Here is a 136,725-nt window from a genome sequence, read left to right as displayed (position 1 = left end):
ATCGGCCAACAGAAGAGATGCTGTGTTCCATCAGGACAATGAAATGTCACGCACATCTTTAGTGACTCACCAGAAAGTCTGGAGTTTGTTTGGGATATTTTAATGCATCCACCGTATAGTCCGAACCTTGCACCAAGCGACTGACACCTTTTTCGCGCATTACAAAATTTCCTGAGTGATGAAAAATTGAGATCAAGAAAGGATTGTGAAAATGGATTGCTCCAGTTTTTCGCCAATAACGATTAAGGCTTTTACAAAAAAGGGCATTATAAGCCTACGTTTGAAAAGACAACAAATTATCCAACAAAACGGTACATATTTGACGTAAATCGGACCATCGAAAGTCTTTTAAATATTGTTTTGAATTTCACCCAAAAATAATGGATTACTTTTTAGGGAGCCTTAAAGCTCCACACACCGCCGAAGTAAATATTGGAAAGCAAATTTCGGAACGTCAAAACGCGTTGTCTTGTATTGGATTGTATGAGACACTTCACACCCGGTGTCGGTGTCAAATTCCTCCGTCGAAGTCAAAATTGAGAAAAAAGACAGCCTTGCGTTCGCATATTTGTCAAGGTTCGTATAGTTGGAGGTGTGGTGGTTGGGGCGAAATATTTCAGGCTGTTTTGTTTTTTTGACAGATTATTTGTGTTTATATTTACAAGTTCAAGATTCATTGAGTTTTGATGCGAGAATTAAAACAGTTTTATGATGAATTTGTGTTTGAATTACAAGTAATAATTAAGTTAAAATTATTTAGCATGCTTGTGATACAAAAAAACCTGAATTGAGTAGTCTTCGATTAGTTTTAAAATTCACAAGGTGTATCAATGTTTTCCCCCGAACGACAGGGCGAAATACTTTTCTGTTGACGTTCCGAAATTCGGCAAATTGGTGTGAAACCGTCGAAGAAACGGTCGGTCGGTCCGAACTTTCCGGTGTTAGTCTGCAGAGATCTTTTTATAAAAAAGTGGTCACCGAAATGTCGAACGTGTTTACATTCGTGTTTTTGGCCCGAAAAAATAGAAATCGAAGAGGTAAGTTGATTTCTGAATAACTTCTGAATAACGTCGACACTCCTGCTCGACTTATTGCAAATTCAAACCGCGTTGATCAACCGGTCAGCGGATTTGGAAGATCGTCGAGTTCAGAAATTTGCAGAACGAAATCAGAAACTGGGAAACTGGGAAGTTGTGCACCGGTCCAGCTTTTTGAATGGTGACAAACGTAAAACTGTATATTTATCCAAAGTGTTAAACTGCAAAAGCGTGGCAACGGGAGAAAACATGATCACAGCATAAGTATTATTGTTGTGAATATCTGAGAGCTGAGCGTAAATGGGCAGCAAATTAGTGCTCTATGGGTTTCATATACGAAATGTCTCGTCCTCTGTCTCGGAGCAAAGTCAAGTCACTGGTCGGGCTGACAGCAGATTGCAGGTTGGACTTCCCGTATCTATTGGTCCCCCAGAGCATTGACCTTATTACGTTATCTAACTCATTCTTTGTTTTTTTCTTCAGTTTTGTTGTCGATAACCGTCCGTCTTGCGGCCGTTGTTCACGTTTCCCGCTGATGGCGTACGAGTCGAGTTTCGAGTCATCATTCGTTTATGGGTGTTGATAAAAAAAAAATGGGATTTTGTTGCTGCCTAGGACGCGGTTCGTTCCGCGGCTTTTCGCTTTAAATTTTACGTATCTGTCCGCAGGGGCGGTATCGGTCGGTTGCTATCACGATTGATGAACGAAGGTCACACTTGCTCTAGACTAAGAAAAAACTCTTCCTCTTCACTATTCGCAATTCGCACGGAGTTGCCACTGCCCTGGTACATGCGAAACCGTATCAGATTAGGAGCGCCGGATGTACGAAAGATGTTGTTGTCTGACGTTCGAATAAACTCGTGACGTTTGATGTTGATGTGCGCTATTGGATCGGGTTGAAAAGTAGCTGAAACACGGCCACAATACAATAAGGGTCGTTCTCAGAGACTTCTTTCATTGGCAGCAGAAAAGAATTCAATTGACCGAAGAATTTCGAACACGCAAGTAATACCGCAATATTTCTAAACGATAAGCGAAGTTATTGCGATGTCACAAATAAACGTTATCTACTCTTTTGCTCTCTCTGTCTGTTAATATTGGTAACACGCATTGTGTAGTTGGCTCTTGTTTCAAGTGAAAACGCCGAGTTTTTGGTTATCGCAGAAACCATTGACCAAGATGGCCATAGCAAAACGTTAAATAATTTGGCCGCCTGAAGTTGAACTAAACCATTGAAAACAAGAACTGAATGAAGAACGTAGATGTAGAGCAAAAACAAATTATACTTATAATGAATAAGTAGGCATTGTGAAGGAAATGTAGTTTTTTCCAATCTACTGCTCTTCGATACTTTAAGACGCTTTATTTTTGCGGCCCGACTATGAAGATTAATTCCATCGAGGAACGATGTTTAAGATGATTTAGAATGTTTCGATTTCGACAAGACTCTGCGTGGTGGCTCATATTCGGATCGCATAACACAACATTCCCTTTTTGGGGCAATAAACAAATTTGAACACTTACCTTGAATCCTTCAAACTAACCATTATCATCTGCCATTGCGCTAGTTGAGGCATGAGGCCAAAAAGCGTTTCAAAACACCCTCGGGTTTTTTCTTCACCGGGGTTTCGTTTTAGTTATATTCACAATCGCTTCCTTTGTCACCTGTCAGACGCACTTAACAATCTTTGGTATTTTTATAAACATTCTACTGCTTGTGTGCTCTTCCTTTCAGTCAGTGGGTAAATATCCTGTAAATATAAGAGATAAAAACAATTAATCGTAAATATTCGCACGACAATGGAGGTTGAACCGTCTCTGGCTACCAATAACTGAGTGTATTAATTTGTTGACACGAGCTCTAAGATGTTTTTCTGTCCAGCATAGCCAACTGACACCAATGTTAGTTGTTACTATAGCAACAAGTGTATGCATACTTTAGTCAAATCTTCTGTCATTTTGAACTTTATACGGTTTGAGCGCGTTCGATGACGACGTTGTAGAAAACAAATCGGCAAATTTGGCAGATACATAAATTGATGCAGTTTTCTACACGCTTTTTGTTGGCGTCTAGCAAACACACTCCCTTGACAGTAGTCTTTGAAACAACAAACGATCAACTGAATGATACTCAACGGTGGATTCTGTAAATTACGTTAGGAAACTCAAAAATCATTTCCATCGCAAAGATCCAGAATCGTTCGCCAAACACGGAACTTCCGAAAGTAGTCGTCCTCAAGTTAAAAAGATACCGAATCATCCACAGGATCCGATTCGATCACTACCGCGGTCGGGTGTGTTTGGGGGTGTCGGTAAATATTTCATGCACCTGCCTGTGATTCAGCCATCCGCGGCCTCCTGGCTACATAACAAAACAAGAGGGAAAAAAAAAAAATAGAAAATATGCACTCTGACTGCAGTTTCTGAGTAACTGTTTTTATGTGCTCTTTTCTTTAGCCGATCCGAAAAGCATAGCCCCCCCGCGGTGGCCAGCGAATGCGTGGGACACAGCCGAAAAACGGACGTCCAACATCCAAATGCACGTCTTATGCGGGAGAGAGAGAGAACGCGAGCGCACAGAACCCAACCCCTTTACCTCGCCGAGAGACGTCTCGCAAGACCGTAAAATTCTTGCCTTCCTCGCCGCAGTACCGCTCGCGCTCTCTGCGGCTCACGATTGCACGAAATTCTCTCCTGAACTACGTTGTGCGACTTTTCTCTCTCTCTCTCTCCGTTCTTACGGAGCCGAACGGTCAGAATCGAGGGCAACATCCTCGAGCAACCTTAAAACGGCGTAGAGAAAAGGCCATTGCTCTTTTGACACATATTTAATTATAAACCTACGGACCCGCTCCAACACGCAACAGAGCGCTCGCGGTTGGCAGTGGTAGTGGCCGCCGACGCTGACGAATAAATTCCGCGAAGCTCAACACGCTCTCTCTGTGTGTGTTGCTCGCTCTTGGCGAAGGTAGCTTGGGAACATAGGAACCGTCGGAATATGTTGTGCCTGGGTTTGGAATATGTTGCTTTGGAATATAAACGACCGTCAGAGAGAGACTAGCAACAGAAAAACACATGAACCGAAATGATGATTTCGCAAATATTGCTCCACAGACTGAAAGGGGTTTTGACGTCCATTCGTTTCGGGACGTGTCAAAGAGGTGTTAAAGGGTAAGGCCGTACACTTCAAAAGTAGGTAGAATACGAGAACAAGTAGTGTAATGTATTGGCCTGCCCGGAAACTGGGAAACACGAGCTTCTCGGCCTTACACGTACTGCTTCAGTTTGGAGAACCGAAGTTTGGCTCCAAGGAGTCCACTTGCTACTAACGATGACAGTTTCGCTGGTCAACGCGATGGGTCCGCGACCTTTCCGACAAAACTTTCGAGATAACGTAGGATGCGGAATTCCATCGTCCCCCCCATTGTGGGCGATCGTGGGCTGGCGTGTCAAAGTCAATGCCTAGTAACGGGATCGGTTGTATTTCCCAGCATGTTCGACCCTCCCGCACTAGATTTGGTTGAAATGGAAAGAGATAGCGCGGCGTCGATCCCGCCCGCCGAGGGCCAGAGCATCCCATGCGCTAGCAGCAGCGGACGCCGATCGGAGAGGGCACGGCTAAGCAAAGGAAGCCTCTGTATTGCTGTGGATACACTGCAGGCTTCAGGGCTGAGAGAAGAGAGCCAACGGCGAAGAAAGCACAACTAGCCAAAGGATGGTGAAAGTGGAAGTGCTACGTACAGGTACAGACAGAGAGGAAGGACAATAGAGATTGTACGAAGGACAGAGAGAGAACGAGAGAGAGGGCAACACAACGCAGAGAGCGAAACCGGAGAGCGAGAGAGAGAAACGAACGGGAAAGAGAGTAAAAGGAAGGTTCAAGAAATCCGGAAGTGATGCTGATGTTGCTGGCTGGTCATTAACCTTTGCGCTCGATTATGCACATATATTTTTATCTTTCTCCCCATTCATCCATTTCTCCCGAGCACACACACATAGAACCCTGGGTTGCAGCTGGGGCATCCGAAGCGATTCCTGCGCTCCTCGCGCTATCAATTTGCATGTTCTTTTAAAGACACCCGAATCTATCAGCAGCCTGTATCCTGTTTTATTGGCCATTTAGTCTCTGTTGGTTCTAGACGATGTTCTAGACGATGTTCTAGTCGCTTGGTCAAGAGTCACCAGCATTTCTCCTTTCATGGACATGGACAAAGTTTCATGTGAAAGATGTCCTGGAGCTCGCGAAGATGTGCTGTGGAAATCCTTCAGACAGTCGGAGTCTACTGACCTGTAGTAGTTTGTCTTTCTAGCCGGCATGGTCTAGAGGCAGACTATTGTTCCAGTGTGGTGCACTGTTCACAACCGATGAACGCCAAAGGTTACCCACTATCACCCAGGACAATGATGGGCCACAATAATTGATCACTCAAGAACGAATGCACACACAACAAGCAACAACTTTCTTCGTTGCAAAGCCCGGAGCCTGGATTGATCAAACCGGAAACGCGGAATTTTAGGTACACGAACCACGATCCAAGGCTGTGCTCACGAACTTCTCCGCACCGACACCATCTTATTCCGGAGGTTGATCAGATTGCAGAACTTGTGGCACTTCCATCGGTTGACAGCTACACGTTTACCGGGCGATCTATTTGGTAATGCGGACACTCGAAGGGCTAACAGACAGTTGCTTTCTGCACTTCCATCCACCACCACTCCCCTTCGGGCTCTGTTCCACTTTAACACACTAGCTGGGCATCGGAAGGACACGCATGTTTTGCGACTTTCAATAACTCTGCGGAATCACTCTGGCAGTTATCAAGGGACTGCCCGCGCCCTGATGCTGTGTGCACTTGCCGCCTGCCAGGACACCTTCGCCTGCGTCTTCTACGCTTCTTCAATACCGAACCCTACCGAAACACACGATATAGCACTAGTAGAGCCTCTTTTTTCTTTTATTACTTTTTCACCACTCAACGGTTAAGGAATTTCAAATTTCCAGCATTTATTGTTGACTCCTGCGCTCCACACGAAACAAAAAAAGGAACACACCCCGACACGCGGAAAAATCGGGCCGTTACTCGAACTCGAATCGACCAAACGCAAACGCCGGGTGCCGCTGCCGGAACTGCCGAGAACACACGCCGTCCCGATAACTTGCAGAAGGAAAACTAAAGAGATTTTTGACCGACTCAGCCAGCGACACACGCGATATGAAGTTGTAGCGGCAAATGATGCGCGGCGGCGTTTGTTCTGCGCTCTCTCTCTCTCTCTCCGTCTCGGTCGTTCTCCCTCGCATGTGTTCTCTTTCCTCCGTCCGACTCTGTCTCTCTCTCTCTCTCTCTCGACTAGCTTTGTTTTTGCTCGACCCTTTTTCGGCGGCGTAATGTACATTAGTATATTTCGCTTGCCGTCGCTGTCCTTTAGTATTGCAACATCCTATCCGCAAAACTGCAAAAACTATCCGACCGCAGTAAAAGGACATCGAAGTACCACTAACAACAGTACTTACGTTGCGACTAGCGAAAAAAAAACAAAACCCTGGACAACGTACGAAAGCGAGAGCGGCGATGAAACAGGCAAAACACTGTTAGGGGTGAACGACCGTACCGAAAGCGTGCGTGTGTGTTTCAAACGTGTAATTTCCAATGTGTGTGTGAAATGTCAAATTACGAAAAAACTTTCATCACCAATATTAGCAAACGTTTAAAAATAATCCGCACACACACACACAAAAGTTCTGCGATTTTCTTGCCGATTCAATCGTACAGTCTAATTTTCTTGCAAAACTGCATCGAACGGCTTGTCAGAGTGAGAAGGCTGCAAAGGGGAAACCGTCGATTAAAACGAACAAGTTTGGCCGTTTTGAACGATTGACATCCAAAGCTATGGTTTGTGTCATGACTCAAAGAAAGTTTATTTTTCGAGTTCGTATCATTTCGAATTTTCGAGCGCAGTTCGGGAACGATCGGGAAACTCGGGAAGAGTTCGGGAAATTTTACTTTTTCTCAACAGATGGCACTTTTCATAGTGAAATTCAAATTCAGGTTCGATAAAGTTCGTTAATCGCACCGAACAATTACTTTACTTAATCAAAAATCAACGTGACGCATTTTTTGGTTACGATTGTTCCTGTAGGTTGAATGACCTTGCAATAACTTTTCCATCTCGCTTAATCTGCGTCGTTTTAGATGCTTTTTTATTTATATTTAATTTTTTTTATTTCAAAGGAAGTTTCTTATTTCTACAGCCATGTCGTCGCTAACGTTTTCTTCTATGGTAAAAAAAACAATCTTTTATGATTTTTTGCTTCCTTTAACCCAATGAACTAATTTTAGGGTCATTCCTATCGCACGAATGAAAGTGTCTTCTAAATTGACGATTTTCTTTCTGCTGCCCTGTCTTGTCTAAACATTTATTACATTTATGCCGCGCTTCCAAATCTTTAAGGACTATAGTGTCCGTTTTGGTGTCCGTGTCGTCGGCGCGCCGACGATTCGACAGATCATGGCTCCTTGGGATTCTACTTTGGTGTGTTTATGCGTTCTGTCTATTTATGCAAAAAGTGTGTTTTATTAAATTCGGCCCAATCGTATTTGAAGATTCAAATTTCCTAATATTGTTTTAAGTAAGCGAACAACGATCATGTCGATCAAGCGGAATTCTCGGGTGCTACTACTGTTCTGCTGCAACATTAGTGTCTAAAGACAGTAGCATAGTGATGTAAGAACCAGTTGAGTTTAACATCTGTTGAAAAATACACAAATCGTTACCAAAAGCCATAATTATTTGTTTAAAGTCAATCGGTATCTCACCTTTTTCAAAGTAGGTAATGTTGCTTTTATAAAACCACCCTTAGTGACGACAGGTTTCTGAGCTCGCATCATACAGAAAAGTAGTTTTCTCTTCATGGATAAACTTCCCTCGTACCAATTGCTTTGGTAAAAAGCGTCAGCAACTCGTAAGCTCTTAATTATTGGAATTTTAGTTAGTTAGTTAGTTAATTTCTAGACAGATCTAGGCTAAAGTACCTCATCGTGCATTTTGGAACCATGGTAGGTGTAAATTACTGCTTGTAGTAACATTACAAACGCCATAGAAAGCAGCATAACAACACGAGGCGTTTTCATGAAAAGTACAAATTGATAACCAATTACGCACAACAGCACCGAGTCCAGCATTAACAGGTAGAATACTGTGTGCTGAAAAATGCTGTTCATGTTTGAGCATATGCTCAGCAAATCCATATGGTAATGGATGACATCCTGTAGGTCATTATCCGTGTGTTTTGAAAAATCAATCGATCTTGCACGATCCTGTATGATGTTGAAATGGATGGCTACGTTAGTAGCCAGTTCTGAAAAGCACGTGTCGACACTACCATTTATGAAAATGCTCATGTGAATTGAGTCACAGTTGAACAGTAAAGTTGCCACAAAAACAACCGGATGTTGATAGTTATGTGGAAAACTGCAATGAAACGGTGGTTAGCATGAGCAATTATTAGAATTAGTGGTTGAGAGTGGAGAATGTTATACGTACGCCATAGGTGCAAAAAAACGTAATTTTTCCTCAACTATGGATTGCCGAACTCCAGCAACAACAGCACTCAAAATATAAAACCAACCCACAATCAATGCGCCCATTATGTACACCTTGGTGAGATTGGCATGGAAATTTTTGCTCCTCTGGAATAACATTTGCTTTTCGCCGTTCGAGCGTTTCTGGAGCATCTTGAATGAGTCGATCAGAGAGAATATGGCTGCTGGCTTTAAAACAAAGATGCACAGCTTGCAAATAGCCACTAATCCCACTACCAATGTTGGAATTACGTCGCAGATCGAAAGAAAATCTTCCACATTTTGCAAAACGTATATCGACTGCAAAATCATGAACACAAACAAAACTGCTGAACAATTTATTGTGCGAAGTTTCTTCAGCTTGGACATCTCTCGGTAAATACCACAGTAGCGAAGGTAAGGAAGGGTTAAAAAACCATCAATATGCTCCATTTCAGAAGGATTCACTGTCTGCAGACCCACAAGATACAATAACACTGTGGAAATTTCTGAACAGAACATCACATTTAAACTACATGCGCCTTGCTTAAGTTTTCATAAGAATGACACTCTTATTATAGTGTTAGATTGACGTGAGGAGTTCGAAATATTTATGACGAAACAGTGTGCAATTTCCGGGGAGTGTAATTTCTGGAACATGCCCATTACTAACTAAATGTGACTGACGGACAATTTCCAATCAATTCTCAAGATTTAAAAAATCAGAATGCCATGAAAACTGTTATCTGACAATCAAATTGTAGTGGCTTGCAGAAATATTTTTGATTGGCTATAATTCTTATTTCAAATAGTAAATCGACAGTTTTACTTTGTTTCGATCACAAAAAAGGTGTTTTATTTGGGGTTCAGTCATTCCATTGTCAAAAACCACGACCAAACCCCCGAAAGAATGGACACAATAAATCTTTGTTAGCCAGTACAATCGTGTATTCAATTACGCTGACAAACAGAGATTTATAATTCAATGTTTTGAATGAGAATAATAATAATAATAATATTACCCACAATTATAATTTACGTCGAAAATGCGGACATTAATTCGCGATTTCAGTTATATTTCCTTAAAACAGATAAGTTAATTTCTATAGGTTTCTACAAGTTTCTTTCAGGGCATATGAATTTTAAGGCAGTCGGTATAATAAAAGAATATTTTCAGATTCTGAGTTCCGAGATATTTTCAGATTCACTGTTCTTAATGTAGATAAACATTTGATAGAAAGGTTGAGGAATATCTTAATAACCATTTGCTATCAGAAAGAAGTTAATGCCGCAAAATTAGACCCAGTTTTAGTGTTCTACAGTTGGTTTAAAATACCTGCTACGATACATAACGCATTGGCTCATGCTGATGATATAACACTAATACTACAGACCTCAGTACCTGGGAGAACCCCTGGGAGAAGAAGATTTGGAAGCGCGGTATAAATGTAATAAATGTTTAGACAAGACAGGGCAGCAGAAAGAAAATCTTCAATTTAGAAGACACTTTCATTCGGGCAATAGACCTTAAAATTAGTTCATTGGGTTATAGGAAGCAAAAACCCATAAACTTAGTTTTTTTATATAGTTTAAGAATTTTTTTTATCGCAGAGGAAAACATTTGCGACGATATGGTTGTAGAAATATAAAACTTCCTTTAAAATAACTATAATCTTCTTCTATATATAAGGTTGGGGAAAAAGTAATCCATTATTTTTGGGTGAAATTCAAAACATTATTTAAGATACTTCCGATGGTCCGATTTACGTCAAATATGTACCGTTTTGTTGGAAAATTTGTTGTCTTTTCAAAGGTAGGCTGGTAATGCCTCTTTTGTAAAAGGCTTAGTCGTTATTGGACGAAAAACTGGAGCAATCCATTTTCACAACCCTTTTTTGATCTCAGTTTTTCATCACTCAGGAAATTTTGTAATGCGCGAAAAAGGTGTCAATCGCTTAGTGCAAGGTCCGGACTATACGGTGGATGCATTAAAACTTTCCAACCAAGCTCCGGACTTTCTGGCGAGTCACTAAAGACGTGCGTAACATTTCGTTGTCCTGGTGGAACACAAACCTCTTCCGTTGGCCGATTCTGGTCGTTTCTGGTCAATTGCTAGCTTCGAACGGTGCAGTAATTGACAGTAGAGATCTGAATTTAGTGTTTGGCTACACGGAAGCAACTCATAATAAACGATTCCTTTCAAGTCCCACCATATACCCAGTAGAACCTTCCTGGCCGTATCCTGGTTTGACCACCGGTTAAGCTGCTTCACCACGCTTAGACCACGATTATTTTCACACAGTATTGTCGTATGTATCCCATTTCTCATCCCCAGTACCCATCCGTTTAAGAAATGGTTCGATTTCATTCCGTTTGGCCAAAACTTGCGATGGAAATTCGAGCCATCATGTTTTTTGGTGTAAATAGGTGGGGCGCCCAAACATCGAGCTTCTTTGTGAATCCAGCTTTGCGCAAATGGCTTAAAACTTTGATAGTTAATCTTTAGCTCCTGGCCGATGCTCTGACTACTAACATGCCGATCAACTTTGATTATTTCTGTGATTTTATCGACATTTTCGATGACGTGTCTGCCCAGGCTTTAACATAAAAAATAACTGAAAGGGTCAACGAAACCAAAATTTAACGTAGCTAGCTGTTAGAGTATCGGCACCATGAACACCATGCAAAATTTCAGCGGCCTAGCTTGAATTTTCGCCTTTATCGGACAAAAATTGTAAAATATACCGAATTTTTTCTTTGTGACTTCCATTGTTAACACCCTGTAACTCACAAACGAATGGAACAAACAATAAACAGTGAAAGCATTTTTTAAGTGTAAAGTATCAGCTTTAAAACGAGCCTAAATTTGAAACTGTACGATCGATACTTCACGAGATATCGATCACTAAAGCATCTACCGAGAAAATAATGGATTACTTTTTCCCCAGCCTGATATATCGTTTATGTCAATGGAAGTCACCAAAGAAAAAATTGGGTATATTTTACAATTTTTGTCCGATAAAGGCGAAAATTCAAGCTAGGCCGCTGAAATTTTGCATGGTGTTCATGGTGCCGATACTCTAACAGCTAGCTACGTAAATTTTGGTTTCGTTGACCCGTTTCAGTTATTTTATGTTAAAGCCTAGGCAGACACGTCATCGAAAATGTCGATAAAATCACAGAAATAATCAAAGTTGATCGGCATGTTAGTAGTCAGAGCATCGGCCAGGAGCTAAAGATTAACTATCAACAGTTTTAAGCCATTTGCGCAAAGCTGGATTCACAAAGAAGCTCGATGTTTGGGCGCCACCCTATTTACACCAAAAAACATGATGGCTCGAATTTCCATCGCGAAGTTTTGGCCAAACGGAATGAAATCGAACCATTTCTTAAACGGATGGGTACTGGGGATGAGAAATGGGATACATACGACAATACTGTGTGAAAATAATCGTGGTCTAAGCGTGGTGAAGCAGCTTAACCGGTGGTCAAACCAGGAATAACGGCTAGGAAGGTTCTACTGGGTATATGGTGGGACTTGAAAGGAATCGTTTATTATGAGTTGCTTCCGTGAGCCAAACACTAAATTCAGATCTCTACTGTCAATAACTGCACCGTTCGAAGCTAGCAATTGACCAGAAACGACCAGAATCGGCCAACGGAAGAGGTTTTGTGTTCCACCAGGACAACGAAATGTACGCACGTCTTTAGTGACTCGCCAGAAAGTCCGGGAGCTTGTTGGGAAGTTTTAATGCATCCACCGTATAGTCCGGACCTTGCACTAAGCGATTGACACCTTTTTCGCGCATTACAAAATTTCCTGAGTGATGAAAAACTGAGATCAAAAAAGGATTGTGAAAATGGATTGCTCAGTTTTTCGCCAATAACGACTAAGCCTTTTACAAAAGAGGCATTAAGCCTACCTTTGAAAAGACAACAAATTTTCCAACAAAACGGTACATATTTGACGTAAATCGGACCATCGGAAGTATCTTAAATAATGTTTTGAATTTCACCCAAAAATAATGGATTACTTTTTCCCCAACCTTATATATAGAAGAAGATTATAGTTATTTTAAAGGAAGTTTTATATTTCTACAACCATATCGTCGCAAATGTTTTCCTCTGCGATAAAAAAAATTCTTAAACTATATAAAAAAACTAAGTTTATGGGTTTTTGCTTCCTATAACCCAATGAACTAATTTTAAGGTCTATTGCCCGAATGAAAGTGTCTTCTAAATTGAAGATTTTCTTTCTGCTGCCCTGTCTTGTCTAAACATTTATTACATTTATACCGCGCTTCCAAATCTTCTTCTCCCAGGGGTTCTCCCAGGTACTGAGGTCTGTAGTATTAGTGTTATATCATCAGCATGAGCCAATGCGTTATGTATCGTAGCAGGTATTTTAAACCAACTGTAGAACACTAAAACTGGGTCTAATTTTGCGGCATTAACTTCTTTCTGATAGCAAATGGTTATTAAGATATTCCTCAACCTTTCTATCAAATGTTTATCTACATTAAGAACAGTGAATCTGAAAATATCTCGGAACTCAGAATCTGAAAATATTCTTTTATTATACCGACTGCCTTAAAATTCATATGCCCTGAAAGAAACTTGTAGAAACCTATAGAAATTAACTTATCTGTTTTAAGGAAATATAACTGAAATCGCGAATTAATGTCCGCATTTTCGACGTAAATTATAATTGTGGGTAATATTATTATTATTATTATTCTCATTCAAAACATTGAATTATAAATCTCTGTTTGTCAGCGTAATTGAATACACGATTGTACTGGCTAACAAAGATTTATTGTGTCCATTCTTTCGGGGGTTTGGTCGTGGTTTTTGACAATGGAATGACTGAACCCCAAATAAAACACCTTTTTTGTGATCGAAACAAAGTAAAACTGTCGATTTACTATTTGAAATAAGAATTATAGCCAATCAAAAATATTTCTGCAAGCCACTACAATTTGATTGTCAGATAACAGTTTTCATGGCATTCTGATTTTTTAAATCTTGAGAATTGATTGGAAATTGTCCGTCAGTCACATTTAGTTAGTAATGGGCATGTTCCAGAAATTACACTCCCCGGAAATTGCACACTGTTTCGTCATAAATATTTCGAACTCCTCACGTCAATCTAACACTATAATAAGAGTGTCATTCTTATGAAAACTTAAGCAAGGCGCATGTAGTTTAAATGTGATGTTCTGTTCAGAAATTTCCACAGTGTTATTGTATCTTGTGGGTCTGCAGACAGTGAATCCTTCTGAAATGGAGCATATTGATGGTTTTTTAACCCTTCCTTACCTTCGCTACTGTGGTATTTACCGAGAGATGTCCAAGCTGAAGAAACTTCGCACAATAAATTGTTCAGCAGTTTTGTTTGTGTTCATGATTTTGCAGTCGATATACGTTTTGCAAAATGTGGAAGATTTTCTTTCGATCTGCGACGTAATTCCAACATTGGTAGTGGGATTAGTGGCTATTTGCAAGCTGTGCATCTTTGTTTTAAAGCCAGCAGCCATATTCTCTCTGATCGACTCATTCAAGATGCTCCAGAAACGCTCGAACGGCGAAAAGCAAATGTTATTCCAGAGGAGCAAAAATTTCCATGCCAATCTCACCAAGGTGTACATAATGGGCGCATTGATTGTGGGTTGGTTTTATATTTTGAGTGCTGTTGTTGCTGGAGTTCGGCAATCCATAGTTGAGGAAAAATTACGTTTTTTTGCACCTATGGCGTACGTATAACATTCTCCACTCTCAACCACTAATTCTAATAATTGCTCATGCTAACCACCGTTTCATTGCAGTTTTCCACATAACTATCAACATCCGGTTGTTTTTGTGGCAACTTTACTGTTCAACTGTGACTCAATTCACATGAGCATTTTCATAAATGGTAGTGTCGACACGTGCTTTTCAGAACTGGCTACTAACGTAGCCATCCATTTCAACATCATACAGGATCGTGCAAGATCGATTGATTTTTCAAAACACACGGATAATGACCTACAGGATGTCATCCATTACCATATGGATTTGCTGAGCATATGCTCAAACATGAACAGCATTTTTCAGCACACAGTATTCTACCTGTTAATGCTGGACTCGGTGCTGTTGTGCGTAATTGGTTATCAATTATAATTCAGGTCGTTTGGAGTGACGAAAAGAAATTCAATCTCGATGGGCCTGATGGTTTTTGCCACTACTGGCAAGATTTGAGACGGGAACCTCGTTTTTTAGAAGACGAAATTATGGCGGAGGTTCCATCATGATATGGGGTGCGTTTAGCAGCCAAGCTAAATGTAATTTAGCAATAGTTCCTTCACGAATGAACAGTGAAGGCTATACATAGTCATTCTGGAGAGTAATTTGAAGCCATACCTGCATCGTTTCAACCACCACCCGCTAATTTTCCAGCAGGATAATGCAACTGTCCATGCAAGTAGAGCAACAAAAGCTTACTTGGAACATTTGGGAGTCAATTTAATGACCTGGCCGGCTGTTTCTCCAGACCTCAACCCTATTGAGAATGTTTGGGGAATTCTAATCCGAGAGATCTATGCGGATGGCAAGCAGTACGAAAAGAAAGTGGCGATTAGAAATGCTTGGCGTTCCCTGTCGATGAACGTGCTAAAGAACCTATCCGAAAGTATGCCAAAAAGGATATTTCAAGTAATAAATCGTAGTGGAGAGGCCACTGATTATTAAAACATCATAATTGTTATTCATTTTTACTGGGTGGCCCTATTTTCTTGAATAATACATAATGAGTCTATCGTTTTGAAACAGCCGTTTTATCGTTTTTTGGCTCCCCAAGTCAAAATAATTTTTTTTCGCAAAACCAAACAATGGATATTATTTCTTTTGCTAAATAAATCGATTCTTCATCTTCGAAAAATCGGTTCAGCGTTTTATCTTAGCCTCAGTCTGAAAAAACGGGTGATTCTATCATTAGGAAAAGCAGTGTACTTTGGTGTGTTTATGTGTTCTGTTTATTTATGCAAAAAGTGTGTTTTATTAAATTCGGCCCAATCGTATTTAAAGATTCAAATTTCAAAATATTGTTTTAAGTAAGCGAACAAAGTTAAACAACGATCATGTCGATCAAGCGGAATTCGCGGGTGCTACTACTGTTCTGCTGCAACATTAGTGTCCAAAGACAGTAGCATAGTGATGTAAGAACCAGTTGAGTTTAACATCTGTTGAAAAATACACAAATCGTTACCAAAAGCCATCATTATTTGTTTAAAGTCAATCGGTATCTCACCTTTTTCAAAGTAGGTAATGTTGCTTTTATAAAACCACCCTTAGTGACGACAGGTTTCTGAGCTCGCATCATACAAAAAAGTAGTTTTCTCTTCATGGATAAACTTCCCTCGTACCAATTGCTTTGGTAAAAAGCGTCAGCAACTCGTAAGCTCTTAATTATTGAAATGTTAGTTAGTTAGTTAGTTAATTTCTATACAGATCTAGGCGTACCTCATCGTGCATTTTGGAACCATGGTAGGTGTAAATTACTGCTTGTAATAACATTACAAACGCCATAGAAAGCAGCATAACAACACGAGGCGTTTTCATGAAAAGTACAAATTGATAACCAATTACGCACAACAGCACCGAGTCCAGCATTAACAGGTAGAATACTGTGTGCTGAAAAATGCTGTTCACGTTTGAGCATATGCTCAGCAAATCCATATGGTAATGGATGACATCCTGTAGGTCATTTTGCGTGTGTTTTGAAAAATCAATCGATCTTGCACGATCCTGTATGATGTTGAAATGGATGGCTACGTTAGTAGCCAGTTCTGAAAAGCACGTGTCGACACTACCATTTATAAAAATGCTCATGTGAATTGAGTCACAGTTGAACAGTAAAGTTGCCACAAAAACAACCGGATGTTGATAGTTATGTGGAAAACTGCAATGAAACGGTGGTTAGCATGAGCAATTATTAGAATTAGTGGTTGAGAGTGGAGAATGTTATACGTACGCCATAGGTGCAAAAAAACGTAATTTTTCCTCAACTATGGATTGCCGAACTCCAGCAACAACAGCACTCAAAATATAAAACCAACCCACAATCAATGCGCCCATTATGTACACCTTGGTGAGATTGGCATGGAAACGACTGCTCCTCTGGAATAACTTTTGCTTTTCGCCGTTCGAGTGTTTTTGGAGCATCTTGAATGAGTCGATCAGAGAGAATATGGCTGCTGGCTTTAAAACAAAGATGCACAGCTTGCAAATAGCCACTAATCCCACTACCAATGTTGGAATTACGTCGCAGATCGAAAGAAAATCTTCCACATTTTGCAAAACGTATATCGACTGCAAAATCATGAACACAAACAAAACTGCTGAACAATTTATTGTGCGAAGTTTCTTCAGCTTGGACATCTCTCGGTAAATACCACAGTAGCGAAGGTAAGGAAGGGTTAAAAAACCATCAGTATGCTCCATTTCAGAAGAGTTCACTGTCTGCAGACCCACAATATACAACACTGTGGAAATTTCTGAACAGAACATCACATTTAAACTACATGCGCCTTGCTTAAGTTTTCATAAGAATGACACTCTTATTATAGTGTTAGATTGACGTGAGGAGTTCGAAATATTTATGACGAAACAGTGTGCAATTTCCGGGGAGTGTAATTTCTGGAACATGCCCATTACTAACTAAATGTGACTGACGGACAATTTCCAATCAATTCTCGAGATTTAAAAAATCAGAATGCCATGAAAACTGTTATTCGACAATCCAATTGTAGTGGCTTGCAGAAATATTTTTGATTGGCTATAATTCTTATTTCAAATAGTAAATCGACAGTTTTACTTTGTTTCGTTGCAGCGTTTAAGTCGATCACAAAAAAGGGGTTTTATTTGAGGTTCAGTCATTCATTGAGATTGTCAAAAACCACGACCAAACCCCGAAAGAATGGCCACAATAAATCTTTGTTAGCCAGTACAATCGTGTATTCAATTACGCTGACAAACAGAGATTTATTTATTTATTTATTTATTTATTTATTCATAAAAAACCGTCAACGGGCAAACTTAGCCTAATTGACAATAATATCTTAACCAAGAGTGTAGCGGCGCGGCGTTGACAATTTTGGCCCGCGAAGGTGGGCCAAAGGGGAGTGTTGTCGCGTCGTCCGCACAAAAAGGAAGGGAGTGGGAAAGGAGTGGGTGGACGGGATTTTCGCGGTTAGCGACGACTAGAGCGGGTCTCGCGCTAAGGCGTTTGCCGGTCTCCGTATGGAGGCTAGCCGCGGGTGTGGGGAAAGTTTGGGGTTGATTGGGTATTGGAGTAGGGAAGTGGGTCTCGTTCCTTAGTACCTTTCTCGGAGGATCTCGAGGTCGGAAAACTAAGTCACGAACGGACGGTTACCTAGCTACACAAATTACACGAGGACACGTTTGGGTTGCGTAGGCTAATGTTGATAACTGACTGACCCTTTATTCTAAGGTTTCTTAGGATTATATATGGTTACATGGTTTGGGTTTAGCCAATCAGAAAGGCCGTTCTATTTTCTTGTGCATCGTGGATTTAGATGATCACTTGCTTATGAGTGAAAGAGCCAAATATTGTTTCCCTGATCTGTTGCTGACCTGTTCGATGCTTCGGTTTGTAACGGTTTTTCTCAGGCTGCTAGCGTCCTTTTTAGGATCCTTTTTCCTGGGAACAGTCCTGAAGCTAAATTTATGATCGGACTGTACTTGCACTTGACTCATATTTCTGGTGCGTCGCTGATCCTGCGCATCGTACATGTTCTCTAGGATTTTCCTTATTCCTGCCTTCGTAATTGGATCATGTTTGAACTGCGTCGCTGATCCTGCGTGCATGGGGCATGTTCTCTATGATCCTTCTATTAATGCCTTCGTAATACAAGTGTTTCCAGATGCGCGCCTAAGCATGCTTTACATGTAGATTCCTGCTCTGGCGACGTCTGTTTAACATTACTTTTTAGTTAGGTCCTGTTCTGAGTCTTCCCGAGAGACATTTATGGCCTGGTTATTTATGGTTTTTCTATGGGATGGGAACGATGCGCGTTTCCAATTCCCGTGGGCTAGTTCTTGCGATGGAAATGAATGCTGCGTTCGCAACAAAGAGCTTAGAACAAAAGTTAATCAATCAGGCGAAACGCAAAAACGAAGCAGGTAACCGAAATCAAAGGAAGACACAGGCGACAGTAACGAGGACACAACAATTACCATGAGGACATGAAAGCAAAAACATCTCTACACCGATCCAGGGACATATTAAAGTCAAGTAACGACGAGAAATTGTTATAAGTGCGACATAGTGAAAGCAACGGGTCGTTATGTCCAGCGACCGACGTACGCCGACACGGACGCCGACGACACGGACACCAAAACGGACACTAGTCGTCGTTAGAGTGTCCCTTTTGCCGACGATACGGACTATAGTCGTCGTTAATGTGAGAAATCAGTCCGGTCGTCGGCAAAAGGGACACTCTAACGACGATTAGAGTCCGTATCGTCAGCAGAAAGGACACTTCAAAGCTGACCGTTTTGACAACGCTTATTTTATGGCTTGTGAGACTTGTTTGTTTACATTAGAACGGTGTATCGTACCGTGTGTGTTATGTGTGTTTGCCAAACATTCTACGCAGTAGACGGCGACGACGGGTCAGTATAGTTCGTTTCGTTTAGTTCGTTGGATGTTCCGTGTTATGAGTTAAACTAATCGTTTAAACAATTATAGTTTTGTGCACCGATTGATGTCTTGTTCTATTTTAGCTTCGTACTTGGCCCATCGACAAATAGTAAAAACGTCGTCAAGCGTACCCGGCCAAACACCGCTGCCGCCAGATACATACACAGCGACTGTACCCGTTCCAGATCCAGCATGTACCCGACGGCATGAATAAATGGTGTATTGCCATTCATTTGGTTTTGGAACGAGCATTTGGTGTGCGGCGATATGTTTTGAATCAGTTCAAACATTATAAAGGTAAGTAAGGTGTAAAGAAATGTATTTAGTTGCAGGTTAGACGAGTGCTGGATGACTTGGAAGTGAATGACGACGATGTGCGCAGCAACTGCCAGGGGTTGATGATCCGGCGACATTTTCAACAAATTTTGGAATTTTTATGAAGTCTTCAAATTACTTATGTTACCACGGTTTCGTAGTTCGGGACCGGGTTAAACCAACCGTGGGAACCACTGCTCAGAACGGAGTCCGCCTCACCGTATCGCCGTCGTCCGTATGGCGTAATGTCGCGCACTGCTAAGTACCCCAGCCAACCAACTGGACAAAGAGGTATGACAAGGGAAGTTAGCCTCCGCGGCCCGAGTTAGCCGTGTTATGCGTGGCGAGGGTGTTGCAGACATTCCTGCGCCAAAGCAACTGTACGGTCATGCGTGAGATAATCTATCAATCAGTAGTTCGGTTTAGTGGATTGTGAATCAGTGGATCAGTGGTAATGTTGCAGCTCACTGTTTGGGCCCTTTGCTGTGAGGTCGTTAGCGACGAAGGGGACCTGTTTTGAGCACTGATAGTGGGTTAACGCCAAAACGCGGTGTTCGTAACCCGTGACAAATACCCCAAAAAAATGCCGCCAGCAAGCAATCATAGTTTGTTTAATCTGGTTTTTTAGCGACACTGATCGTCGTTTGTGGGCCACATGGATTCACTGATCGTCAAACGTAACATTAAACTGAAATGGCCAACCGTAAAATGGTTTTCGTTTGATGTTCAAATTCCCCGTTGTAGCGCTAATGTTTATTGTAACTTGCTAATGTTTATTTACTTTATGTTTCGTTTTAGAACACAAGCCTGTCATGATGGGACTGGACAACGCCGACAAGACAACCATTCTGTACCAGTTTCTGATGAACGAGGTGGTTCACACGAGCGATCGGATTGAACGTGGAAGAGGTACGCACGCAGTTTACCAGATAACCAGTGGCCACTTCGTAAGCCGCTCACCGGTGACGGGTGTCCATTTGCCTCGTTTCTCATTCACTCGCCGTGCCGCGTATTTTCGTAACGTGCACCACGCAACTGTCATAAGTTCATAGTCACAACTGGTTGTTTAGAACAACGCGCCTCGCAGATCGTGTGGAAGAATATCCACTTTTTGGTGTGGGACCTCGGCGGGCAGCAAAGCGTCTAAACGGCGGGCAGCAAAGCGTACTACATAAACACAGAGGTGGGTAGGCGCCTGGACCTGCCCTAAGGACGATGGACGATGCAACGGAGTGTACTAACGGAGCACAAACCGCTTCTGACACCAAACTCATCTATTTCGTCGGATTCGCAAACATCGTCGATTGGCAGAGTGTTGTTGTTGATCTGATGGGTAAACCGAACCCACCTCTCGAACGATAGATTGTAATGTAATACGTGCGTAGTAATAATATTGTAAACCCGGCGATTGTGCGTTCGTCGTTGGGTAACGTAACTAAGTTTGTATTTTTAAAATAAATAAATAAATAACTAATGAAAAATAATGTTACTGGTTTTTGCTATAATAGATTTAATTATTTGAAATGAGCTATAATTTTAACAAAGCTTTGCCATAATGAGCTTTTGTAGCTATAAAATGAGCTTTTTTGACAATAGGCCGTTTTGCAGTCCCGAGCATAGTCCGTTGGACGGTCCAAAGGACTGCAAAGCTGCTTAATTTTGCCGTCTTTCGGACCGTCCAAAGGACTGTCCGAGAGTGTCCGATGGACCGTCCATCGGACTCTGTATCGGACATAGTTGCTCCTTGGGTTATCAGTCCCAGTGGTCGAGGAAATGGCTTTTAAAGCGAAGCCATTATTCTCACGTTAAACTTTTGCTTTAAAAACATTCAAAACAACATGCCAAACCACCGTCAACACAGGCACACATGTATGGAAATTGGATCCATTGGACCGAAATTGATGCTCGGCGCATTCAATTTTTTTGATCTGAAACTATGGTCGTATACAAGCAAATTGGTACTTTTTTGCTGTCTACACGTAACGATATATCGTTATGATTGGTCTCATACAAGGCATCGTTCAGATATATCGTTACGTGTAAACGGGCCTTTACGGTTTGTTCAAATATCTAAAGATAACACCAGAGGTAGCAAGTAGAGTTTAAGTGTAAATTGAAGGATATTACACAATTCTACTGTATTCATTGCACACTCTAAAGTGATACTGTGTGTTGTAAGTATAATCTCTCTTTTTGCACTCGACTGTTTTGACAATTGTTTTCCTTACGAACGCGTATCTCGTGAAGAGGATCTCTGTGACCGCCATGGCTCACACACATCTACATATCATACATCGCGACGCGAGAAGCGTGCGTGTGTGTGTGACGTCGAGCGAAAAGGTTGATGTCAAAAAAGTAGCCATTTTAGAAAATCAAAACAGAGTGAAAATATTAGTACTGTGCACCAGCGGATAAAAGCATTTTGCATGGAGCAAGATGTTTTAAGTTTTTATCAGTGTAAAGTTTAGTGTCTTTTCAACTCAAAAGGCGGACGAGATTATTGGGCAAGGTAGACGTGTTGTGATTATTGACTTCAAGTTTTCGCCGCCAAATCCGATGATCGAACGTAGAAAACAAGAGCCTGTTAAACATCCATTGATAAAGCTCAAATCAATTGTGTAGTACTTCGCTTGCTGCAATTCATGCAAAATACGGTATGAGATGTGGTTAATTTGACGGAAAACAATTAATTTACCTACGACAGGTTAAAAAATCGCATCTTGCTTTGCGAAGACGTTGGGCGGACGCCGTGATTTGACCGATAACATACGTTTTTGAAATATTTGTTTTCAAAGCCACCGGAATGAGCACTGTACGGAAACATGTTTTACTGTCGCGTGATTATGGATCGTAATGTTATTCAGAAGTAACGAAATGATGAAATGGTTCAACACGCTGGTGCGAAAATGATTTAACACAACTCGGCTGCATAAACAGTCCATCAGCCCACCTTTTTGAATGAGGTTGTTCTCATGCAAACATTGAACATATTTCTATTAAACATATCGATTGCATTACGCGTAATGTCTAAGGGTATGGAAGTCAAACTGTTGCCTGCTAAATATGGTCTATAGTGAGTGGACGTGCCATCGAAAGCGCGTCCACGCTTCGAAAAACCATACACAGCGACAGCATCACTTTCTCTCGCGCTAATTCACAATCGGAATCTAGCACAGGATCCGACAAGTGAATCTAGCTAAACGACTGCTTTTTCACCTTTGTTTTCATGTTGTTTTCTCATTGTTGGTTCGTTTCGAAGTTTTCGCTGTGGAAAACATTTACATTGTGTGGAAACTTTCTACATTTTTATGAACACACATTTTTTGTGTGACAAACCAAATGTTTCAGAGGTTTTTTTATATTGGGGATTTTAGAAACTGGACTTTTGATTACAATATATTACAATAATGACAATATATTTATGAAACAATTCTGACGTCATCTCCATTAGAAGAAGAAATATTCTACAATTTTTTCAATTTTTTGAAACGAATTTTCGGCAACGGCAGCCTATTCAATAACATCAGACTTGTGTATGACGCAAATTTCACAAACTTCAGAGACATGTGATAATTCAAACGTTACATTTAATAGTAGAAAACGATACTGGCATAATAGAAAACGTTAAACGTTTAATTAAACGGTATAAAAAATTCATTGTTTGTTATTTATCTCGTCATTATTTAGAGTATCTTCATTCGAAAAAGAAAGTTTAAGTTCTAGTAACTTTACTGTGTTTTTGACGATTGTCTTTGATTTCGACGTTTTTTTCAGATAGAATGTGGCTACGTAGTGAAAATAGAGATCGCCGCCTGCGCTCAAGTAGTTCCCGAGCTACTCCCAAATTAAAATCATGCCTTAAAGTGTCAAGTTCCAAGGCAAAAAAAGCTGTACATTCAGTGCTGGTAACGTCGTCCAATCGGCGATCAGTTGCCAAAGTTAATTTTGCATCCAAATGCAGAGCGGGTGGAAAATGCGTTGCGGTTTCGTCTACCACTGCTGCAGAACTGGCCATACCGGTTAAAAATGTCCAAAGTAATATAGAAACACAAACAGGCGAAATTCAGAAGCCTATGCTGCGAAACCGCCGTGGAAAACCAAATTCATCACCCCTTCACAGTACCACCATTCCCGAGGAATGCAAAGAAAACAGATTCTGCTGGCAGGATAACGAAAATATTACTCTGTTCGCTGGGGTGGCTTCCGCCGATAAGAATAATTGTGATGATTTGTCAGGGAACTCCACGAGGCCGGAGCTTCTTCCAGGATGCAGTTCGAGTAACGGTATTGCCACTCGTAACGTTGATTATGCCACGGACAAGATACCTAGATCGGAAGGCGTATTCTCCGCAAACGACACTGGCAGTTTGAGCTCGTCCAAAGAAAATATGAGTCAGCTTCGGTTAATGGCGTACAATTCTGTTAAAAGCTCTCTCTTAGATTACTCGAGTGCACAATCAATAAGTTCATCTTGTTCAATGAAAGGGAATTCAGCAATAACACAACAACAGTCGCATCAACTGTTCGCGGCCTCCAAGTGTATTACGGAATGCGACAGCACGACAACGGAATTAGATATTCCGATCCGAGTTAACGACGAACATGCTGCGGATCATATGTCATGTCCCGGGGAATTTGCGAAGAGAAGTGGATCTGCTTCCTGTCCATCGTTGGCTATCGTTGTGCCCGAGGTAGACTCTACTACCGACACAGTACAACCGTACTCGTCCGGGTCTAGCTGTCCCGAGGATGTAACCCCATATACTCTGAAAGAACCCTTTTCGCTGTTGCTGTCTTCGGTGACAAATTTGGCCCCTTCATCTTCTTCATCATCGTCATCCATAGTTTCGTCGGCTACATCTATGTCGACGTCCTCGTCCATGTCTGGTGGTCAACCTGTGTCACGTACAAACAATTCAGTTCCAGCTTCCGGATACGATGATAAACTGCAACAGTCCAACTTTTCGGCGGGAAACGGCGGAGACCTAGCAGTTGCTTCTGATTTAATTTCTATGTTCGATGAAGAACACTACCGAGGTGCAGCAGAACTGGGACAGTATAACGATTATTCGTATAATGTGCTGCTGACACAAGCGTTGCTCAGCTGTGGTGATGTGGCTGGATTAAATTTGACGGACAGCCAGGGTGATTTGGGCAATACGAATGATACCCAATTTATCTCCTCACTCAATTCGACGGCCATTGAGAATCTGAAAGCACTAAGTACATTCACGAACATGGGACATATGGATTCAATGTTGGACCAGGGCGCTAGCAGCAGCACGGGCCCGCACAAGGCCTACTTACCTGAGTTTAATCACGGAAATCACAGCTCCGACCAGCAATCTTTGATTCATAACATCGAGTGCAATGAGTCCGTTACAATGTGTGGTAACCATGACGAATTGTCTTCTGCACAGCTTGAAAATCATGAACGTATAGAAATGGAGGTAGGTTTGTTTTAGGTTTATTTGATTTGCGGTTGCTAATTAATGTTGCCTCTACCGTGATTATCCCAAAACAAACAGGAGGTGTGTGACGAGCAGCACGATGATGCGGCATATCGGGTCTTCGATCCATACTATTTCATCAAACACTTGCCACCGCTTACATGTGAGATGCGCTCCAAGTGTCCAGCATTACCACTCAAAACACGATCTAGTGCAGAGTTTAGCCTTGCATTGGACTTGGACGAAACGCTGGTGCATTGCAGCTTAGTGGAGCTTTCGGATGCCAGTTTCAAGTTCCCGGTGATATTCCAAGAGAACAAATATACCGTGTTTGTTCGCACAAGACCCTATTTCCGTGAGTTCTTAGAGAAAGTATCAACACTTTTCGAAGTGATATTGTTCACTGCATCGAAACGAGTTTACGCCGACAAACTTCTCAATTTACTCGATCCGGAACGTCGACTTATCAAGTGAGTGTAAATCATTAAAAACATCATTTAGGCACCATGTCTGCTTTGTAAAATCATACGTACATAGATAATTGGTATTTCGTTAATCTACCTATTATTTTTTATGTATGAATCTCAACAACTACTCTAATGATCGTTTCGTTTCTCCGTCTTTTACAGATACCGTTTATTCCGGGAACATTGTGTGCTAGTCAACGGCAATTATATTAAGGACTTAACTATCCTTGGTAGAGATCTTTCTAGAACAATAATAATTGATAACTCGCCACAAGCATTTGGGTAGGTTGGATTGTCTATGTACGGTGTAGTGTGTGTCGGAGTTTAATTTTTGTGAGAGCTTATCATTAATCGAGAGCTTGCATCTTTCAGCTACCAGTTAGATAATGGAATACCAATTGAAAGTTGGTTCGAAGACCAGAGTGACTCAGAGTTAATGAAAATACTACCCTTTTTGGAGCGTTTGGCCGAAATGGTAAGAACATTGTACTTTGGTAACACTTTCATAGTTTATTATTCATGTCCGTGTTTCTATTTCCAGCGTGAAGATGTTCGACCTCATATTCGGGAAAAATTCAGACTCTTTTCGTACCTACCACCAGATTAAAAACAATTACATCCGCGGTTTCTAATTGACATGCTTAGAAAACCATTTGATTGTATCATTTTAGTTTAATCAAACTGTTGTAAGTTTGCACGGTTGCCAGCATTGATTTGATGGCGAAATCGTGATAACCGGCTATTGAAAGAGCAACATATTAATAGCAAACATTCTTCACACCAATGTATTAGAAACTCTTTAATATGGCTTTATAGTTCCCTCGTACAGTTCTGTTCTGGAAATAGCACTATACAGGTAGCACAAGTTCATTCAATGTTTTCACACATAAAAGCATGATCCATGTTTTACACTAATATAAATAAAACGATAATTCTTTCTTTTTCATTTGTAAAATTGAACCGATGAAGCATTAAATAATGGTACAATACGTGCGAAAGCTTGCTTAGCAATCCGTTTAGCTATAATAATATATCAAGTATTTCTATTGGTCAAAAGAACAATGTTGAATTATTCTTTTAACTTTTTATTTAACTGGTTAAGCATAAATCAAAATTGAGGGATTGTGGAATGAACAAACGGAGAGCCATTGATCGTGTTGATAATAAAATATAATTGATTATATTTTGAATAATCATAACGCAATATTGCATTGACACATACGAAATATTACATTGACTATTAGAGTTTATTGCTCCCCTAATCACACGTTCAATAGACCTTTAAATCAATAAAAATATGTAGAGCTCACATAGTTTCAGTGTAAATAAAACTATTGTATTCGTCGCAAATATCGATACATGGAGTTTTATGTAACGAAAAGAACCTTCCGAATGCATTCATACAAGAGAAATATCACGTTCGTTGAGTTTCATATTTGCACTGTAATCATGGCAAAGAGACAATTACTTAAATTAAAAGCGAATGGCTACCTGTGTACAATAAAATTTGTCGCCAGCAACTCTGGCATCTCTGCGAATATTGGTCAATTATTGTATTTAAAATGATCTTTTGTAGGCCGATAGAAGCCTTGGCTGCATACTTATAAGCTTTCAAGAAATGAATCCGTCTTTGAATAGTATTATAGAGGCTGTTGCAAAATAGGAGTTAATTTATTCAATGCTCTGTGGTTGAGCCTTCCTTCTAGCTATCCCACAAGCAGTTTAGCGACTGCCGCCTGAGCACTGAATTTTTTACCCCTCTGTATAATCTATGTTAACTTGAGCGGTCGTTAGTTCTTGGTCTAGGTAGCGATATCAGCGAGACACACTTTGCGACATACAAAGATACAACAGTGGACCGCGCTGCTAACTCATGTAGTTCCTTCGGAATCTCAAAGCTTTTTAATAATAATATTTTTTCGCGAATCACTAAAAGGAAAATGGGAAAACCAAAAACTAACAAAAAAAACCTTTTAACCCAGGTCTGATACATAACTTCTTGCTTTACAAAAGAAGATGTATTTCTGGATCTGCTTTACTTGTGTTCCGATTCATCCACCTCTAGTTCGCGGTTCCAGCATTACAATAGCAAATTTAGCATTATAACGATTCATGTTCTAGTATTGCGTTCTTATCTCCTAGTATTGAGGCAGGGTTCAACGTGCTAATCTTGCGGTGTAACTTCTTGATAAATAAGTTGTTACATTGTATTGTTGTTGCTAATTGCACCGAATCAATGTGAACTTACAGTGTATTAGTCATTTTCAGTGGCTATAAATATGCTGAAACAATTGAGTAGTAAATCAGTTGCAACGTTGAGCGAAATACGCGCACAGACTTGGTTTGGTTCAATTTATACTAACAAAAACCTACAATGTCCGACATTAACACTGGGTATTTGTGTCTTATGACTCGTCCGTCTGAACCACTGTTTTACCCAAAGTACAATAGTGAAGTGTTTATGGACTTGCCGGTCCACTACTTGCCTGAACGATATCAGGCGATTGCGGAATCGATAAAAAATCGCTTAGGATCAGTCGCCAAGCATCACATAGTGATCGAACCAGTGAATGTGCCGGATCTGAGCTATGCAACCAGCATCCCGCAGCAAGGAGATTTTAATTTGTTCAGTCCGGCTCATAGGCGCGCCGCAGGCCAACTGGTTGCTGATTTGATCGCCCAACCGGATCCGAAGACGATGCTATCTGTTGCGGCCTATGCTCGAGACCGTCTGAATCCTACAATGTTTCAGTACGCCCTGACGATCGCGTTGATGCACCGTCAAGACACTAGAACCGTACCCATTCCGTCGTTTTTGGAAATGTTTCCCACACGGTTCGTTGATTCCAGCATTTTACCTCAACTTCGCCAAGAAGGGTTCATTGCCGAGCAGAAAGAGCGCATTGCTGTCGATATACCGCACAATTTTACAGCCGCCGAAGGCGAACCAGAGCAACGACTAGCTTACTTTCGGGAAGACATTGGACTGAACCTCCATCACTGGCACTGGCACTTGGTGTACCCACAGGAGGCTCCGTTGGAGGTGGTAAACAAAGACCGCCGCGGCGAGCTTTTCTACTACATGCATCGCCAGGTAGTGGCACGTTACAATGTGGAACGATTCTGCCATTTTCTACCAACGACGACGCCGTTGAAAAATCTCCGAGAGCCGATTCCGGAGGCATATTTTCCAAAAATTCTGAACAGCGCCTTAAACCGAACGTATCCTGGCAGGGCGACAAATCAAGTGATGAGCGTATGTAGAACTGAATCGCTTACCAGAACGTATTGCCCTAATCGACAGATTCATTGCACAGCATGTCAATCGTCCAGGGGACGATGCCGTCGCCACAATATTGGAACTGGAAACGTCGCTTGGCCGCATTAAAGAGGCGATTCATTCAAAATTCGCATTGTCGGTGAGCAATGGAAACAAAATAACGTATCCAACGGCATTGCTTTTCATCGAAAGTGGTTTCGTTATTCACACAGGCTGACGGTCAACGAATACCTTTGGATGAGCATACCGGGATTGATGTATTGGGAAACATTGTAGAGAACTCCATTTTATCTGTCAACCTACAACACTATGGAAACTATCATTCCTTGCTACATTCTATGATTGGTTTTATTCATGACCCAGACAATCTGTACCTTGAAAGTCACGGTGTGTTGGGTGATTTTCCAACAGCTATGCGCGATCCAGTCTTCTACCGCCTCCACGCTCAAGTTGACGAACTCTTTGATCAGCACAAGCAAAAGCTCGCTCCTTACAACGATAGTGAGCTCGCCTTTCCAGGTGTCGCTATCACCAACGTTTCGGTGCAGATAACAAGCGGGAAGTCTGCTAAAAATCGGCTCCTCACCTTTTGGCAACGGTCACAGGTCGATCTGGGTGCTGGACTCGATTTTGGACCCCAAGGTAATGTTATCGCCACTTTCACACACATCCAACACGCCCCATTCGCCTACCAGATCCTCGTGTACAACGAAACAAACCAGGAAAAGAAGGGAACCGTGCGAATTTTTCTCGCACCCATCGATGGTGTGGATGGGGACCAATTTTTGCTGGCTCAACAACGCCGATATATGATTGAACTGGACAAGTTCGTCGTGAAACGTAAGATTGTTATATGGTTCCACTGATAAACGGTTCACTTGAGTCAAGGTCTTTTCCCTTTACAGTGCATCCTGGCGAAAACCGTGTTATCCGAAAGTCGGACCATTCCAGTGTTACCGTACCGTACGATCGGACATTTGGCCGCGTGGATGTATCCAGTATGCAAGGCGCTGAGAGGTTCCAGTTTTGCAAGTGTGGTTGGCCGGACCACATGCTACTACCGAAGGGGTCTCCGGAAGGACGTAAGTTCGATCTGTTTGTTATGGTTTCAGACTACGAGCAAGATAAGGTCGAGACAGGCGTCCTCGAGTAAGTATGGTGGCATGTTAAAATTGGTTCAATTTCTGCTAACGAGTATAACTTCATTGTGTGCAACAGCGACGGCAAATGTAACGATTCCCATTCGTACTGTGGACTCCAAGATCAGATGTATCCGGACCGACGCGCTATGGGATTCCCGTTTGATCGACTGCCTACTCCAAACGATCATATGATAAGAGACTTTTCATCACGATTCTCGAATATGAACCGAACTGTGGTAGAGGTTGTTTTCACCAACACGGTTATCGCACGTACATAATGTGCATACTGCATATGCATATTTACTGGCAACATTTGGCGCTCGTTTGATTTATAACTCCCCTACGTTGTACTAATAAATACGAAGCAAGTTGAATCAAACGCTTTGGGTTTTTTGTAATGATGTGATGTGATGGTGATGATGATGATCTCTTTTCAGGCTCTTCTTGTGGGGAAGATCTGCGAAGCAAGCATCGCGTTTTGCACGAACACGAAGTTTGCCTCTTCGTCTTCGAACGTCTTCGAAGAAGTCGTCGAAGAAGTACATCTTTCTTCTATTTTATTACTGCAAACACTCAATAATTGATTATTATAATCGCGGAATAGGCTCGCACTGGGAGGTGTAATCGCATGCAATCAAACAACATGGCATCATAGGAATTGGTTAACTTGAATTTAGTTGCTATTCGAAATAGTGTTAGTCCTTACTCACTGTACAGCAAGTCGTGATGCGGGGAAAAATTGAAATTAAGAAACGAAGAGAGATATTTGGCTGGTTCTGATTTCCTCTTCTTGTTATAAAAAAAACACATCATTAGAATTGATTATTATTATTATTATTATAACGAACAGAGCCGTATTAAACACCAACTTTAAGTTTTACACTCAAGTTGATGCACTGTTAAGATTCGAAATGACGCGAACTACAGAGCACTATCGGTTTTACAAGCTTTGTTTGAAACTAATTTTCTACCTGATTTTATCATTTTCAATGACAGGAAAAGATGATTAAATTTGTAAAACGAAATCTGATTATTATTTATCATCATCCGCCCCACAAATTTTAATTCTGTTAGTGACTTTGTGTTTTATTGAATTCTAGAAAAATGATTTTAAATTCCAGCACTGCCAAAAATGTAACTGCTCAAGAACTGAACAATTCAAGAGAGCCAAGAACTATCCAATCCCAGTTTATTTTAATCTAGCGTCTGATATGGCTATTGCCGCTATGTGGTTCAAGTTACTCTTCTTCAGTTTCAGTTTGTTTTACTTAGAAGTAATCGTTTATTTATTTTGAGGTAGGTTTTGGGTTAAAGTTTTGGGATACCAAGGTTATAATATTGGAGCTTCAATTGGAGCATGCGTACAAGATAGAAGAGAAACTGAATAGAATTGAAGAGATGGTTTTTGTCTGTTTTTAAAAAAATGCCTTTGCTCGCTCATGATCCGAGTACCTTTTTGACAATACTCTATAATACTAGTCTACTACTAGTTCTAGAAAGAAGGATTGGTCTGTAACCACATCCTCTTTAAGTCGCCGAAAGTTCGCTCTATACTTAGCATAAGAATTTAGCACTGCAAACAATTCACGATGCTCGATCTGCTTATACTGTGTGGAGCTGTAAATTGCTATTGCTATTGCGAATTGCTACAATAACTCGGAGTATAAATAAAGTCTACTTGAACGTGTCACCTCCCAAAATATTAAATTTTCAATGATTGCCGAAGTTCAGCTAGTCCAGAAGTGCTTTAAAGCTCAGATTAACGTTGTGGGTCTGTCCCAAGGGCTGCTTTTCTCTTGCTGGATGGCAGACTTGGCGAATAGTTTCTAACAATAACCCTTTATCTATGCTCTCTAATTTCTATCAAAGTGTCTCTCTCTCGCGCGCGCGCGCTCAATGAAAATTCTCTTCGCGGTTGAAACTGTTGGAAAAAAGATGGCGATCTGTTCAGCGATATTTTGACAGTTCGAGAAAGATACGCGAAATCTACCAACATTAAGTTTTTCGTACATTTCTACACTTTCCAGCAAAGGAAAGATGTAAAGACGGTTGCGAAAGAACTGCACCCGAACAATAATATAAAGTATAATTTTTGTTAAGTTCGAAACTCTCTGGCCGAGGTCTTGGCTGCGTCAACTAGTAACATCTAAATATTGTAGCGGAAGTGCAGTTTTATGTTAAAGTGTTACTGTGTCTTGGTACAAACGAGGATAGATTAACAAGTAAGGAATAAGCTATGCAATAATAGCCCATAGCAATGGTGCCATAAAACGTTTGTAGAATCAGTGTTCAAGCCATATGTTCGTAAATGGATGTTTTCCATTTCCATGGATATCGATTTTTGTTCTGGGGGAAAACAGTGCACACGAAACAGAAACGTGTATCGTGCAACGGGAGAGAAGTAAACAAAATACTTTTAAAGTTTCGATACGAACAATTGTTTAGTTTACTAGGGCAGCAAGGAGACAGTATAACAGTGCAATAAATGAGATGCATTTAGTTGCCTTCAAACTAGTAAATAGGGGTCCGTTATCCCATGGTGGCCATAGGACAAATTATACATTCTAATTAATCAGTTCAGGGTTTTTTGCGCATCTAATATGTTAGCCATGCTATTTCAAGGACATTTTCGATTCGTTTCGGTTGTACAGTTTACAAAAAAATGTTATTACAAGAGTTATGTAGAAAAGATTCTACTTTCAATTTGAAAAAAACCGCAACACGGCTTTGTTTTCTTCTGCTGTATATCAATATCGATACAGCCTAAATCGATACAAACTTCTTCTTCTTTTTTGGCGCTACAACCGCTGAGCAGTCTTGGCCTGGCACCAGAGACAATGCTAATCTCTGATGCTCTTCTGTAACATTTAATTTTTACGGACGGGATTGTTAGCCCCGCGCCAACCCCCCTCTATCACGCCGGTATCGGGAATCGAAACCATGGCCGGTTGAGTTACAACCGATCCCGGGATTCGAACCACGGCCAGCTGCGCTGACAGCGAAGAGCACTACCGACTGCTCTATCAGCGGGGGTCGATACAAACTATGCAGTTGTAAAAATATTTGGAATTTTTTAAATAACATTTCAATCATTTTTATTTAGTGGAGAAAAATGTGAAAAACTAGAGCGGTACGTCATCTCGAGTTATGTGCTTATGAGTGATTGGGACAAAATACAGTGCAATTTCTGCGATGGCTCCTTTCAAACTCAAGTTCCGCATGGGCAGTGGTTCGTCGCGCAGCACGTCTCAGGAACAGCACGCTCCAGTAGATAGTCAAACTAATTCTCTTGGAGGATTTTCGAACAGTTCGAACGCAATTGATTTTATTGATGAGTCAGAGCAGAGTAACGATAATCTTGTTTCGATGAGCAACGATCAACGAGCCTTATTATTAACCAGTGATACTCCCGACGAACAAATTTCAGGTAAGTTATTTGATGTCTCGGTTTAGCTTACTAAATGCATAAGCATCATTGTGCCAATTTACGGTTGCAGGATACGACAATCCTGCTCTAAGCAACACCGAAACAGCGAATATCATACCTCTTAGTCCGCCTCCGTCATACGAGTACGTGCTTGAAGAAGTAAGTTTTTGATGTGAGAGCGTTTAAGAATTAGTTCGAAAATTCGAAATCACCAATGGAGGAAAAGAGGCTTTAACTAAATTTGGTTATAAGACAATGCCCGATAGCGGGGTTCACACTTTGACTTATATTCATCCTGATACCGTGCTTTGTAAATAAATGGCAGTGTTCTCCAATTATTTCTGCTCAGCTTCATGTAAAAAAGAGTGTTGAATCACATGTATCAATATCTTCAGAACCGCATGGCAGCATTGGACAAGGAAAACAATCGGACATCCTTACTTAGCGAATCCATAGCTACTCTAAACCTGGAGCATGTGTCAAGCAACTCGTTGGGTGCGGAGAACAGTTCAGCTTTCCCAGAAAAGGACACACCTAGTTCGACAACACACCAGGAATCCACAGATTCATCTCTACACACCTTCAGCTCGGCGATCACTTCTTCGCAAGAGAACTTGCTTAATTGCACCGGCTCTTGTAACTCTGTGTATCAGCTCAGCTGCAATACAGCACTGCAAAGTCTAGGTAACGTGTCACGCTTATGCTTTATTCATCTACATTATCTAAATTGAGGGTCATTTACAAACGTTCGGTGAGCTTAGAACCACCCACTAGACGAACCTGATAAACGGGACGAAACGAGGTCGAAAATCGTAACATACTACAACATTCTTTCTACTTACCGGTTTATAAATGTATTCCACAATTTAGAAATATCCGACCGAACTTTGGTAATCCTTCGAATAAACTATATTTTTTGAAAATTGCAATTCACCTGCTTCTCAGTTGAAGATGTGGAAACAATGACTTTTGACGAAACCTGCCTTTCACAAGACAACCAGGAGGGCCTAGCTTCTGACGAAGAGTGCAGCGTTGATAGCACTGCCCCGCAAATTCTCTATTTACACACCGGCTCTCGGAGCGAAGTAAAGGGTCCAGAAATACTTTACAAGTCCAGCAAACGACTATACAAAGCTGTAGCCAAAGAGTGCGGGATCTCGTGCAAAATGTCCGATCAGTGCCGCTGCTTGGATTGCCAAAGCCGATACTTTGACTGCGAGTACGATCAGGTAAGCAAACCATATCGAAGTGAAACATCGGTAATCTTGACAAATATTCCCACCTCTCTCACAGAACGAGCACGAGAAAACCGACGGAGGCCTAGGCGCCGGGACACCAATGTTCATCAGTGAGGTGATGCACGGTTCTGCATGCATTATTCTTTAAGTCTGCATGAAGCATAGGGTTTTGATACGCAAACTAATGGATTAAATACTGTTCTGGATGTCATATAGCGCATGAGTATTTCTAGGATTTTAGTCAGAAACCCCAATGGCAGGCGATAAAGTCGATTTTGACGGTGTAACATTAAATAGAACGATATGCAATTGATTAAATGAAAAAGACCAGGGAAACGTTAGTTTTCTTCAACTTCGCAGTACTGGGCGACTTTTTAGAGAGTGGAACACATTTGTGCACGAGGCACATCCATCATTAGCAAAACATGATGTCCGTAATGCAAGGAATGCCAGTACAACGCAACAAGTGAGAGCTAGCTAGGGGATTGAGCTCTTTATAACAAAGAAACGATACAGGCCTTGAATGACTAGCGAATGAGTTAAACGATTCTATTAGTTTATTTGTCTCTTAAGTCGGTCGACTCGTCTCTTATGTCGATCGTCGATCGAAACAGTGCTGCCAACTAACTAAACGGTGAAGCTTTGGTTTCTCGCGCTACTCGTAATGTAACATTGCTAATGTAACTGTTAAACCCCATCTCTTCAATAAAATTATTTATGAAAAAGTATCACACGCGGTGCTAGAGCATAAGCGCAGAGGAAGTGTAATGAACAACGAGCTAGAATCTGCTATTCTCCTTGCATCTTCAAAACACGCATCAACTCTCACTGCCCACCTACAACCATCGATCTTACGAGTTTCCAGATGATCTATAATCCTTCAAGGAGTCCAAGGTGTCTACAGAGTTAAGGGGATCTTTCTTGTGGATAAATAAACTCGAGCGTAATGTGAAGCAAACACATTGTTCTATATTATAAACAACACGAAAACTAAATCTACACTATATCCGAATCCTTTTCATCGAGATATCATTGATCGTTCTTCAAGACTGAAAAATGGAACCATGATGATGTTTATTTTATTGCCATATGTTTGCCCTCTTTTCGTTCAATTTGTGGCTTGGCCCTTTATCAGCTTTTAACTATGAATTAATAATATTTAGCGAAACTGTTTTGCATGTTTTGAAACTGTCTACAAAAGTGCAGACAGTTTAAGCACTTTTTCAAGTCACTAACTGACAATCTGTTCCGGCCATTAAAGCAGCAATTCAAAGCAATTGAAGCAGCATAAATTCCAAAATAAAACAGTGCAGCTTCTCGTGGTATTTGTTGTATTAGAAACGTTTTACTCCAACAGTGACATCAGAAGGGCGACGTAAGATCCCGCTGAATTGAGAATCTGGAAATATACGTTGCTCTATTGAAGTTTCTCTATCAATTGAGTAGCGATAAATTTCAGTAACTGTCAATGAACGAGGAATTTCTTGAAGTTTATTGAATTCCCATCGAGTTTGACAAAATGATATTAAATATTAAGCGGTACGGATTGCTGTGTGCAGTACCAACTTGAAACTAATTTTTATATAATCATTTGCCACAAAACTGGTGCAAAAAATAAAAGGCTTAGTTCAATTTTTTTATCATCAATGTACAGATACAAACCATTCGAAAAACAAAAAAAAGTTGTGACTAATTCAGTAGAATTATGAACATTTTGTAAATTCATCTAATAAAACTCAAACTCGGACACTACAAAGCTTACAGTAACCACAACGAATAGTTTATCTCTAGTTTACGGGCGTTCCAAAGAGTATAAAGCAAAAACTTATTGGTATTCTCCAAAAAGTTATCTGCTAGATTTAGAATGCGTACCGAGTTTAGCGTCGACAAGGAAGCCTGAGTGAATCCAGCTTTGGCGATAACAGGCTTACTAGATCGCATCATGCAATTGATAAGCATTTTTTGTGTTTGCGTGCTTGCGTTGTACCAATTACACCTGAAGACAGCGTTGTGAACCTGTAGACTCTTTTGAAAAAAAAAACATAAATCTTTTGTCCATTATCCTTGCGCCGGCGAATGAGCCTACCTCATACTCCAGCAGTGACCCATAATAGCAGTAGTAGGTAATTTGAATCGTAATGGCCATCCCGTATGCTATATAGACCACCATTTCGCTCGATCCGGCGGATATTACCAGTTGAAACCCGAGCATACACAACAAAAGGGAAGATACCAGCAACTGGTTGAGTATGATGAACTTATAGGCGCTTATAACACGCTCCGAGAGGCCTAGAATGTACGCATGGTGTTGAATAAGTGAACTCAACGATCCGAACTCTTCGTCGGTGCTTATTTCTTCAAATCGTTTTTGGATAACGATGAAATGAGCCAAAAGACCCGAGCAAAATGTTCCAAACGAAGAATCGCAGGCCACACATTCCAGTACGACCCAAAAGATAGCCACACTGCACCAGATAAAGAATACCGCGAACGTAGCAGGATGGCTGATAGAAAAAGGGAAGCTGTGGGGTTATTAAAAAAAGGATTTGTTGGTAGAGGCAGTCCATCTTTGACCGAATCACGGACTCACTACATCAATAACGGCAAACTGTAATCAGGTGTTTCCGAGACTAGGAACTTGAGCAGCGCTGAACCGACGAACAGGGTTCCCGTTAGCATGGCCGAAATTAAGTAGGCCCAGGTCAGGCGCAGGGCGATACGATTGTACTTTTCAACAATCCGCTGCTCACTGAGTCGCAAGTGTTGTTTGATCCTGGTGAACTCATACACAAATTCCCAAATTTGCTGCCGGAACGATCTCAGATTGTGTTGCCGTACCAATCCGAGATAGGCCGTAAACGTGGGCCCTAAACAGTCGCACAGTGGCATTATATCGTTCGCATGTTTGATGGCAAACATGACTGTTCCAAGCTTCATGAAGAGCACTGTGGAGAAACTTAAAAAGTACACTACTTTGTTGGCACCAGTGTTTCGTCTACCGACTCCAATGGCTGAGAAACAGAGTGATTGAACGCGAAAGAAATCAGGATTTTCGTGAGCCATGTTGCGCTCGCCAAAAGGACGTAACTATTGCACTGGCGTGCGTAATCTATGAGCTACCGTTTTAAAAGCGGGCCTACACATTTGACAACGGGTGCTCTTGCAAAAGGGCTACAATTAGTGGCTGTTCATCAATCACGTTACTAATTAGGGATATTTTGCGTGCCTTAAGACACACATTTGGTACGGGGAGAGAGAACGATCGGAACGAAGAAAACGATGCACGAGAACGTAAAATATTCAGGATAATTGTATTGGCTGTGGAAAGCAATTGCTCAACTTGATCGGCACAGGGATCAGCGTGCTCATTCCACAAACGAGTTTCACAGGAATAAGGAAACAATTTAGATGGCAAGTACTGTACAAGAAGAGCTTTAACTCTGACGATGAAAGGGATCTTTAGATAAAATATCTAGCACTTGTTTATCCAGCAGCCGTTCGTTGGATTTACTTATTGAGTACTCTCTGCCATGCTTCTTTCCATTTAAATTAGGTGCTTTAAATTATGGATAAAAAAGCACAAAACAAACTTTGTTTTTCAGAGGACTTTATTTTGGCTGTGCTTGAAAATACGATATTTCACTAAGAACGAAAGAGTCACTACCGAAACTAACCTACGTCTATACGTTGAGATGTGATCTATTAAAAAGATGGCTGTGCCTGCCGATTGGGACTTCCCAGTTTTGCTCTTCATTCATCATTACCTTGTTTTGACAGCAAGTAAATGATTTCAGGTCGAAAAATAAATTATTTCGGTGTGCAACCCATCATTGAAAGGGTTAAACTATGTCATCTTTTGTGCCTGAAAATGACGTTTTGCAGGGATTATAATTTTTCTACTCCTCTTGAAGAAAACTGCTTCGGAATCGCATCAAATGTCTGTCGGGATTTGTGTTTGGAAGATCGCAGTGCTTAAAAGCCGTTTTTCTAATAAAAGTGGAGGCGCCTGGTGCTCCGTGGCCTGAAGCACCAGGCGCTCCAAAAACCAAATCGGTTTCAGGATAGTATCAAATCACTTGGATGAGAGCTGTTATTCCTCACCGCGTTATTCACCAGACTGGGATCTTTCCGAATATCATTCTTTTTCATCGATGGGACACGTGTTGGCTGAGCAGCCCTTCGTTTCCTACGAGTAAGTCGAAATGGGATGACTAATTAGTTTACTTAAGAAGACGAAGAATTCTTTCGTCTGGGAATCCATGATTTAGCAGAGAGATAGGACAAATGTATAGCTAGCGATGGCACATACTTTGAATAAAAGAGAAAATCGCATAAACATGTTATAAACCATTTTTGTGTGTTAAAAACAGTTCACTTCTCAACGTATAGACCTAGTACTTTTCTGACATCTTTTTCTAGTATGTATGATGCGATTTCACTACAAGCAGCACAGTAAGCCGTATATAATGCCAAAACTCGATTCAAGTGTTTCGCGCAATGAATCCACGCCAAGTACGTTCCGTCATCAGAACCAACAAGGCAACGATGAATCCTACCACTAGAAATATGTACAGATAACGCATTTCGACCAAGCCGACCGAGGTGTACACACCGCTAGAATATTCACACTTTGGCTTTCGCTGAATCCAAAAGATGTGCAGCCTGTTGATGAGACCCACTTCTTGCTGCCATAATATTCGCTGCCGGAAAATCTCACGATACTTGCTGCCCTTCACTATAGGGATGCCGAAGAGAGGCACTCGAATGGCTTTGAGTTCCTTCAATTTGCATATGTCGTGAGGCTCAAACGTTTCTTTAATCAGTCTGTTTGCTGCATTTTCTTCCACCTGCACCGAGAACAATAATAGTAATTACTGAATGTGAAGCAATCGCACATAAAAGTAAAAGTAACGCATTGTGATGCCGATGCATTTTTAATTGATATCCATTAGGCTGGAAAACATCTAGCCTATGATCTCTACACTAACCTCAAATGCGAAGAGCCCATTTTTAACGCGTGCAATCCCTTCGTCAGCCTCGATAAACGCCTTTTCTCCGAGCGGCTTTATCTTTTTCAAGTAGAGCTCCCTCACTTCGGGATCCTGCGCCTCACGGTAGTACATACGACTGTAAGTGTTGTCCATAACTGCAGCGCGCAGTGGTGACTGGGTCAAATCCTTAATACTGGAAATCGCAAGGCTCGGGCTCTGCAACAGGGCCACAATGCTGGCGGAGTAGGACGTGACGATGAAAAAACTGGTGATTTGGATCGAAAACATCAACAGTCGGGTGCCGTTGCAATGCGGCACCAGTTCGTAGCCTCGCTGGAACATTGTACCAATAATGTAGATCAATGACTCGACTGCGGTAAACGATTCCACGGTCGTGAAGGTACGGATCAAAATCATCGACACCCAGTAGATGACCACCATGAGCAAACACGACACCCATACGCCGACACTGAACGGCAACTTGAATATGTTGGCAACAATCGAAAGCGGCGGCTGTCGAAATATGATGTTGCTTTTAATCCAAAGGGTACCTGCCAGGAAGTCTACTACCTCCAGGCGTTCGGCACGCATTAAAGCACCCGTGCAACCAAGCTCTATCGAATGGTTCTGGAACTTGCCGAAAAGGCCAGTGGTGAAGGTACCATTCTTCTTCCAGCCACCCTTATCTACTTGAATCATGTTAAGAGTAAAGTTCATCTCGTCCATCAACGCTTTAATGATAGGGAAATTGGACCTCATATACACATCGTGAATGGTGTCTGTCGTATCGTCTAGCCCCTTATAGTACTCTGGGGCAGTTACCTGAAAACGGAGGAAAGTATGAATCGCTAGTGCGTCGTCTTATCAAATCAAAAGCTACCGAATTACAAGTACAGGGTGAATATAAAAAAATGCAACAAAGTAAAACGCCATATCTTTTTCATTTTTGATTCAATTTTATTGAATGAAAGCAAAAAATGTCGGAAATTTCATAACATTTTAGAACAAATTAGGTTTGTTCGAATTGGCCACCTTTGGCACGAATTATGGCCTTCAAACGGCCAATGAAACCGTTACACGCTGCCCGCAAGTGGCTCTGCGGTATTTTGTCCCATTCTTGGCGAAGCGTTTGCTTGAGGTGATCGAAAGTTTGGTATTTTTTAGTTCAAACCTTGCTTTCTAAAATACCCCAGGCACAATAGTCCAACGGATTGGCATCCGGAGATTTTGGTACCCATTGTGCGGTGGAAATGAAGCGAGGAACCTCATTTTTTAACCATTCTTGGGTGGCGCGTGCTGAGTGCGATGGTGCTGAGTCCTGTTGGAATGTCCAAGGTCTGCGACCGAAATGTTTGCGTGTTCTAAGCTGCAATACACTCTTCAGAATATTTTGCGATAATATTCGGCATTTATTTTGACGCCACGATCGATTAATACGAGCGGATAGCGACCATCGGCTGTTATGGCGACCCACACCCCCACCATGGCCGGCGCTTGAGTTCTGGTGGCCAACCGAAGGTGTAAATTTTCAGCTGACCTCTCTGGCAAGTAAACACGATCATTTTGTTTGTTTACAAACTGCTGAATAACGAATGGTTTCTCATCGGAGAAAACCAAATTTGGCAGTTCACCACTTGCGGCCAAGCGAAGCAAGTCTTTGGCTCTTTCGAGTGTAACTTTTTTTTGTGCATCGGTAAGATCTTGCACTTTTTGGAACTTCAATGGCTTTAGTTCAAGCTCATTTTGCAATATTTGCCGAATGGCATACTGCGATATGTTCAGCGCACGAGCCATTTTTCGGCCACTGCGACACGCATTTCGATGAAGTCGCTTCTTCACTTTTCGAACCATTTCTGGTGATGTTGCTGTTTTTTTTCGTCCACTTCCTTGACGTCAGGCTATGCTACCAGTATCACTGTAACGAGCGATGGTACGAGACACAAAAGATTTATTAACATTTAAATGCTGCAGGGCTCTAAAGATAGCCACTTGTGGTTTTCCAGCCAAATATAATGAAATCATACTGTTACGGTTGAGTTCCATCACGAATAACTTTTTTTCTATAAAATTCCGACCAAAATGCTTTTGCACGCTTATAAACAATATAATGAACTGTCACTGGTATAAATCTGACAGCTGTCGGACGAGAGGTTTAGAAATGACAGCAGTCTGAAGTTTGTTGCATTTTTTTATATTCACCCTGTACTGTAACCATCGACAGAACTTACCGCGCTGGCACATGATATTTGAAAACCGTTCAAGTTGCGCCGTCGATGGTTTTGTTTTCTCAAATGCTCCAAACCAGCCCTGAGTGTTTCTTCGGTGTTTGCACCGGGCTGAATGTTGACTGCGATTTCTTCCATGACTAAGAGGGATTGTGAAGGGAACTTGAACACTTCGAACAGTTGCCAACGACGTCCTTCGTTTCGTGATCCTATTGCAATGTTTGTGTAGGGTAGCGCCTGTAGTGTGCGAAGTCGCTCGCTGTACAGCGTTTGCAGGTGCGATGGCGAGCTTGTAACTGGTTCGGTTCCATTTGCTTCTTCAAGAAATAGCCAAAATATGTTTCCTACCAGTAACTTATTCAACACTGTACCCTACACACTCAGAACATAAAAATGGAAGAGGTAAATAAGTCACATTGTTCACACGATCGTCGATATGAAGCATACCATTTTCCACAAATCAGACAGTACAGCTTTACACGTTGCGTCTACCAACATTCCACCCTTGGATGTCTTGCTGATGTCTGCCTCATCGATGGACTCTTCTTTCTGACCAATGAAACGAACTGCCATTCCGGCATGGTTCAGCATTTGGAAAAACCGATGCTTTTGCGCAGGCGGCCAGCAACAGAACACATTCAACCACTTCACATCTCTCGCCTTATAGTAATTTAGAGCCATTGAACTGACATCCTCAGCCCAAATGGTTCCCTGGCACAGCGACACAACGCAAGCCACTAAAATGGTAGCTTTAAAGATGGCCAAATGCGACATTATGGACCAAACGTTTCCGACTTAAAATCGTGCAGGACTGCAAAACCGTCAAATTTATAACCCCACAGTGCGAGAAGAAAAATTTGTCGGTAATCGCACAATTACCATAATTACGAGGCAATTTTTGCAATTTCTTGCACAATGCACAATCTCGTCTGCATAGTTGTGCATTGTTTAGTGTATTCATAACAAGGGAATAATGATGATAGCTTGTGGTGGATGCAGTCCCAGTAGCATAAACAATGAGCTCATCATAAACAGGATCGCGCCACCCGAGCGATGATCATTTATGCTGAGCACAGCAGAAAGGGTCACGTATGCCACCACAGTTAGGTCTCAGTAGGGTGAATAAGATTAAAATCAATATCATTCCAGACGCGGATGCGAGAGGTCGTACTCTTCGCATAACGTCCGATAGTCCGTTTATTAGACAACAGTCATACCAGGTTGAAATCTTGAAAATGGATTTTTTTTTCAGAGAAATCAAGTGTTTATTACATTGAAACGAAAAATTCAATTTTATTCAAAGTATTTGCCATCGCTAGTTATGCATTTCTCCTATCTTTCTGCTAAATCATGGATTCCCAGACGAAAGAATACTTCGACTTTTTAAGTAAATTAATTAGTCATCCCTTTTCGACTTCTTCGTAGAAAAACGAAGTGCTCTTCAGCCAATACTTGTCCTATCGATGAAAATGAATGATATTCGAAAAGAGCCAAGTCTGGTGAATACAGCGGAGGAGATAGCAGCTCTCAGCCAAGTGATTTCATTGTATCCTGAACCAGTTTTGCTTTGCGTGTAATAAAGCCGCCAGGCCATGGAACACCTGGCGCCTCCATGGTGGAACAGAAGGCACGGTTTTCTGGTCGTTTAACGATCATTGCATGATTCAAATTGATCATTCTGAATCATCTGAATTAACGGTTTCAGCAGATTTTTGGAGCTTTTTATGCATCACTCTTTTCTGTCCCATCAGAAAGTCCTTTTCTTGGAGTCCTCCGACGCCCTTTTCTTTGTGAAGTCAAAATCACTCTTTTTAATTTTTTAACCCACTCAAAGCACTACGATTTTCCAAAAACAAGCTTCGACAATCGTTTGATGCAATTCTGTAGCAATTTTCTTCAACAGGTAGCAGAAAGGCAACGATCCCCGCAAAAACCTATTTTCAGGCACACAAGTCGACATGTTTTAAACCTTTCAAAGATAGGTTGCAAATTATTTTTTTTCGAACTGAAATCCTTTGCCTTACCTTATGTCAAAATAAGGTAATGTTTCCAAAAAAGTAGAATGAGGAGGAAAAAATTTACAGGTAGAGCCCTCAGTTTCCCCAGCTGATAGAGCAGTCGGTAACGCTCGTCGCTGTCACGCAGCCGGCCATGGTTCAATTCCCGATACCGGCGTGACAGGAGGGTGGGCGCAAGGCTAACAACCTTGCCCGTAAAAACGATTCGTTACAGAGAGCATCAGAGATTAACATTGCCTTTGGTGCAGGCCAAGACCCAGCAGCGGTTGTAGCTCCAAATAAGAAGAAGAAGAAGACCACTCAGTTTACAATTTCCATTTTCATGTTTTAGACTTGGTAAATAACAATAGCTTTTCGCCTCAGAGGGCAGCGACCCTCCGAGGATAGGGAATAAAACTAAAAAAATAAATAAAGAAGAAACAAAAAATAAATAAATAAATATGCAAGAAAAAGATGGCAATACGAAATCGAAATGTTCAACTCGTGGAAGCCTTCATCGTGTTGAGCATGTAGCTCTGTCTTTGGGTTTCATCGGTGCCGAATACTACCTACAAGATCATCTCCCTCGTTCTGCAGAAACGACTGTCACCATAGGTTGATGAGATAGTAGGTAACTATCAGGGAGGACTCCGAAAAGGAAAGTGTACAACTGATCAGATCTTCACCATGCGGCAAATCGATGAAAAGATGATTGAGTATGATATGATAGCATGGCCATAGCCAGCCAGATCTTGTCCTGCTCCTGCTTTTAATCTGGACATTAACTCAAGCTAGCTTGGACAATCTCGGTCTGTAGCTAAACCAGAATAAGAAGAGAATGGCTGTACTAATTTAAAAATTTAAAAATTCTAAATAAAAAATGTATTAAACTAAATTAATAGGGAGCCGAAGTCGTCGTGAGAGCCAATTCGGCGCCAAGATAACACGATGATGGACGAAGAAGCTCGATGGCGATTGCAGCGAAGAGATGCTCTATTGCAGGCCACGAACCGCTCGGTGGTCGTAATGCGTAATGAAGGAAGGGAAACATTTGAAAAGGATTATGATGAAACCTCAATTTATTTGACATTAGCCGATTCGCCGAACTTAACTTTCGTGCATTCTTAGGTTCGCGCAACAACGGTGTTCGTAAAGCGCACCGTTACCCTCGCCAGGCGCATGTTTTGATAAGGCGCGACAAAGTCTGCCATTGACCTGACCGCGTTGGGAAAGCGGCGATCAAACGGGAAGCCCATATTCCGCGCATCGGGATACGTCCTGTCCTTCAAACCGCAGAACGAGTGTGAGTCATTGCATCCCATTTTTCTGAAAGGAAGGCAAGGGAAAAATCTAAATCAATCAGTTCACCAATTGGGATCGATCGGTGCGCACTCATCGAATTGAGGATCAACTTTATCGTTGGCGTAGTTTGACACCATCGCAAAGAGATCGTACTCCACCCCGAACGCGTCTCCTTTGGGAACGAGCATATGCGAGGGCCACCCGCAGCCGCAGAACCGGAAAGACGTATCGCCTACGTTCGATTGAGCGACGTTTCGGAAGGTACGTTCGTAGGGAATTACGACACTCGAGTTCGCCGATCGACGAAGTATGTTGTTCACACCCGATTTCACTAAAACCAACCATGCGGCGTGGAATCGTTAGAATCGTCTAGCCAGCTCGAGTGGACAGTATAGACACCTACAGCTCACCCGGAACGTGTCCATTTCGATTGCATTACGCCGTTGCTCCTCCAGCGACAAAGGCCTTGCGCGTTCGTTGCGCGTAGGAGCGAGGTAAATACGGATCGTGCCGTCGCGTGCCGCCCCGGATACGGTTATCTGGAAGCGATAATTGAATGCTGCGTGCTGCAGGTGCGTGAAGGTAACGAAAGCGTTTCCTTCCGGGCCAAAATCAAGTCCGGCCCCCAGATCGACCTGCGACCGCTGCCAGAAGGTTAGCAGCATGTTCTTCGCCGCCGGCTGCCTGTCGAGCTCGGTTTCGAACTTTACCAGGTTCACTCCGGGGTTCGACAAATCGGTGGCCGTGTAGGGCGAGAAGCGGTTCTTGTGCCGTTGGAAAATACTGTCCACGTAGAGGTGCCATCGGTAGAATATCGGATCACGCATCGCCGTCGTTACATCGCCCATCACACCGAAACTTTCCAAATACTCGCCCTGCGGATCGTGGATGAACGCGAGCAAAACGTGTCCACTGTTGTGTGTATCTCCGTACAGCCGGGGATTGATCGAGATTGCGGAACTTTCGACAATATTGCCCAGAATGTCGATTCCTCTGAAGTTGTCCAAGGGTACGCGTTGGCCGCTGGTCTGGAACCGATCAAGGGGAGGTCATGGGCCGAGGCGGTTTCATAGACGGGCGTTTCGCTCCTTACCATGACTGCCCATCCTTCATCGATAGCTTCCATCACCCGCTGTAGCTGCTGCTCGACGTCACTGATTATTACTCTCAGCTCATCGTCCGGTCTATCGACGTCCGCCAGCGTCATGTTCCGGTACCGTGCCGGATAGGTACGGTTGTTGGCACTCCGTATAATTTTCGGATAGTAGGCCTCAGGGATAGGACCTCGCAAACTATCGAGCGCCGCAACGAATCCCAGTCCATTGCAGAAGCGATCGATTTGATATCTGGCGACCAGCTGTTGGTGCATGTAGTAGAACAACTCGCCACGTCGATCCTTCTGCACGACACTAGGTGGGCCTTCGGCCGGATACACCAAATGCCAGTGCCAGTGGTGCAAGTTGACACCGATGTCCTCTCGGAAGTAAGCCATTCGCTGTTCCGTGATTCTATCCGAAGCCGTGTAATTTAGCGGTATATCCACAGCCATCTAACGCAAAGAAGGAGCCCGCACAATGGGTTGAAAAATCCTTCGACACGGACGGTTCCACATACCCGGTTCGGTTCGAGGACGGCACGACCTTCTTCGAGCATCCTAGGAAAGACGGCTGGATCTACGAACTGGTCGGGAAAGAGGTGCAGGAATGAGGGAACGGGAACACTTTCCGTATCGCTGCGATGGAGAAGCGCCGTCGATAGCGCGTACTGGAACAGGGGACCGTTCAGGCGATCTCTTGCAAACGCGGCCACTGCTACGAGCGAGTCGGCGTCAGCCTGCGACAAGAAAAATTCAATCAATTGTCCCGCGATCCGGCGGTGCTTCGGGATGAACAGGGAAAATGCGCCTCGCCGGGGAACGTCTTCCGCAAACTTGAGGTTCGGCTCCGGAATGTCCGGTATGGCAACGCGTTGCGGCACCGCACCGGTCCCACTAGCTCCTCCAGCCGACAGTGCAATACTAAACCGATTGGTCAAATTTAGCCCGATAGGACGGTAGCGCTCGGTGAAGAATCGTTCGGGCAAATCGAACAACAGTTGTCCTTCGTTTTTCGGGAAAAACAATGGTTCGTACGGATGCTGCAGCAATCCGCGAAACTTGTGACCGATCGTAGACATGATGACGTAGTCTGTCACTATCCGGAACAAACTTCACCGTGTACTTCAACGGAAGAGCTGCAAGAAAATAGTTAAGCACCAGTGAACGGGGCGGTATATATGTGGCCCCGAAAGAAACCGGGTGACGCCACAGTTTAGGAAAGCAGTTACCTAACCTAACCACAACATTGATAACGTTTAGAAATTCGCTAGCCACATTTTTGACCAAACCATGTTCGGAACCGAATTGGGTTTGTATTTTGCAGAAGTTCAAAGTTCAGTCCCTATAATTGGTACTGTACATAGGTCCATCGTTAAACAGGGCACCAGCCATGATCAGAGAAACTGGAAGGAATGCCTAACCATTTTGGCTTTCTCAAACCAACCACGTCTTGGCAGGATAAGCCAATCTGAACTGGCTAATTGGGATATGTTCTGGAATCTCTCCGTCAACAGCCTTTTAAAGTCAACTGTAGCATAGATGTGCGAGCCAGACCAATGGCTTAATTATTCATAACACGCCCTTTTATTCTAGTTCTGCTGAAAGGGGCTCTGAGTATGATTTCCAGCATCAAGCCTAAAGCCTGTGTGACGATAGCAATAACGTACAAAAAGCTGAGGCCACTGCTGATTAAAAAAGGCTGGTTGAAGCAGCAATGCTTATGCCCGTCAGGGTTTCAAATCTATCGCTTGATAGTCTAGCTGCGGTTGCGGTCAACGGTTAGACCCAAAAGCGGATTCTAAATTTATGTTCCAATTTTGTACGTTTCATGTGGTTTCGACGCTACGGCTACTGTCGTATATAAAGTGAAGCAGTTTCTCTGTCAGTTTACCAGTTAGCCTCAACAGCCAGGCCTCAAACACAGTGACCGTACGAAACGCGTTCCGTGGAACACCAAAACCCAGAATGGCAGACAACAGAAAACTGCTCGCGCTACTGCAGCGTCCGCTGGAGCCGACGTTCTATCCGAAGGACGACGGTAAAACGGTGGTCGATCTGCCGGAGAACTTTTTGACGGAGCGCTACCGCCCGATCGGGGCCTCGTTGCAGAGTCGGTTTGGCAACGATGCCGATACGCGCATCCCCGTCCGGAGCGTAGCGCCTCCGAGCATCAGCTTTGCCGAGGCAATCCCGCGTCGCGGAGGTTTCTCGCTGTTCAACCAAGCGCATCGCAAGATTGCTGGCGATCTTATCAACCTGTTCCTGACCCAGCCGAACGTGGACACACTGATGAGTGTTGCCGCCTACTCTCGCGATCGTTTGAACCCTGTCCTGTTTCAGTACGCTCTCGCGGTGGCAATCCAGCACCGTCCGGACACGAAGGATCTCAACATTCCGTCGTTTTTGGAGCTGTTTCCCGATTCGTTCGTGGACCCGTCGGTGTTCCCCAAACTTCGCGAAGAGGGTTCTGTGGTTCAAATGGAAAACAGAGTAAGTTGGTTCGATGGTCAAAGGGCAAAGCTTCACGCTCGACGGTGCTGCACTTACGGTTGCTTGGTTCTTCTAGATGACGATCGATATTCCGATGAACTACACCGCCTCCGATCGCGAAGACGAGCAGCGTTTGGCGTACTTCCGAGAAGATATCGGAGTCAACCTGCACCATTGGCATTGGCACCTGGTCTACCCAGGAGAAGGCCCGGATACGGTCGTCCGAAAGGATCGACGAGGAGAGCTGTTTTACTACATGCACCAACAGCTGATTGCACGCTACAACGTCGAGCGCTTCTGCAATAAGCTTTCCCGGGTTCGTCCGCTCACTAGCCTGCGCGAACCACTGCCGGAGGGGTATTTCCCGAAGATTATCCGCAGTTTGAACAACCGCGCGTTTCCTCCACGTCCCCAGAACACGGTGTTGAGGGTAAGTGCTCTTGGAGTGCGGTAGGAGTGGTTTCATAATGATGCACAATTTGCTCCCTACGCAGGACATCAATCGGGTTGACGACTTGGTAAACTTCACCGTTAGCGACCTGGAGCGTACAGAGAGTCGCATAGCAGAGAGCATCGATGGTGGCTTCGTTGTTGGCGTAAGGCGAAAGAACATCTCTTGTTTTCAGGCAGCCAAACATAATCACTTGTTGTTGAACTTACAGCCCGGCGGTGCACGGACCCCTCTCGATGAGCGCACGGGCATCGACGTGCTAGGCAACATCGTAGAACCGTCGAGTCTTTCGGTGAACGCTACCTATTACGGAAATTATCATGGCAACCTACACAATATTATTGCGTACAGTCACGACCCCGATAACCGTTTCTTGGAGGGCTATGGTGTAGTTGGCGAGTTCCAAACTGCAATGCGTGATCCGACCTTCTACCGCCTGCACGCTCAAGTTGACAACATGTTCCACCGGTACAAGCGAACGCTCGCTCCCTACGGCGCTGATCAGCTGAACTATGGCGGTATTCAAGTACAGTCAGTCGGGGTGCAACTCAACCGACCGAACGCGCCGGCTAACGTGCTGCTGACGTACTGGCAGCGATCCCAAGTGGACTTAGCCACCGGTCTGGACTTTGGGCCCCAAGGAAACGTGTTTGCGTCCTTCACCCATTTGCAGCACGCCCCGTTCACATATCGGCTCGCGGTTAACAACAGCTCGGGAGGCGCTCGGCGCGGAACTTGCCGCATTTTCATTGCTCCAAGGACCGACGAGCGGAACACTGCTCTCACGATGAACGAGCGGCGTTTGCTGATGGTTGAGTTGGACAAGTTTACGGTGAACTGTAAGTTGTACTTCACACAAGCCCGCGGAGCCCAGACTAACCCAGACTGCCTTTAGTGAATCCCGGAACGAATAACATTGTGCGACGCTCGGAGCAATCGAGTGTCACTATTCCGTACGAGAGGACTTTCCGGCAGGTGGCGCTGTCCAATATCAACGAACCAAGCACCGAGGCATTCCGCTTCTGCAATTGTGGTTGGCCGCATCATCTGCTGATTCCGAGAGGAACTCCGGAGGGGATGCAGTTCGATCTCTTCGTAATGATCTCCAACTACGCCGACGACACCGTCAATCAGGACTTTGATGAGTACGAGTTTTGTCTAGTGTTGAACGTGGAGCGTGGTTCATTGTAGCATTGTTGTTTGGAATTTTCAGAAACGTCAATTGTAACGATTCCCACTCCTTCTGTGGCCTGCGCGATCGGCTGTATCCTGATCGTCGTCCGATGGGTTATCCATTCGATCGACCCGTCCCCCAGCAGGTGACTAACTTGGCTCAATTTATAGCCTCCAACACCAACATGGCGACTGCACAAGTGCAAATTCGTTTCACGAATACGATCATCGCGAGAACTTGAACCACGACCCAGAACAGAACTTGTGCGCAAACCCTACTGGACTTGGAACGGAGACATCTGTATGCATTGAAAGCTGACATGCTCAATAAACTTTTATAACCTTGTTCTTCTTGCAAAAAATGGAGTTTTACCTATTTATTTATTCATTCATTTTTCGTTATTATACCTTCATAATTAAGTAGCTAAAAATTGCTCTTTATTTTGGGATTTTGTTTGCATATCTCTGGCGCTACCTACCAGTCGCTCCTGTTCCTGTTAGTGTTTTTACGGCTCCAGAAAACCGAATGTTTTCAGGTCGGCTGGCCGGGACGGTGAATTTTTGCGTTTTCCCAAATGTTTTCCCTGAAGCTTCCGACGGATTCGGACGGACGGTTGATTTTCTTTCGTGCCTTGCTACGAGTCTTACCTTACTTTCCTGCCCCATTTCTTTTGGTGGCCAATTTCTTTCCAAAACCAGCAGAAATGAAGAAAATTCTAATGACGGCTTTTGCGGTTGTTTGGAAGAGGAAATGTTTGGAATTCATTTCCACGGCCACAGGGTACAGGCCGAGGGTCTTAAAGAGAAACACTACAATGAATAGCCCTATCATAAAGCTGGCCCCCACCAGGCAGCGGTCCGTAAAGGTGATCTCCTTCTGCGGTGGTTGCACCCATTGGGTTCTTGGGCACCCAATCTCTTCTTGTGCGTCGTAAATTATCTACTGGTTGATCTCTGTTGTTCGCTCGATGATTTGGCACTGCAGTTCTGGATAATTAAATAAATGAGGAAAAAATCGAAAACTGAATTTATCTGAAAAATTGGGGAGCACCCGTTGGGATAGAGATGTTCCTTTCTGCGTGGCTGACAAAAAAGCATCACTTGACTTCCTAGTTTAATTGTACAGACAGATGATGGTTGATCAGTCAACCACGAAAGCACCACCAGTGTTTCCCGTTTCTCCACTAAACCGCTCTTATGCTTTGTGCTTTCGATCGATTAGTGGGTCCCTTCGGTCTGTCCCAGCCATGAATTGTTTTGCTGTTTATGACCCCAAGGGTGGACGGACGGACATTTCTTACAGCTCCACAGATTGAGTAACTACCAGAACGTTACATTTTTTACATAAATATTTAATCACCAACGCGCGGTACATTTTTGAAATGGTTAAAACACTTTTGAAGATTTCCCTTGAACATAAGTAAAAGAATCGTGAAAATCTCATAGCTTGGGCAACTGCTCTCGTTTTCGATTAATGCCGGGTAAACCTCCCAGCACGTTGGAACGTTTTACGACACTGTCCGAGTGCTCTAGCAACAGTCTTCGGTGTGGAGCTGCATATTTACAAGAGACTCAAACTGTTCACCGCACAGTGGACATGTGTACAGCCCATTACTGTTTGGCTCGATGGTACTGGTGACCGATTGAGTGGATTCCAAACTGAAAGAATAAAATGTTTGCTATTCAGAGATGCGTCTTAACGATCACACGAGGTACACTATAATAATTACACTGCAATAATTGCAAAAATTACACGCTCCATTTCACGCATCTGTGTCCGACACACCTCTAAATTGTATTGTGTTTCATACTTTTTCATTTTGCAGCTCAATCTGCAAATGGTTCTGTTTTTGTCATATATAATCTTTCTTACCTCTGCCACGATGAGTGCATTTCGCTCGGTTATTTCGATTTTCTCATTCTCCATTTTTGTCAGACTTTCTGTTAGATTATCAAACCTAATCCGGTGTTCCTCTGTGGTTTTCTGTAGCTCTTGCGCAATAGCCTCTCTTTGCTTTGTAACCGTATCAAGCTCTAAAAATTTCCAAATCATTTTTATTATTTGCAACGTGCTATGATGGCTTTTATGGTTCCGGTGACACAATGCTAATGTGCCTGCAAATGTTTGTTTTGAGCTAATAATATTATGAGCAAAAACAATAACAATCGTTTTATCAAAATGTGTGTTTCTGTAACTTGTTGCACGTTAATAATTCATTACATTAAACTGCCACACGATATATAAAGTACACTGAAAATAGCTTTTAATAAGAAATCTGAAAATGAGATGATGGCAACACTAGAGCAAATATGTAAAATGCATTTATGGAACTCAGGAAACTGCTCTTGCTTGATTAATCCATTAGCTCCTTTCACAGTGTTTTGCTCTGAATCGAAGTCTGAACTTGAAACACTATAAAGCACCAGGAAAATACTATAACTTGACACAAATTAGCTGTATTGAAGTTTCAGAAATCGTATTATTCAACTATTTGAGTAAGAGAGATGATTTTGGCATGCAGCAAATGTTTTGATTTGTAAATAACTGTATGATACCTTTATCTTTACCCTGCCCAACCCGACACAGTTCGTCACACTTGTTTGCCATCTGTAAAATCAAATCAAGCATTTTAAGAGAACAACCTTTTTAGCGTAGTCTAAAAAGCACTAACATCAGCTAATTGCGCACACGTGTCTTCCACCTTCTTTTCGAGTTGCGCCACCGTAACACGATGTCTTTCGGACTCAGCAGCATGTTTCGCCATCAAGCTCTCTCGACAGCCTTTTAGTTTGCTAATTTCTTCAAAATCAAAGTGTGAAATTAGTTGGGAGTGATGGAAACATTTCAGTAATCCTTATACCTTTCTCCAAACGCTCACATTCAACTCTACTTGATCGCAGTTGCTCATTCGCCTGCGGAAGAGTACAAAAGAATTAGTAATTAGAGTTAACAATAAAACTCAATATCTAACAACAACTTCAATGTAATAATTGATTTACAAGTCTTCTTAGCATACCTCTACAAGTTCACTCGCTTTTTCTTTCAACTGAATACACTCTAAAAAGATAAAGAAGTGGCAAAGATTGTAGCTGTTTGCCTGTTCAACATACCAATCATGATTACCGTTTAAAATAGTATCAGCTAATTTTCCCAGACGTCTGTTCTCCGCCTTAAGCTAAAAGAGGGTATTAGACAAAGCATATTTATGACTCCACGCAGTATCTGAAGCGCAAATAATGTCTCACATTTTTTATCGCTACAGCATCAGCAGAGGTCGGCTGCTGGCTGTTGCTGGAAGATGGAGCATCAGCGTTTCGTTTTGAGTTTCCCTTCGCTTGACCGGTCTTGTTCGACGCTTGAACATCTAGATTAAAATTGATGTTCCATTTCAGCTTACTACCTGAAGTATCCAAACAGCAAATGTTTCGGCATAAAATGACGTCAGTTTCTGTGTATTAACTTTTTTTTTATCGTGACACACCCAAAGGACGCATTATTACACCTGCTACAGTGTTCAGCCAGCCTTTCTTTTCACGCGATCCTTTACGTTTGTGTTTTTCCTAGCGATAAGGGAGGAACATTTTATGTTAAACGACATGATTCGACCGTCCGTGGCACCAAATCAATACCGTTTTTGCATCCTGCGCATTGCTTGTTGTTCCACTGTCACTGTCACGATCGGTTTCTCTCGATTCCTCCTCTAATTCGTCATAATCACCACAGCAATCCTCCTCCTCGTCGATATCTCCGCCGTCGTCGTCGTCGTCGTCATCAACTAGCAGGTCCTTCGTGATTTCTAATGCCACTTCAGCACGTTTTCGGATCAGTTCACTATTGGTCTCCATTGTAGGGCAAGTTACACAGCAAACATAGGGTGGCAATGAACATCAACAAACATTCACACTGAACTTCAGCAGGAAACTTGGCCGGGTTTAATTATATTCGTGCTCATGCTTCGTAAACCCTTAACGGCTGAGAAACCGGCGCATCGGCGCATGCGTAAAATGTATGCTGAATTGGGGTATACAAAAGAGATTGACTTAGTTATACTCGTATGGCAAATTGTACGCAATTGAACTGTCCGCACAAACAGCTGCGGGAAAAAGACATGCCGAAGCATATGGGCTCAAGGAACGTTACACATCTCGGTAACTGTGACCCATAGGGTTCGATTAATTGGTTTAAAGCCCAATAAATTTAACGTTAAAAATACTGTCTGGCAATGAATTCTAACAGAAGACTACAAACTAAGTTAAACTCGAGCGAAATGGAACACACACACCCACGGAACACACACATAACTATTTGTTTATCACTACAACCCCCTTTTTCATTTCAAAATTGTCAGCAACTCCGATGGAGAAGCTTTAGTTATTTCTCGTTTCACATTTCTTTCACGTTTCGGGTACAAATGGTTACGGAGATCGGAGGTGAAGTTCTAGAGATTGTAGCCTTTTCTTTCTAATCACTTCACTTACCTTTCATAATATGACAAAGATACTTGAGAATATAAAATATCTTGACTCAAAACACGGATCCATCTAATTGAGACAGCTAACCATACACGACATTTTGCACTTTTTAGCGTGTGATTTGTTTCTACTTCCCACATTTATTTTTATTATAATATACGATACCTTCAATAACGAGACAGCAACATTGTTTTTTATGTTTCATTTTGTTAATTATTTTTGTTCCTTAGCTAATTATATTACGCATAGGTTTTGTCACATAAAGTTTTTTTAGGGCGCCCAGAAGGAAAATGATAGGCCCCGTTTGAGAAGTTATTAGGTTATTGTTGTCTTTCAGTTATTATTATATTTATTTTCTTGTGCTACGCAATAGCGGAATAAATTCGATAAAATTCTTTCAGCTCATGTTTAATCTTTTTACATGTGTTATATAAGGTTCAGCACTTTAGACTCGCGCGATCACCGTATTCGTAAAGCGAATTTTCACCGGTGTTGTGCGCATGTTTCCGTATGGCTTTATGAATTGTGCCAGAGTTCCCACGGTGGGAGCAGTAAAACGATCGAACGGATAGCCCATGTTCCGGGCATCCGGATAGCGGCGATCACGTAAACCACAGAATGAGTGGGAATCGTTGCAGTTCACAGATCTACATAGGAAAGTGTGAAAGTGTTGTTAATTTCCAGTTGATCTAATATAAAGCAGGAAGAAACCAGTGATTGTGTGCTGTGTGACTTACTCATCGAAGTCCTCAACGCGGTCCTGACTGTAGTCGGAAATCATGACGAAGAACTCATACTCTATACCACCGGGCCCTCCCTTAGGAAGCAGCAAATGGGAAGGCCAACCGCAGTTGCAAAATTGTATCGCGTCGTTGCGAGTTATAGCTGATGCGGCCACATTCGTAAAGGTTCGCTCGTAAGAAATAGTCACACTCGATTGATCGGAACGTCGAATGATCGTATTGAGCCCTGGGTTCACTGGAAACAGAATAATTAACCGTAACTGTAGACAGTGGTTCGAACGGCTTGTGAGAGTCACTTACACGACACCGTAAACTTGTCCAATTCAATCATCAGACGCCGCTGGTCAGGGAACGCAATAGCGTTGCCTAGCTCGTCCGTCTTGGGACCCACGAATATGCGTACGGTTCCTCGGCGCGTTTCGTTAGCCCGGTTCGTGGACTTGATCTTGTAGGAAAACGGGGCATGCTGAAGATGGGTAAAAGTGGCGAACAAATTGCCAGCGGGACCAAAGTCAAGCCCTGTGCCCAGGTTTACTTGCGACCTTTGCCAGAAAGTGAGAAGAATATTCGGCGGAGCATTGGCTTTGTTTAGCTCAATGGCGAAGTCGTCGACGGACACGTCAGCGTACAGTAGCTGGATAAAGGTACAAGAAAATTCGCTCATTATGGAACATACGAATACGATCATTATCTCATCATCACCTCTTTGCTACCGTATGGACTGAACCGCTGCTTGTGTGTCACGAAAAGGTTATCGATGTGTTGATGCCAACGGTAAAACACCGGATCACGCATTGCGGTCGTATTATCGCCTACCACACCGAACCCTTCCAGAAAAGAGTTATCTGGATCGTGTATGTAGCCCAACATGTTGTGTCCGTTGTTATGCAAGTCCCCGTAGAGCTGCGGATTGACCGATAACGTACTCGCTTCGACCATGTTGCCCAGCAAATCGATTCCAGCTTGGTTATCCAAAGGAACACGTTGACCGTTGGCCTGAAAGCGGAACGAATCGTTCTTTCCTGTGCCTCGTACAATGATGCTTTTCTGTTCTTACCGACTGAGCGAAACCACTGTTGATGGCTTCGAATATCCTGGCCGTCCAGGTTTCCATGTTCGCTATTGAAACCACAACGCCATCTTCAACGCGATTTAAGTCCTGCACGGATAAGCTTAGTATCAAGCACAGTCTCTACTTAAAGGCGCACTATACTCACGCTAAGAATTTCATTCGGATGACGCGAAGGATAAGACCTCCCATCAGAGCTGCGTGTAATCTTGGGAAAGTATCCCTCGGCGATCCGTTCTCGAAAGTTATTGAACGGCCGTACGCGACCCAAACCATTAGCAAACCGCTCGGCGGTGTAGCGAGCCATCGTCTGCTGGTGCATGTAGTAAAACAGCTCTCCCCGTCGATCCTTTCGCACGATACGATCTGGGCCACGCGCCGGGTATACCAGGTGCCAATGCCAATGGTGAAGGTTGACTCCGATGTCTTCCCTCCAGTAGCCCAGCCGTTGCTCATCGACCCGGTCGGAGGCCGTGAAATTCATCGGAATTTCCACCGCTCGCCTGCTGTCCTGGTCGACCAAGTTTCCTTCCTCCCGTAGCTGTGGTAACACCGTCGGACTCACGTACCGGTCTGGGAAGAGTTCCAGAAAATTGGGAATCTCTACGTTCCGCGTATCGGGACGATGCATGAGGGCTACGGAGAGTGAATACTGGAACATGGGCCCATTGACGCGATCACGCGTATAAGCGGCCATTGCGCTGAGCGTTTCCGGGTTCGTTTGGTTCAGGAACAGTTCGATAAGGCTGGCCGCCGCTTGCTGGTGTGTTGGCTGGAACACAGAAAACGCCCCCCGCCGACTCACCGGATCCGCGAACGCCAGGTTTGGTTCCGGCGTGATGTTCGCTAAAGAGATTCGCGTCGGAGCGTTGGTGTTGTAACGGTTCTGCAATGTGGGTCCAAACGGTCGATAGTTTTCCGTTAAGTAACTATCGGGCATATCGAAGTACAGCTGACCGTTAGACTTGGGCACTATCGTAGGCTCATACGGTCGCTGCAGAAGCCCGCGAAATCGGACACCAATGTCGTTCATTTTGCAACTTGTTCCAAATGTGGTGGTTCTGCGCACGTCTCTTTACACTGCCCGACGACTGAAGGCACACACCGCGATACCCTCTTTATATGCCTAAGTTCCAGTTTAGGCTAACAATTGAGCGGGAGTTTATCAAATCGGGAGTCCACCACAAGACGAACGGTTATCTCGGTTATGAACCGCCGAAACCGTTCCCAGTGGCTCGCTGCTATTTGGCTGCCAACAGCATAGATGGATTGTGCCTGCCAACAGCATAGATGGATCTTTTAAACCCAAATGTTCACTGTTAGTGCAGTTGTACATTCCGTTATCGAAAGGCTTATCCATCTTCTTCCGCTCCCACGGCTGTTTCTCTTCAGAAAGTTAGTTTTAGTTTATTCTTTAGACTGTCCATATATGCTCTGTTTTCCAAAATTGAGAGCTGAGCAGCATAACGAGACATGCACTAGTGCTCTAGCCTATGAGGTTGTGGTGAAAGTGTGGTGACAAAAACATGTTCGGAACTATGTTTCAACAAGCTGCTAAGGCTACCTACCCATGCTGCTTTTGCTTGCCCAAAACTCGTCCTCCGCGACAAGTCTAAATTAAAACACTTTTTGTTACATTTTATATCTTTATTTCTGGCATCGTTTTCGTTCGGCGTAAGTAAAGGGAACAGACCGGCCGATAGCTAACATCACTGGTGCTTCTATATGGTAAAAACGGCCATATCATGTTGTCACATACATATCGTTATCCGTTGTGATCTTTGAAGCGCAGGTCGCCTTTGCTCCCTGCAGCGATTGTTTGTTTAAGTACTGGCGTAGTGAATATATTAAGTGAACGATGTATAAATCAATAAACTTCCTATCCCTTGATGTGTTAGGAGTTATTAACCCCGCTTCCAAAGCTGAGAAAGAAAATAAAAGAGAATTTATAACCACCAACAAAGGGCACCAATGAATGAGTTTGGGTAGTCTTTTCCCTTGTGGTATTGTTTTTCTTCAAGTTGTGCAGCGCTAGACAGGGAAAGTTTGGAAGTGTGATTAAATTATCATGTCTAGTTTATTAGAGCACAAGTAACGTTAACTAACGGCCACACTCCCTGTATGGTTTGACAAAAATTAGTGTCAACAATAAGCTATCGATCTACTGAACTAATATTGCACCAGGAAGGTCATGTACTGGGTTTGTACTCGAGAAATTAAAGTACAGCATAATATTGAGTAAAACACACATTTTTACTGAAAAAAAAATCTATACTTCTCTTAACTAATTGGGACAGTGTCTTGACGCAAATATGCTTCACTGACAAGCACCAACCAATCTTAATTAAAACTTAAACTAATATTGAATATTTAGTAGAATTCAGGAGTTGCAGGTCGATTCGTGAAGGAATCAAAGTTAAATTGTTTCTCCCATTAGGCTAAGACTTGGTTCATTCATGTAATCATCCATTTGGTTCTTTACAATATAGCATTCAAATTCAGTGTTCAGGCGAAAACGGCATACGAAAACCGATATGGTGCACGTGGAAATAAAGAGGTACACACATGTATCATTAATATTAGATGACACATTGAAATAATTTTACCCCTTTCATGACCAAAATGATATTTTGCAATTATGATAAAACGAAGGATGGCAAAAAACTAATGGAATTGAATAGAATACTCTAATTAATTGGCATAAATACATAAATATTGTTCTTATGCCTTCCATGGAAGATCTGCGGTCTTTTGGGACCGTGCTAGTTTCCGTGCTGTGCAAATTTATTAACGAGCTAATTTGCTTAATCTATCTCGCTGCATAACTAGAATTAATTTTATTGTTTGGCAAAACGCAGTCGAGCAATACTACAGCTTTCAGAATCCATTACGTTTTTTGTAAAACGCATTTTAACTTCGTAACGCATATGAGGCACCTAAAACACGCTTTCGGTTACATACAAACCACTAGGACAAATAGTCAACACCAGCTCGCTAGTTAAGCGTGACGTATTGAATAAAGTCCGAAAACAGCTCCATCGAATCTCATAACGATAAATCATCATCCGGTTCTAAACAGCTGAACAGATCGTTAAGCTGATCGTCGCGGCGTTTCGTTTTGATATTTGTTGTTGGGGCCTTATGTTCCTTGCGTTTCTGAAACAGATGCAGAATATATGCAACGCAAAGTCACTAACTGGTTTTATACGAACACGAAGAATTGAGACCACAAATAAAAGGCGGGACGGATACACATTTTGAAAAACGAAATCTATCATATATGTTTCGAGCGGTTCCAAATATTCGACTTTTCAATCAATGTTGTACAATAACTTTGAGATCATAGAATATTGAAATCATAAGAAAATTCGCTTCCCACGAAGATGATCCCATTATAATACCACCTGACCCAAATCTCAACCACGTGAGTAAATAAAAATGATTCAAATATTGTTTGAATCGATTGTGCACGTGTGGATGTGAAATATGGCAAATAGTTTTGCTCACGACTGACCGGAACATAACATACCATAGTGCAGCTAGACATGTTGGGTCGATAACTGTCCGTGCACATCAGTGATAACTAACCTATAATTGCACATAATTCAACCGGTTCACCCATGTTCAATAACGGATGGGATAATTATCGACTAAACATCCCACGCACGTTGCCCTTAAGAAAGCAAATCGCTTCCCATGCTGTGTTCTGTTTTAAAATCACAAAGAGCCGCTATGAACTCAACATCGCTTTGAGGAAAGGAAGTTTTAAAATGTTTTGGTGAAAGTAGAACGACACTCACGATTACCATGGTTGATGATGTTTTTGTTGCCGACTCAGCATCCAGTTCCTCATTTCGACTAGGAACGGAACCATTTTCGTTTGCATTTTGCCGCAACTGCTCCAAAGTCCAGTAGTTTTTACCAAAGCTGTCGATATCGGTGTCGTCATCTTCGCAGTAGTTTTCATCCGGGTTGATCTCATCCAAGTTTAGTCCGTCGTCTTCTTGGTGCTCCTCTAGAACTGAGAAAAAACCAGAAAACAGTACAGTTCAAGTTGGCAGATCTTCCGAGTAGATTCAAACATACAGTCTCGTATATTGTCCACATCTTCTTCCTCGCTGTCTTCAATGTCGGTATCGTCCCCCTCGGACTTGATGACGGGCAGCGGATGTCCCGCTTGAGCTTTCGACACATATTGAACTTGTACACCGTTTTCATCTTCGTCAAGTATTTCCGTTTTAATCGTACTCAGCGTGTCCGAGTTGGCCGGGGTAGCTGAAATCCGTTTCGGCCTCTGTTCCACTGACACCACTAGCTGACTCTTCTGCCGCTTGGGCGTTTTCGGTGTCGTTGTGTCCTCCGGAAGCGCAATCGGAGCGTTGTGCCGCCGGAAGCGAATGATGATGGTTTTTCCGTCAATGACCTTATTGTGGTTAGCGTTGAACGCGTGGATGGCTTCCTCCACATTTGTGAAGCGAATGAAGGCGTATCGAGTGTGCTTAATACGCTGTGCATGGCCAATGTCGATGCGTTTGGCATCAGGAAACATTTGCTTCATCGTGTTCACCGTAATTACGTTCGGTAGGTTGCCAATGAACAGTGTGTACGGATCGATGTCCTCTGGTTGCGCCTATGGTCACGAAAAACAAACGACTAATTCAAAACAAGCTCAACCGTAACCCCAGGTTGTGGTAGAACCCAAAACATTCCAAATCATGTGCACAAAACCAAGGTTATTGGAGTGCAGCCAAACAACTGCACTGCACACAATGTTGGGACAATCCCAATTTTATGTCTGATTTGTGGATGCTTCCTTCAATTGCCAGCTGTTTTGATGATTTCTAAACACGGTACATAACACATGACATTATTTTGCCTTTTCGCCGGTTTGCATAATATTCCAATTACAATCAACAAAGAAATATATGCAATGCAATATCGCACTCAGATTAGCTTTTCACGTAGTTCATGCGCGCGTCCGTGTGTCGATATTTTTTTATAAAACCAGTTTGTTATTGTGGTCAGTGATTTGATATGCCTGACATAAACTGGGCAGCGCAACACTACACTAAGAGCTTGGCCAAACCACACAAATGATGCCAAACAGTTTGACTGCCAAAAGTCGGTAAAATAAAAAGGACACTCTAAGCATATAGTTTGAAGATACTACTGACGACAACGGTTCAGCGTCTATCTTTGGAGCGTAATCCTGGAATGCACCCATGCTGCTAGAGGACTGCTAAATTGGTTGTAATTGGAATCGTCGGGTCATCGAGAAAACCAGTCATTAAGAACAACAACAATCCAGATGTGGAAAACAATCCACATGCGAAACTATTTTGATAACTGAAAAATGTACTCGAATGTTTAAAAGAATACAGAAAGGCTATATAGTCGACAACCTTTTTGTTCTACTTCGCAAAACGTCATCTAAATCGAAATTATGAATCATGTGAGTGCCTCAGTTTTAATGGTCATGTGTAAGTTGATTTAAATACTGTCCTCCACCCGTCTCACATATACAACAAACAGCCAAACAAGTGAAAAAACATTAAAGTTTGCTTCATTGCAATGTTAGCAATTAATTTAAAGTGACAGCAATTGCCTAAAAGGACGTATGAGGAATGTTTCATCTCGCCAACAGATTTCGTTCAATCGCAATGCGGAGAAAGTTAGATCTAACCGTGGCCATAAAATTAGCTGGTATGTAAACATTTAGGGAAAATGTTTTCCTATGTACCACCCACGCTACCCCACAAGCCATAACTATCATGAAATTGTCTTTTCCATGGACCCCACTTTCAATGTGATTACATAAATTTGTCTGTGTTTTGTCAAGTTCTTCGCTCCTTTTAAAAACACCTTATAAAAGATAAAAAAGCTTGTTATGGTCGTATTTGCAAAATAAATACCTACTTTTAGTTGCGACCATGTTTCTACATAAATCATAAAAATATTAAAACAAATTATCAAAACATCAATCGATATTTCAAAATCAAATCAAATAAAATTGAACTCATCATCATCAAATCATCAAAAACTTCATCAACAACTTTTGGAAACCTATAACACTATAATTTACATTTACATGACTGTTTTATAGATTACATTTAAAACAAAATAAACAGAAGTAAATCTGTGTTTGATAATGCCTTCATGATAATAAAATCAAAACAAGTTGTTTGATTTTGTAAGTTAGTCTTTTTCCATGCAGAAAGGGATTTCAATATTTCTAGAGTTATTTACATACTTAAGTCAAACTAAATAAATACAGAAGAAATATGCATTTGTACGAATGCACTTTTACATTATATTATATTCATTTTACATATATGCATTTACATATATTCGATGCGTGGAGCAACGCATCCCGTCTCTCGATTAGAACAAAATGAGAATGGGATGTACTGCTATGCAACCCATGGGAACGGGCATGCTTGTAATATAAAAATATTGGAGGTCAGTCAAACGTGTAAACTTACCACTGGTTTTTGATCTGTGTTGCGTGTTTTCCTTTCAACTATTATATGGCCCGTTCCGAAAGGTATGTTTGAAATGTGTTTAATAACACAATCCACATCCGCGTCCGGTTTCAAGTGCACAACACAATACCTTCACGAAATGGGAACGAAAGGAAACATAGATTGAATGCATTTGCAGACAGCTATCCATATCCACAAACAACACTTTAGACGCACTGTTCTGGAGCACGCGTGACTAACACAGAATTATATTTTTTGCACGAAACTGACCTTGGCGCCGATTGCCGGTGAAATATAACGTTGTCGATACATGACGAAAAACCTTGAACAATTTCTTTGCTTAACTCCGGATCGGGAAAACGGAGCAGTAAGATGTGAGTTTTTCGCGGTTGTCCGACAGCATCCGTTTCCACCAGAATTGCTCTGCGAGCATCCTCGAAGCGCCAATTTTTATTCGGATGTTTGATGGGTGATGTTTGTACCGATTTTTCTGCCTGGTTAGAAAAATCGAACGATCTATGGATTGGAGAGAAAACAGAAGCAATGCGTTAGTTCCCGTTGCGATTTGAGTGCATGTTGAATGTGTAGAAGCAGAATCAGATAACAGCAAAACAGATGCTTACATTCGGCTCTTACGGGACTTTGTGCCATGAAGAAGATTCAGCATCCGTCGGGGACAGTCCGACATTCTGCGTGAGCTCACTCCGGAACACCGTCTGTCAGCTATGCTGGTCCAAAGCGAAGTGCTATGTACATCTCCGAAATTGGCACCACCTTCCTGCTCAGCCGGATGGGGAAAACCACGCGCAGGGAGCATCTTGTCACCGAAGTCAATAAAATCGAAGTTACAAGTTTCGAAGCCTGAATCCACCCTGAATCCTTCGCTCGGGTTGTTAAATACTCCGTACAGCAGGGTTGACTGCGAACGATAACTCGAAGTCCAGCCACCTCCGGAAACGGTACGCCGCGGTGTATGATGAAACAAGGAATGTTGCCTCGATGCGCTGGCCATGCAAAATGGCGTTTTATTGGCACATTTTACAACACATAAATCAGAATTTTGGCAAGCTTTGCTGCTTTTCTGCTCCCCACACAACACAAACAACTTGCTTCTGCCTCCGTTTCTGATGCGCACCCTTCCGCTGTTATCCTTTGGCCCGAAGAAGCTTTTAATAGTGTTATGTTCATCTCATACATATACAATTCCGGCGATGCTTCGGCAGCTTCACACAATCGTTCCATCGCACGAAAACTCTCTTCCGTCTTTTTTATACACGCAGCACATAACGAACCACTTCAAAGGCCGAAGGAGTGGATCGATTTTAACGTAAATATTATATTCTCCGTCACATCCTTGTGCCACAATTGTGTTAAGTAATTATTGAGAGCTTTCCACTGAAAGCTTCATTAGGGACGAAAAAGGACTAACGATTCGATGCAGCTTTCAATCTAATTCGATCTAAAGTCAGCTGAGCTGTATAAAGTCGACTCAATAGATTGTTTGTGGCTGCTTAGCAAACTCGCTACATTCTTTCTTTCTTTCTTCTTCGCCACGAGTAACGTTAGAGTGAACGCTGAAATTTGTCAGGTAAACAAAGGGGAAATAAACTAAATATATTCTTAATTGTAATACCAAACGTATCGTCCGTCGCTCGTAAACGTTGGTTTTTATCTTCCAATACAATTTTCTACCTCAACTTATACCATGCGCATCTTTCCTTGTTACAGAAGTCCTTAAAACTTAAACAGGATAATAAAATTATGATCAGAACCATTCGCTAACGGTGCCGTCGATCACGTTCGTGCTGCTCGCGCCGTTTCGAGTGGCCCTCTCTATCTCGGCTGCGAGATCTTCGCTCACCACGATTGCGCTCCTTTCGATGATCCCGATCCCTTTCCTCTTCCTTCCTTTCTCCCCCACGCTCACGGTGGCGGTCGTGCTCACGGTCCCGGTCTCGAAACCGACCACGTTCGTTTCTCCGATCTCTGTCCCGCTCCCACTCGCGATCCTGTTCCCTGCTGTCACGGTACATTGGATTATGTTCACGATCCCGACGTAGTGCAAAGTTCTCACCCTCTCGATCGTATCGCGACGGTCGTGCGTCGCGATCGCAGTGATCGGACATTACCCGTTTCTGTTTCTCTTTGAAAATTTGCTCACTAAAACCACCGCCTCGGTCAAACCGGTTGCCTTCTCGTTCTTCTTGTCCTCGCATGCCAGGTGGAACCCCAGCCCGTCCTGGTTTACCGCTACTGTTACCACGATCCGGTTGCGTATCAGCGAAGGACACGCCATTCTCGCGGGCGTATTGATCAAGTTTGGCATCGATCTGTTTCTGTATAGGCACCGGTATACGAGGAAACAGCGTCGAGAACCAGTCTAGTTTAGTTAACCACTGTCTGATCATTTGGCCAATGGTCATGATCTGAAAAGAGGAAAACACGAAAAGCAGCGTTGTAAAGCAAAATGTTATCAAAAAGAACATTTCACTGCAGTAAACCACATTGTTCGTACCTGTCCGCCGCCTGCTTTGACATCGATTTCTTCCTCGTCCATCAGATACGGTTCGTACCAATCAAAAAGATCACCAGGTGGTTGTGTGTAACGTAAATACATAAAACCTGTAATATGCATTGTCTTATAACATGGTGTCCAAACTATTATTAAACTATGAAAAGCCTCACCTAATGCCCGTATATATGGTGAATCACCGTGACTCATAAGCCCATTCACCTGCTTTCGGGTGAGCCTTAAGGTGTAGAGTTTATAAAGCAAGCAAAATGCTGTTGAAACTATTCCACCTGCGCCAACGCCGCGAACCTGGAATAGAGACAGAAACCAAATCAGCGAACCAAATGCATCACCACCATTCACCGACAGCCTTCATTCACAAGGATTTGCAACCAATACGTTACGGTTTTGCGCACTTTACACATTGAAACGCGTTACTTACACCCCCGCACATTCCTGTTTGTCCAGCTGTCTTACGAGAGCCGCGCTCCCATGGCTCTAAATGCTTCACTTGGTAATATATTTCGTCTACAACTTCGTGATAAGTCTTAAGCTTAAACAAGGACACTGGAAATAGTGTAAAACATGTTAGCCACCGAACAACTGTACGCACATCCGTCAAGCTACCTTTGAAGTAACTCGATCCCTGAATGTTGGCCAGAATCAAAGGGTTCAGATTCATAGACGCATCATTTCCCCAAAGCGGTAAAGCGTTGTTCTGTTTTGCTGTTTTTCGCGGCGGACACGGGGCTTGCTGCTGTTGGTGACCCTGCAGTTCTTGATCTTCCTGATAGTATTGTTCTTGTTCCGAGTTATCGGCGTAGCAGACGGCTGGAAAAGTACAAGTGGGAATATAAGACACAAAGTCTCAGGGAACTGCAAATCGGACGCAGAACTGGTCCTTGAGATCCGAGCGTCAGTTTTACCATTGTTGTATTCCATGATTTTGGCGGCAATTAAAATACTTCACATCGAAATTATATTACAACGCCAAATTTTGCCCGTATACGTAAAGCGTTCAGAGTGCTTTACTGATTTTACCATCTCAAGCCGGTTAGCCGCAACAGTGAAAGGCTGACAAATGTCGCTTGCTTCTCTCTGGGCAAGCCAGAGTTCTAACCCCTACTATTGCAACCCAAATGATTACAAATAGGTGGGCTTTTCGAAATGGGTTCACTGTGGAAAATAAGTTCACACTGTAACAGCGTGGTTTTTACTCAAACAGCAACACTTATTTCGCACGAGCAGCCAAACTAACTAACTTTACTGCTTGATGTTGCCATGTAAAATATCTGAGGTTGGGAACTTTATGTTGTGACATCTGCTTTTGACAGAAAATAGAAAAAAGAAAAGCAATTTGTCCATGCAAGAAAATATGGCTCTTTCTGCTAATGCAAGAAAATATGGCTTTTTCTGCTCTGTATTTTCCCTTTTTACGTGAAACCCTTAATACATAATGGTTCTGTATTTTCCATATACCTGTTATTTGTTTATTATTATTCATAATATTTTATTTTATAATCAGTGGGTGAGCTATTTTCACGCACCTCAGCCGCCTTCAGTTTTCGCCCGTGAGCGAAAACCGAATGCCGTCATTTGAAGCCTCTGTGGCGGCTGTGAAAAAGACAGAATGCGTCGAAAATGTTGTGCCACAAATCGGTGGTGGTGCGAGCGAGAGACAATCACCTCAAAGGGAACATCATGAATGGAAAAAGAAAAAGAGAATTTAAGCAGAAAACGTAAAAGAGTATGGAACACTCGCTCATCATTCAGTGATGGCGGCGTTAAGTGAATACTTGTGAAATTTTTCTGTAAAATTTAATTGCTTGCTCGCAGGATACATATCGAGCATTAAAATCATTTTCTGTTTTTATTTAGTTTCTTTTGCATTTCCACGTTGTTATTGGTGCGAGCGAAGGGCGAAATGAATACGAAGGGCGAGACTGGCTTCGAAACGAAATCGATTGAGGCTTACAGTAAAAAGCACTGTTAGCCTGTGGAGACGGTTTCCGTCCGCGACAAAACGAAAATTTAGAGATAGTCAGTCAATAGTCATTTTTCGTTACATTGTCGTTCTGCCCGATCCAACGCCCGATACGGATTCGATAACAGAGTTTACATAAATACCGAATCACAATCGAGCCGCCGTCGTTTATTTCTGGAATTCTTTTCTTTTGCCCCTACATCTAAATTTTACGTGTGACAAAAAAAAGAACCGGACTTCGCATTCGCCGAAGCAATGTTTCGGCTATCATGAAAACTATCGGTTTGATGAAACTGGATGTGGCGGATGCTGTGTGAGCTCAAAGGAAGAGCAAGCAAACTGAAACAAGAAAGAAAATATCACGGCATTAAATGGTAATGCATGCCAGGAAACCGCAACGTTTGCTAAACGATGGGTAAATTTCTGTTTCATTTTTTTTATTCATCATTTCTCACCCTCCAATACGTTAGCCATCCTGAGGGGGGCTATCTAGGCAATAGTCGACGCTTTACGGCTTGATCATGTATTTGTCGCTTACTATTGTTTTGTAAAGCTTGTCTGGGCACACAAACCATGTTAATAATGTCCACCGATGTCGTCGTTGCCTGCGCGAGATGAAACCAAAAAATCGATTTTGGTCATTTTTACTTGCCACCCTGGCACGACACTAGTTTGTGCCCATCGGACTTTACAATATAAACACTGTTTCCCACATTTCGTTCTGCCGTTTTGATGTCAACTAAACATAGGTTTCGTGAAAATTAGCTCTTGCTTAAGGCAGCAGCAGCAAAGCGAACCCATTGCCACAACTAATGAACATTTGGTTTTCCGTTCTTTTCCTTTTTTCCGCAGGTATCATCAATCCCATCAGTATCAGGTAATTTTGACCAAAATATGTTCAGATGGGCTTCGTTCACAAAAATTACCATAATTGGTTTGGTGCTAATCATGCTAAGTGGAAAGACCGTAACTAAGAACCAGTTAAAATCGGTGTTAAAACAGATCATAGCGTTAGCAATCGCTGAGCTAATAACGCTTTTTAAGAGAAGAACGTGGCAAACATAAAAAAACAGTTAGCAGAAAACAGAAACGATTTGCAAGAGAAAACTAGTTCGTCGAATGTACGCCCTCGAAGTTTTCGGGGGCCTGTGCACTCCCGGTCCCATTTGTGTACATGAACATTTCTCCTAAGCCAGCAGCAGTCAAGACTATTTCCAAATTCAAACAACGGGCTACTAACAACAATAAGCAAAAAGTACCTCGACAGTAAATATGTTCACAAAAATCGGAAAAGTATATCCCACTGGCGCAACATTGCCTTGCGCTTATGCATTTATCGTTACGAAACCGTCACCATTTATGATCAACAGAAGACAGAATTCTTTATAATTAAGCGTGTCTGATTTGTGTAAACTTTCAGAATTCAAAATATAGTTCTTCCAAACGGGACTATGAACGGGAGGCTAGCTCTCGACCCGTCAGCTATGGCCGGGATCGGGATAACTCACCAGCGGGCGTTTTGTTGAGCAATGGTAATTAAACCAAACCAAATCATGTCTCAGACATGTCGGAATGTATCATATTATTAATATATTTCTTCATACATTCATGTTAACATATAAATTGTAGATTCGCCTAGAGATCGAGACAGGGAGCGAGATCGTGACCGTGAAAGAGACAGGGAAAGAGATCGCGATCGATACCCGTCTTCAGGTTACAACACCATGAGCAAACTACGCGAGAAAGAACGCAGTGATCGGGACTACAAAAAGGATAAATATTCAGGTTTGTGCAGCACTGACAATCCTCAGGGCTGGGTACTTCGTCCGTGCAAGCACGTTTGCTGATGGTTTCTGTAAAATTCCAGATTCTCTGCGGTCGCCCAAGCGAAGTCGTAGCGAGCGCGATTCTGATCACCGAACGATACACGATAGAAGGTTGAAACTTGCTACGCTGCTGGACAAGCGGGGTACTTCTGCCGATGATCGGGAACGGGATCGAGAACGCGAGAGAAGCGAACGAGACCGAGAACGTGAGCGTGATCGGGACCGGCTGCGAGATCGCGAACGAGATCGAGCTGGTGGAGGGGGTGCTGGCACAACGTTGGGATTGGGAAGTGTCGTTGGCACTAGCGCTAGTAGTGGCGGTGTGTTAGGCGGCAGCTCGGCGGCAGTCATTGCCAATAATAGTCTGGTGTCTACTAACAGTGCTAGTGGTGGGAGCAGTGTAGTGAGTGCTGCTACCAATGCTTCTTCGACTGCAAGCAGCAATCCAGCTGGGGCCGGCAACTCTTCCGGGAGTAGTTTAGCTGGAAATAGCATCGACCGGGACCGCATGAACCGTGTGGGTGATTGGAGCGAACATGTTAGCTCGTCCGGCAAGAAGTATTATTACAATTGCAAAACGGAGGTGTCCCAATGGGAAAAACCACGCGAATGGATCGAAAAAGAAAGGTACAGCAGCAAGTACGAGTGGAGAGAGCCGGATCTCCTATCCGCTAGACAATATGGGAAAAGTACGAGTGGAGTAGTTAACAGAAAATGTGAATGTCACTCCGTTTGTTTTACAGTTCTCGAATGTTGGCGAAAGAACAGCACCGCGACTACCGCGACAAGGATCGTGATCGTGGAAGGGAGCGGAACGAAAGGGAACGCGACGAACGCTACACATCGTCGGTCGTCCTTCGTGCGGCGGCATCTTCGTACGGAAAGCATTCCTGCAGCAGCAGCAGCAGCGGTGGAAAAAATAATTCCCGTATACGATGGCCAACACATGAATCTTCAACTTCCGCTCATCGGAGGCGCTTCGATGGGGAAAATCTGGATGCGGACAATAGTCCTGGTGATTCAACGCCGACCTCTGAAACCAATTATTCACACTCGAGCACGCCCACTATTGCCCAACAGCAACAGCAGCAGCAGCAGCAAGGACATGTGCAAGCAACGATTAACGGTTCACTGGGAAATACTGGAAGCAGCAACATTGGGTCCGGATTGAGCGGAAACTCTACGTCGGTCGGATCGAACGCAACTGAAAGCACTGGTCACAGTGTGTCAAATCAAATGCCCCGGTTGTTATCAAGTTCGACTGCAAGCCAAGTTGGGTCTTCTAATAATGCACAGTTAGCATCATCAAACAACCAGCAACAGCAGCAGAACATAACACCATCATCGAGTTCCTCTTCTTCGTCGTCTTCATCATCCGGCAATAGTATGCCGTCACCGTCAATGCACCATGCCGTACATGGGCCTAGTAGTATCGGCGGACCATTATTAATTGGCACTCAACCAAATTCTACAGATGGAGGGATGCTCAATTCGAATGCACCCGGACCACCAATGTCGCTAGCGGTCGGTATAGGCCATATGTGCACATAGGTTCAATCCTTTCTCATTTTACCCTCTTTCTACCTCTAGCATCTTCCGCCCTCGATACATCCACAGCAACAACATGGCAACATTGCCCAACATTCGCCACAACAACAGAACCAACTGCAGCACCAAACTCAGCAGATTAATCAATCTTCGATTCACTCGCTACCGGCCGATGCCGCAGGGGTCAGTGTGCCTACGTCGTTGGCAGGTTTGCCGAAGATTCTTTCGCAAATCACCGGCATAAAATCGATAGAACACAATGACCTCAACCCACAGAAGGCGTTACAAACGATTAACAACGCACTTATGCAACAGCAAACCCGCCAGCTAAACACAAACGCAGTCCATGACATAGGAGGAAGCAATACCGCCATGGGAAGTTTAAGGTAAAACTACTACAGAATAACAACATGCTTTTCATCGTAGGCGCATGATTTGGCACTGGTTGACTGTTTTTTTTTAATTTCAGAGAACACACACTAAACTCGCCCTTGCACAATGTGTCCAATCTGTCCCACCCAGCCCTTTCGTCGTCATTATCAGGCCTTCATTTGGGTCACAATATGCATAACATCACGATAAACAGTCACGCCGCCAGCCAGTCAAGCGCGATAAATAGTAGCGGAAGCACAGTGATAACTGCTGATGGGCCACCGACTCCAACACAGGAACTTGATTTAGCTCTGGGGGATCATAGAAAATGTGAGTTGGATGCCACTTGGATGCTGCAAGATTGTGGCGACAATATGTTGCTTATTCGTAAACATTTTATTCACACTTTTGATGTATTCGTTTCAACTGCGCTTCCTGGTGCACAGTAGACAGCGGGCTGAGTAGCGGTGGCTTAACGTCGACTACAACCAGCGCTGTGAGCAGCCTACAGAGCGTAATGGCATCGTCACAGTGCGGCCGATCTCAAGGACCGAATCTAACGCCTAGCTTAGCAAAATACTTTCGGGCCGATCTTATATCGCACATTACTGGATGGCCTTCGGAAATACTAGAAAAAACGGTGAGGACGATTGCTAGCAATGCTATCGGTTTTTGATGGCAGTGAGGCTCAACAAATTTGCGTTACGGTGGCATTTTATTGCTTTGTCTGAATCCATTATTTTTCACCGTTCCACAGATTCAAAAACTCTCGGAAGAGGCACATATTTTAGGTGATCTTCAATGCAGCAAAGTATCCGCTGAGTTAAAATGCGCTAGAAGTTTAGTTAGAATAACTGAAATAACTGCAACACTGCAGGAACAAAAGTGAGTACCCTGGTTTAATCCACTGTTGTTTCACTATCTCTTTTATCTCTTACAGCGAAATTTGATCTTAGATTTCAACAACTGCACATCACACACTCTAGACGTTCATCACTCTTAATGCCCTTCAAATCAGAATCGAGCTTATAGATCGTCGTGTACCAATTTTCAGTGTTAAATTGATCTGGCTTGTTTTTGAAGTGAAGCAAATGTGGTGAAAAGACACAATGAACATACTCCTCGAGAGTTTCTTGCTGTGTGGTATTTTACATGAATCACGCCACGTGCAATCGTTTTTGCGGATCGTTTTTTACGGGCTGGGTTGTTGTTCCCCCCTGTCACGCCGGCATGAGGAATCGAAACCATCGGAATCGGCATGAGGAATCGGCTGTGTGACAATCGGTCCCACGTTTCCAACCCAGGCCAGCTGAGTAACAGCAACGAGCGTTACCGACTGCTCTATCGGCGGGGGTGCGTGCTGCTTTTACGATATTCAGTAATAGCCCAAAAAACTCTCCATGTTCTACTGAATCCATCATAATGTCCATCGTGGTTATTCATCTCATCAAACCAAATTTTTTATCCGTTCATGTTAAAACGAATTTTGTTCGACTTTGTTTTCAACTTTCAATAGTATCTATTTCACAATGTTGTTCAGAAATCGATTTTTTATCTCTGTTCTATAGTGTTGCTATGCTGTGTTTCATGTAAAAGGAATAGTTTTTACAGGAATACAGCTTTTACTGTGCTACCTAATTTAGTGTAATTATTGTAACGTGAACAATACACGCAAGCAGAATGTTAGTTGTTGCCCTTGGTTAATATTTATGTGTTCTGAGAAGTTCAAATCCACATGAAATTGTTCTGTTTCTTTGCAAATTAAATTACAGGAAATAACCATAAACAAAAAACAATAACCATTTCGAGACGAAATGCTTTTTAAGGTTGTTCCTGATATGGGACAACCTCCCAACGCACCCTATACCGCCGCTGCTTAATGTGGTTAGCCCGGAGAGGCAGTAACGCAATCTGTCTTCGTTCCAATAATGTACTTATATAATGCTATGATTATTATACTTTTATTAGGAGTTGTTTTGCCTGTGTTTATAGTTACTGTACATTAGAGCTTGGTTTCTACAGCTGAAGAGCGAGTTTCTTGTAGCTACATACTGCTGCCAGTATCTGCCTTAATTCTTCGGCCTTATCGATCAACCCGCAACATCGCTTGCCGCTCATTGTGGCGCACTTTTGAAGAACGTACGTCTGCATGGGCGTCTTCAAGCGTCTGGCGCCGTCAGCTTGCCTCGGTTGCCTCAAGCAGCGCCAACGCTGCCCGTTGTGCCACGTATCTTACGACACCTGCAATGTGCTGGATTCGCGACTGCGGATAAACCGCTCGATGCTGCCGATCTGTCCCTCTGCCGCTTACTTATTGTCGGTGGGCGAATAAGCAGCTAATGCTGCGCCCGTAGGTAGTCCCTCCGATGACCGTAATCAGTTTAAGAAAACTTAATAAATTACATATCGAAATGGTTACTGTGAAAGTGAGGCTTACAAATAAAAGCAAAATTTTTAACAGTTCTGTCTGCTTGAAGGCAATATCATTCGACACGGAAAATCGTATTGCTCGAAACACTTAAAATGTGGGTTGAACTAATTTTTCTTCTGCTAAACCATTTTCCTTGCAGGATAATGTATCTACGACAGCAAATTCGTAGGTTGGAAGAGTCCAAATCGGAAAATTCATTCATGTCGTCAGATGACCTATAGCGTTCATGTATCTATAGAGGACATGTTTATCATTATATGGAACATTAGAGAGATAAGAGCTGGAGATGTATGTTGAGAAGTTTATAATAAAAATTAAGAAAACGTATGGGAAAAGTAAAAAAAAACTACAAACCATAACTACAATACATTGCTAACTAACGCATGAAAAAATAATGTTCTAGATAATAAAGAGAGTACAATATGGGATAATCTAGAAAAGTATAAGCAGAAAACGATGAGGAGTGATACATATGTATCATAAAATAGTCGCGAAACAAATTTCTTACGTTTTTAGCAGGAGTTAGGAAAACGGATTTGCCACTTGCGTAAAAATTGGCAAAAAAACAAAGTACGGATAAATAAAAATCGATACCTACGGTAAAAAAAAACTATAAAGCGGAGCGTTTAGATGTATATTTCCAGCAACGATCCACTTCTTTACACTTCTTGCAATACATCAGATGACATCAAAGAAAATTTACGTAAGCGTCAAATACACGGCAATGCTGCGCATCTTTTTCTTACGGACATGATCTAAGGCGGATCAGTAAGGTCCTGAAGAGCTTTACCTAAAGTTATGCCTGTTCTAAGGGCTTCCCTTGCATCTCCAAACCCTATACTGATACAAGTCAATGTGCTCTAGCCGAGCGTCCAAGTGTGTGTCAATAGTACCGGCACTGCTCAGTTTTTTTTGAGGTGCTAAGGCAATCATTTGTTGGAGATGTTTCTAGATGCGCTAATATCACACGACCTTTAGGAATCTTGAAGCGGCCAAAACGCTAAGGGAACCATTTTAAAAGGAGCTGTTCACTACATCACGATTGCCGTTTCAAACTGAAAAAAACAATTAGTATAGCACCCTACTTAACATCTTGCTTGCTTTGCAGCCGTCCTATCAGAGGGACAGGCCAACATTTTATTTCATTTTGGACTCATTACATAATTTTCAATCAGAGTGTTTCGTTCGATTCAAACTCATAGCATCACTACTTTCGGCCGGGATTGTACAGTGTCAAATACCTTTTGAAGATGCGGATGTTGTTTTCTGAAAATATACGAATTATGTAACTTTCGCAACACTACTTTCGTTACATGCTGTGCCAAACGTACCTTCACTGACATCTTGTACCGGGAGCACCCAGCGACAATGGCTTTCGACCGAGCTCCTTTAGTGATACTTGTAGTTGCGATGATGCTTCAACTTGCCGTAGTTAATGGTGTAGAAAAATATCACACCTCCGACAACTACTTGAAAGAACGGAGCGATTCCGGTCCGCTTCGGCTGCATGTACTTGTGTTGCCATCTCCAGAATGTGCGGCTAAAAACTCCGGCCAAAGCCCGTGGGTTCTTGTCGCGCCGTGCGAGCCATGCGCCCACTTCTCCAACTTTTACCTGTCCGAACGGGGTGTCGGGCTTGCCGTAGAAACGGGCCGGATCGTACGGGCCGTGAGTCTTCGGATTGTACTCCGCTGGATAATCTCCTATTGCCATGTTGAATTCAGAGCAATTCACGACGACTGTTTCTGTCGTAAGCGCTGTGTAAAAATTGTTCCATGGCGCAGGGTTGCTTTGATTGCTCAGCAATCAAACGTCTATTTGACGTTTGATAGTGTCACTTTTGTCGTAAAACGTTTAAATCTTAATTTTTACTAAACTAAATCATCACAAAATCATCAAAATCATCCTATTCACAGAATAAATAAAATAGAAACAATAACAGTAGCATGAACAAATGAGTGTTGAGCTCTTCCAGTCCAATATAGACTAAACAATGGGATCAGAACAGTTAATTTGAAGGATCATTTTTATTGGATGCTTCAAAAAGAGCTTGTAGCTTTTCCCAAATACTTTCTGTTTACCTTAGAAAGTAAGGACTAAAAAAGGAATCCTGTGGTGAGACTTTTGCTATAGTCAGCAAGGAGCAAGTATATCGTCAATAGAGCGTTCGAAACTGAACCAAACGAAGTGGTTAAAAGAAACAGGTTAGGGTTATGCATCATCCCACAATGGCAACACAGCAAAAGCATATAGAAATAAACTTCAAGTAATTCAGAACACGTTCCCAAACCTCCTTGTTACAATAAAGTAAAAGTGCACGCAGTTATGGTTGGCTACCATGGGCTCCATCCCAAGGAGCAACTATGTCCGTTTTTGTGTCCGTTTTTGTGTCCATTGGACACTCGAAGAGTGTCCAATGGACAGTCCTTTGGACAGTCCGAAACAGCGTCAGTGGACTCATTTTCGACACCAAAATGGACTCATTTTCGTCACATGTCAAAATGGCCCATTTTATGGCATTTTATGGCAAAGCTTTGTTGAAAATTATAGCGCATGCCTAATATTCAAAATTATTATAGCAAACCAGTAAAATTATTTTTCATTATGTAATTATTTATTTATTTATTTTAAAAGTACAAACTTAGTTCGTTACCCAGCGACGAACGCACAATCGCCGGGTTCACAATATTACTAACTATTACTACGCACGCATTGCATTACAATCTATTGGTTACAAACACCAAAAAGTGGATATTCTTCCACACGATCTGCGAGGCGCGTTAAAAGAACAAACAACCAGTTGTGACTATGAACTTTTGACAGCTGCGTGGTGCACGTTACGAAGTGGCCACTGGTCATCTGGTAAACTGCGTGCGTACCTCTTCCACGTTCGATCCGATCGGTCGTGTGAACCACCTCGTTCATCACAAACTGGTACAGAATGGTCGTCTTGTCGGCGTTGTCCAGTCCCACCATGACAAGCTTGTGTTCTAAAACGAAACATGAAGTAAATAATCATTAGCAAGTTACAATAAACATTAGCGCTACAACGGGGAATTGGAACATCAAACGAAAACCATTTTACGGTTGGCCATTTCAGTATAATGTTACGTTTGACGATCAGTGAATCCATGTAGCCCACAAACGACGAGTGTCGCTAAAACACCAGATTAAACAAACTATAATTGCTTGCTGGCGGCATTTTTTTGGGGTATTTGTCGCGGGTTACGAACACCGCGTTTTGGCGTTAACCCACTATCAGTGCGTTAGAACAGGTCCCCTTAGTCGATAACGACCTCACAGCAAAGGGCCCACACAATGAGCTGCAACATTACCACTGATCCACTGATTCACAATCCACTGAACCGAACTACTGATTGATAGATTATCTTACGCATGACCGTAAAGTTGCTTTGGCGCAGGAAAGTCTGCAACACCCTCGCCACGCATACCACTTTTCTTGTCATACCTCTTTGTCCAGTTGGTTGGCTGGATTCCCTGGCAGTTGCTGCGCACATCGTTCTCATTCTATTCCAAGTCATCCAGCACTCGTCTAACCTGCAACGAAAAGGATGCTCATTTCACTAAATACATTTCTTTACACCTTACTTACCTTTATAATGTTTGAACTGATTCGAAACATATCGCCGCACACCAAATGCTCGTTCCAAAACCAAACGAATGGCAATACACCATTCATTCATGCCGCCGGGTACAGTCGCTGTGTATGCATCTGGCGGCAGCGGGGTTTGGCCGGGTACGCTTGACGGCGTTTTTACTATTTGTCGATGGGCCAAGTACGAAGCTAAAATAGAACAAGACATCAATCGGTGCACATAACTATAATTGTTTAAACGATTAGTTTAACTCATAACACGGAACATCCAACGAACTAAACGAAACGAACTACACTGACCCGCAGTGTAGCCGTCTACTGCGTAAAATGTTTGGCAAACACACATAACACACATACACACCGGTGCACCGTTCTAATGTAAACAAACAAATCGAATCTGTTAGTTTATTCGCCATAAAATAAGCGTTGTTATAACGGTCAGCTTTGAAGTGTCCTTTCTGCTGACGATACGGACTCTTATCGTCGTTAGAGTGTCCTTTTGCCGACGACCGGACTGATTTCGTCACATTAACGACGACTATAGTCCGTATCGTCGGCAAAAGGGACACTCTAACGACGACTAGTGTCCGTTTTGGTGTCCGTGTCGTCGGTGCGCCGACGATTCGACAGATCGTGGCTCCTTGGGATGGCTTTATTAATAAAACTTGTCTCAAAATTGATTCACGCAGTAAACCTCATATAAATGATACAATCAAAGTAAACCAAAAGCAATTAAAACAGGAAATAAGACGAAGAAAAGAAATAATAAAGTAGTAATTCTATTGTCCCAAATTTAGAGGATAACTTCGGTAACTAGTGCTCTTTACGAGAAACTGTTACTATCGTTGTTGTAGATAATTTTATCAACGTGTGTGCTATAAAGATCACGTCATCAGTTGTTCTCTACCTCTTCATACAGTGAAACTTCGAATACTAACAACATTCATTGGTTGAATATTGCGTTCTGATTACCTAGTCTGTTCAATTATGGCGTTAGTATAAACTGTCCGTTGTAATGTGTTTTCAACGATTTAAGTGACCACTACTAGCTATCTTCTGGTCCTTCTACAGCATTGTTCAGCGTTCTCAAGCAGTAAGAAAATTCTCTCTACCGTTCACGGGTTTACAATCTTCAAGTGTTCCAATGCGCAGACGTTCAGACGTTTCGATTGCAACAACCAGGTCGCATTGTTTTATCGGTCTTCATATTTCTTGTTTTGTTTTCCGTAATTCTATTTAAAAAAAAAAGAAAATTCTTAATCCTAACATCGTCTTTCTACAATAAAGCAAAAATTTGCAAACAAGCCAAGAAGTGAAGCTGGCGATACTTGGTGCATTCAGAGAGTTGATTTCACGCCTAAACCATAAAATAGCGACCCAGCGACCTAAGAAAGTAGCACGGTTTATTTCGTTCCGTCAGTAGCGAAAAACGAACCCGAGCGATAGTAAAGGGAGCTGGTAGCTAGGGCAAATTCATCCTGCGCGGATCTTCTTCAAAGAAATTCCATCTCTCGCTCGATACCGACGAACTTCAGTTGCTCCGTTGGGCCGTAACGATAATCGAAGAATAGCTCCTCGCCGGGTTGAATGGGTCGTTTAGCAAATATTCCAATGCGGTGGTCCCCGTTCACTACTAACACCTTGGCGTAGCAGTTAGGGTTGATGGAATGGTTGGCAAAACGAATTTTATTCCCCTTACGTGTAGCGTCCACAACAAACTCTGTAAAAGGGCAGTTGAAAAGTCAGATATTGTTCAACAATTTTCCACCGTTTGTTTTGTATTATTGTACTGCAACTCACCATTATTGAGATTGAAGAGAAAGCTGCACATATATTTATCATACACCTTGCCCCGGCGGTCCGCCTCATCCTGCGAAATTATTTCTCCACAATACTCAGAAATGAACTCATTTTTCTGTGCGCTTTCCTTCAAGAAAATTCCCCATCCAGCAACGTCCGATGGTGCCATGAGCAGATGTTTGTCTAAAGTAAATGATTGTAGGACATCTGAGATAAATGCTGCATGGCTCGCAACTATTTTGAGTAACAAACTTACGTAAAGCGCGCTGAACGCTCACGTTCTTGCACGTGATCTTGTTGACTTCGTAATGCTCTGCTCCGCATGTCTGACATAGGTCCGGATCGCACTCGCGTACAGCCAGGTAACAAGGACACTGCTTAGTGTTGCACTGTGCCTTGCATCGGCATCCCGGAAATCGAATCTGGCAGTCACTGCTGCAGTTGCAAAACTTTTCACAAAAACTCCCATAGCATGGACAGTTGGTATCGCACTGGCCAGTGTGATCGCAGGGCGAATAATTGTACAAGTGATTCGCATTTGCTTCCTTACGCAGCTGGATCTTTCGGCAGTGCATTGACCAGAGTCGTTGCTTCTTTTTCTTCTTTCTCGGTGGCGTACTGTCCTTGTTCAACTCCACAGGCATGAAATCAGCAGCCTCCTGCTGGGCGAATTTGTAAACCTCCTGGCAAGTCTTTACGAGCATCGCTTCCGCAATTGCACAGAAGTTATGCAGATACGTCTTCTGGAGCGTTCGAAAGAACGATTTGTCCGACCCATTCCACGGTTCGGGACTGCTGTTGAACAACTCCAACACGCTAGTACCATTGGGAGATTTGGCAAAAGGAGTGTCCTTGCTATAGCGGCTGCTGTCGTTGCTATCTTCGGAACTTGCCTCGTTGCCGGAATCCAACAAGGACGGTGTCTGCTTGTTACTATCGCCATCAGCTATCTTCTCCTTCATTTCATCCTAACGTAATAAATTAATGAACGAAACAAAATATTGGTTCTCTGGCATTCTTCATTTCTCGATTAGCAGAAAGTTACCAGACATCTTACTTCAAACAGTGGTGCTTAACGGATACTGCGTATACGCGATAACAACCGATAATTTAACGTTTATTACAATACATGCAACCTTACTTACCAGCAATAAATAACATGTGTCGCTGCAAGGTTTGCTTGAAGTTTTCAGCTCAGGCCAGCGACGCCTTTGCAGGTTTGGACCCGAATGATTCACCTGTAAACCTGTGCGAGTACCCATGAACCAACATTCAAGATTTTTACGATATCGTTGGGAAGTAGTAATGGAAAGAGAAGGAGAAAAAGAAAGAGCAAGAAAAAGAAAAGAATTTAATGTTAATACTTGGTGTCGTAGTATAAGTGCTAAAACGAAGTATAATAACGAAAACAGAAAGATACCAACAATGGTGTAGAGTAAACTAACACAACCTCCCGAAATGTATGCAAAGTGAGTTGGATTAATTTTGAGTCTGTTGTCTGTACGATGTGTCTGTAGGGTGAGTGATCCAACGTATCGTTGGAGAGATATGCATCAACCAGCTTAGTGTAACTTTGGCCCCGTGAAGCTAAGGATGGCTTATGGACGCGAGGTTTGCGAGTGTTCGAAACAAACGAATTGAAACTGGCAAGTAATCAACAAACAACGAGAAAACGCACGGCCAATAAAACATACAATACCCACACAATCCTCTGCATGAAAAAAATGTTTTCCTTAAATTAAGCTTCGCATGTAAAAGAAAAAATGAAACATATGTGTTGTGAACAAAAGTGGGCTTTTGTTCTGCTTTGCTTCAATGAAACAATGTTAAAATGACCAATAAACGACCCAGTTCGATCATGCCCACACAATGGTTATGTATGAATTTCTTATACTTTTGGGACAAAGTTTCATATTAGCCATATATCGTTCATCAGATTCGCCGCGGAGTGTATGGTACGATCACTTTCCACTATACAACGGGCAACTTACGATTAGTTAGCTGACCAGCAGACGATGGAAGTCCTGCAGGCAGATCAGATAGTAGTGGTTGCAGTTGTGGATGGTTGATGATGGTTGTAGTAGCATTTTAGAAAAAGAAGTTTGAGATTTGTCATTGCCATTTCCATGATTGAATGGCGGCCAGGATAAGAAAGGAGCACGGTTTTTTTTGGGTTGTGTAAGTACAGATAATTTATCATTTGGACAGAGAACGATACTATAATATAAATACTACAAACATACTCAGTACTATATAGTTTTAATATAGACATACATGTATATTGTTTTTTATTGGTTCTGGTTGGTACATTCTCGTACATGAACCAATACATATATGAACATATATGTATACCATATTTGGGAGGTAACCGTTCCAATTCCAAAGTAAAGCAAAATAAATTCACAATATTGTTCAAATTAGCTTCCACTGTTGTCTGTGCGAGACACGGTGGGATATAGTTTTATCAGCTTTGGTATAATGATTCTCTGGAAAGTTTTGCTTCATTCAACAGCTTCAAGAAAGTGAATGCGAAGGTGGTTCCTTTATACTTATAACATATGCATCGTACATGTCATAGCATTGCACATATGCAAGATATAAATAAAATGCTATTTGTAATCATAAAAAGAATCAAACCCCTGACGGTCTCAAAGAAAATCAAACGATTTCATTTTGATAAAAAATATTCAACTATTACTCGACCGTAGTTTAAATCTTTTTTTACGTGAGCAAATTGAACAGGCGGCAAGGCACATTAAAAAATGTTTGACAATGTTTCATTATTTGCCTTGCATTTATGGTCTTAAATTACGATGTCGCACAGTTTGCGGTACAGTTTGATTTGAAAAATGAATGCCAACCCCGGCATTTGTGCCCCGTAGTGTGCTTATACATACAAACATATATAAGAACACTCCATATATTTTATTATGCATGTGCGAGAAAAAGTAAGCAGAGGATGGTTGGTACTTACGGTGAAGAAAGCAGTCATACTTAAAACAGCGCCGGCAGAACAATGTGTGGTAAGAGTGCAGCGTTTGTTCACGCGAAACTGATTCAGCACGGGCACCATCGATGTTTGGTGTACACTCCGGCGGTCGCTCAGGGTCCACCCGTTCCGTCAGCTCGATGTACTTATCCCTCATTTCCTCAGGAGTGCCGCGCTCCGGAAACTGGGAGCTTATAGCCTGAAAAACGATCGGTGCGGGGAACGGCTTTACATCCAACGGTTCCTTGATCAACTCATCGTCCGGGCTTGTGACTTTATCGTTCGCTGTCTTGCCTATCTCATCAGCACCCTCTCCAGGTTCGAGCTTTTTCACGGCACCTTTCGAATTGACTTTACAGTTGATGTCTTCAACCTTGACGACACAAGACACTTTGTCATTCGACGAAGATGATCTTAAACCACTTTTACCATCGCATGGACCATCTCCGTTGCGAACTTCTTTTTCCCAGTAGTTCATTAGTGCATGAACCAGCTCAATGAAAATCGAGTCATCTAGAAAGCTGCCTTCCTTGTCTCCGTGCACTTTTCCGTCGTAGTTTTTTATCAGTTCTTCTATGAACGAACCATCTTTATCGAGCACTTCGTCACCCATGTACGGAATGTTGTGCAGAACGGTTTCGTCTTCCACCATGAAATTCTGATGTGTCGGCGCCCAGGTATACATGGTCGGTATTGGTGTAACAGCGTTAATGACACGTATCGGTGCGGACTGATGGTTTCCTTCCTGATCTATAATTTCGGCCTGTTTCATACAGTTCACATGAGGCAATTGATTCATGTCGCACTGTACCCAAGCCGCATTCGTCATAAGCCAGTTGTCGTTTTCCCTCATCAGCATGTCCAGCAATTTCTGACTGCAAATACAGCGCTATTGTTTGATTCACCTAAACGCGAGAATGTGTTCCTACTCACCGGTTTCGGTTCCACGCTGATCGAACGTCGTCCACCTTTTTGTGTCGCTTGCTTTGACATATTTTCATATACTCCGCCTTTACGCGCTTCTTCCATTCCAGAGAAACCTTGTTTTTAAGCATGACGAGATCTTCTTCCCCTTTCCAAGATTTGATGCTCCTTGCCGCTTTGTTTGCTCCGGGGGGTTTTAACTTGGTTTGGGATTGCCCAAGTACGTTCAAGTACAGTCGAAAAACGGCTGCTAAAGGATTTGCTCGTCACTCAGCGGCTAGTTTTCACATAACACCAACAATTTGTATAAAACTTACTATTTTAATGAAGATTTTTCGTGACAAACCAAGCGTGGCTTGGTGTAACAACCCGCTCAGTAGCGATCTGACAACTATGCGTCAAAACGACGACCACAAAGGATGAGCATTTATACCGACCGACGCGATATACCGACCGACGCTACACCGACTCCTCGATTTAAACAATTGTTGATAAATTGATAGTATTATTATTCATTTTGATAACGTATTATTGTGAAACAATTAGGTTTATTGGATAATATTTTTATTTGATTTACATGAATTTTGATTTTACATGAACGAAGATAAACTAGTTTATAAGTACGGTTCGGTCCGCTTCTTTAAGATTAAAAAGAAACAAACCGCGTAACAGCGTCACGGTTTCCCCAGTGATTCGCTGGGCATCATATTGTTATTGAGAAGATAGAATAAAATTAAGTTGAGTTTCGTTCGTATAAATGTATAAATTAACTTCGACTTCGACTTCATCGACTTTCGTTTATTTATCGCCAGTGCTAAAGATTTATTTAAAACAATGTAGTTTGAGTTTTTGCTAGTTTCTCCGCAGCTGTATTCGGCGACTTCGTTAAGCTGGTGATCATTAGGTGATCGCACTGAAACAACTGAATGCGGGGTGGTATGCTAGTTTGAGTACTTCTTAATTGTACATCAATGAATCATATTAACTGGCCATTCTTCCGCTGACCGACGGCGTGTTTAACGTTGCTTCACGAACAGCATTCTGCGATTCATCCCAACAGCGTATACGGTTAGTATACCGTCGATTAACACTAGATTCGTCCCGTTGCCAAAGCAGAACTGAGTCCCCTTTTGGGACTCAGTCGTTATTGTAACGCTGTAGATGCTGATGATTTCATTGTTGATTTTCATTTCATTTTACATTCCAAAGACGAAAGAAATTTCATATTTAAGCTCCATTAATGCGATTTTCAAGCGCTTTTGCTGTCGGAAGAGTCTGCCTCGCCCTCAATCGTCTCAGTGTCCGAGTAATCCCGTTTTACTGGTTTTGGGGTTTCGCCAGCTCCAGTGTTATCCACACGCTTATTCGCAACTGAAATGGTTTTAAGTGACAGATTTTGTCGTACGAGAAAGTTTTGCAACCAACCGGGACTAGCGGAAAATTTGTTGATGTTTAACCTTCGAGCAATCTTCCACGCCTTTTCTTGTATCATTACACCATTCAAAGGTATGTTATTATTCCGCGCTTCTGTAACAAAAGCTGCAACAGCCGCTTCTAATTTGGGATAAGGTACGCCTCTTGCTCTATAAATGTTCGTTTTAACTCTGTTTGGTGACTTTGCTTGCAAAAGATACCGCTCCTTGTTTCTGTAAACCGCGAACACTGTTTTGTAGGGAACATCCAGTTCAGCTGAAACCGTACTTGTGCTTTTTCCCGACTCCATTTTTTCAATTATCAACATCTTTTGTCGTAGAGACAAACTACGACGATGTAATTTGGTTTTATTTGGTACAACCGTTAGTGTTTCCATACTAAAATAACTAAAATCACTTATTATTTCTACAACACCGTTTTCCAAGCAACGCCGAATCTTTTCTTTTTTTGCAATTGGTAGGTTTTTGACATCTAGTTTGACATTGGTTTTGTTTCGAACAACACACTGTTTTTTTTTCATTATCGAAAGAGAAGACTTGTTCTTATTTTTCAAATTCGAATTCGAATTAGAAATTCGAAACTCGAAATTCGAATAATTTCTTTATGTTTTGGAAATTAATCTTCAAACTTTAAATTGGTCGTTGAGTAGTTTATTGAGATGCTGGACCCACCGCGAGGCATTTGGCATATCCGCCCTGTGTTGTTATTTTTATTTCCTCTATGTACACTCAAGACATACATTCAATATGACGCTATCAAGTACGGAAAAGTTACTTGCAATACGCACTATCTGAGCCACATTGTTGAAGAGGTGAAGAATTACGAACTCCTCCCTTACAATTCAACATATCCGTTTGAAGAGATCTTGGATGTGTTGAAAACGAATGTTGATGAAAACTCAGACCATTTGCAACCAGACTGTAACGACCCTGTTCATACGGGAGCCTATGCTCCGCCATTCACCTCTGGTTGACTCCTCGAGAGCTATACCTAAGTCGATCGTATGACCAGGAACGTGCAATATAGGCATTTGCGAGATCCAAGTAGACAGATTTATATTCTTGCAGTTGGGTATATTCAAAATAGTCACGTAACCAATGAAATCACTTGTCACTTTATTTACATTTTATTTATATTGGTTAGGAATTAAAAAATATTACTTTAAGATTCACAGAACAATGCAAATTGGTTGTAGTAAATAATGCTTATATAAAAATGTGCTACACTCTACCGAGTATATCCTGGTCGCGTGCCATTGTCAGCCTGTTTCAAATGCGAATAACTTCCATCTTTTTATTAGCCTCATTTATGTTTATCTGAAGAATGGCTTAGCGGCTTAACAACTGGTACTGGTCCTACAAAGTATGTGCGTCGACATCGGCGTAACTGTTGGCAAGTAGAGAAAAAGTGAATGCTCGTCAAACTGCGACAGCCCATCGTCGTGGCATGGGTCGAGTAAAGAAATCAATATTTTGCAATGCTGTTGGTTCTCTGAAGCGGCTCTATTTGCCTCTAAACAAACGTTTGGGAGCCAAAACTAAACCTCTTGAAGCAATAGTTCGTCTTCTTACTTACATTTACCTCTCCATCCGGTCCAAATTGCGGTGCTACCATACTGAAACTTCCACCAGACGGAAGCATGTTATATGACAACACATTCGTAGGGGAACTTGTTTCCGGGAGCTAACTGGTCAGGTTTCGGACATACTGAAATTTGTTAATCGTTGAAAAAGAAGGATTGCAAAACGCGAAACGAACGTTTACTTACACCTATGACATCTGTTTCCCCAATAGCCAGTTCCATCGCAACGACACTTGTACTGTGGCATGGCCGTAACCTGTGTGCACGATCCACCGTTCATACACGGTTTCCGGCTGCAAATATCGTTCGTGCGACCCTATGGAAAAAGAAATAATGCAAATCAGCTAACGACGCAGCGCAGCTTGCCTTCGTTATGCTAGTAACGAACCTTCAGTGCATCCTGGCACTCCTTCCGTGTTGCGTAGCGGAACTCTGATATGCATCCGAACGCACAAGTGCACTGACCGTTGTCTATCCGGCACCCATGCTGGGTTTGGTCCAGATCGCAGGCCTGCGTTGGAGTGATAACTTCCACTGCTGTGAAAAGGGAACGACGAGCGCATTCGTCGTAGAAAGCGGAAACTTACAGTGGCTGCCTGCTGATAAGGGTGATAATGCTTCGTTACTTGGTCCCTGTTCACTAACGGTTCTAGCAAGCGTGTTAACAGTAGGGTTACGAGTAAAGGGTGTGTTTCAAACAACGCTATATCGCTGGCCGGATATGAATTGCGCGTAGTGTGCACTTCGCCCAAACTGTTACTCTTACTTTGCAAACATCGAATTACTACTCTCTCTCTAAAACCAAAATAACTAGATGATACTATTTGATAAGTTAGCAAAAAACTAAAGCGAATGGTTGCTGTGGGATGTTAGTAGGTCTGGCACCCAGTTTACAAACTGTAGAACGCAAACATATTTTGCTGTTTTATCACGAATGTTTCGGTTTGATTAGAGAACAGTAATAAGTGCACATTACCTAGTGCAATCACGCACAAAATAACACAAAGCAGTGGTGGGTGAGATTTCAACATCGCTTGTTGGACACACGCGTCGGGAGTTACTGTTGCCACTGACTGAGACACAAGCAAAAAAGGAGCTACTTCGAACGCTTGAGAACACAAACAGTCCGCTTCAGCGAGTATTCGTCGTCAGCGTCCTTTTACCATCCCTTAGATCGATCGAAACGAGACTGACGAAATCATACCAGAATGGAGAAGTGTTGGCCGTTACATCTGCTCCGTGGCTCTGTGAAAGTACTGTGTCGTCTGTGCATCCCTTACCAGCGCCATTGACCGTTGTACACATGAAAGTAAGAAACCTACAGCGTTCGAGATAAGCACGAACAACTGGTCTGATAAGGATTTGTTGTGGATGCTTTAGTCTGGTCTTGCGCTTCGCCTAACCCGAACGATTGGTTGTAGATTTAAGACGGAAAAGGCAACCGCACTGTGTGACAAGTGAATCGAAACATGAATGGAGTCTTTTCTTGACCTCACAAGTCAGCAATACATGCTTGCTGCTTCCGGCACACTGATTTCCTGCAACACGCTCGGGGCGTCCGGTGCAACGTCGGTGAATGCGATATTGCTTTTACTACGTGACTTGAGAAATGATTTGCCTCTACCATAGATAACGCTGTTAGTTACCGTTGAAAGATCTGTCTTAAAGATAGCTATCTTGCAAGCTTTTTAAATGAGAACGTAGTCAGATATGATTTCAGAATTTGCATAATTAGGAAATAATAAACAACATAAGAGTTGCGTTTGGAACAGCTTTTAACTTTTTGACCGAAAGAAATTGCTTACGAAAAAGTTCCTCACAGAGAAAGTACAATTTTTCTCTCCAATAGTGTTATCAAATTACCCATAAAATGCGTCGTTTCAAGAATATCTTCATTGAATGAAGATGGCAGTATATTCGAGGTGGCTGTTTAAATTTTAGTACATTCACTTGCTCAGGATACAGATAGAGTTCAGAATTGAAAAAGTTGTTTCCGTGAAGAACATAATACTAAGTATGATTGATTTGAGACATAATTTGCAATGGCAATGACGAAAGCATTCTTCCCTTCCTAAACGGCAGCAGCAGTTAGTTTGATAACATTTTGAATTCTTGATGAAGAAGCGTACCGATGTTTCTGTGAACGTAGAGTTGCCTTTTCACAGGCACATCTGTTTACGACAAATTTTATTCCACAAGCATGAAATGATATAAAGAGCATAAAATAATTAAATAGCCAATGGCAGCGAAACAATCAACTGTGCGAGCACGTTCCAGTGTGACCTCACTGTTTAACATTTTGTATTAGACTTTCTTTCATCATAAAAACTCATCACTAAGACTATAATCATTCGTTTAGTTTTATGTGTTGTTTCTTGTTTTGTTTGTTCGTTTTATTGGTTACATCAGAATTTGCGGCTGTTATACCTCGTTTGTGTTACAAGTTTTGTTTGTCTTACCATTTTTTTGTATTTTTTATAATTTTTCAGTTTTTTTTCTATTTTTTATGTAATATATATTTTATTACTTATTAACCATGATTCTCTCATGGTTTTCGTTTAACTTTAACTTATATTTTCCTATACTGGTTCCCATGTTGTCCTGGTTCGACCTTATCATTTTTCAGCACACCAACCACCAACCTGTTGTTACGCTCGAAGGTGGTTTAGAATAGTTAATGGTTGTTTGAATCCGTCGTAGATGTTGCGAATGCAAAAGCCTTCAAATTATAACATGCTACACCGCGATTGGCCAGATTGGAGTCAACGCCAGCAGACGACATCCGAGCATCTGTTTTGTCTTCTAACAACCCATCGTATAAGTCTACGATATACAAATCCGACCGGACAAAACCCCCAAGTTAAGGGAAAGAGTTTCAAAAACTCGATTTTATCTTGCCCGTTATTCGCAAGGTTACTTTCGTATGGTTCATTGTCACGAAGTGAAATGAAATATCTACTGCACGTTAGCTGAAAAAGTCTGTATTGACTAACTCAGTTGTGTCGAAGTGAAGACTGCAGAGAACGCTCCATCAAATCTACTTGATTCGAGTCGCGTCTGTTGGATATCATACTTCTTTGTTCGAGCGATCGCCATAGAGATGCAAACAAGATATCAGCTGGAATGGCGCGTGGTTTGAGCCAGTATTATGTCAAATTTGGCTAGGCATCGAAAAGCAATTTTAAATCAGATGAAGCAAATGTTCTTTGTGAAACAAACTCTGTAACAGAAAATGAAGTGGCTTTCAGCCACTTTTGCACGAATGCTTTTAGTGGAGCATCCAAAATCAATTTTTCGAATTTCGATTTGTGATCGTCGATATGTTATTGAAACAAACTTCACACATACATAAGTGAACTTTATATTGGGATTGGCTACAATGGCTATTGTATCTTTAGCATCCCAAATGCAGCAGCACGGCAAAACAGATCTGAATGAAGTAATCGTAACACAAATATTTACATCTCTATGGGGATTACTACGTTGCCGTGGTATAAGTTTAATTAATTTTTATCCATAGCTCAATATAAAAAATGGTTTTGTTGTTTATATCTTTTTTGCGTGTGGTAAATAGGTATGTAAAACCAAAGTAAGTAGTTTAATAATTTACGTACCCTCGTTTGTCGTCCGATTTATGAAACATTGTTGACATTTCTAATGGTGGTTACATCAAGACTGTTTTCATGAAGTTTTGTTTTTACAGAAACATAATAAAATTTCCAAATTAAATGTTAACGTTCGTAAAATGTTTTAGAATGCTTCTTTGTAAAACTACATGAGCATTTTCTCCAATATTAAACCACCATTTTTACGCACTGAACTAGCCAAAATTAATTTTCTAGTTTGAAATATACAAAACTTTATATGCGTGCGTAGCTAGATTTACACATTAACGCACTGTAACTGATCGTGTCTATGATCATCATTTTTTGATCCCGGTTTAATTTTTTTATTTTAAGCTTAATGCGCATTCATTAATTATTATTTATTGCATAATGTTTTTTTTATTTCGTGTGCATGTGAATATTTCACGTTTAAAGTATAATTTTAGATGTACTTCGTTTTTTTTTTAATTTCCCTCTATCTGCTTGTGTCTGCGTTTGCCTTATTCTTTCTTATATCTTCTACCTAGCCACTGTATCATGCGCATGACCTGTCTTTGCCCACATTTGTTATGTGTGCTGCTTTAACTTGACAGCTAAAATGTGTAGCATTTAGTTAGTTGGATTTTGTATTTTTATATAAGTAATGCTCTAATTAGCTGCTTAACATATGCTTTTTTAAAAGCAAAATGAAAAAAGATACTTTCCTTTGCAAAAGCCTATAATGTATTTTGCTCTTTATTAATAAAACTTATCAGTTTCTTCCTATTGATCGGTTTAAGCTATGATTTTCAAAAATGTTTCATAATATCTACTTTGCTGTACTGAAACTGTTGCTCTTTTGTTTTTGCTTCAACCATGCTTTTGTGGTGGCATTCCTATTTTCGCGTTTCTGAATTTGCATAGATCTGTTATTAATTTGTTTCGTAGACTAGATCAAGTTCATTAGAGGAAATATGCGTTGGGATACTAGTTTCTTTCGATAGCCTTAAGGTGTTATTTTGGTCAACATAAAATTGTGGGGCTTGCCTACTTTGTTACTCTATTTTACTCCAGTTTGCCGTATCTTTGCAGATTGCCGAGTAAAAATAAAAAGAAATGATAATCATTCTCAATTATTAGATTTGTCTTTTCCCACACCAGATTCCTTGTTGCTTACAATCATGTTAATGACTGTAGAAATATTTTTCCGACGTCTGAGGTATGTTCTAAATCTATTAAAATGTGCTAAAAATGAATATTAAAGCATTTCCGCAGTTCTGCCGCAATAAGAATGACTGGAACAGCGAACGAGCAACGACGCATTGTTTTTTTACATCCCTCAGGACGGACAGAGCCGCAGGCATATTCGCATATGTAAGAACATTTTTTCAACAATAAAATGAACAAAACATCGTAAGCCACTAAAATGAAAGTGCATCGCATGACGAAGGCTTGCCCAGAAAAGTAAAATTAGATGCAAAAGAAAAACTATTGTCCACATGACACAACAAATCGGAAAATTTAGAACTGATGAATGAAATTCGCATTTAAACATTCTTTTTATACGGTCGTTCGTGTGTTCTGGTAAAACTCGTGCAATATAACACGTATTTTCGTTCCCTTTTTTTTAAATTTCCTAGTTACATAAATAACTGACTAGTAACATTCATACGCTCATTTGTTCGTATAATGGCCACAACCGAGTCAATTACACAATGGGCCTTTAGCACGGCCCAAAAAGTTCAAGTTCAAAAATTAGAATGTTTCCTCCAAATTATGTTGTTTACCTTCGTTTAAAATATAAAACAGTTTCCATAAATTTTCCTAGTTTGAAAATTGCATAAAAATACGACGTATTTGTCTGCTGTGTGGAGAAGCAGCTGTGTTGCACCAGGACATCCACGATATAAAGCAACAAAATTAGTTGAGAAAACAAATCGTGGAAATCTGAAGTTTTACAGAAGTAGCACTAATAAGCGCTTTTATAGCATGGTAGCATAACATTGGTATTTTACTTTATTCCATTAATATTATGACAAATGTAAACTAAATAGTGCTTAACAAATTTTCGGCAATTGAGGAAAAAAATTCGCCACATCATGCTTTAATTTTGCATTTTCCTATGATTCACGATGTACGAAACGATATAAAACCATGTCGAACAAATGATGATATTTGAGTTCATGTTTTGTTCCCATCCAATTCCCAATTATGAATGGGTTCGTGAACATTCATTCGAACAGTGAGTTCGAACAGTTTCATGAAGCACTACTTAGTGGATGATGTCACTGTAAAAAAATATGAATCATTTTTTAAACTGACTGAATTGCTCACGGCTCTGCGTACGCCCATTTGAAATAAATTTGAAAACAAAAACGTTCAATCTGAATGAAATAATAATACAAATTTCTTCCTCAAACTTTTACATTTTTCTAGTACCAGAAATCGTGATTTGAAAATATGACATACTTGCATAAACAAAACTTGGTTGAAAGGCTGTTACTGAAAAGTTCTATTCATCAATTTAGAAAAACATTTCAATCTATAAAGTAATCTCTATTTTTTTATCTTGTTACTTGTTGATGGATATATATATATCGCTTATTTGGTTTTGTTTGTTGTTCATGTACTGCATCGTACAGTATAAAGTATAGAAAATAGTTAACTAAAGGCCTGCATAATATTTTTTTTTTTTGATTTGCACCGACACAATAGAAACAATATAACCTCTCCGTCGATTCGTGTGTCATTTCTTTGTTGTTTATACTTGAACTGAGTTATTTCTGAATGCTCAAATTTCAGATGTCTAATTTAGTGTGAATTCAACTTAATCGCACGAAAATAAAAATAATGCGTGTTCAGTTGATGCAATTTTATTATAATTGATGAACATGATTGAAGTTTCTTATTCGACGCTTTTTGCTGCAGTGAATACAAAAAAAAATCACAAAATCATTACAAATCTGTGTTCAAATAAATAAACACGAAAGAATTCGCTACTTACTCAGTACACGCGGAACTCTGATTGATGTATGGAAGCCTTTTGTACCGTCTGGTCCTTTAGGTGCACGAATGACAGTCAAGCGAGGCCTGCTCTCGTCAACAGAGTTTAATTTGATGCGAGAGATCATTCGTTCTGGTCGGGGTCCGTTTGCATCGATCAGTTTGATAACGTTACAGGCTGACGTTTTTCCATTACGCTGAAAGTAAGTGATAAAGGCAAGAGAGTTAGTGACAAAGTAACAGAAAAATGATAACACAATACTAGTAACAACGATCACCTACTTGGTTAGTAACAATAGAGAATTCCACAAAATCACCCGGATACAGATTGGCGTTGGCCTGAACTTCTGACATGTGGAAAAACAACTTCTTGCCCTCATCCACCTCGAAATCGAGAAAACCGAACTGTCCCTTAATGGAATCTACTTTGGCCTGTTTCTTCGTGCGAACCGGAGCAATCTGAGAAATAAATAATAACACTGATAAGTAGGATTGAACATTTTTTGCAACGCCAAACGACAACTTACTTCCATTGCACGGCTCAATTCATCGATTTTAAACGTAACGACGTCGTCCTTCTGAAGTAAATCACGTTTGTTTTTCAAGCTCGTTATGCCAAATTCATGAGTTGAAAGTGAATCGCCTTGTTCGCTTTTTACTTGCACTAAACCACAGTATTCCTCCTGGTCTGGGTTTATGCATCTCAACGGGCGAACCACCGAACCATTAAAATTCTCTGGCAAAACCTTCGATTGAACTATGGTTCCCTTCGGTAGAACTTTAACATTTTCCGCAGGAATACAGTTGCCTGTGTTCATGGCATTGCGCGTAGAGCGCGTATATTCTACCTCTTGACCTAACTCCAGTGTGTTACTGTTACCCACGAAGTTACTGAAATGGAAAAACACTTCCTGGTCGTGTTCTACGGTTTCAATAAATCCGAAGTTCTCCTAAAAAGCAAATTATTTCAAAAGGTTAACAGTCTCGAAGCAATTCATTCATAACGTTCGCAACAAAATCTACCTTCAAGACTGCAATGAATCCTTGGTGAATGTTTCCAGGTTTAATATTACCGTTTGTATAGTTAGACTTCAGAATGGAGTTTCCATTAGCTCTGGTACCATTCGTAAGTCCTTCCGTTGGTGATTGAGATGTTTGGTGCATCGTTATAGAAAGCTGTTGTCCCTCAGCAACTAAAGAAACTTGTTGTGACGGTTGTTGAATTTGTTGTGTATTAGATGTAATCTCCTGGATGTTTGTAGCGATGAGTTCTTTATTTCTTTTAACCTGTCAATGAGATTTTTCTTTTATTTTTTGGATCACTATGCACTAAACGAAAGGAAATCATTGGGCTCAGAACGAATCATAGTTTACCTGACAAATATTGAATCTTACTTTATCACCCACACGCGGTGGCTTATCACAATCTTTCAAGAAATACATTATAGTCTTTTTGGTTTGACCATCGCCATAGGTTATAACACCACCTTCGGTGCGTTCTTGCGATTTGATGGGGCTTTTAGGTGCCTCCCGTGACACGATGCCGTCGACATTGCTTTCGATCAGCGTCTCAAACTTCACCGTACTGGCGGGCAAATGTTTGATACGAATTGCACTCTGTCGATTGTTGGCAAAGCTTGATCCTGGATCCTGGATGACCGTAAACTCAACCTCATCATCAACACAAATTTCGCGGCTCTGCAATGAAATATGGTGGTCACCATAATTGATTTCCATATTGAGTGATTAAGCATATGCTGTAGTTGGTTACGTACCGTATCCAATACTTCGGTGAAGTGGAAAAACAATCTTACGGTTCGCTCAACACAGCGCAAAAAACCAAATCCTTCCTTCAGGGACGCCACTACACCTTGCTCTCGTTTTTCGCCGCTCACTTGGAATGTTTCGTCCAGCAATGAAATCGATGTAGCACGTTGCAACTGATCACGCCGATCAGTGGCTAGCAAAAATTGCACCCAGTCGCCGTGACGCAAGGTGTAGTCTCCTTTTTGATCTTTATCACCAAAGGACACCTCGACCTCCGAGTGATCGGCTGCACGGTAGCGTATGCGGCCCGGCAGAGGATCGTTGTTTTGCTGTCGTGCCGGATTGTTTCGGTCCAGCGGCTTCAAGACTTGGCCCTTGTAGATGGTTGAATCAACGTCCTCGAAAATGACAGATCCCGGTGCTAAGCGAGCGATATTGCAAGCAACTTCCTTTCCCTGAAATACAATCAAACAAACAAAATCAACAAGGGCTTGAGCGTTTCCCCTTAGTGCATACTCACGTTTCTAGTTTGAATAATAAATTCAACGTCGTCACCGGGACGAAGCTCAATGGTATTGTCCGTTTCGGAGAAATGAAAAAAGATTTCCTTTACAACATCCGCCCGCTCGATGAAACCGAAAGTATCTTTCATCGAGCAAACAACGCCACGGTACTTAACCGGATGGGCTGGATTTTCAAGCCGTATGTGGCAAGCTCCTAAATTTCCCCTGTAGAATAACGTTTTGTCACTTAATTATCCACGTTGAATCTGCACACGTGGGCAGCAAGCCGTAAACGCAGTACGAACCTTTGATTAGTAGCTATCTGAAAGCTAACCTTGTCTCCGGCACGTAGTGTAACATTGCCTTCGACGTCGTCTTTGGTATAGGGTAGGAAGAAACATTCGCCGCGATTTTCATAACTGATTCTCCCGGTCGTGGTGTCGCTCGAAGTAGACGTGCTGTTGCCGGACGATTCGCTTTTAAGTTCCGTTGTAACAGTCCCAGTGACGCGCTCTTCCGAGAGGACTACTTCGGGGGCAATTTTCGTGACCTGGCTAGCGATCGGTTTCCCGGTGCGTCTGTCGTACGTCATCTCGAATTCTACTGGATCGCCAATTTTTAGATGCTCAATATTACCTCCGAATTGCGAAAAGTGAAAAAACAGTCTAGCCTGTCGCTCACAGCACTGTATAAACCCGTACGAATGCTAAAAAAAAGGGAGTGAAATGTTATGACGTGTTTTTACAAAATATCCCAGCAGCCTATTGTTGATGGTTTTACTATTTTATTTTCGTATGCATACTTGATGCTTAAAGACAACTTACGAGAAGTTTTTCAATGATACCAGTTTCACGGGTTCCCTGACTGGTGTCGGCTCCGTTGCTTGGTTGGTTGTTCGAAAAAGGATTGCTTGATGTTCCTCCCATGCTGTTCGGGACACTCATAATCGCATTGGCGTTAAACACACCGATCGACCCGGACGTTCCTGCATTACCTAACACGCTCACATCTCCGCCACCGAAAACACTTTGCGCCGGAGGTTGGTTCGACTCCAAGCTGAACGTACCAATCGGTGGGAACACATTAGAAGGGTTTACCGGAGCCCTCGGGCCAGAAGGTTGGTTCGCAGGTTGACCGCTGAAGAACACATCACTACGCGGAGCACCGTATGCAACGTAATCCATGAACGATGCTGCCGGGATAAATGTACCATTAAATTGGTGTATTTTCAACTCACCGTAGAATATAGAATCGAGATTTAAATCAGATAAAGAGTAAGTTTGCAAAGATAATAATTGGAAAAGTGAGCTAACTCCGCATATTTAATAGGAATGAAACAGTAAAGGATGATGATGTTATAGTACACCAACAGGTATGGAAAAAACAGTACATAACTTTGTTGGACGGTGAACTTAAATAATAAAATTAATTGGAAATGGTCATTTATTGGAAAATATTCCAGAAGCTCGTCCGTTACTGCTAGGATCATTTCTTACCGTCAGTGGATCGGAAGGGCTTCGTTTGGCTTCCCATAACGCTCGTACAGTGTTGAGACGCTTGTTCTATCGAAAAGTGTTGACTGATTACTTTAAACGGCCAAACTTAGATAGTCACCTGTCGTAAACAAGTTCTATCCCAACTGTGTCGTAGTGTTTAACAATTGCTTCAAACGTTTTCTATGGTCCACGAAACGCGAAACGCCAACTTTTCGTGCTCGTTTTACGCCGGACAGCCGGAAGCAATACTATTGTTGATCGATTTGTGACACTCGCGATTTGATATGGTCCGGGGAATGGAACGGGTTTGCTTTCTTCTTTACAGTTCACCAATCGAGGTTTTCGGATACTAGATCAATGCACATATTAGTTCATTGGTAATGGCTCGTGTCCAGGAACGCAATGAACAGAGCAGTAACCTTTGGTTTCTTGGATAATAAAGTGTTGTTCCTGCACCGAGCGCGGTTTAGCGGCGATTAGATGAAACGGTTATGCAGGACTTTTTCTAGTGTTACACCATTCGCTTAATTGTTTTATCTCAATATCCTAGGGGAGCACTGGGGCTCTAATCTGTTCACTTTCGTTTTTTTATAGTTTTGTAGGTTTTGTTTCGTTATCGCGTAGTTTGGTTTCCGTTATATTCACAAATCAGCCTTATGAGATATCCGTGTTTCCGGTTGTAGCGCAACTTATGTTTATCGATTGTTTACTTTCTCACCTCTTGGTTCCACTAATTTACTTGTCAGTTTCAACAAATGCGAATATATCACTAAATTGTTTGCGTGGGGATAGTGTCGATAAATCATTTGTAGAATGCACGGAATATTAAACAAACTGCGGTCCGTTGTTTTGTAAACCTGACGTACAACACTCGAGCCGTTGCCGGAAGTTGAGTAATACACACACGATGCTGCCGCTTTGTAGGCAAACCCTCTTTTTAACACTCCTCCTTTCGATTGAAACTCTCTGTACACTCGGTTTTTGTTACAGGTTGTAGTTGACGGCAACTCTTACGGTTCTCCTTTGCAAACTTTGCAGCCTTGAAGTCCAGCAAGTGATCGTCTCCAGCGTCCAGATCTTCAACCCAACATAGAATTTGGGAATATGGAGTTGTCCGTCGCGTACAATCGAATTGATAACCAATAGTTATCCAACGTAATCTCGAAAAGTGGTCAATAAAATCTAACGCTGCTTCGGCTTTTTTCGTCGGCTTCGTTTCACAGAAGATAGATCACAAAAAGATGTCGCCTTTTGTTATCATTACTTTCGTGCAATGTGTGTTCATTGGGTTTTTAGGTTCAAGATGGGTTGTAGTTTACTCAAAGTGTTTCTGTTTTATTTTGTTTTAACCATTCAATGATAAGGATTGCCAAACCACGTCATAGAAGAGTAACTGGAGCTGTTTCAATATTGCGAAGCATTCAATTCACGATCACTGACCACCACTTTAACTTTTAGTGTGCTGTGTTGGTTTCAAACGGCTGGAACATGGAATTACTTGGGACACACACTTCAATTATCAGTGTTCTGGTTTTTATGGTTGCACGTTTTGATCACCAGGGCTAACAGTGTCACACAATTTCGCTGCGATTTTTGCGTGACTTTAATATTTGCACGTTGATTTTCGTAACACTATGGCGACTGACGTACCTCTTAATACCACAGTATTTCCGTTTGCTGTCGGTTTATGTCCTTGGCCAGTTTTGGCCGACGCACTCAAAATGGTGACGGCGTACGTTTGTTTTCAGTTTTTAAGCAACCCCTGTTGTATTCGGTTTACTTTAGTAAACAAATGCTTATATTTTTATAATTTTTAATTGTTATCACAGAACGGTTTTATTTGTATTTTTTTCTCTAACTGTTTTCCGTATGTCTCGCTGCTCATCACCGGAGTGCTTTAGGCAAGGCAGGCAGTCTTCTACTTTCTACATGCTCAATCTACCATTCAGAACGCACACTTTAGTTTCACGCGCGTGATGATCACTTTTACCATCTGTGCACTATCAGTTCACTCTCATTTGTTTCATATATTTTTTTACACTTCACTATCCGTATGTATAATTATTGTTGACCCAGACAAACTACCGCATCTGTTCCCGGACTGGGTCTGTAGATCCAACTAGATCAGAACGACAGGACTAAGAATGTGGCAGAACTTGGTTCCGTCACTAGAACTTCCTTACATAGCACAATACAAATCAGTCTTGAGTGAAAATGTTGTTATTATTCACTTACCACTTTTGAACTAAAGCCGGCGTATGCATTAAACGAAAGATTTGTATTTCCAAACTGGTTCCGTATGCTATTGTGCGTTTTTCACCAAGACACGTTTTGTGAGCCTTTTTGTAAACTTGTATCTTATTGTAAAATAATCCACGCACGTCGAAAATATTGCTGTTTTCCGCCTTAATCACTGACTGACATGGTTCGAACTAAATCTGCCATTTCATCGTACCAGCCAAACAACCCAATTGTCTTTAACGGGGAGACTGTTTCTATTCACGGCTGAGGTTGAGTTTTGATCATGTTGAGCTTTTTGTAGTTGGCGAGAAATCAATCTGGATTCGAGGGTTAATCAATGAATTTGATTTGTACTTCGAATTTGTATTATCCGTTGGTTTTTGTGACTCAGCTACGATTGGATACGAAGTACTGTTTTTTACGCTTCACCAAAAAAATCGTGGTACACAATGCACTACCATGTTGCGAAGTTTACCGGCGAAAACACTCTAGCATACACGGGAGTGAGTAAACATACCCAAATCGACGCCTGCTTGTGGTTGGCGAAAAACGATTCTGGTTTTCGTTCTTAAAACAGTGCTGCGGCGTATGAAATTTGCAAACGAAAATACCGGTCGTTGGTGTGCGGTTCTTCTGTAAACAGCTTAAACGTGACGTTTGGTTGATCAGACCGAAACACCGAATTTGGGATAACTACTACAGTGTTAGAAGGTATGTTTCGGGTGACATCTGGATTCGATTGCGAGTTATGGGCTGTCCGTCGCTTTTGTAGTGCGCCCAAAAGTGGACCCTTTTGGTTTGAGGAAAAAGTATCGATTTCGTTGGTGTTACTGCTGTTGCTGTTGTAGTTCAGAATAGGCTTATTGTGTCTGCCGGTTGGTCACCTTCCTGACGCCTAGAGGATGCTGCAATATCCTCAAACGGGTTGAAATCTGCTTGAAGCGTATGTTCACATTCCAGCATAAGATGACGGTATTTGGCTAAAACGTTTTCTTGTTCCTGTTTACACTATTTTTCTTGTTGCTTTATGTTCGTGCGACAATTGCTGCTGGGCCAATTCCGTCTGGCGATCTTTAGCAGGTGTCACGCAAATAACTATTCCAACCGTCAGACTAGTCAACGATCGCCACGCTGCCAGAGGCGCATCCAAAGTGTTGTCCTTCGTTCAACCTCTCCTTGCTTCGTTGGTGCTATGCCTGGCGTAAGGAACCGAAATGTCGTAAATGCGTGCTAAGTTGTTCTTTGTGTATTTGTGTTGTTCGTTTGTTGTTTTGGTGCTCGTCGCTAGGATGATGTCGAAACTATTCGATTGCGATCGTACATCGATCACAGCTGCTTCTTATTTACTTGCCGTTCTGTGCGTGTTGCCTGGACAAGCTCTCGCTCAATATGGTGCTACTCAACTTTGCGTCTTTTGATTTCAGCGTCGGTTTCAACTTTTCTGCTTTTGAACGTTTGGGAGACGATTGATTTGATTTCTTTTATAACTTGTTTCGACGAAAAAAAGGAGATCACAATTTTTTACGGTTCATAAGGCCGTGGGCTTGTTAAACCCGCGAGATGGATTTTCCTCATTTGCATCTAATGTCGCCGTCACTGGCTTTCGTGTTTTTCTCCTCAGTAGTAACAGTGACTACAATTGCTCCTCCATCGTTGCGCTGACCAACGCTGATTCGTTGTGGGGTAGGTAGAAGATTGACCACCTCTGCTGCACCGTAAATCGCTCGTTTTGCTTGCCTTGGTAAATACGCTTTTTATTTGGTAGAAAATCTTGGGAGTATTTTCCGAGTTGCAGATGTGTACAGAAACAATTATTGATGAGATGTGTTTGATTCTTTTTAGCTTTTTGTTGGTTTTGTAAATGATGGTAGATGTAGATTCTTTATACGGCTTTTAGACTAAATTAGCGGTTTAGTTACACAAGCTGTGAAAAAAGGAAAACACAAAAAACACAACGTTAAGGCCATCCATTCTGAGCACTGGAATTTTCGCTCAGCCCTCAATGTTTCACTGAATATTCTAGAGATATAGTAGTATGAAAAGGAAACGGGACGGAAAAAATACTCTTCTGAAAAGCTTTGTCAAACAGCCGATTTCTCCATATTTAGCTTTTTCCCCAATCGTCTTCCCGTAAAACGAATGCCCTATCCCTTTTACACTGCACAGTCTTTAGCTCCCTATCATTCTCGCACATTGCCCGTCGCCACTGCGTACTTTTGGTCCATCACGGTTACAGGCCCAGAGGAAAGGGTTAACTCATCCAACATTTCGGAGCTGATGGCGACGGCAAACTTGGGTGCACGTTTCAATCGACCAGATTCTCGTGGACCCGCGTAAAAGCCACTATCTAACTATTGTATCCGAACAAGCAAACTCCTAGCAACGTTTGGCACGTTTTTTGTTCAATTGAGATTGTGCATAACTAAAAGTATTTCTAAAATGAAAAATCTTACCACGACCAAGCACACACACTAACGACACAGTCAGCCATGTCTCATTTTTCCGTTGACGTTGACAGCACGGCTGTCACATAGCAGGTTATAGCAGATTCATAGTCATTTATAGCAGATTTTTATAGTGAACTTTGTGTCAATTTAAATTCATCGCCACATTTAGTTCTAATTTTTGCACGAGAAAGTTTTCTGGTAATCCACGTGTTATTCACTTTCCCAGTGCTTTTGGAAAATAGATATAACATTTGTGGCATGCGAGAACGTTGATTATCCACTGCTCATGCACGTTGATAACTGAAATTGTACCTAAGGTTTACGTACGATATTGATGAGGTCGGTTTCGATCTTGAAACCGTTTTTATTTGGCAAGATTTATTACATAGTGACGCACTAATCTGATACAAATCTCTTCCCAACAAGATTTGAACCGTGATAAATAAATACCTTCTCTATTCGGTTATTACAATACTACTTTTCCAGGCGCCTCCAGTGAAATACCGGTTATGGAATGGTACAATCAATTGCACTTACTTATATTATTTTGTTGGCAGGAACAAGGAACAATGGAATATAAGAGCGTGGTTTTCTTATCGTTGAAGCATTCACTAAGCAACACGTTGTTTATGTTTTTGTCGTAGTTTTATTATTTTAGAATTTTACTCGTTACTGCAAAGAATCACATGATCTTTACATTCTTAAGCACAATATTTTTTTCCACCACTTAATTTATCGTAACTTTATTTACTATTATTGTTATCATTTCAACATCTGCTACATCTCATTAACTACCTTCGGGTTTTCCACAGAAATCCTTTACAATCGTCTCGTTATCCACACTTTACCGAAAAGAACACAATCGAACCGAAATATAGAGTTGTCGTTGATTATCAACGATTGACACAACTATTGTTTAGAAATTATTCGGAAAAGTAGATAGGAATGGTCATCAGTTGATTCACAAAAAGTCGCTTCGACTATTACTATTTAAAATCATGCAAAAACATGTTTGACCTGTTACGTGTACATTGCATTTTTCATGATGGTACATCGAAAGAATCTCTGTTTATCTTAGGTAGTAAAATATAATGAACCTTTTTGTTTGAACATTTCTCCTAGCTAAATACAATGAAAGTTTTAAAGCTTTGTACTAATAAAATGGAAGTTTTGCAAACATTTTGTTTCCGAAAACTATGATGAACCCGGACGACTCGGAATGGTAAAGACACCGGAAACTATTATAAGATCGTAAGTATGAAGTCCTTCGTTTTGTTTACCTTTTGTTACATCAGTTCATTAAATTTCCACGCTCATTCATGTAGATGGTTACATCGAAGTCGTGAAGAGCTTCCGCATCGTCTGTCGGTGGCTGCTGGCCGCCAAGAAGCGATTCCGCGTCCTCATCATAGCACCGCATAGGATAAACTATACCATCACCCATGCTGGAATAGATATTTGTAAACGGTTTTCAGTAACTCGTTTATCATAATGTCAATTGTAATACAAAATAGTAAGGGAGTTGCCCGAGTTTCATGACCCATGAACAATGTATTCAATTTTTTTTAATCCACCGACATGCTTCGACTACATTCTTCTGGTGTGTATCTGGTGTGTTCATGTGATTACCGGGTTTGAAATGGCCAATGTGAGTAAGAGATTACTGACTTTTAAATGATGATGTAATGATATAATTCAATGACGCCTTCAATGACGTGTAAAAGACTAATAATTGAGAATAGTTTTTCCGAATATGATAATGAAAATAAAATTTTCATTGCCATTACCTTAAAATGTTAAATAACTTTAAGTATATTTTTCAGAGCAAGCAGTGTCCATATTTATGCACAAAATACAAACGCACTTTTAAACATTTGCCGCTTCAAGCGTGAAGAACGAATTCGAATAAAAGGTACAAAAAAGACGATCAAACAATGAAGCTAGTTTCATTTTATTCCTATATCCGGATAAATATCTTACAAATTTAATACTCTAGCAATACGAAACAGTTTACCGTGTTCAACTTATTTTCTTATTTTGTTTTCTACGTTCGGAATTCAAACTACCTAGCTAAACTTAAAACTTTTCTTCTTTATGAAATTGGTGATAAATGTATGTTAGAAGAGGATTTCACAATGTTGGGTAAATTTTCTAAAACATAAATATTAATCTATTATGAAAATCGACCAAATCTCGATAGGATAGTAAGGAAATAATACGACGTAACCTTAACTTATATCCTGCTATGCCGTTAAACTTTAAACTGAATGTCGTTCAAATACAATCAATCAGGTGAAAACGCTGTCGTTGATGGTATGAATATCTACGGAGACATACGAAATCTACAAAAGAGTCTTAAACACGTTACTACAATTAAAACTACCGCTAGTGAAGATGATGGAAGCTGTCTTTTGTTTCTTGGCGTGGAAGGTCCCCGTTTGCTGGGAGAGCTGACGCAATGCAAGAATCAACTTTTTTTTCACTCATTTGCTGCTGTTGAAGAAGCTGGCGGAACTCAACGCCGTCCGTTGCTTTCGTTTCGTTGACGTGCTCTACAACAACGGTTTGGTCGATTGGAGGATTCATCGTCGCAACGGCAGCGTTTTCAACCGTGCCGTTACAATAATGCTGATTACCAGTGGCAAGAGGGGCCACTGGCAACACAACCTCATGCGACGAGATCGATGATAAATGGTGAGACCGGGTGCGAAACAACATCCCATCCCCAAGGCTACAAATGAACAAAAATGGGAGAGAGAAAGAGAGAGGCAGACATAGAAAAGAAAGAGAGAGAGAGAGAGAGAGATTCGGTCAGGTATTTTTATCTATACTTTGTTACGGATCGCAAGATAACAGGATGATCGAGGACGAAACTAAAAATCTGAGTTTGACATTGCCCACAAGAAACGGAAGGTTTCAATTAAACCTCAAGGAGAATATTTTGGATGTACTGTAAACTACGCGTTGAACACATCATGCTTGAAATATTATTACTCTAAACAACACAACTCATAATCAAGTCAGTTCTACGATATGACATGATAAATATTGATAGTAAATGTGGGTAAACAGAAAACAGCAAAAACGTAGCCAGAGTTGAGCAAATCTTCAAACATCTGAAACTGAATTGTTTAAATGTGAATGTGCATGCATTTTTTTAAATAAAGGTGGAAAACTTTAAGCCCGAACATAAATCGCAGCTCAAATGGTCTTGTGGTAGCTGGCAATCCAAAACTGCTTTTAGAGCTGATGAACCAACTATATGAAAAGGAAACTAATGTTTTAATGTTCCGCTCAATGTTTAGCATCAATATGTCTTAAAAGCTTGAAACCTCAATTCACGCATTAGCGATATCACCTTTTTAAGGAGCACAATGCTTTCAAAAACATTTCAATGATCATATTTTGTGCATAGATAAGAACGCAGTTTATAGAATAATCAAGCGACATTTCAGCTTCATATTTCTATCCTTTTTTAACCATATTTCTAAGCTTTTCTAACAATGACGCCAATTTTTTGTACTTGTTTATCTTCGCATTCGATATTTGATGACTCACGCCAATTTATAGCCCCCGATGATGTAGGACATGATCATACTCGAGATTACCAACTCACCTAGTATACACCGGAACAAACCAAAGCCGTTGGTCATCACCGAAGACTTCTTGAAAGTTGCTCAGTTTCCCCAAACTAAATCCATGCTTATCGGGGCCACCGTAACGAAAAATGGGCGTTCGGAATGATTCTACAAAAATATCTAATTAAATATCTGATCTTGTGAACAAGCTGAAATCTAGTACTACCTAGTGTGGTCCGGTTCAGCAGCACCAAATAGCAATGATAGCCGAAGAGACTCACTAAACTGATTGCGAACATCACTGAGACGAAAAACAGAAACAATATGTGGAATCGCCCGTCGATTTTTCCCTGCAATTGATGGAATGAAGGTTCAGTGTAGCGATTCCATAGATTCTTATGTTGACAAGTCATACCGTCCAGATTAGTTCCATATAGGCCACGGTTGTGAAGGTGATATACAAACAATAGAGCAGTGCGTATCCCAAGAATAAGATGAAGAATTTATAATTGGTAAAATTTATACAGTTGTTCACCCACGGGCAGTGATGGTCCAGCTTGAGCACACACACACCACACACGCTACAATGGTGGGCTCTGTCCGGTTTTATCAGTCGGCATTTTTCGCAAAAACGCACCGAAGCGTTCAGCGTTCTCGTGACTACCGGAAGTTCCTTAGCAAACGTTTCAAGTATCTGCTTTTGCTCGTCTTCGTTCGTTGCACGTATAAGTCGATCAAGTTCTACCCGTGGTACCTTAAACTTTAAACACAACGCAAAACAAATAGAGCGATGATTGTTATCTTATCAATTTCAAAGTTGCAAAGGGTCGGGTACAACGCCCCTAGATGTGTGTAAACTGCATGGGTGAATCTAACAAAATTCTGTTTTAATTCCGATTCCGGACTCAGTACGATACTTACTCGTGAAGGTACGCGGCCAATGTCGGTAAAAACCGTTTTATAGTAAGACCATAAGAACATCACCAGCACAATATGATAGAAGAGGAGAAAAAGAATTCGCTGGACAATACTAGTGACTGTAACTGTAAAAAAGAAAAAGGAACAATTAAATCGTTACCAAAAGAAACAACGAAAGTGACTCGTGACTCACAGAAAGATAGTTGTATCACAAACGCATAGTAAGACCATAGTATGACGGAAACAATGAACACCACAGGAAACCATTTCATTGTACGCACGCAGCAGGCACAGCGATTGTTGCGTTGTTCATCGAACGTCCTATGGTAGTCATAGTTGGTGCCAAGTACGGACATTTTACATACGAAACGCGTGTGCGAGAGGGCTCTGTGGAGCTTGCACTGGAGCTTCACAATTTTCTTCGAGTTCGTCACACCGTGCCGGTAGAGAGAGGATGCATCTAATACTTCTTCGAAATCGGGCGTGTGTACCGGTGCCGGTGTATAAGCAATACAATCTCCTAACAAGAAACAAAATCAAAAACATTCAAGTATTAAGCGTTTGGCAATCTATTGGCACCCACAGACCTTACCTGATCGTGAATATTTTGCAACTTGTCCGTGATCCGTGAACTCTGTTTCTCTGTTTCGTTTCTTTTTTTATGTTTTGTGTAGCAATTGACAGCTGTCAAACGGTATTGTCAAAACAGATACAGGGTGCCTCTGTTGAAATGGCACAAAGTGACCCATTTTGGGTCAAATAAATGTTCCAATAGGTTTTTGTTTTTTAAATCGTTTCACACTGATATTGAAAAAGTGAACCAACAAAGATGTTTAACAAGTTGGTCAGTTAAGTTAAACATGGCGACTAAACCACTAGACATCAGAGAATTATTCAAACTATGTTTCCACAATTTGACTAATCGTTACTTTAAAAAACACTGTCATTTTGTCATTTTCATGACACGCAGTTCTCCTTAGTGGAATTTGGAACAACAAGCAACGTTCAAAAGAGATGCTAATGATGAACAGTCGATCAATGGAATTAATTTCTACACATCCGTGAGAACATCGGAAAATCGGAAAATCGAAAAAAATACGCGTGTATCAGGTGAGCGGCGGTGGGATGAGAGAGAGGAGTCAGAGCGAAACAGTATAGAATACTTGAGAGAGAGAAGCCTAGGAAAGTTCTCACGAGAGTGGAGCGCAAAATGTGAAAACCATGGTCACAGGAATCGAACTGAACTTGCGCTTTGCTCAAACTCGACTTTGCTTTGCTTTGAAGTGGAGTGAAAGCTGTTAGCTCGTTTCACTCGTTTCCATCTTGTGAAGGTTGTTTTATTTTTTATTTCCACCGTGCACTGTGCTTTCCGGCATTAAGCCTAGATTGCTTCGTCTAGTGCACTTTTCTGCAGGATACCAGTGAAAAATTGCCTGAAAACGATCAAAGGTGATTTTCTGCCAGGCCAACGTGACGCAAAGTTGACGGATCGGTTTGTTCTCCGAAGGTACCGTTCGTTCAAGCACCCTGTTGAGAAGAAGAAATAAGTCAAATTGTGATGTAAGTGCATTTTTCATCGGCTGGGAAACGCAAAGGCGCCGCGTGTTTTGTAAGTGTGTAGGCCGAAACAGAACCTCGCTTTGGGTCAGTTCACTGGCTATCGAAAAATACGTAGCTGATTTTTCGTACTTGGAAGCAGACAGTCGAGAGAATTCATGGGCCGCCCGAGAGAAGCTGCTGCGATGGGTGTATCTTTGAGCGTGTGACAGAAAGAGCACTGAAATACTGTCGCGACCGGGAGTCGAAAAGAGAGAGATTGTGTGACGTATAAAAAACGCAGCGAAGAACGTAGAGACTGCGATTTTCATGCCCTGAGCAGCGTCAGGTTTTGCAACGGGAGCGCTTGGGGCACAATTTGCTCTTCTGCGAAAGGTGAGCGTTCGGCAGTGCACTTGTGTGCCGGAGAGTGGTTGTGTGTGTGTGTGTGTGTGTGTTGTATGTATGTGTGTATGTAAATGCACTGCTGTTAGCTGTGGAGTTTTGTTAGGGCCTTGAAACACTGGGGTGGATGCTTGGCTGAATCTCCTATCTCTATTCGACGCCGGACCCAATTGTGCAACCTGCGCTGGAACGCCGATTTACTAGCCTTCGGCCGGACGGCAGCAGCAGTGTGCAAGTTTTTCTTTGGAGGCAGCAAACGCGTATTGATCCTGAAAATTGCAATACATAGCACAGAGCGAAGCAAATGAAAGTGGAGAAAATGTGAAATAATGTTTTGCGGTTTTCATCACAGGAGGTACACACTATCAGTGCTCTAGGTTAGCCCCATATCCGCGATTCACCGGTGACAACCGAAAGCGCACACGCAGTGAGTGCTGAGCTTACCTCTAACAAGTGTTTGGTGTGGGCTCCAAATTATTAGAATTTCTATTGAACAACAGTGAGTTTATCGACGAGTAGTGGATCGAAAATCGAAACAAATAGCAACACATATAGTGCGCCCAGTGCATACAAGCAAAGAGGTAAATTGAAAAACACTAGACTATTGCTCTACATTGTTTAAAAATATCTTCAACCCATAGCATTTCATGCGAAGTTACGCAAACATGGCACAAGAGTTATATTTTTAATGTCCTTCTGTATGATATGAGTGGGCTATAGAACGTCGCGCTTTTCGAGATACGCGGCCCTTTACGAACTGAGAGCGTTTTTGGTGGACTAGCACAGAGCATAACGGAACTTTGCTCTGTGTGGCAAACAGTATTTTTGAGCAAAGAGAGAATTGTTTCGTACTAACATGGGAGCGAGAGAACCGTCCATAAGGATTATAGAATAAACTTTTCAATGATCCTATGCTAGTAGATGTGACGGAGCCCCTGTGCGCCTGCCAGCTCAAAAGGAACAGGATACGTACATACGATCCCCTTGGGAATCCGTTTCTGAGGGCACTATGGTATCAGGAGAATCCAAACAAATCTTAGCCACTTTCTTCAATCTGAACAAATGGTCTGTAAAATTGACAGGCATGTTGATATTTATTGAATGGTGCTCTGAAGCTGATGAAACCGTGATAAAATTTAACATGTAATTAACATGCAATTAATAGATATGCACGTGTTTTCTTCGTTTAATGTACGTTCACCATCAATCTGATTAATGCTTATTAACGCATTTCTGTCTCGAAACGTGTCACATTGCAAGGTAAGGAATACGTAATTAGCATGTCAAATTGTTATTGAAACAGTTGGTTTCGAGTCCATTCCAGCCTGGAATTCAATTCATTGAGTGCCAGCTTGCTATTGAAGTTCTGTTGGCCATATTTAAAACATATATGAAGTTATTGGAGCTACGTTGAAGGTTGCATTGTTTTTTTTTAATTGAATACAATAATTTTCTCGATTCAAAGTCCTTCGTTTTGAATTAGTTAATTAGCAAGAGGCGCACATTAAACAAATATTGTGTTTAGGTTTGCCAAAATAGAAATCCTGAGAAGGAAAATGACCTCAACAGTTCTGATTCGAAATCCTGAGCAAAAGATGCAAAATGGGCCCGTTTCGGCAACCGCAACCGTTTGGTGCAAACAGCTTAGGTTGATCCAATACGAATTATTGGAGAAACACCAGATGGCCAACGCAGCACCTCCAGTCCAGGCCAGGCCAGGCAAGGCCAAGTCTATACACAACGTTTACTATACCGTTTACGCACTGAACAAACGTTGCGAACGTCAATTAACAAGATTGGACCGTACTATATGAAGTAAACGTCTGTGGTACACGACACCAAAAATTGCTCCTGCACCATGGGAAGTACGGTCACAGTTCCGACTCCATAAACCAATTTTTGAAGCGAGTTAGATGCAATCCATTCACCATTGTCGTGCAGTCCATTGACTTGCCAATTAAATTATTTTTGATAATAAAATAGTCCAATCCAAGATAATAAAAAAAACAGTGATGGAAATCTAGTTGAGCACCATTTATTTTGATCGCTTATCACGTTTTTGTGTTTGTGCTAATAGGCTTTACTTCGCTTTACTTTCAGATTCTTTCTACAAAATTATGTCGAGTCAAAAGCATCGCGTACAGGTACCCGACAAGCTAAGAGATGTGCTGTTGGAGTTTTCGATAGCCTACCTTCTCGAGCAGCCTGGAGATGTCATCGACTACGCGGTGGCGTTTTTTACTAAAATGCAGGAAGACCGCAGAACAATGATGCATGCATCGGCCGAGCCAACTTCACCGGACGAAAGCATTTTGTCGCACGATGAAGGTTAGTCTGATTTGTAAATCATGCGTCGTTGGTGCGCCTCGCTCCAGCTAATATATTTATTTGTCTCTCGTGTTTCGTATTTTGAGCAATTCCTGTTATGCACAACGGGCTATGCTCAAGAAATTCTCAGCGTTTCCGAAATAATATGTTGTACTTGTGTAAAGTATTGATCTTGGAGAGTCGACCTTCAAGCATAAGGTACGCTAGAGGTAGTCGAATCACTGCGGCAGCCAAAAGGCCTCGCGTAAGGTGATAAACGACGGGTGTTACAGGTCTAGAGGTTAGAGAAAAAATAACCTTTGCCTTTGCTCATCGTAGCTGCATTGTTATAATATCCCCGCAGTGACAAAATACAGGGTTTTCGCTATTAATCCAAGGCTTTAGACATGAAACAAATTTTACCTACTTTTTTAAACCGTTCGATGGTAAATCGATTGCCAGTTTATACGCAACCGTATGCACAACCAGTCGAACATACTAAATTGCGCGAATGTTGGATCCTTTGCAGAAGTGGCGGTTGCGACATTTCTCGAGGTTCTACTTTGACATTTTACTTACCTTACCTGTTTACCTGATTCAAAATAGTTCCTGGTAAATGAGCTTTTAGCCCACGACTGAACAGTCGCTACAAGCATTCGATTTGAACTCAAGTTTAATTCTAATGTACTGCATTTTTTATGTACAGGCATCCATTTCGTAGATCGAAAACCCCTCGTGCTGTGTGGCTCGTTGTTCCGTCTTGTTGAAACCACACATCTTCAACTAAGTCCATATCTTCAATTGCAAAAAAAAATGTGTTATCATTTGGCGGTTTCGCTCTGAGTTGACGGTAGTGGTCATCCCTTCGTGGTTTTCGGAAAAATAGGGTCCTATGACGCCGCAAACCCATAATGTTCACCATACTGTCACTTTTTGTGGATGTCTCTCGGCCTCTCTTCAATCGATAAAAGGTTTTCAGTGCCCCAGATGCGGTATTTTTGCTTGTTTACGTAGCCGTAAAGTAAAACAAGTGAATCTTTTCGCTGAAGCAAATTTTGTTGGAAAAATGAGCGTTTTCGCATGTCCACTTTTATAATAATTTTTAATAATTTTAACCCGTTGTTCTGTTGTAAAGCGATTCATTTTCTAAAATGGTAGACATTCAATTAAAAGTTTGGCAGTACGAAATGGATGAATGGAATGGAATGGATGGATGGAATGGTATAAAAAATAAACTTCTACATAAAATTGTCCATAAGTTCATAAGTTGTCATTAGTTTGTTCTGTTGCTCTGAGAAATTTGATACAAAATACATTTGTTGTTAAACACCGTTAGTCTATAAAACTGCCAATAAACCCTGCCTGTTGTAGTTGATATTCTTGGTTAGTACGTGCAATGGTGTAAATGATAAAAATGTAAAACGATTGCTTGAACAGCCAAAAATGTGACCAAATTTAAATGAACATTCAAACGCCTGTCCAAACAGTGTCTATTTCGAGTTTTTCGTCATACTTTCACAAATACAGTGAAGTCACAAATAATTGTCGTGAGATAGTGCCAGTCAGTCAGTAACACCTGCTTGTTCTAGTGTCTCGTTTGTTCATTGGCAAACTTGAATGAGAGTGTTTGTTATTGGTTCATTAGAAGATGCTATTCTCTGCTCTGGCTCTGGCATTCATAAGTAAGCTTGTGTTGTGGTTGTGGCATAAACAAGTGTGAACTGTTTGTGAAACACAAGTATTATTTGCTCAGCAGTAGATGGATAATTGTTGCATGTTTACTTTGTGACAACAACTAAAACCCTTTTATTAAGATAAGATAAGATACGGCACACGTATTAGATAATCTAATTGGCAGAAGAATATGTTCATTGGTTGTGTTTTGTTGAATTTGTTACAAAGGCACAATAAATTATTGTTTGTTCGATTGTTTTTTACACCATTTGCAAAATAAGGTGTGCAGCAAACTACCTATTGTTCAGCTTCATGGCTCGTTTGGGCATCTGAGCAGCAATTTGGTGGCAAACTGAGTGACTGGGCAAAAAAAATTAATTTTCTGTTTTTTTGCTAAACAATAAATGAATAATAAATGCTTAGAAGTGAACACAATTTATAGATCAAATAGATTAAAATAAAAAGATCAAAAGAAACCCAAAACGTTCCAAAAATTTGAAGAAGTTTTCTATTTAAAATTGTTTATTCCAATAACGAAACTAACCGTTTAGGGGAGTTTTTTTCTATTTCGTTCTGAAATGTTTTGGTTCAAAGAACTAACTTTATGTGTCGGTCGATGGCTGCTTATAAAAATAAAAGCTGTTATTTTGCAATGAAGTGAGTGACGTGCAAGTTAGATACAGTGGTCCAATCAATATTTCAAGCCCAAATTATCAACTACGTGGAAGTTTGGAGTAAAAAACTGATTATTCAAAAAGGCTCGATATTTGGGTGTTGGATGGATTAAGACAAATAAAATGCAAAACACCCACTCAAACACAGTGCTCCAAAATGTTTCAAACCTTCGAAAACGTAACGCCCCGTTTGGGCCATCAAACCTTCATCTGTAGCGTGTCAGGAGGATGTTCTTTTTTTTCTTCAGAATGCATTTATGTGAGAAACGTAAACAAGTTTTAAGTGCTTCCAATGTCGAAACCAGAGCGTACACGATGGCCATTGAATCCGTTGTTTGCGCACAATTGCTCTATTACGCTAAAATATTCAATTAGGGATAAATAAACATAATCAATGGCAATCAATCAATACCTAGTCTAAACTAGGCAGAATTGAAGCGCGCCAACCCTAGCCGATCTGTTCGCCTTTGATTACGGAGCGCCAATGTGTCTTAGTCCGCAAACGTGAGGGATACGGCCCCGAAAGGCGAGAGTCCGAGAACCAATCGTGGCCGGGATGATTGCGAAATATTTAGCGAGTCTTCATACCTTCTCTGCTGCTCGGGTAATAATAAAACAAACATGGCATTGCAAGTTGAAAGTATAAATTACGGTCGATCAATGATAGCGTCAAGTTTTTATCATCACCAAATGTATTTTAAAGATGCGTTGTTTAGGTGTATAAATAGCAGCGATCGCCCATCGGCAGAAATACAGTACGGCGGGAAAAATATACTCAGGCTGCGCTGTTGTGATTCCGGCGAATGTGTTTCTCGCAAAGGTGTGCATTATAAGGGAAGGGAGCAGTTCAGTAGTAACATCTGGTTTTCGATTGATGAGAGGTGGAACAAATCTTTTCGCTGCTTACAGACCACCCTATATTACGTCAGCAGCACGATATGTAGAAGAACACTTCACAGGATGTTTCGGCCATGGATTTTATTTTAAAGAAGGATTGAGAATCTCGAGGTTTTGTACCTGTGCGGTTGAGCCTGGGATTAATTGTTTAATATTGACCCACTGTAGTTGATACTGAAGGTAGTATAAGGTGTGCAGCGTTTGTGGCTGTTAGTCAGTCAGTTGGGTCAGGGGTCACTAGTTCTGCATTCCCGGCTTACCTAAGATTGCAGGCAAGTGCAATGAAAATAATAATTGACTACTTTGCGCACTATTCCAGTGCATACAACTGTCTAAATTGTCGCTTCCACATTCATCACACGGTACACGTTACAACCTATGCACCGGAACGGACTACAAATTATCTACCGTAAGGATGGAGGAACACGATGGTGCGTTGCTGTATTTTAGGCTTGTATGTTGAGCAGTTTTTTTTCCTATTTTGGTCGCGTTTCAACTGCATCACTTTCGCAGGGTCTTTTGCAAGGTGACACCAGTTGCGTAATAAGCATTACCCCAGCAGCATTCTTAGAAGCTCTCTTGGTTTGCAAACCATTTCATGGCACTTTGTTCATTGGCATTCGAATGGCAAGCGATTGCGTAAGAGATTTCTGGGTTATGGACTACATTTTAAAGCAATATGCAAACGTTGTGCACTATTTTGTAGGCTATTGAAGTATGTGGGACATGTTTTGCGTATTTCACGGTAATTACGTTCCTCAAAGTTGTATAATTTACGAAAAAATCAAACACTGAATTGAGAAAAACGTGAAAAGAGCTAGCAGATTGTGGTTCACAGTAGAAGCACGACAAGCTAAGGAGAACGTAGACGCCACTTGTCAGTGTATAATCGGTCAGTCGCTGACGTTGTAGGTGCTCTACATAGTTTCTCCTTGTAAGAGTACCTATCCGGTCAATCGGCATGAAAGATTTACATCCCGAAACATTCATCGTTGACTGTTTAAAAAAATGGAACCGAAAAAAGCGTTCTTTTGATCTTTCCAGTACGTACAATCCCTTCCCGCAGAATCGGTTGATACATGCATAATCGCCTATTAGAAGTATTCCCGGGGTCGAGGATATGCCTCATAACCAATTAGCAGACGTGACTGAGCGTTAAATCGACGCGAATGTTTGGAAGGCAGTTTACGGAATTTGACATAAAAGGGGTTGCTTAGGAAGCTCTCCGGATCCGGAAGTAAAAAAAAATGTGCAAAAATATCGTTGACTATCTACGAGCGAAATGTAGTTAGTGGCGTCCCAATCAGAGATGGTGGGTTTTGAGTTTCACGTTGTGGTTGCAACCATACAAATGTTTTTTTTTGTCATCACCAAAACGCCACAACTCGAAATTGCTGGGAGCCGGCCGGAGCCTTTCAGATGGGGCATCTTGCTGTACTATAATCACTAACTTGATAACCATGTGGGAATGGTTGTGACTTTTTGTGTGTGTTTTGTTGTTGTAGTTTCGCTTTGAAAGCGAAGGGTTTCGCATACTCGAACGGTATCAGAGAGATATGATACTTGATAATGATTTAACAACATGTGAACACTGATATAGCCAATTTTCGTCTGAACGGACCGCGTTTTTGTGGTACGATAACACAGTAACAGTGGCAAAGTGTGCAGATAACGAGTTTTGGCGATAAAAAAAAACCAGTGAAAATTACACATGTTTATGAAGCTTTACATTTACAACATGATTTGATAGCAGTGAACAACACAACCAGCGGTCAGCGATCTTATTCGTTCGACTTTTCTGAGTGCAGCAAGTAATTTGATTTTAGCATTGTAAGGGTACGAATTGACGCATTTCGCATGGACCCAGACTGATCGATGCATCGATAGACAGACGAATATTTAACGACGAATATTTTAGACGAGAAAATTGGAGTCGCCTTAATATCGAGTTTAATTATTTACACTCATAACTATTGTACGTGGCCGTAATGTAATCGTTGTACAGGCAATAAAGGACAATACAGGCGTTCTTTATTTTTGCATGAGAAAGGTTAAAGTAATATCTTTCATGCTCTTCAATAGCTCTCAAATGATCGGCAACATTTTTTACTGTACATACAACCTTTATTCAGTATCATTTCAACTATACAGCAGCCGAAACAAGTCAAACGAGTAACTTTTTCGTGTTGAAAAATAGACGATCGAGTATAATAAAACTCAGCGTTGCTGTCGTCGGCAACTCCAAAAAGTTACACATCTGTACTCTTTTTCGTGCCTCGGAAACGGAGGTTTTAGATTTGAATCATTGCAAACCACCTTCAACCACCAATCATTGCAAACCGCCTTCATAGGATTTCTCTCCATCAAATTGGTTTTTGAGACGATCAAAACCAAAAATAACACTAAGAAGCCGAAGATCGTAAAAGACCTGTTTTTGGGAACAGTCGCAATACCGACCGCCGGATTGATCGTAGATAAATTACATTTGTGCAGTTGTTACATTTTGTACACATAAATAGCACGTAACTTTTGTATATCAAACAGCGTGTGGCTTTGCTTAGAGAAGTTCGTTTTAATTTTCGTTGCTCGGCGCTGCTAAAGCTAACGTTTGTTATGCTCGTTAATTCACCTCGATGGGAATTTGAAAATTCTCTAACCCAGCTTTTAGTCATTGTTGTTGATGTGTGTTACATAGGCCTACGGGCAGAACAGCACATACAGTTTTGCCTGGCGCCCATTATCACGCTGGTTGCATTAGACATGTTGGAGTTGGAGTGCGAGCGCCATCCGTGCCCATGTGATAACTTATGCAACGTCGGCGGTAGGCATCACCTGTTGTAGCTGCTTGGTTTAATTGCTTGGTGATTTCGAGTCCTCACTAACACATCGCGAAAGCGAAACGTGCAAGATGAGATGAGGGCTCAAAGTGTGGTTCTTTATGTTGGCTTATCTTGTACAGATTCGTTGTTCTTTTTCTTCTGACAGTCTTTGAATGTGGTCTCTCTGAGCATTGCTCTTTGTTTCGCACACGGTAAAAGGTCCGTACACTAAACTAGACGATAACAACAATGGAATGTTCACAACGGGAACACTCACAAGACAATTCACTGTGGTAGAAGAAGAAGAGCTTGTTAGCCTGACTTACTACCCTCACACTTCGCTCCGAACTCGGTGGTTCCAGTAGTTACTTCTTAGCTTTACTATTGCTTCAGAGCGGGACTATTTGCTGGTTCTGAGGTAATAAGTAAAGTATAGTAAACTGAGCTATGATTAGACAATTAGTATGATTTAAAAAGAAGTCTGAAGCATGACAATGATGCTCGTCATGAAAAAATCTTATAAGAACTAATTATAGTAGTATATCGTTAACTTTATGTTCACAACGAGTTCCGAATAAATGTTCATAACGAGTTCCAATAATAAATGGGAGGCTTTATGTTGAAAAGGATCGAGTTCTGAGTTGTTGATGATGATTCGGCCGCCGTCAGTTGTCGATTTACTGTCGAAAATTGCATTACATTTCATTTTATGAGCCCCTTTGCCTAACTTGCTTATTTTTTGCAGCTCTTTGAAGCAAGAGTTGTTAAAGTTCAAGCAAGAGAGTTGAAGCAAAGCAAAAGACAAATAAAAATTAGACCAAACAGACAACGTCCACAGGCGTACTATCAACGGCAGCTTCGTTGCGGTTTGCTTTTCCCATCGCTTTAGCTGTTTTAGTGTATGATGCGGAAATTAAGAAGAGATTGGCAGGGAAGCCCTCTCTCGGGCGTCTCTGGTGAATGGAGTTATCAATCTTGTTGTTGTGATTAAAAGCAGACAACGCCTACGATGGATTACAATGTTACTAATATTGTATTGAGGTGCGTAACGTATGATGGTGCATTTTTCAATTTTAATTTTTGAATGGCGTTTCTTTCCAACTTCAGCGTCTTATCCCGAGCATACGCAAGATTATATCGCAAAAAAGTCTATTGCAATTATAAGGTTTTTCCGTAACTGTCGAGCAGCTGAAATGGTCCTGCTTGTTTGTGGGTACTTCTCGTAGGTGCATCGTTAATAACGGTTGCTGTCAGTTACAGTGTAGCACTGTACGACCGAAGAATCACAAAGTTATTGAATAAAATACAATAAACAACAACTTTGAAAATATTACACAGCAGAGTATGTACTAAGATGACTAAAACGATAATCAATTTTGTTCTCTTTTTATTGTGACCATCTTCAATAGAACCGCTAGTAAATCGGTATGCATCACGTAGAAAATCGGTGTTCGCAGAAACCTACGATCCCGAAAACGACGATGAAGACGAAGGAGCAAGAGCGATATTTCCCAAAACGGACGAGCAGCGGGCTAGATTGTGTGATTCGGTCAAAAATATTCTTCTCTTCCGATCTCTGGACAAAGAACAGGTAAGTTTGATGTGATTATACGTAGAAATTGAATGAAACCTAGCAGCATATATCATTATAGTAAATTGTATTTGGGTAGTTTCATTGTAGTTTCTGTTATCATTCGAGGCAATGATGCGGTGACAATTTTAGATTTTTTCCGCCACGTTTGTCATTGTTCTTGTTCTATCGGTGCGTTGGTGGCTTACTATTTTGCGATTTTTTTTTTTCTTTACAGATGAACGAGGTCCTTGATGCCATGTTTGAAAAAATTGTTGAAGCTAAAGACTATATCATCAAACTAGGGGACGATGGGGACAACTTTTACGTGATTGAATCGTAAGTACAGCTACAACCACTAAGCATTTTAGCTATTCTCATCGTTCTCGCTAAACGATTGACTTTCCTTCTTTCCAACAGGGGAACTTATTTCGCATTCGTAGGTGAGGAACAGAAGCACATACACACGTACGATAATAGAGGTAGCTTTGGCGAGCTAGCTCTGCTCTACAACATGCCGAGGTACTCTTGTTTGGAGCGACAATTTATTATTAGATCAAGCGTTTTGATGCATTTATCCCGCATTGTTTTATTTTGTAGGGCTGCCACCATTCAAGCGCAAACAGACGGCAGGTTATGGGCAATGGATCGTCAAACCTTCCGACGAATCTTACTAAAATCTGCGTTTAGAAAACGGAAAATGTATGAAGCTCTTTTGGACGCTGTTCCCATGTTGAAAACACTCCAGGTAACTACAGGCATATAGATGAGATTGCTGTGCAGTCGGATTTTATGACCATTCTTCACTTTTAGAACTATGAGAGGATGAATCTGGCTGATGCTCTGATACCGCAAACATACGCTAAGGGTGATCGAATCATCAAACAAGGTTAGTTAGTGAAAAAAAAAACAAAAACATTTTTTTATATTAGTTCCAGTAAAATTTTGCAAGCCAGTCCCGTTCTTCGTACATTAGCGTATTGGCGTATTTACAAGCGTACCGTATTAATCCAACATGTATACGTTTAACAGGTGAACAAGTCTTTTTACTTGTTGCCACTCGTAAGGTTCCCACGAATTCTCTTCAAATCACGTAATAAGGATAAACGAAAAAATCATAATATTAACAGTTTGAGAAATCTTAATTTTCAATTGAAACTAAGAATTAATGGAATTAAAGAAACAGTCGAATAAATTAAAGGGTTGCTTCATTTCGCAACTAATTAACTTTGCTCCTCACATTTTAAATAGTCCCTACAATACTGTGTGGACTGTGTGGATTTAACCCCTTTTACATTTGCACATCGTCTCTCACTTTGTCACTCGAAATAGAATACTCAAAGTGGCAAACCTATGATGGTGAACCCAAAATTATCATACAACCGTTTTTCGTGTTTCACTTCCAGTCATTGTTTGTGCAACAAGTAGATTTCGTACCTCAATTTTCTGCTTAGGTTATTGTAAACTTGTTACTTCGCTTACTGCTCGCTGACGTTCATCGCATTAAGTGTTACCACAGGACATTGTGGCTCTCCTCTGAAAAACAGTTTTCCGTTGAGTTTATCGGGTTTGTCCTTACCCTACCGTAAATTACCCGTAAAGCTAATTTCATATTTTGCTCAAATTTCGAGTTTCTCACATTATCGGGCCAATTATTGGCCATCATCAGCAATTGTTTGGTTCTCAATGGAAGATATTTGTCGTTCTTGATCTGTGCGGTCAAATGATTTGAATGTTCCTTCCATATCTCCTTTCAACTTGTTCCGGGTCCATATCTTTCCAATAGATTATGCATTTGAGTTAGCTAATGTGTTGATATTGATCGTATTGGTGCGGAAGTCACTATTGAATTTCCAAAACATCAGCTTAAGCATTAATGTTACATCCTGTATTTCGATCACATCTTTTCAGGCGATGCTGCTGACGGTATGTACTTCATTGAGGATGGTAAAGTATCCATCCGTATTCAACAGGATGCCGGCGAAGTGGAGATCTCCAATCTAGAAAAGGGAGGATACTTTGGCGAACTTGCTCTAGTGACGCACAGGCCAAGAGCGGCGTCCGCTTACGCTGTCGACAATGTGAAAGTAGCATGTAAGTTTTCTGTTTCATTGATTTCTGTATATTGTCTACCACTACAGCTACATAGTTTTGAATACAATTCCTGCTTAAGCCTGGGCTTGTTGAGCTATTATATACTATCGATTCGTATCGACTCTTTTGTGCTCTTGTAAATTCTCGAGAGAACATAATCTGTATGTTTTCATCTGTTGATTTAACTAAATATTTGCTTCACTATTTTAATTTATCCTTTTCTTTTTAATGTTTTTGCATGAACCGTTTCGCTTACTCAATTCATGTGCCCAATTCTCGCGTGTTTCTTCAACCATCTGGATAACCGCTGTCATACTAATACATATTTAACACTGTTTACACTGCAAATTTCATTTACACAATGGTGGTTTGTACTTTTTGAAATATGTGCAATTGCACTCAATTTTGCAAATTTGCGCTCAATTTTACACGCCGTACTTCCAACAATTTATTTTGCCTCATTTGCCGTTGTTATGAATGTGTGATTCGAATTTTTTTGCGCAATTTTTTTTTTAGTCTTAGAAACTGAATGTTTTGAAAGATTGTTGGGAAACTGTATTAATCTCTTGTTACGCAGCATGAAGCATTATCGTTTTGTGGATGATGCGGTTTACGCAATGATTCGTGAGGCGTGTCAAAAATCTTAAAAGGTAGTCCGTATTGTGTAATATTGTGTAAATGGTGCAGTATCTTGCTCCATTTAAAGTATATCGTTGTTCTATGGGTCAGTATTCGAAGATATTCGAAGACTTTATAAGCTTTACTCAATTAAAGGAACGAAAACAAACATATTTTGATGTTCTTGATCATATCATTAACAAGCATCGACGTAACAGATCTCATTTTCCGATGTTCAACGCAGGACCTTACAACAAACCTTTCTTCTTTTCGATGTTCACCACGATTACATGTTTTTTGGATTTCTTCCAATTTTGTTTGTCCAGCGTACCTTAAATGTGCATGAAATGAATCTAATATTCCAACAAAAAAAAAACATGAAGAAGATTTAATTAGAGTTGCAATTTAATTGTATAAACTGTTTTACAACAACAATTATGCCACTGTCGCCCTTTGTTGAGTCCACTTTAATAATCTTAAATATTAACCAACGAGCTAATGGTACAAATTTTACTGAGTTACATTCACATTACATTTACATTACATTCACATCATAACTAAAAAAAGGTAAGAATAAATGCATTTTATTTCAATCAATAATTAAATATTGGCCAGTAACAGTGATACGCATGTGCTTTCGAGTTTTTTTAAAACAAATTATAACCCATAATTTGAACATATAGTAAAGAACTAAGTCGCCCTTGTACTATATATCTACATCCCTATTGGGTTTAACTGTGTCATACTTCCAAACAATTTAAATTTACATTTTTTCATATCACAGTGCCGAATACTATATACTAATATATATTTTTGTGTATTGATGCTTGTTTCAGTTTTGGATGTGGATGCATTTGAACGTCTTCTCGGACCCTGCATGAACCTTATGAAGCGCAACATCGGAGACTACGAAACGCAGCTAGTGAAAATCTTTGGCAGCAAAAACAACATCACCGACATTCGATAAAGAGAAATTCAATATTTTGCTATCAATAAGAAATTTGCTAAGAAAAGAATGACGAAATCATGATCTTAATCGTACACACAATCGTCAATATTTAGGATAACTATCGTTTCCAGAAACATTTTCCAGAGTAGATGATGCAAAATGCGGATTATAAAACATCAAAAAGTCACTCTTTAGTCAGAACCAATTGGAATGATGTTTCACAAGTATTCAATAAGAATAGTAACAATGAAGTAATTCATCTGCTAAGCCCAGTTTTAGGTAAGAAGCGCTACAATTTGTATACACAGAGAAGCATACAAAATCAGGTAAAGGGGTTTACCGACTATCCAGGTGTGATCGAGAATCAAAATTTCATCAAAGGTCATCAAAGGGCACCAACGGAGAAAATATGAAATAACGTATCCAAACGTTAAAACCTTTTTAACAATCAATACCCAGCCTTGTCCCTGATTGGTCAACAGTCGATGCTTCTCAAGTAAGTGATGAGCTTGAAGCATTCTTCCTTCTACTAACCCTTCCAATATTGACTCAATAACGTGTAATGATTATCTATGATATCAAGGAAATTATTTAAAAGGCGCCAGACGTTTCGATCGAATGTCATGTATAAAACTAAAGTTGATGGATATATACAAATGTGTATAAGGGATGTCCCAATGTAAACGGTACGTTTTTACGGGAGCGTGCTTTCGTTTCCATTCTGTTCACCGTCCTCTAGCTCCCAATTTGCATCTTTATTGAGTCACGCATTTCGAGGCATTGAGCTTATTTCTATGTGGTTGTTTTTACATTTGTAATCTTTTGTTCGCAAATACAACAGATATCAAATAAAAAAATACGACACACTTTAAGCAATTAATTAGGAAAAATGTAGAGGATGGCTCATATTCATGTGCATGTAACTCTCTTGAAGATGGTCATAACGTGGGTCATTATATTATGAAAGCCAAACTATGTTACTGTGGTGATCATACAGTCATACTTTCAACCAGCTGTTTAAATACACCCAATGCAGATTATTTGAAATATTTCTTTACATAAAAATAATTTGACCAAGATTGAACCACTGTTCAGTAAATTACTTTTTGTATACAGTGTTTTACTTTCTTCAGCACTTCCTCATTTATACACATATTATACCGATCAAAAGTCTCCGAACAATGCAACTGCAGCAATGCCGATTCCAATCCATCAAAACGTATTCATTTTGATTAAATTATATAAATACGAAAGAATCAGAAAAGAATAGAATTAATAAACATAAACCAGCATGATGTTACACAAATACAGGATTATTTCTGCAGTACTATTTAAACACCACGCTTAAACACTCTTGAAACTAATTCACAGAAAAATCCAAGTCGCACCCAGGCATAAATAAGTTAAACGATGTAATGTTATATTTGTCCCCATCTCTATCATGAACAGATCCTAGAACCTGTCGATTCTTGCATTGATCGGAGACTAATGTGGATGTATTTCTTTACCACGTTATGGGGTAGTCTTTCAATGCTGCTAGCGCATGCTTGTTGTCTGAAATTTTGGTTTGACAACGATTAATATTGTTAAGAATATCAAATGCAAAAATAATTTGTCATCCATTGGTTGTTTGGCCGAGACTGCTGCTGGTCGGTTTATAATTTATACCTAATTTATTGTTTGTTTTATATTCGCCATTTAGTAAGACATGTTGAGTGTATGCTTAAGACGAGTTGTTATTTAAAAAACCTAAAACGAAACGATTTGGTTTTGTAGAAGCTCATTAATTACAATAAAATTTCGTTTAGTCAAAATAGAACTACAAATGAAACTATAAGAGATCAGAGATGTTAGATAATCAGAAGTACAGAATGCGTACAAAAAAGCTAACAAACTCTGCTTTATACTGGAACAAAGAGAGAGCCCGATTGCTTTAATGTAGGACACGTGCAAGCACAAGCAGAAGGCAATATTGCAAAGAAAAAGGAGCCATAAAATTTTAAATTTTAACTTAGCCCATGTGACACCGGCGCATCGTACTAGAATATCAAACGAAAACACCTATGATAAAATGTAAAAAATGCAGCAGATTGCTTTGAAAATATGTAAAAACAGAACAAATGATGTATTATTTTGCACGGAGTACTTTGACCACTTTGTGCATGAAGTGTCAAGCGCGAAGTTAAAGAAAAACTAACACACTGAGGCGTACTTAATTAGAAACATAACGGCGTCTGAAAGTACTGCTAGAAAGTGCATAGCACTTATAAAAAGGCAAACTAATCGGCCCCTTCTCCTATTGAATATCTACACTGATGAAACAACTAAACTCGATGATGTCGCCAATAGTCCAATAAAAATATCTGTTTGTTAAAAGGATCAAAAAAATCAAAACACAAAAATGTATTATTAAAAGAGGAGAGCTTACCTAGCGATAGTGTGGTTTGATTAATACAATGCTTCTTTGGCCAGATATTAATTTATAACGGTCAACATATCAACTGTGGAAAGATGCAAAACATTCGAAGTATATGTAAGTTCGCGCAAACAATTTGCAAAACATTGCACTTAATTAGTATGCCGTGCGATCTTGCTCTTTTAGATAATAATTGACCCCTTTCAATACTATTTGTCTAGACAAGTGAAGAAGTTTGTGGAAGGTTTGAAAGAAGAAGAGAAGTTCGTTTCGCTGAAAGTGTAAATTTACGTGTTCATCAGACATGTTCTTTTGCTCGAATGAAATGTGTCGTCATGTCGTGAGGCAGTGATGAAAGAACGTAATGTGAAATGTTTTTTTACATCCAATGGTCATGCAATAAAGTGTTGCGTTTGCTTTTTCCATAAACCAGTTCGTGTTTGGAAGAAATGTAAAATGGTTTATTTTAACCAAAAGTTCTTTCTATTTATGTGTCTAGAATGTTCCGATTATTGATCCATAGATTATTTGTAGCAATTGTGTCTTAACGAAGATGACAGTTGTATTGATTACTCTGTTTCGCATTTCCGAAATTCTCTACCGCGATTGGCGGCACCGGTTTCTGCTTTCCCTTAATTTCCCATTTGTTTTCTTCAGTTTGTTCGACTTTTCCACCCCCTCGTTCCTACCCTATGGGGACCACACAGTGGGGGGAGTGCTCAATGATGGACTCTGTATATAAAATATAAATATATTTCATATAAATTTACGCAACCATTTGCTCTCAACACTTATGCCGCGCTGGGGCATGCAGGAGTTTTTGTAATTGTATTTTGTATTGTATCGGTTGTTTTTGTTCGTACCTTCTTCAAAACGTTCTAACAAAGTGGTTCAACGGTTAGAATCTCTTCAAGCTTTTGTGTATAACATTTTTCACGCTCTAGTGTGTTGGGAAAAGGCTTTTATATATTCTTCCTCCCGTGATCCTCCCGCCTACGCCTAGAATGACACTAGAATGACACAAATGTTCGTGTGTGCGGGAGGTGGAAGGTGGGGGAGTATTGCTGGTCCTGCTCTCCCACGAGTTGGGCAAAATATTTGGCGATGATATTTTGCCGAAAATGCACCGCACCAAGCGTACTGGCTCTGGCCAGCCGCCGTTGGTTAAGTCACAAAAACACTTCATCCTACGTAGTCCGTTAGCATGCTCCACTAATTTCTACGATGGCAAAAATCATTGCTTGCGTTAAAGCACGCATCATCTGCGCACGTTGCACTACACTACAGCACTGATACACTACGCTACTCATTGTTGCTGTCATTGTTGTGTATACCAGTGACTGTTGCTCTACGTACAGAAATGCATCTGCTCTGCGCGATGGAAATCGTGTTGGTTACTTACTGCTTATGTGCTTTGCTTTATGTTTACCGATTTTGTGTTATGTTCACGAATATTTGTATTAAAAAAGAAGCTCTATTTTTATGATTGCCTTGCATTCCTAATTTCATTTTACGATTTCTACGTTTTCCAAACGGTTTCGCCATATGTTTGTCAATTTATTTAAATTTTAACCATGCGTTATGTGCCCCTCGCCCGTACTATGCATATTTGTTTGTCTACTTTTGCTTTGCGCGGCTGTTGCATCGCAACTGTAACTGTTTCCTGTTTACCGTTTCTGTTCCTTTTCCTTCTTTCAGTTTTTCTCAAATTTCTGGCTAGTGTCTACCACCATTTCTGTTTTTTTTTTCACAATTTTGCAAGAAGCATACCTCAAACTTGAATGAAACAACAATAGAAAAACCGAACCCTTTCCGGGGAGGTGAAAATGGAGATTTCCCCTGGCGCGAAGCTGGCGATACGTATCGTTTGCGAAATGGTTTTCCTGTACACGGGTCTAGCGCTGCATTCTTCTAGTACTTTCTTTTTTCCGACATCTGAGTGGTATTATCAATGGGGTCATTATTAGATTACTATGCGCTGCTGTGAATGTTGAATAAGAATTTGCTGTGGATAAATGTATAAAGTGCGTTGAGGTGCGCATTCAATTTGTAACACTGAGAAAATTACATTTATCAAACATTTAGTTTGGCACCATGCGTGACACACGCAAAGACACTTACAAAACGGGCTTTAATTTTTGTGTCGTGTTGTACGGTTGTTTTTCATACCCTCCTTTTTGTGTTGATGAACGATTTGTGTTTTGCTTTAAGAATTTTTCGTAGTTTTATGTTTCACTTATCCTTGCGATGGTGGTTTTTATACAAACATTTTAAGTGCGACATCTTCACTGGATTGCACCAAAGATTGAATGTGATGCGTTTGGATAAAAAAACGGTTTTTTATTTGTTGCTTGTGCTCGATATAAACCATGAACAAGTGAAGAGGGTAAGTAGATTAGTAAGTTACTGCGTGATGTTAATTCAAAAACTTTCAAAACACACAAACATGCAAAGACATAAACGGTTCTATCTTATCTATACGCAGATTAGTTAAAAGAATGTGTCGTACTTTTGTAATCGTATGTGGAATTCACCTTGTTGCGTTTGTGATACGCAGTGTGTCACATTCGTGTTGGCATTTGTAAATAAAAGTTTGAAGCATTTACGGTATGTGAACGAAAAGTAATTTGGAATTGCATTCGATTAATCTCCTTTCAATTCCCTCTTAACTCTTTCTGCTGCCGATCATTAGTTCATGGTTCATGGTTTAACGTTACCATGATGCTAAGAGCATTAATTGTTGGGGCTGTTTTACTGTGTTTTACTGTTTACGACGAAACATATAAATAAGCATGAACTATTCCGCCAACATAAATGCGTTTTATACTTTTTCATCAGTCGCTAACACACTTGCTTATTTCGTATGGTGGTTATGTGGGTAATATTCAATACATCTTCGTAATTCTGCAATATAAAATGGGCAAAGTGCGCTGCATAGCGTACACGTTGGAAAATTCCTGTAATCTGATTTGTGTTTGGTTGGTTTTTGCTTTAGTATAATGTATTATTAAATACTGGTTTCTTTTCTTTTAGTATATTCTAGCATATCGTGTCGTGTGTTTTCATGGTTCTGTTGGTTTGAGTTGATAAAATTGTCGTAGCCAAAGTAACAATGTCTTACAGGTACTCCTAGGAGCACTGCAAATCATTATGAAAGGAAAAATTTTAAGGTTGCAAAACTGAAACACTTCGAAAGTCCAACAACAGACTACAATTGCAAGAAAGGGGCTGCTAAGCTTTGTTGTTAAGTGTAGGGGTAGACAGGCAACTTAAAATAGACCAATATCTTTCATTTAAAGACATTTACTTTCCTTTTCTTACTCCCCACACAGTGCTTTTCGTCAAACGGTAATACTTTTTTTTGCTTCTTCTACTCTTTGATAATATGTGTATATAAAAATTATTTCTACTGTTTTATCATTTGCTTTTCTCGTCTCGTCTACGTCTTCACCCGCTTGCTGCACAGTGAAGTTTTCTATTTACTTAGCACTGCTACATCTCTTAGTTCATTACGTTTTATAACCAGGTTTGCTTACTAGCATGCAGCTTTTACTCATTCTATTGTATCACTGTTTGTCCCAGTTTAGACTACAACATACTAAGGTAATTCAATATTTGTCACTATACACGGTTCTTGATACTTATTCCGGTTTGTTTATCTCCCCTTAAAAAAATGGTATAAAGTAATTTGGAGCAATTGCTTTTCGATTCAAAACAATAGTTGATGTGTGCTGATTCAGCTCAACTTCGCGGCATATTTTTCTTTCTAACTTAAAGCTTAGACATGTTTGTAATATATCCGAACTACAAATCGTGTACATAACGTGAAAAATGAGACATCATCCTGTGAAGCATGTGTGATGATATTACATTTTCACTGACCCGTACGAATTGTGAAAACAATAGCCAGAGTGAGTTCATTCCTAATTCTTATGGACTTATTGAACTTATTATGTTTACAAAAGTCTTCAATTGCTTTATATGTTGAAACCTTACGCGTTTCTATTGTTTCTGTTATCACTTTGGCTCTCTGCTCTCAACATACCAACAGTGGTTTGTTCTGTGTTAATTCTCCGTTGTTTAAAAGTTTAATGGCATAAGGAAGAAACAAAAAAGGTAAAAACGAAACATCTACGAGTGAGGTGGTGAGTTACAGATGTCATAAACGCGCACTTTTGAGCGAAACATAAACATGGTCGATGAAAGCTTTTTAAAGAAAAAAAACTAAGCACAGAGATTTCAGAGTGTCAGGTGTTCGTGATTTGTAGGATGATTCATTCAGGAAGGAAAAACAAAACAACAGATTAACTAAAGTACCACATTCATTTATTGAAAATAAAAATAAACTATTACATACAGTAGTAGTGATAATGCTAAGTAGAACTTAATATGTTTAATAAATTCACTGATATTTTTTAACAACGCAGTACATCGTGGCCAAACACGTGTTAATAAACCTAATATAAAAAATAAAATAAGAATATCGTATAATTGAAACATTTATTCCACTGCTCATTTTCATGTTACTGTCCTCTTTTCTTTTTACTTCCCTCGCCCTTGTTAAACATATTTAAACGATACGCAATTGGGCAATTTCAAAACCAATCAGTCTCAAACACTCTTCTAAAGCTTGCTCCATCAAGACGACACTTTCTGCTACTAACAAAAGTCTTTCATACTACATTTTTTTTAAAGTAAAAGTTTATAACGCATTTTATTGTAAAGGGAGCGAGAAACATTCAATCGACAGTTATTTTGATATTTGACGAAAACTGAGTGTGACAATCAAAACTCTTAAATGGTAAAATGTAAAAATTGAATTTCAACACAATGTTACTTCATTTAAAACGAAATTCATCAAATAAAAGCTAGATTGAGGTAAACATAAATTTTCGGAAATTGCGTATTTACGTGTGTTTATATTAGTTCACTTTATGTTTCTTCAATAAGTAGTCAACTAAACGATGTGTAACTGCATGACATGAGATGCAAAACCTTTACAGAGAGCAATAACATTTCATTCCGTTTGCTTTTCCCAATGTTTTGCTTTCCCTTTGCTCAATGAAGTTTCAGTTCATGTGCTACTTAAGGGGCTATTGTGAGTGAGGAGGCAAAATTAATGTTCTACCTTTGGGTCAAAAAAATTCAAAAGTTACTTTCAAGGTGTGTTTCATGCGTGTACGTGAGGTGAGCATACAAATGTTCAACGATTCACTACTTATTGTGTTCTATTTGGAATATCGTATTATACATTTTTATAGCTTGTGTGTTATCAATTCATTACTTATTGCTCTTTCATTCAAACGTTTCGTTACGCATTTCAGATTTCCACTTCTATTTAGACTTAATTTTTCTTCTTGATACCCATCTTTTCCGAGTTATTTTGTTTTGTTGACTGTACCACTGCATTTGCTCAGTTTTCAAAGGAGTGGACGACGAAGGAAATATACGGTTGGTGCTGATTGAATAAGTTGTTTTGTATTTTTGTCGGATACACTCAAATTACAACTGACTGGCAGCAGCACATAAAACAACCAATAATGCGATCTAAAACATAGTAGTGAAACATAAACTTTTGTACCTCAATGAATGAATGATGCAGGTTGTAATTACGTCATTGTTGGACATGTAATCCAAACAATGAAAACATTGTAAAAAGTTGTTGTTAAGTGCTTAGTTACAAATGTGAATAGAATGGTGTCGCATTGTATTCAATTGCAAGACATTTGAACTAGAATAAGTAATAGCAAATTTAACAGAATTTTATCATTAACTTTAATTGAGAACTAGAAAAATCATCAATAAGTGAGCTTAATTTAAGTTGAACTTAAAACTTTCTGAATCATCCGTACGTTTCTTATGAGTATATGATGAAGACACCGAAATTGATACAGAAACAATGCATCCTAGTGGTTTAAATGAATATGTAGATTATGTTTGAAAGCCAGCAATAATATGCTTTATATTTGATCAATTGTTTCTGCGGCAGAAAGAAGACTACCAACCACGGAAGCAGTATAAATGTCGCTGTAATACGTGGCAAGACACAACGAACGAATTTAACGATTTGTGTATCATCAAGAAATTGTTCTGTTTGATTGCAGAAAAAGTGTGATGGGAATTTAAACATTAATACACATAAAGGGACGTGGTTTTGATGAACTCGTATAGATTGTGTTCACGAGTAGATGCTTGGTTGGTTTTAGTGTTCTCCTTCAGCTCTAACCGGTGGTTGTGTTTGTTTGGTTTGGTAAGTGTGCTGGCGTTGGTTTGGTGGTGTTGCTGTTGGTCTTCGAACTATAAACTTTTTTCAAGATTCGGAAAGGAAAAGAACTTTGTTCACTTTATTTGTAGTAGCGGAAGATTTGATCGCAAACTACAGCAATGCAGCTCATCGCTACAAACACACTCGTCACGGAAATATGGAGCATGTTACGCACGTTTCATTGAGGAAGCTTGGGCAAATAAGATGTTTTCATAAATTTGTTTCGAAATTTAACATTATCGATAACTTTACATTAGCGTATCTTAGAGTCAGCGTGGAGCATAAGAATTGGGATTTAGCATACTGATAATGCTTAGATGATAAATTAGGATTGGCTGTATAGTTTAAATCAATAGCAGAAACCAAAAGCGAAATCGATAGACGATTGCTTTAAACAAAATCATGCTTGTTGCAGCACTAGTTGAGTTTTGTACAAAAACTCTCAAAGATCTACTTTGTGTAATCGTGAGCGCACAGGCGACGTGAAAATGGCTGTCGTTCGTTACCATTCATTGGGAAATATGGGAAGAAAATTAGATTAGCGCAATTTGGGTTTTGTTAAGGCCACTTGAATAAAACGGTACCGTGTAGTGGCTAGAAAAAGTGCATCCAGCTTTCGGTCGGAGAAATTCATATCAGAGCGGAAATGCAATCATGTAAATACTTCATTTAGTCGACAAAATATTGACTAGATGCACAGTATCAAAACGACGTACCCCGCGGGTTTTGTCAGATAAACTTTATAAATATAAACGAATCCATTCTTTGTTGTACCCTTTTACGTTGGCTCAACCATATGTGTTTTGTATACGTGGTTTTGCACACTTTACTTTTGTCGCTGTCGTAATAATATTCCAAACGATGCTGAGTCGCTTACAACGTAACTGCACCGAAAGAGTGTAAAAAATGATCTTTCGACTACTATATTAAACGGATTTAATCTAAATCTTCCTTCGTGAACATTTTATGCGTCGTTATTCGTTCGTGTATTTCAAACAACGTAGAGTGAAGTTTTGTTAAAGTTCTTTTCTATTCCTGTTTGACTTTGCTTTTTTTCTCGATGCTCATGTCCCGTTAGTTCAGTTTTTATACATATTCCTCGAAGTTTGATCAACCAATCTCCCTAAGCTCAGCGCGCGCAATGCAGCATTTGCGTTCACTTTTAGTTCATTTTTACATCTACCACTAAAATCACAGCCCTTTATGCGTCTTTAGTGAAAAAACGAAATCAGTTGAAAAGTTCATCACATATCTCCTTTAATAATCGTCGCTCGTTTGTTAATTTCTATTGTAAACGAATGATTCATTACATTTTTCACCGTGCATATTTTTGCCTGTTTTTGTTTTATGAGAGCCGCCATTTGTGTTTTATACTTTCAGACATAAAAAACCAACCAGTCATAAGATATACTTCCATAAAACTGAACAGAGACACTGACAAATACTCAAAACATGTGATGCGAATTGATAAACGTAGTTTCAATAGAAAGGATTATCCGCCAGGTTTGACACACGAATTCGAGTCCATATAAGAACAACATAAATGGTCATAAATGTATTTGCGGCAAGCACTGACGGCTTTTCTACTTAACGAGATGATTGCCACCTAAATTGCCATTGCCAGAACCTAAATGTTGAAACTAGTTTAATCGTAAAAAGGAAACCGAAACCTATTGAAAGTAAATAAACGGTCTTAACTTTGTGATGTTCCACGATCCAATTCAATCACGAATAATGCTAATAATACCGCCGGAGCGTACTAGAAGAACAAATTATTGCAGTGTATACAATTTATGCCATCATTTTTTAATGCTTCATTTGTTTGATATTTTGGCATTTTTTTCTCCACTCAGTATACATTGGCATTTTTAATCTCTTCTTTGTTCAGTCAGGTTCAAATATATCTGTGTGTGGTGTAGTAGATATTACTTTCTTATTACGTGTCTTGCCTTGTGCTTGAAAGAAGATGTGACATAATGGTATGTGTGTTCTGTATATCTTTGTTTGAGTGTGATGATGAATTATTTTTATTTCGTTTTCTTTGGTTATTGATCCCTTTTTAGATTTGCATAACAATTTACTGTTGTTTCCCATGCTCAACGATAGTAAATCTTACATTTTGGTATTTATTATCTAACAGTCAGGAAATGTGATTTACATTTACATTGTGTGTATTATATGTCTCGTTCACCAGTGGTTTTAGGGTGTTTTGCTATATTCTTACTGGAACTAGAATTGATATTCATTTTGTGTCTTTTGTTAAATTTTCTGTATCCTAAATCTTATTTCTTAATGAGATTATTATTGTGTTTTTTTCTTTTGATCGACATACAGAACCCATCCTCACATAGTTATGACGCGATACCATGTGTTCACACTGTAAACGATGTAGTGCTGAAATCTTGGATTAACATTTTACGATTCCTAACATTGAAGATTTTATAAATACTAGCAACACCTCAAGATATTTGTCGAATCTGTTTCCTTGTTTTCATTGCATGTAGTGTGTAATTCAAATATATGGTGAAATGAACAAATTAACATTTTCTCCTTCGTGACCAGCTTCGGAACTGTTTGTCAAAACAATTTTTCACATAAGTGTCAGTGGCTGTCCCATATATGCATACTTTTTGTTATTAGTGAGAAATAGTAATAAAACATTATCTTCTTACTCATTGTAAAACGTTACAACACCGGAGGAGGAATTTGAAAAATATTTATGGTTCTGGAGCTTGTTCTTTTTATCTAATGATTCTGAAGGGACATATAAAATGTTGAAAGAATGTGTATGTCAAATATGTGTAGATTACGAAATATGTAATTGATGCATTTCTATGCGCGATATTTTATCAAAATATTTCACTTTCACGTGAAAGTCACTTTCCCCGGAGATCGTCGAAGAAAGTAAAGCTCTTCATTTCGATTGACATGATTGAAATGTATCATTTTATGTTTCATGCTTCTTCCTAAACATCGCGGCATCAGATGATGTCCTTTCGAGCAGCTACTGTGAACTGCCACACGATACTATTCATGGTAATACAAAAGTAATGCATCATATTTTTCAAGTAAATGAATGGATAAAAGAATCATCTTTAGAAAAATACAATTTGCGTTACGTTCCGCAGTTACCCGCTCTTTTATACTTTCATATGAAAGCATCCTTTGGGGTGTTGTTTTCTAGGGTACTGACAGAAGTATTGGTTGCTCTCATTTGCATTCATTTCTTTCCCAGTTTCGTTCAACAGATTCTTCTGTTATCAACAGTTTTCATGCTACTATCATGTGCATGAATCTGGTTGTGAATTCACATATTATTGCTTCTTTAATAAATTCTTTCGATTGGAAAACTATGACGTTTAATTTACTTTATTTTTGTGAATCTAATACCGTCCTCTAGTTCCAATGCATGAAACTTGATAGTTCACATGGATTGTCATTGTCATAAAATATGTTTTACTTTTAATGCTTTTTTTTATTGTATTTTTGTTGACAAATAAATGACCCATGGAGTAGATACTAATCCATTATTCTGTAAAAAACGAGTTAAAAACTGAGAACTTTGAGATGGAATCAAATCCTAAAAGCCAATTTGTTCGCTTTAGTCATGAATATTCCAAAAATATTCCCGGTGTACATAAGATTTCGGACAGACTTCCACGACGATTAACTCTAAACTAACGAAACGTAGCGGACATAATCTACCACTCAAATTTTCCAAAATTTCTTTTAATGCGTGTGAATATATGTGCATACAGGGGGCTTCCAAACGATGCAGTTTAGCAGGTTTGTAATGCTCAATTAGCAGCGATGCCAGGAGACACTCGCTTGCTTTGCTACCTCAATCATATACTACATTCAAAACAAACTGTTTAAAGTGCTTAAAGCTATTCACTAATCCTCGTTTGATATTTTTTGAATGTTTCGCTAGTATGCAAAGGTTATATAGATAATGGGAAATGAGAAACTAGACAGCGGTAATATAGAACCAATACGTTCAATAGTGTTAAGGTACTATAGAACAGAAATACCAACACAATGTTTAATGTACCCTCAACATCATTATTGAATATATCTATGCTACAATCTTTGCCTCATACTATCATATATTTTGGAATAACATATGTTGTCCCAGATTTGCGTATTTTTCCTTTTTGTCTAATGCGTGCATTCCATACTGAATGCACAACTCCGTGAGAAGCACAACTTTTAACCCTGTTTTCCAGACATCAAAAATACGACCACTTTTAACCGTGAATGATGTGTGTTCATGTTCAACGAATCTGCAAAATCCCTCGACAAGCAGAGGCTTCAAATCTTGTTCAAAGTTGAATGTAAAGAATGTTTGGTATGCTCCCTGGATAAAGCAGTTGGTCTTGAGTGTTATTACTATCTCTGTTACACGACGAAAACGACGAAATTTACATTATATTTTCTAAATTTTACTACACTGAGCAGAATCGCTATGCTTGTTGTTGTATGCTATCTTTAAACCATAAGTGACCAAATGTAATTGAAAAGTGCAGAAGAATAATGGCAGTAGCCGCGATTGATTACCCACTAAGTAATAAAAACATAACAACGTCCGTGAACACAATTTAATTCATTTATGTATGAAATTGTATACTTAACGCGTTCAGTGAGCCACGCTTAGTATAGAAATCGTCTAATAAAACCTTTAAAATTAAAGGCATTCCAAAACGTTACTTCCTTTGCATTTAATTGGCTATATCTATTATTTTATTTTTGGCACTTACGTTTCATTGAATTTTTCTATCCAGTAAAAAGTCCTCGTCAACCATCTGCACTTGGCATTTGGAAAGCGAGGTACACACCTCGTTTCTTTTGATCTCCTACAACACAAAGTGTGATCGTATGCTCCGAAAATTCCGTGATAGTATTTAATTTTTTTATGAAAAAATACATTCTCAAACACCGTGCGTGCGCTAGCTGTTGCCGTGTGCCGTGCATTTTTTGCACGTTCTCTGTCCTCTAAACGCCTAATTGCATCTCAATTGCTGAGCAAAATTTATCTAGTACAAGCTTAAGAGAGAGAAAGAGAGAGCTAGCTCGAATCTAACAGATTGATTTCTCCTACTAACCTTACGCGTTACGTAAATTTTGTTTTTGTAAAACGTGCAAATGAAAACCATCCTCCTAATAGCGCAACGAATAAAAATACCAGATTCTCTATTGCGGAACAGTCGTTCTCATGTGGCAAGTGATTTCTTATGTATACAAATGAACAAATAAAAAATAAATAAATTCATCTGTTTTTCGTACGCATCTGGATATTTCATTTTTCACGCTCGCTTCGGCGCATACATAGGCGTTGTGTTTCTTTTTCCAGAACTATTTTGCTATGAGAATGACTTATAATTGTGTTCTTGTCCGACAATAAATTTTAGCTGTTTTATCCGGAGTTCTTTGATATGATACGTTGAACGAATAGAGGATGCTGCAACTGTCGTGTTACTGTACACGATATGTGTTTATTTATATGTGTTTGTTTCTTAATGTCTTAATACTACCTTCATTCACTTATTATGTGATTAGCAAACGTTTTCAATGAGTATACTTTAATAAAACTTAATTTAGTTTTGGAATTTCTGCCGCCAAGGCCCATGGTATTCTTCGGCATTTCTCTGTCTTTTCGCATTGCTTTTTAAGTAATGTTTTGAATATTTTGACTTGAAGTTATGACCGTCGTGAGTTAAACCGCGGCTGTTCGACGCTGCACGACTGTTTTAAAGTTGGATTGTAAATGAAATGATAAATAACACAAAACTTGTCATTCGGCAATTTCACATGTTTACTGTACTCTAATAGATACGACCATTCTCGGAACACAGACGCAACGCAGAATGCTGTGATGTCTCCGTCCAAGCAACGACAACTATTTATCTCTAGACTCTAGAAGCGAGTAACTTCGCACTGAATTTCAACTGATGTGATCAACTGCATCAACCGTTTCAAACAAACCCTGATGTAGTGGTGATAACCAAAACCTCCCGGGCTATAGTGATACTATTCGACGCATCTCATCTGACACACATCTACTTACGGTGCCATCCGTTCAACTTTCGCCACCCACCCAACACGTTGGAGACAAAGGCTTTCTGCTTGTAACGTAATCGAACATCAGTCCACATTTTGTTAAACTTTAAGAGGTTTAAATGTCAAAACTCCACGCTCTCCGAGTTTATCGCAAATCACTTACTTGCCCTGTAGCTTGCGCGTGTTCTTACTTGCGGGTTCTTACTGCGTTTACTACTGCGAGTCACGTATAGTTTTGGTGTCGCACGAATGATTTTGAACTGTCTTGTTTGGAAGAGTCGCACACTTTATTGGCGGATGATCTTGAATTCCTTTTTGTGTCGTTTTATTATCATGTATTGAACTTTTGCAGTACTTTAACCAACGGGAGGTCTATGGAGCAGAGCTTTCACCTTTTTTGGCATTGTTCCACTATGGCCTTCGTGGCTTCTTTACGTATGTTTCATATGTTCGCGTAACTCAAAAGTAGTTTTGTTGGAAAAAAATATATGTAGAGATATGTTATGTATAAATATATTGTTGACACAAGGTTTACTGATTTTGGCTGGTAGAGTAGTGATATTGGCGGATGACGTTGGCTTGAGGTGATGTGTAGAGTGTGGCGAGCAGAAAGATGATAACGATTTCTCCATATTACTTTCGCTCTAGGTTCAAACCGTAACGCAAGAACGGAAAGGCTGCTATTGGCCCGACCGCATCTGCTTGGGACATTCCATTGAAGCCGATTCCTGCCGCCGGTCCCGGTGGTCCTACTGCTACCGCTGTTGCACTCCCGATTGAACC

At 40.9% G+C, this 136,725-nt stretch overlaps 20 protein-coding genes across 27 annotated transcripts; 7 read left to right on the top strand and 13 right to left on the bottom strand.

Annotated features, from left to right (window-relative positions):
• Window positions 1–5,233: 5,233 nt before the first annotated feature.
• Window positions 5,234–9,049, bottom strand: LOC128278852 (odorant receptor 47a-like). Its single transcript, XM_053017579.1, has 4 exons — window positions 8,580–9,049; window positions 8,069–8,507; window positions 7,853–8,005; window positions 5,234–5,269 (listed from the first exon to the last, which is right to left on the bottom strand). Exons 1-4 carry the CDS (start codon window positions 9,047–9,049, stop codon window positions 5,234–5,236), a joined length of 1,098 nt encoding a protein of 365 aa, XP_052873539.1.
• A 4,830-nt stretch (window positions 9,050–13,879) lies between these two features.
• Window positions 13,880–14,755, top strand: LOC128268553 (odorant receptor 47a-like). The gene is made up of 2 exons (XM_053005678.1): window positions 13,880–14,349; window positions 14,422–14,755. Exons 1-2 carry the CDS (start codon window positions 13,880–13,882, stop codon window positions 14,753–14,755), a joined length of 804 nt encoding a protein of 267 aa, XP_052861638.1.
• A 986-nt stretch (window positions 14,756–15,741) lies between these two features.
• LOC128278851 (odorant receptor 9a-like) lies at window positions 15,742–17,074 on the bottom strand. Its single transcript, XM_053017577.1, has 4 exons — window positions 16,605–17,074; window positions 16,094–16,532; window positions 15,882–16,034; window positions 15,742–15,813 (listed from the first exon to the last, which is right to left on the bottom strand). Exons 1-4 carry the CDS (start codon window positions 17,072–17,074, stop codon window positions 15,742–15,744), a joined length of 1,134 nt encoding a protein of 377 aa, XP_052873537.1.
• Window positions 17,075–21,981: 4,907 nt separating this feature from the next.
• On the top strand, window positions 21,982–26,868 carry LOC128275619 (CTD small phosphatase-like protein 2). 4 transcript variants are annotated; one of them, XM_053014201.1, is made up of 6 exons: window positions 21,982–22,119; window positions 23,385–25,060; window positions 25,139–25,530; window positions 25,690–25,809; window positions 25,900–26,002; window positions 26,069–26,868. In XM_053014201.1, exons 2-6 carry the CDS (start codon window positions 23,390–23,392, stop codon window positions 26,132–26,134), a joined length of 2,352 nt encoding a protein of 783 aa, XP_052870161.1. In that variant the 5' UTR covers window positions 21,982–22,119; window positions 23,385–23,389; the 3' UTR covers window positions 26,135–26,868. The 4 variants fall into 4 exon arrangements, with proteins under 4 accessions (XP_052870161.1, XP_052870170.1, XP_052870153.1 ...); XM_053014210.1 differs by having other exon boundaries at window positions 21,996–22,119; window positions 23,389–25,060; XM_053014193.1 differs by having other exon boundaries at window positions 22,099–22,264; window positions 23,389–25,060.
• A 1,033-nt stretch (window positions 26,869–27,901) lies between these two features.
• LOC128275651 (phenoloxidase 8-like) lies at window positions 27,902–30,252 on the top strand. The gene is made up of 5 exons (XM_053014235.1): window positions 27,902–28,783; window positions 28,845–28,946; window positions 29,020–29,647; window positions 29,713–29,956; window positions 30,026–30,252. The coding sequence occupies exons 1-5, from the start codon at window positions 27,902–27,904 to the stop codon at window positions 30,225–30,227; spliced, it is 2,058 nt and encodes a 685-aa protein (XP_052870195.1). The 3' UTR covers window positions 30,228–30,252.
• A 1,681-nt stretch (window positions 30,253–31,933) lies between these two features.
• On the top strand, window positions 31,934–35,527 carry LOC128275662 (uncharacterized). The gene is made up of 6 exons (XM_053014246.1): window positions 31,934–32,171; window positions 33,053–33,376; window positions 33,447–33,535; window positions 33,772–34,060; window positions 34,322–34,605; window positions 34,670–35,527. Exons 2-6 carry the CDS (start codon window positions 33,142–33,144, stop codon window positions 34,760–34,762), a joined length of 990 nt encoding a protein of 329 aa, XP_052870206.1. The 5' UTR covers window positions 31,934–32,171; window positions 33,053–33,141; the 3' UTR covers window positions 34,763–35,527.
• Window positions 35,528–35,959: 432 nt separating this feature from the next.
• LOC128278850 (uncharacterized) lies at window positions 35,960–42,604 on the bottom strand. Its single transcript, XM_053017576.1, has 7 exons — window positions 42,278–42,604; window positions 39,603–40,427; window positions 39,122–39,461; window positions 37,205–37,535; window positions 36,701–37,136; window positions 36,487–36,639; window positions 35,960–36,013 (listed from the first exon to the last, which is right to left on the bottom strand). Exons 1-7 carry the CDS (start codon window positions 42,602–42,604, stop codon window positions 35,960–35,962), a joined length of 2,466 nt encoding a protein of 821 aa, XP_052873536.1.
• A 2,347-nt stretch (window positions 42,605–44,951) lies between these two features.
• LOC128278849 (uncharacterized) lies at window positions 44,952–57,657 on the bottom strand. The gene is made up of 12 exons (XM_053017575.1): window positions 56,773–57,657; window positions 56,613–56,714; window positions 56,258–56,551; window positions 55,856–56,189; window positions 55,550–55,790; window positions 55,264–55,459; window positions 48,773–49,061; window positions 46,744–47,321; window positions 46,223–46,678; window positions 45,533–46,157; window positions 45,220–45,460; window positions 44,952–45,153 (listed from the first exon to the last, which is right to left on the bottom strand). The coding sequence occupies exons 1-12, from the start codon at window positions 57,655–57,657 to the stop codon at window positions 44,952–44,954; spliced, it is 4,443 nt and encodes a 1,480-aa protein (XP_052873535.1).
• LOC128275643 (phenoloxidase 8-like) lies at window positions 48,191–50,653 on the top strand. The gene is made up of 6 exons (XM_053014222.1): window positions 48,191–48,715; window positions 48,792–49,145; window positions 49,210–49,311; window positions 49,378–50,005; window positions 50,062–50,311; window positions 50,380–50,653. The coding sequence occupies exons 1-6, from the start codon at window positions 48,191–48,193 to the stop codon at window positions 50,579–50,581; spliced, it is 2,061 nt and encodes a 686-aa protein (XP_052870182.1). The 3' UTR covers window positions 50,582–50,653.
• LOC128275671 (centrosomal protein of 89 kDa-like) lies at window positions 51,892–54,185 on the bottom strand. Its single transcript, XM_053014257.1, has 10 exons — window positions 53,970–54,185; window positions 53,822–53,900; window positions 53,586–53,740; window positions 53,464–53,515; window positions 53,357–53,397; window positions 53,201–53,252; window positions 53,012–53,139; window positions 52,896–52,947; window positions 52,213–52,373; window positions 51,892–51,998 (listed from the first exon to the last, which is right to left on the bottom strand). Exons 1-10 carry the CDS (start codon window positions 54,183–54,185, stop codon window positions 51,951–51,953), a joined length of 984 nt encoding a protein of 327 aa, XP_052870217.1. The 3' UTR covers window positions 51,892–51,950.
• A 642-nt stretch (window positions 57,658–58,299) lies between the features above and the next one.
• Window positions 58,300–63,923, bottom strand: LOC128278847 (uncharacterized). Its single transcript, XM_053017573.1, has 6 exons — window positions 63,730–63,923; window positions 63,377–63,622; window positions 63,107–63,236; window positions 60,711–61,254; window positions 60,425–60,645; window positions 58,300–59,780 (listed from the first exon to the last, which is right to left on the bottom strand). The coding sequence occupies exons 1-6, from the start codon at window positions 63,921–63,923 to the stop codon at window positions 59,670–59,672; spliced, it is 1,446 nt and encodes a 481-aa protein (XP_052873533.1). The 3' UTR covers window positions 58,300–59,669.
• Window positions 63,924–64,750: 827 nt separating this feature from the next.
• LOC128267290 (pre-mRNA-splicing factor 38B) lies at window positions 64,751–66,786 on the bottom strand. Its single transcript, XM_053004095.1, has 6 exons — window positions 66,545–66,786; window positions 66,246–66,449; window positions 66,061–66,185; window positions 65,792–65,927; window positions 65,622–65,728; window positions 64,751–65,532 (listed from the first exon to the last, which is right to left on the bottom strand). The coding sequence occupies exons 1-6, from the start codon at window positions 66,558–66,560 to the stop codon at window positions 64,885–64,887; spliced, it is 1,236 nt and encodes a 411-aa protein (XP_052860055.1). The 5' UTR covers window positions 66,561–66,786; the 3' UTR covers window positions 64,751–64,884.
• Window positions 66,787–67,543: 757 nt separating this feature from the next.
• LOC128268386 (WW domain-containing adapter protein with coiled-coil homolog) lies at window positions 67,544–74,373 on the top strand. 2 transcript variants are annotated; one of them, XM_053005460.1, is made up of 11 exons: window positions 67,544–68,017; window positions 68,455–68,479; window positions 69,023–69,134; window positions 69,232–69,387; window positions 69,470–70,055; window positions 70,172–70,952; window positions 71,019–71,362; window positions 71,446–71,678; window positions 71,798–71,988; window positions 72,106–72,233; window positions 73,919–74,373. In XM_053005460.1, exons 1-11 carry the CDS (start codon window positions 67,974–67,976, stop codon window positions 73,998–74,000), a joined length of 2,682 nt encoding a protein of 893 aa, XP_052861420.1. In that variant the 5' UTR covers window positions 67,544–67,973; the 3' UTR covers window positions 74,001–74,373. The 2 variants fall into 2 exon arrangements, with proteins under 2 accessions (XP_052861420.1, XP_052861419.1); XM_053005459.1 differs by having other exon boundaries at window positions 71,795–71,988.
• A 737-nt stretch (window positions 74,374–75,110) lies between these two features.
• Window positions 75,111–75,541, bottom strand: LOC128268387 (putative ATP synthase subunit f, mitochondrial). Its single transcript, XM_053005461.1, has one exon. It carries the CDS (start codon window positions 75,490–75,492, stop codon window positions 75,169–75,171), a length of 324 nt encoding a protein of 107 aa, XP_052861421.1. The 5' UTR covers window positions 75,493–75,541; the 3' UTR covers window positions 75,111–75,168.
• A 919-nt stretch (window positions 75,542–76,460) lies between these two features.
• Window positions 76,461–77,551, bottom strand: LOC128268442 (uncharacterized). Its single transcript, XM_053005536.1, has 3 exons — window positions 77,393–77,551; window positions 77,249–77,337; window positions 76,461–76,769 (listed from the first exon to the last, which is right to left on the bottom strand). Exons 2-3 carry the CDS (start codon window positions 77,319–77,321, stop codon window positions 76,504–76,506), a joined length of 339 nt encoding a protein of 112 aa, XP_052861496.1. The 5' UTR covers window positions 77,322–77,337; window positions 77,393–77,551; the 3' UTR covers window positions 76,461–76,503.
• Window positions 77,552–78,623: 1,072 nt separating this feature from the next.
• Window positions 78,624–83,239, bottom strand: LOC128277383 (histone-lysine N-methyltransferase E(z)). The gene is made up of 7 exons (XM_053015831.1): window positions 83,118–83,239; window positions 82,642–83,059; window positions 82,170–82,473; window positions 80,341–80,441; window positions 79,452–80,163; window positions 79,196–79,378; window positions 78,624–79,115 (listed from the first exon to the last, which is right to left on the bottom strand). The coding sequence occupies exons 1-7, from the start codon at window positions 83,237–83,239 to the stop codon at window positions 78,889–78,891; spliced, it is 2,067 nt and encodes a 688-aa protein (XP_052871791.1). The 3' UTR covers window positions 78,624–78,888.
• A 2,406-nt stretch (window positions 83,240–85,645) lies between these two features.
• Window positions 85,646–87,301, bottom strand: LOC128267392 (protein crumbs-like). 2 transcript variants are annotated; one of them, XM_053004216.1, is made up of 5 exons: window positions 87,101–87,301; window positions 86,513–86,661; window positions 86,311–86,440; window positions 86,118–86,249; window positions 85,646–85,928 (listed from the first exon to the last, which is right to left on the bottom strand). In XM_053004216.1, exons 1-4 carry the CDS (start codon window positions 87,153–87,155, stop codon window positions 86,185–86,187), a joined length of 399 nt encoding a protein of 132 aa, XP_052860176.1. In that variant the 5' UTR covers window positions 87,156–87,301; the 3' UTR covers window positions 85,646–85,928; window positions 86,118–86,184. The 2 variants fall into 2 exon arrangements, with proteins under 2 accessions (XP_052860176.1, XP_052860177.1); XM_053004217.1 differs by having other exon boundaries at window positions 86,513–86,658.
• Window positions 87,302–88,497: 1,196 nt separating this feature from the next.
• LOC128269235 (cold shock domain-containing protein E1) lies at window positions 88,498–97,463 on the bottom strand. Its single transcript, XM_053006637.1, has 11 exons — window positions 96,478–97,463; window positions 95,806–96,173; window positions 95,287–95,687; window positions 94,999–95,206; window positions 94,487–94,933; window positions 94,086–94,409; window positions 93,735–93,998; window positions 93,239–93,661; window positions 92,994–93,170; window positions 92,713–92,908; window positions 88,498–92,630 (listed from the first exon to the last, which is right to left on the bottom strand). The coding sequence occupies exons 1-11, from the start codon at window positions 96,512–96,514 to the stop codon at window positions 92,614–92,616; spliced, it is 2,862 nt and encodes a 953-aa protein (XP_052862597.1). The 5' UTR covers window positions 96,515–97,463; the 3' UTR covers window positions 88,498–92,613.
• A 4,466-nt stretch (window positions 97,464–101,929) lies between these two features.
• On the bottom strand, window positions 101,930–106,259 carry LOC128277603 (palmitoyltransferase ZDHHC15). 2 transcript variants are annotated; one of them, XM_053016083.1, is made up of 7 exons: window positions 106,254–106,259; window positions 105,855–106,181; window positions 105,665–105,786; window positions 105,159–105,503; window positions 104,970–105,093; window positions 104,782–104,911; window positions 101,930–102,610 (listed from the first exon to the last, which is right to left on the bottom strand). In XM_053016083.1, the coding sequence occupies exons 2-7, from the start codon at window positions 106,015–106,017 to the stop codon at window positions 102,457–102,459; spliced, it is 1,038 nt and encodes a 345-aa protein (XP_052872043.1). In that variant the 5' UTR covers window positions 106,018–106,181; window positions 106,254–106,259; the 3' UTR covers window positions 101,930–102,456. The 2 variants fall into 2 exon arrangements, with proteins under 2 accessions (XP_052872043.1, XP_052872042.1); XM_053016082.1 differs by lacking the exon at window positions 101,930–102,610 and adding an exon at window positions 103,220–103,896.
• Window positions 106,260–106,956: 697 nt separating this feature from the next.
• Window positions 106,957–124,149, top strand: LOC128269149 (cAMP-dependent protein kinase type II regulatory subunit). 2 transcript variants are annotated; one of them, XM_053006527.1, is made up of 10 exons: window positions 106,957–107,221; window positions 107,955–108,183; window positions 109,703–109,930; window positions 117,383–117,564; window positions 117,782–117,882; window positions 117,964–118,065; window positions 118,144–118,291; window positions 118,357–118,432; window positions 119,455–119,637; window positions 121,092–124,149. In XM_053006527.1, the coding sequence occupies exons 3-10, from the start codon at window positions 109,720–109,722 to the stop codon at window positions 121,220–121,222; spliced, it is 1,134 nt and encodes a 377-aa protein (XP_052862487.1). In that variant the 5' UTR covers window positions 106,957–107,221; window positions 107,955–108,183; window positions 109,703–109,719; the 3' UTR covers window positions 121,223–124,149. The 2 variants fall into 2 exon arrangements, with proteins under 2 accessions (XP_052862487.1, XP_052862488.1); XM_053006528.1 differs by having other exon boundaries at window positions 107,131–107,168.
• The last annotated feature ends 12,576 nt before the right edge of the window (window positions 124,150–136,725 follow it).

Source organism: Anopheles cruzii, chromosome 2 (genome assembly GCF_943734635.1).
Source record: "Anopheles cruzii chromosome 2, idAnoCruzAS_RS32_06, whole genome shotgun sequence".
Lineage (NCBI taxonomy): Eukaryota > Metazoa > Arthropoda > Insecta > Diptera > Culicidae > Anopheles > Anopheles cruzii.
This window is presented reverse-complemented; position numbering and strand designations above follow the sequence as displayed.

Bases quoted from the DNA above. Each gene is read 5' to 3' on its own strand.
- LOC128278852 (XM_053017579.1), bottom strand. From the start codon at position 9,049: ATGGAGCATATTGATGGTTTTTTAACCCTTCCTTACCTTCGCTACTGT. The intron at 8,508-8,579 runs GTACGTATAACA...GTTTCATTGCAG, and splicing joins CGTTTTTTTGCACCTATGGC to TTTTCCACATAACTATCAAC. The intron at 5,270-7,852 runs GTGAGATACCGA...CGCGAGCTCCAG, and splicing joins CATTACCTACTTTGAAAAAG to GACATCTTTCACATGAAACT.
- LOC128268553 (XM_053005678.1), top strand. From the start codon at position 13,880: ATGGAGCATATTGATGGTTTTTTAACCCTTCCTTACCTTCGCTACTGT. The intron at 14,350-14,421 runs GTACGTATAACA...GTTTCATTGCAG, and splicing joins CGTTTTTTTGCACCTATGGC to TTTTCCACATAACTATCAAC.
- LOC128278851 (XM_053017577.1), bottom strand. From the start codon at position 17,074: ATGGAGCATACTGATGGTTTTTTAACCCTTCCTTACCTTCGCTACTGT. The intron at 16,533-16,604 runs GTACGTATAACA...GTTTCATTGCAG, and splicing joins CGTTTTTTTGCACCTATGGC to TTTTCCACATAACTATCAAC. The intron at 16,035-16,093 runs GTACGCCTAGAT...TCAATAATTAAG, and splicing joins GTTCCAAAATGCACGATGAG to AGCTTACGAGTTGCTGACGC.
- LOC128275619 (XM_053014201.1), top strand. From the start codon at position 23,390: ATGTGGCTACGTAGTGAAAATAGAGATCGCCGCCTGCGCTCAAGTAGT. The intron at 25,061-25,138 runs GTAGGTTTGTTT...CAAAACAAACAG, and splicing joins ATGAACGTATAGAAATGGAG to GAGGTGTGTGACGAGCAGCA. The intron at 26,003-26,068 runs GTAAGAACATTG...TTCTATTTCCAG, and splicing joins TGGAGCGTTTGGCCGAAATG to CGTGAAGATGTTCGACCTCA.
- LOC128275651 (XM_053014235.1), top strand. From the start codon at position 27,902: ATGTCCGACATTAACACTGGGTATTTGTGTCTTATGACTCGTCCGTCT. The intron at 28,947-29,019 runs GTGAGCAATGGA...TTATTCACACAG, and splicing joins ATTCAAAATTCGCATTGTCG to GCTGACGGTCAACGAATACC. The intron at 29,648-29,712 runs GTAAGATTGTTA...TTCCCTTTACAG, and splicing joins GGACAAGTTCGTCGTGAAAC to TGCATCCTGGCGAAAACCGT.
- LOC128275662 (XM_053014246.1), top strand. From the start codon at position 33,142: ATGGCTCCTTTCAAACTCAAGTTCCGCATGGGCAGTGGTTCGTCGCGC. The intron at 33,536-33,771 runs GTAAGTTTTTGA...CAATATCTTCAG, and splicing joins ACGAGTACGTGCTTGAAGAA to AACCGCATGGCAGCATTGGA. The intron at 34,061-34,321 runs GTAACGTGTCAC...CCTGCTTCTCAG, and splicing joins TACAGCACTGCAAAGTCTAG to TTGAAGATGTGGAAACAATG.
- LOC128278850 (XM_053017576.1), bottom strand. From the start codon at position 42,604: ATGTCGCATTTGGCCATCTTTAAAGCTACCATTTTAGTGGCTTGCGTT. The intron at 36,640-36,700 runs GTAGGCTCATTC...TTTTTTCAAAAG, and splicing joins GGTCACTGCTGGAGTATGAG to AGTCTACAGGTTCACAACGC. The intron at 36,014-36,486 runs GTACGCATTCTA...GTATATTTCCAG, and splicing joins CCTTGTCGACGCTAAACTCG to ATTCTCAATTCAGCGGGATC.
- LOC128275643 (XM_053014222.1), top strand. From the start codon at position 48,191: ATGGCAGACAACAGAAAACTGCTCGCGCTACTGCAGCGTCCGCTGGAG. The intron at 49,312-49,377 runs GTAAGGCGAAAG...TTGAACTTACAG, and splicing joins ATGGTGGCTTCGTTGTTGGC to CCCGGCGGTGCACGGACCCC. The intron at 50,312-50,379 runs GTACGAGTTTTG...TGGAATTTTCAG, and splicing joins GTCAATCAGGACTTTGATGA to AAACGTCAATTGTAACGATT.
- LOC128275671 (XM_053014257.1), bottom strand. From the start codon at position 54,185: ATGGAGACCAATAGTGAACTGATCCGAAAACGTGCTGAAGTGGCATTA. The intron at 53,253-53,356 runs GTATGCTAAGAA...ACTCTTCCGCAG, and splicing joins AAGCGAGTGAACTTGTAGAG to GCGAATGAGCAACTGCGATC. The intron at 52,948-53,011 runs GTTAGTGCTTTT...TTGATTTTACAG, and splicing joins CGTGTGCGCAATTAGCTGAT to ATGGCAAACAAGTGTGACGA.
- LOC128278849 (XM_053017575.1), bottom strand. From the start codon at position 57,657: ATGAACGACATTGGTGTCCGATTTCGCGGGCTTCTGCAGCGACCGTAT. The intron at 49,062-55,263 runs GTCTAAAGTGCT...CCCCTCCGGCAG, and splicing joins CGAATACGGTGATCGCGCGA to TGGTTCGCGCAGGCTAGTGA. The intron at 47,322-48,772 runs GTAAGTGCAGCA...TGTTCCGGATAG, and splicing joins TCTAGAAGAACCAAGCAACC to TGACAGACTACGTCATCATG.
- LOC128278847 (XM_053017573.1), bottom strand. From the start codon at position 63,923: ATGCTCCCTGCGCGTGGTTTTCCCCATCCGGCTGAGCAGGAAGGTGGT. The intron at 63,623-63,729 runs GTAAGCATCTGT...TCCAATCCATAG, and splicing joins AAGTCCCGTAAGAGCCGAAT to ATCGTTCGATTTTTCTAACC. The intron at 61,255-63,106 runs GTAAGTTTACAC...TCGTGACCATAG, and splicing joins ACACAGATCAAAAACCAGTG to GCGCAACCAGAGGACATCGA.
- LOC128267290 (XM_053004095.1), bottom strand. The intron at 66,186-66,245 runs GTAGCTTGACGG...CACTATTTCCAG, and splicing joins GGGATCGAGTTACTTCAAAG to TGTCCTTGTTTAAGCTTAAG. The intron at 65,928-66,060 runs GTAAGTAACGCG...TCTCTATTCCAG, and splicing joins AAACAGGAATGTGCGGGGGT to GTTCGCGGCGTTGGCGCAGG.
- LOC128268386 (XM_053005459.1), top strand. From the start codon at position 67,974: ATGGTAATGCATGCCAGGAAACCGCAACGTTTGCTAAACGATGG. The intron at 70,953-71,018 runs GTCGGTATAGGC...TTCTACCTCTAG, and splicing joins GACCACCAATGTCGCTAGCG to CATCTTCCGCCCTCGATACA. The intron at 71,679-71,794 runs GTGAGTTGGATG...CCTGGTGCACAG, and splicing joins TCTGGGGGATCATAGAAAAT to TAGACAGCGGGCTGAGTAGC.
- LOC128268387 (XM_053005461.1), bottom strand. From the start codon at position 75,492: ATGGCAATAGGAGATTATCCAGCGGAGTACAATCCGAAGACTCACGGC.
- LOC128268442 (XM_053005536.1), bottom strand. From the start codon at position 77,321: ATGACTTGGAATAGAATGAGAACGATGTGCGCAGCAACTGCCAGGGAA. The intron at 76,770-77,248 runs GTATGACAAGAA...GTTTCGTTTTAG, and splicing joins CCAACCAACTGGACAAAGAG to AACACAAGCTTGTCATGGTG.
- LOC128277383 (XM_053015831.1), bottom strand. From the start codon at position 83,239: ATGCTTAAAAACAAGGTTTCTCTGGAATGGAAGAAGCGCGTAAAGGCG. The intron at 80,442-82,169 runs GTAAGTACCAAC...GTACTCGCACAG, and splicing joins GTATGACTGCTTTCTTCACC to GTTTACAGGTGAATCATTCG. The intron at 79,379-79,451 runs GTAAGTTTGTTA...CATTTACTTTAG, and splicing joins GAGCGTTCAGCGCGCTTTAC to ACAAACATCTGCTCATGGCA.
- LOC128267392 (XM_053004216.1), bottom strand. From the start codon at position 87,155: ATGTTGAAATCTCACCCACCACTGCTTTGTGTTATTTTGTGCGTGATT. The intron at 86,662-87,100 runs GTAATGTGCACT...CCCTTTTCACAG, and splicing joins TTTGTGCGTGATTGCACTAG to CAGTGGAAGTTATCACTCCA. The intron at 86,441-86,512 runs GTTCGTTACTAG...CTTTTTCCATAG, and splicing joins AGTGCCAGGATGCACTGAAG to GGTCGCACGAACGATATTTG.
- LOC128269235 (XM_053006637.1), bottom strand. From the start codon at position 96,514: ATGGGAAGCCAAACGAAGCCCTTCCGATCCACTGACG. The intron at 93,999-94,085 runs GTAAACTATGAT...TCTCATTGACAG, and splicing joins TAAGATTCAATATTTGTCAG to GTTAAAAGAAATAAAGAACT. The intron at 92,909-92,993 runs GTAGGTGATCGT...ACTTACTTTCAG, and splicing joins TCTCTATTGTTACTAACCAA to CGTAATGGAAAAACGTCAGC.
- LOC128277603 (XM_053016082.1), bottom strand. From the start codon at position 106,017: ATGTCCGTACTTGGCACCAACTATGACTACCATAGGACGTTCGATGAA. The intron at 105,787-105,854 runs GTGAGTCACGAG...TCTTTTTTACAG, and splicing joins TGTGATACAACTATCTTTCT to TTACAGTCACTAGTATTGTC. The intron at 105,094-105,158 runs GTATGACTTGTC...CATCAATTGCAG, and splicing joins ATATGGAACTAATCTGGACG to GGAAAAATCGACGGGCGATT.
- LOC128269149 (XM_053006527.1), top strand. From the start codon at position 109,720: ATGTCGAGTCAAAAGCATCGCGTACAGGTACCCGACAAGCTAAGAGAT. The intron at 109,931-117,382 runs GTTAGTCTGATT...CATCTTCAATAG, and splicing joins CATTTTGTCGCACGATGAAG to AACCGCTAGTAAATCGGTAT. The intron at 118,292-118,356 runs GTAACTACAGGC...CTTCACTTTTAG, and splicing joins CCATGTTGAAAACACTCCAG to AACTATGAGAGGATGAATCT.